General features: G+C 36.7%; 4 protein-coding genes and 2 long non-coding RNA genes across 6 annotated transcripts; 2 read left to right on the top strand and 4 right to left on the bottom strand.

Moving 5' to 3' along the window:
• Positions 1-45,383: 45,383 nt before the first annotated feature.
• On the top strand, positions 45,384-49,510 carry LOC144347847 (C4b-binding protein beta chain-like). Its single transcript, XM_078007505.2, has 3 exons — positions 45,384-45,491; positions 48,805-48,996; positions 49,302-49,510. Exons 1-3 carry the CDS (start codon positions 45,428-45,430, stop codon positions 49,508-49,510), a joined length of 465 nt encoding a protein of 154 aa, XP_077863631.2. The 5' UTR covers positions 45,384-45,427.
• A 2,938-nt stretch (positions 49,511-52,448) lies between these two features.
• LOC146729845 (uncharacterized) lies at positions 52,449-81,481 on the top strand. The gene is made up of 4 exons (XM_085495120.1): positions 52,449-52,559; positions 52,652-52,771; positions 79,333-79,458; positions 81,437-81,481. Exons 1-4 carry the CDS (start codon positions 52,476-52,478, stop codon positions 81,479-81,481), a joined length of 375 nt encoding a protein of 124 aa, XP_085351246.1. The 5' UTR covers positions 52,449-52,475.
• A 3,649-nt stretch (positions 81,482-85,130) lies between these two features.
• Positions 85,131-85,913, bottom strand: LOC144349293 (uncharacterized). Its single transcript, XM_085495268.1, has 3 exons — positions 85,795-85,913; positions 85,302-85,523; positions 85,131-85,181 (listed from the first exon to the last, which is right to left on the bottom strand). The coding sequence occupies exons 1-3, from the start codon at positions 85,897-85,899 to the stop codon at positions 85,149-85,151; spliced, it is 360 nt and encodes a 119-aa protein (XP_085351394.1). The 5' UTR covers positions 85,900-85,913; the 3' UTR covers positions 85,131-85,148.
• Positions 85,914-92,729: 6,816 nt separating this feature from the next.
• On the bottom strand, positions 92,730-93,310 carry LOC146729844 (uncharacterized). Its single transcript, XR_014928024.1, has 2 exons — positions 93,229-93,310; positions 92,730-92,847 (listed from the first exon to the last, which is right to left on the bottom strand). It is a non-coding gene; the product is annotated as an uncharacterized LOC146729844 (long non-coding RNA).
• A 989-nt stretch (positions 93,311-94,299) lies between these two features.
• LOC144362424 (uncharacterized) lies at positions 94,300-135,139 on the bottom strand. The gene is made up of 41 exons (XM_085495119.1): positions 134,980-135,139; positions 134,692-134,814; positions 133,492-133,614; positions 133,161-133,280; positions 132,812-132,922; positions 131,386-131,496; positions 131,144-131,257; positions 130,491-130,613; positions 129,412-129,528; positions 129,113-129,235; positions 126,626-126,783; positions 126,381-126,545; positions 125,651-125,845; positions 123,196-123,676; positions 122,908-123,102; positions 122,695-122,814; positions 122,404-122,609; positions 122,237-122,321; positions 121,852-122,046; positions 121,498-121,602; positions 121,150-121,401; positions 120,810-120,959; positions 119,094-119,296; positions 118,781-118,976; positions 116,811-117,788; positions 106,114-106,233; positions 104,947-105,069; positions 104,695-104,817; positions 103,630-103,881; positions 101,912-102,034; positions 101,689-101,811; positions 98,357-98,491; positions 97,737-97,853; positions 97,440-97,577; positions 95,983-96,111; positions 95,745-95,870; positions 95,528-95,656; positions 95,308-95,427; positions 94,956-95,081; positions 94,517-94,759; positions 94,300-94,436 (listed from the first exon to the last, which is right to left on the bottom strand). Exons 1-41 carry the CDS (start codon positions 135,137-135,139, stop codon positions 94,300-94,302), a joined length of 7,173 nt encoding a protein of 2,390 aa, XP_085351245.1.
• On the bottom strand, positions 98,912-101,129 carry LOC146729843 (uncharacterized). The gene is made up of 2 exons (XR_014928025.1): positions 101,052-101,129; positions 98,912-98,942 (listed from the first exon to the last, which is right to left on the bottom strand). It is a non-coding gene; the product is annotated as an uncharacterized LOC146729843 (long non-coding RNA).
• Positions 135,140-144,179: the final 9,040 nt, after the last annotated feature.

Here is a 144,179-nt window from a genome sequence, read left to right as displayed (position 1 = left end):
TCTATACGCTATAACCTAGTCCACTCATGCTATCAGGCTTACAATCTTTTACTTTATGTAACAAATTTAATTTTGGTTTTAGTTAAATGATAATATATTGTAATCGAAAAAAACAACTTTGTAGCAACTTTGGTTCTATATATTCTCTCAAATTGTAGTTCAACGTTGTTTTACTGCCTAACATCATCGATTAAATCACGGGGTTTAACATTTTATATAATTGGAACACAGTGCCAGAAATTACTTAAAGACATACGAGGCGCGGAATGTAATTTTTTTTGTGTATTGTATACTAGAAGAAAACGTGCTAATAATTCAAAATTACGTACGTATTGGAGGCCGTGGCGTGTGTGTTTTAAAATGATGTGTGCATTTTTAAAAAAAACGGCGTGACTGTGCGTTTTAATGGTATGTGCTTTAAAAAATCATGTGTGTATATTAAATGGCGTGGGTGTTTTAAAAAACGTGTGTTTTAAAAATGACGCGTGAATTAAAAATGATGTGTGTCTTAAAATGACGTGTGTGTTTTACAATTATGTGTATTTAAAAAAAAAACGTGTGTGTATAAAAGGACATGTGTATTTTAAAAATAATGTGTGTTTAAAAACATAACGTGTGTGTAAAAACGATGCGTGTGTTTAAAAACGACGTGTGTGTTTTTAAAAATGGCGTGTGTTTAAAAACATCGTGCGTGTTAAAAAAATGACGTGTGTGTTTTTAAAAATGGCGTGTGTTTAAAAAAGACGTGTGTGTTTAAAAATGACGTGTGTGTTTTTAAAAATGACGTGTGTGTTTTTAAAAATGACGTGTGTGTTAAAAACGACGTGTGTGTTAAAAAATGACGTGTGTGTTTTTAAAAATGGCGTGTGTGAGGTCGAATGAAAATTTCGTGTGTGTAAAAAGAAAAAAAACGCGTGCATTAACTTATTTACGCCTGTGGGTGCGCTGTTTTGAATAGATATTTTTCGTGTGTGTGTGCAAAAAAACGCGTGCGTTAACTCTTTTACGCCTGTGGGGCGCTATTTGAGAGATTTATTTCGTTTGTGTGTTAAAAAAATCGCGTGCATTAACATATTCACGCCTGTGGAGGCGTCCTCTCAAGTGGTTGCTATTTTCGTTTGTGAATTTCTATAACGTCAATAAGGAAAATAAAATTTCTATAACGTCAATAAGGAAATAAAAAGGAACTTGTCCAGCACGAACGTTTTATTCATTTTGCCCTATAAATTTACCGACACTGTGTATACCTCAGAGACCTGGTGATTTATTCGTGTGGTTGGTTGCTGAAGACAATGCGTGGACGTCTGGTACAATGGGGCAGAACAAAGTACTCATACTGGTCTCACAGGCGCTCGGAACGTTTCTTGGATAATAAAAAATGACCTAAAGTAGGGTCGGCATAGTTAATCAGTCGCCGGTACATTCGCCTACTACTCATATGATAACACAAGGTAGGAAAGCGTTCACACCATGACACCGAAATTGTCCGAAAATAACACGATTTTCAAAATTGTATTTCGAAACTTCACACAACTCAAGCATGATATCGGTAGAAACAATCGATCGACTGTTTTTATATGAGTGGTAGGTAAATGTACCGGCGACTGACTAAATATGCCGAGCCTAATTTGTTCCAACTTTCGAAGATTATTGAAACTTGTTTACAAATGCAATTGTTAACCTGAAATATTACAATGTTTATATATTTAGAATATGATGTCATTTTGATACTACGCACGCTCTACGTCACATGCGTAATTTCGCAACTGAGTACAATATGATCACGCGATTGTTCGTAGTATGTTGCCACCTTATGCGTAGGAACTATTGTTATTGACTGTTCAATCGAAACATCCCTTGAACAAACAGTCAATGAGTTTGAACAATAGCCGATACACGACGAAGTGAATAGATAGCTAAAATGAAAACTATGCAATTTTCTTGTTTATGTTTATAAATGGTAAGAACAGTTCGAGTAGGGGAGAACAGCAGGGCTGAGTAGAGAGTAACATCAGTTTGATTGGTGAGAATGGGAGCTGCAGTCAAATGGATCGGACGTTCTGTGCAGTAAAAATAAACCAATAAGGCATTGCACATTGGGATATCAGTATCTCTTCATTGTAAACGCCCTCACCGACTGGTAACGACTTCAATAGTACTTCTAGTCTACCAATTCATATGAATTTATATTTATATTTATAAAGTAATTGTTTAAATATTTTCAGATGTCAATGAATGTGATGATGACATATGCGATCACAATTGTGAAAATACGTTTGGTAGTTATATATGTTCTTGTAATAATGGATATGAACTTGCAGACGATAATACAAACTGTACAGGTATGTGAAAACGGGCAAATGTTTTTACCAAAATAAGTTCTACCAATAGTCTTGAAGATGGTCATTATATTGTCTAACGTACCACTTTATTATCTCGAAGTGTTCATGTATTACTATATTGAAGCCTTGAGATTTATATAAAAAGAGTCTAATTGCACTACACTGTATTTACTTAGATATTGATGAATGTGAGATTTCTATTCACGACTGTCATCAGAATGCTACTTGTACAAATGTGGAAGGTAGTTATAATTGTACATGTGTACAAGGTTACCGAGGAGATGGTCATGATTGCAAAGGTATGTATTCAATATAATGGGAGGTGAATGTACTTTGACATTACGTAATGAATATAACAATGATCACCCAGTTAGTTCGTAAAAAAATCATACTAATTACAGCGCAAGGCGACAACCATTAATTTGTTTATTTATTTGTATAATAGTACACTTGGTTTCATGAAGGCGTAATTTCGAATTATACACATTTTTAACATATTTATACATTTCAAATGGCAATTGAATACAACTTAACCAATCGCAGACCAATCGCGGGGGAATACCGGTCGTATAGATCTCCGCTGCCTTCATTAAACCCGGTGAATGTATTTGTTTTTAAAGACATTTATACAATATGTATAAAACATGTATCCTGTAAGATCCTCGCATTACAAAACCATAGAAGCCATTGTGACATATGAATGATAAAACATTAAAACGTTGTCTTAGCATTATTAATTTTCTAACTACTTTACTCTCCTGGATTTAGTTATACATTTATATATAAACCAGTTAACTTATTTATTTCTCCCTTTTTATTTTTCATTTTTTCCTTCAATTGAGACACACAATCTAGGTATTCTTGTACCATACATAAATTATCTAGTTGGTCGTGACTGAAATTGTTTTATTTATACATGTTTTGTAATCAACAGAGATAATACTATTTCCATATGGTGATAATAATGGTGATGTCCGTCTTACTGAAATTTATGATGAAAGTTATTCAGATGGAAAACTCGACATTGTATCACAAACTATCACTCCTCCTGCTGGTTTTCCCTTCTGGGGAAACTTTTACTATAGTCTTTATGTAAGTGCAAGTTTGTATACAAAACTACTGTTTAATTATATTAATAATGCGGTTCTATAATGAACTGATTATGTTATTAGTTCACAGACAATGGTTTATTCACATTCATTAACGAAAATAGTGAGAAATATACACATCCTAATCCATATGAAGGTGGCTTTACCGTTAATCACACAACTCCAATGGTTGCTATATTTTGGGATGACGTAGACATGACTCACGTGAATCGCGAAGTCTTTTATCAGGTAAAACGTATCTCTACTTTGAACATACACCATATTATGGTATAACTTATATCGTAGAATCGTGATGTTTCACAAAGCAAATAACCCAGCCTAGATAAATGTGTATAAAGTGTTAGTAACCCTTCGTCTCTATAGATAACAATTATCATATATCATGACAGTTCAGCGTAATAAAACAGTGGAAAAATATATTCATATATAGTACAAGCAAATTGGCGTTTGACGTAAAAGCTAACTCTCGCAAAATATTCGAGATATTTGTGGTTTACATAATGATTTTTTGAGATATTAATAATAATATGTACTGAAATTCATGATGACATCAGTGTCAGTATTGTTATTGGATAAAATATTAGTGTTTTGTTTCAATCAGCATTTTTTTCCAAAGATATATTGCACCCTTCAGTATCAGTCACGTGTTCTGACAATCCTCGTGTAACGACATTGATTAGTGTCCTTTTAATATTCTAATAGGTTTATGATTCCCAAGGCGATACCTTATCAGAGAAAAACAAGAAAATTATGGATGGTGTGAACGAAAGGATCAGAACTCAGTATCCCACCGTTAGTAACCCGGATGAGAAATTCGCTGAATTTACAGCCAACTGGATTATTATAGTGACGTGGGAGACAGTTCCTTGTTTTAGGGCAAAATACACACACGGTACGGTAGGCAATATATAGTCTTATATAAAGTGTACTCATAGTATAGGTGTGTGTCCTGATAACAGATGATATGTCTTGTAGTGTTTCAGGAATATCTGGTACACTGTGTACTGGAACTTCTCTCTTGTCAGAACTCAAATCAAGTGATGTACTCATAGTATAAGTGTCTGTCCTGATAACAGATGATATGCCTTGTAGTGTTTCAGGAATATCTGGTACACTGTGTACTGGAACTTCTCTCTTGTCAGAACTCAAATCAAGTGATGTACTCATAGTATAAGTGTCTGTCCTGATAACAGATGATATGTCTTGTAGTGTTCCAGGAATATCCGGTACACTGTGTACTGGAACTTCTCTCTTGGCAGAACTCAAATCAAGTAATGAACTCATAGTATAGGTGTGTGTCCTGATAACAGATGATATGTCTTGTAGTATTTCAGGAATATCTGGTACACAAATATAAATGGATACAAGTCTAATATCTATAATATAAAATACAATGTAACCTTGCAATGAGATTATATCTATCGTTCTATCTTATCTGCCTAAGTTTCGAATAATACAATCGGTTTATTTTATCAGTAAACTAATTGATTGATTGATTTGTTGGTACTACACATTTGTATATGAAGCACGTATTGATGAAACCAAAACCCATCCATTTTACATTTAATCATGCAGCTTGGTAATAATTATCAATATCAATTTTGACTTTTATTTCATACTTTCAAATTTTATTTCACAGCCGAACACATTTCAGGGCGTACTTGCTACCGATGGTACGTTCGGGTTTGTTCTTGTTAACTACAAAGAAGAAGAAATGACGTGGGACACGACTCTACGAAGCCATAACAATGTTATTTATGGATACAATGGAGGAAATGAGAAGGAAGATGAGATAGAGAATGCACAACTACAGTTCACTGAGATAGAAGCGCGTTATAAACCTGACCTTGCTGCAGGAAATACTGAGCTGAAAGGACGATGGATATTCCGAGTTGAGGACAACGACAATAATACATATAATTATAAACAAGAGTGTCTCACTTGGTACAATAATGAACCGGACCCAGAAACGTGGAATAGCGAGCTCGGTGTTTGCCCTTGCGTATTTACCCAGGGGAAAAGTGACAACTCCTACGGAAAAGCTAACAGTGCAAGTGAAGAAATAATTGATCACTATACCGGCGACAATGACTTAGTGAACACTGTCAATTTACTAGAAGGTATTCATCAATGTAATTAAACGTTGTTAAAAGTTTATACATTATTTATATCCCACTATTACTTTATCTCAGCCAGCATATTTCTACCCACAGCTCAAGGGTTATGCCTTCAAACAGCTTTTCCAAACCAGAATAATAGCGGTCAAAGATGTTGTTACAGAAACGATTCTTCGCTGATTGATGGCTATGGCACTACATGGGACAGCAGTTTTTCAGAGAGATATTATTTTCTCTCAACATACGGACGATGGGTTAATTTTGACTGGGATGCTTACATGAACTGGATAGGTGAGGATAGATGAAATAATACTGTAAAATCTAATCAGTGGAGGTTATAACCAAGGTCTGAATTTACAAGTAATATCTCTGCATCCATTTCAGAGGGCGATGTGTTACCAAGGTATGCATGCTGCGAGAAGGCAAACGATCCACTATTTTGTGATATGTATATCGAAAAAAGACCTGCAGGGACGTGCAGTGGGTATATTCCACCTAAAACAGGTATATGTACTTTAGATGCAATGTATTTATAAGTACTCATGATGTTGTAAGAAATGTAGCTAACACAATCTATCTCATAGGTTGGATGTTTGGTGACCCACATTTAGTGACGTTGGATAATGTCAATTACACATTCAATGGATTGGGTGAATATACACTGGTAAACGCCAGTCAAGAGTTCTTCCAGTTACAGGGCAGGACGGCTAAAGCCATTGATATAAATGGTAGCTTCACCAACGCAACAGTATTCACAGCATTTGTGGCACAGGAAACCGGCTCATCTAAGGTATACTATACTTTTCACTCGCATATGAGTAGATACTAAATACATATAGTATGTGTTTGTCTTCAATGTTCTCTCATTGATCCACAGGTACAAACAACATTATATGAAAACAGAACAGATTATGATATACTACTTGACGAAACATATTTCAACAAAAACTTACTAACTGAAGGTAAGTTGCTTCACTTGACTTAGAAAAGATGTACTATGTACATTTTCTTATATAGTTGTTTCAATCACAAGACCAGTCTTGTGATTGGTTGTTGACAAGTGCTGATCAGGCCACGCCTCCAACTGTTCCATGCGTTCGGACAAACCGTTAATTATTCGTAAATGGAGTCAATTTGTGTAGTTTTCTTGATTTATTCTGCAGATATAGGTAAAATATAGGTAAGTCTTTGGCGAAATTTGAAAGAGCAACTAATATTCTTCAACCTGGTATTTTTTATAGATTTTATTTTTCATTCTGTTCTGTTTTTTCCAGTTTAAAAAAATATAAGCTGGCTAGAGCCTTCATCCCTTGTCTATTTCTTACACTAGATACAAGCCGATACCCCCCCGCTTATAGGGAGTGCGTACAGTTGATCATTCATGGGCTCCCTGTGATTAAAGTTAACAATAGTTCGTTCTAGCTCCAAGTAAACGGAATGCTATGTTTATAAGCTTTGAGATTCTCAATCGATAAAATGATCTTTATGTTGTAACAGACCTCACTGCATATAACACGACGAACCTAAAACTATCAATGAGACGTGATGTGGTCAATGGTACTGCTGTTAAAAACAGAACAGTTGCAATGTTTGCATCAGGAATATCTATTTCCATTGGTGTTGTTGAAAAAATACTTGATATTATATTTAGTGCACCAGAAACATTCAAGAATGATACATTGGGTCTGCTCGGTAAGTGTTAGTTTCAGTAGTAAACAAATACATTATTATACCTTTTTTTCAATTCAATTTTGATTGATATTATTATAAATTTATTATGAGTAGTATTTGTTGAATATGCAAGTATAAAAACTGTGATGCTGTAGAAAATTATTTCTTATTTCTCACAAGTAGCAGAGCAGTAGCAGTATAAAACGAGGTTTTTATAACGCTTTTACATTAACATTTTTGTTTGTGACTACATTATTTTGTTCACTTCAAGGTGTATGGGATGATGATCCGAGTAACGATTTCACTCCACGTGATGGAGAACCAATGGATTATGGTGATATGACGGAGGAGGATTACTTCAATTTTGGAGAAACATGTAAGTATATCTTCTTTATATCACGTCTGCTGTGAATAGTATTATGTATTATTGAATTTATATTTTCACTTAAAACGTTTTATATAACAGGGAGGATTTCAGAGGACGAATCACTGTTCAGCTATAAAGAAGATACTTCGTGGGATGAGTTCAATGACCTAGAATTTGTACCTATATTTCTGGATGACATAGAAGTAGATGAAGAGAGATTAGACCTTGCAGAGGATACCTGTGGTGCCGATATGAACTGTTATTATGATGTCTTATTAACTGGCGATGAAGCAGTTGGAGAATCAACAAAAGTCACATCAGCGACATCTGAGGAGGACGCAAATGACTTAGGTATATTCATCCTACTTATCACAGCGGTATGCATACTTGTGTCCGGGAATAAACTGCAGTTCAATCAAAACCTTTAAATTGTTGTACATTTCCGACGTTCTTCCGATTTACACGCGGTTGGCTTCTCTTCAATACCATCAATTGTATTATCCTGTGATATTTTGACTTTTATTATTCCATCTTACACAGCGAACTACCCACCTGCAATCAAAGCTAATCCTGTTATCAACGCTACTGTTGATGAACAAGTCATTGAGTGCGTTTATGCTAACGACCCGAATGGAGATATTGTTACCTACAGTCTACAATATGACATACCAGGTGGCAGTATTACATATGGTGAAGGTAAATGACGTTACAGACTTATTTTGTAAATATGAGTGAAATTAATAGTCAGATACTATTATTCCGCATTACATTTACCAATTTGTTGCTAATGTTTGGTTGTTACTATACTGTCAATGTGAAGGCTTTGGTTTATTTCAATGGACACCTCGAAACCTAAACAAAGTGAAGCTTGCATATGTTGCATCTGATACAGAGGATGCTAAGTCAGTATTTGATGTTGAAGTTCGTCTATGCGACTGTCAAAATGGTGGCACTTGTGATTTTACTAGCTATACCAACGGATCAGATGTCGTAAATGATGGTTTTAAAGTACGGTATCACATAATATATTATTAATAAGTAATTAAAATAAATAATTAAGTAATTGAACAAAAACACTAAATTCGGAAAAAATTATATTCAATAATCCATTATATTTTCATTTATGATTTATGTAGAATAGTTTTATCTACTTCGTCATTGCAACAGGTTGTTCCCTGCATATGTGACTACGGCTGGACAGGAGATTTTTGTGAGGAAGATTTTAACGCATGTGCAGATGATCCTTGTTATCCAGACGTGTTATGTTTTGACCAAGAAGCGCCATATGACAGGAACGATACTGTAGATTTTGCATGTGGTAGTTGTCCAGTAGGTCTGACAGGAGATGGTATAAAGTGTTACGGTAAATACAGTGTTTACATGGGGTAGTTGTACACTGGGTCTATCAGGAGATGGTATCAAGTGTTACGGTAAATACAGGGTTTACATGGGGTAGTTGTACGCTGGGTCTAACAGGAGATGGTATCAAGTGTTACGGTAAATATAGCGTTTACATTTGGTAGTTGTACACTGGGTCTAACAGGAGATGGTATCAAGTGTTAAGATAAATACAGGGTTTACATGTGGTAGTTGTACGCTGGGTCTAACAGGAGATGGTATCAAGTGTTAAGGTAAATATAGGGTTTACATGTGGTAGTTGTACACTGAGTCTAACAGGAGATGGTATCAAGTGTTAAGGTAAAAACAGGATTTACATGTGGTAGTTGTACACTGGGTCTAACAGAAGATGGTATCAAGTGTTAAGGTAAATATAGGGTTTACATGTGGTAGTTGTACACTGGGTCTAACAGGAGATGGTATCAAGGGTTAAGGTAAATACAGGGTTTACATGTGGTAGTTGTACACTGGGTCTAACAGGAGATGGTATCAAGTGTTAAGGTAAATACAGGGTTTACATGGGGTAGTTGTACACTGGGTCTATCAGGAGATGGTATCAAGTGTTAAGGTAAATATAGGGTTTACATCGGGTAGTTGTACACTGGGTCTAACAGGAGATGGTATCAAGCGTTAAGGTAAATACAGGGTTTACATGTGGTAGTTGTACACTGGGTCTAACAGGAGATGAAATCAAGTGTTAAGGTAAATATAGGGTTTACATGTGGTAGTTGTACACTGGGTCTAACAGGAGATGGTATCAAGTGTTAATATAAATACAGGGTTTACATGTGGTAGTTGTACACTGGGTCTAACAGGAGATGGTATCAATTGTTAAGGTAAATACAGGGTTTACATGTGGTAGTTGTACACTGGGTCTAACAGGAGATAGTATCAAGTGTTAAAGTAAATATAGGGTTTACATGGGGTAGTTGTACACTGGGTCTAACAGAAGATGGTATCAAGTGTTACGGCAAATACAGGGTTTACATGTGGTAGTTGTACACTGGGTCTAACAGGAGATGGTATCAAGTGTTAAGGTAAATAGAGGGTTTACATGTGGTAGTTGTACACTGGGTCTAACAGGAGATGGTGTCAAGTGTTACGGTAAATACACCGATTAGTTTAAGATATAAATGAAAGAACTTGTGTGGCATTGCCATAACGCTTTGGTGGAAAACCTTTATTGAAATTAAGTTGATAGCAACCTTGAGAATTATATTATTTAATACCATAAAATAGCATGTGTAGCGGTACTTTCACTTACATCAAATATGTATGATATTTATGATTTGGATAGACCATTTATATATATTATAGGCTCATATGAGTGTTTCTCATTTAGGGGTTGCATATTTGTAATTGGAAACAGACCTTGAAATGGCGTTGGTGCCACTCCCAGGAAGTGGCATACTATATAGAACTATACGTTGTGCAATCGCCATGTCCGACAAATAATTATATTCTTTGCTTTAATCGTAAGGAAATTGATTGTGTTGAATAAAAGCGAATGGAGCATTTACACGTTTTGTTACTTCAAACAGATGTGGATGAGTGTGTCGAGGGATCACCATGTGACCACACTTGCACTAACACACTTGAAAGTTACCAATGTAGCTGTTATGAAGGATACGAACTCCAGCCTGATGGTAAAACATGTATAGGTTAGTATACAAACATTTACAATAATCAGTGATCATGTTAATAATATTTATTAAGTTAGGTTTTCAAATTTACTTATGTCACGGATGTGAACACATTTGACTTCCGGTTTCATACAAGGGTATGGAATGTGACATCATATGGTTGTACAGCAAGAACAAACAACCAATTACTGCTATCGTTTCAACGACTGTCAATGTAACAACGTTTCTGTGGACGCGTACATCTTTTTTTTAAAAGACCTGCTGTATTGTGACTGCCGAAGTCCCTTCATAACCGGCGTGCCCACTGAACCTGTATTCACAGCCTATTTTTATAGTAGTTGCATTTCCATCATGCAAACGAAATTCTAACGTAGGTAGGAGGTTAAACATTGGTCTGATCCCACAATCTCGGACCACTATTAGCGAGAATGTTATCAATATTGTGTGTTTTGGTGCGGCCATTTTCACAAAGGGAGTATTCTTATTTCATTTACCATATTGTTTACAGTTATTACTAGAGTTGTATGCTGTAATTGATTATAATTGTTTGACATCACTAGAGACCCGTTTGGTTTATACCAAATTTAAATTGTGTTTTGCTTTCCAACAGTTGAGTCATAACCACAGTCAGCTGGTGCACGCGTGATAATAAAATATATGCGATATTTACTATATGGGGGCCGCCATCTTGAATGCGGCATAAAACCAAATAAGAGACAAGTTGTGAAACGCGTTTTTCAGAATTCTAAAAATCAGAACAAAAATACCAATCTTTCACAAAAATACGATTCTTTAGGGTTATATTTAGCCAACCGATTACAAAATTCGGCCGAATTCGTCGTTTTGTGTGGAAAAATTCCTTAAATACGAACACCTAATTACACGAAGAACATAGAACACTTTTCTGGGGTATTTGAAACCAAAAATTGTCTTTGCAGCTCAGCAGCCAATCAGCGACGGCCTTGACAATAACAATACTCAATCACGTTTGAAATCGTCATGGTTACAAGTACTATAATAAGTTACAGATTTTGTATATTTAGCGTTCAATAATATAGTAGTTCAGTATATTAAAGTTATTTATTTTATTTATAGATGTCAACGAATGCGATCAAGGTATACACAAATGTCATACAGATGCGATATGTACTAACACTCAAGGAAGTTATAATTGCACTTGTAAAACAGGATTTTCAGGAAATGGATATAACTGTACAGGTACGATATTCATACATGGCATCGATAGATCTATTCATTCTGAATGCAGCTCTAAATCAAGAGAGAAAAAAAAACAATGATTCCAACTTAGCATTTCTAATTATATCCTATTCACTTATAGATGATGACGAGTGTTTGGTTATACCGCCACCATGTGACAGGAATGCTGAGTGTGAAAATACTCTTGGTTTCTACAAATGCACCTGCAACTCTGGTTTTGAAGGCAGTGGTGTTGATTGCACAGGTGCGTTACTCGCGGCGCAACAAAAGCATTCCCTTCATTTTTATACATACTTATAAATTTGAATCAAACTTAGCCAATCAAAGAGCATGGAGTTCCAATTTTATTCAATCTGTCAATAGAAACCTCACGTTTAAATTGTGAAATTTATATTTATTAAACTGAAATGAATACCTGTTATCACGTCGAAGATGTACTTTTATATTAATGCCACCAGTATTCCGAAAGATTGTGACGTCATTCCGGACGAGAAACTCCCACATAGCGGCAGTATTTCATAATGGGTAAGAAGGACACAGTATGCATGAGTCCAATGAATATAATATACACAGACACATAATAAATTTGTACTGATATATGAAAAAAACTGTTGTTACAACCTGAACACCAAGACCCAGTAAAGTTGAATGTTTTACAGGCTTGAACATTTAAATCTTTGATGCTGAAATATTGCGTCATCCGGCAATTATGTGTAATGCATAGTCTCTACGTAGTAGAATCAATGACTACGACTCGAACATTTACTGTAGACACACATTCAAGCAGAGTAGAATGAGAAATATAACTAAAAGATTTATTTTGCTCAAAGGCACGGCCACAGATTCTGGCTTTCATCGTTACCATGGAATTGGTAGGGTAGGATTTGTTTTTCAAATTTTTCCTCCTAACTACAAATGTGTTCTGCCTGTCAAGGTTGAACAAAATCGACCAACCAGAAAAATCACCGAAAAGTTAAGACAGTTTCTGACGATTTCTTTGGCAACTAGGAAAGACACACAAAACCAATTAGTAACATTGGGCACACACACACAATATCAGATAGAGTGGATGGACAAGTGAACGGACGTAGCTAACAGGGAGCGATCGCCAATAAATTTAGGCGTAAGTGGTGCTAAGTTTGAACGCGACAATAATCGTTATGTATTTGAACGTAATGGTGAACGTCGCACCGTTTAGATCTATCTATCTAAGCGTTGACACTGTTATCTATCACTCAGTTGAGCGTATTTATATTATCTAAACGTTGGCATTGTTATCTACCACTCAGTTGAGTGTATTTATATTATCTAAGCGTTGACACTGTTATCTATCACTCAGTTGAGTGTATTTATATTATCTAAACATTGACACTGTTATCTACCACTCAGTTGAGTGTATTTATATTATCTAAACGTTGGCACTGTTATATATCACTCAGTTGAGTGTATTTATATTATCTAAACGTTAGCATTGTTATCTATCACTCAGTTGAGTGTATTTATATTATCTAAACGTTGACACTGTTATCTATCACTCAGTTGAGTGTATTTATATTATCTAAACGTTGGCACTGTTAGCTATCACTCAGTTGAGTGTATTTATATTATCTAAACGTTGACACTGTTATCTATCACTCAATTGAGTGTATTTATATTATCTAAGCGTTGACACTGTTATCTATCACTCAGTTGAGCGTATTTATATTATCTAAACGTTGGCATTGTTATCTACCACTCAGTTGAGTGTATTTATATTATCTAAGCGTTGACACTGTTATCTATCACTCAGTTGAGTGTATTTATATTATCTAAACATTGACACTGTTATCTACCACTCAGTTGAGTGTATTTATATTATCTAAACGTTGGCACTGTTATATATCACTCAGTTGAGTGTATTTATATTATCTAAACGTTAGCATTGTTATCTATCACTCAGTTGAGTGTATTTATATTATCTAAACGTTGACACTGTTATCTATCACTCATTTGAGTGTATTTATATTATCTAAACGTTGGCACTGTTATCTATCACTCAGTTGAGTGTATTTATATTATCTAAACGTTGACACTGTTATCTATCACTCAATTGAGTGTATTTATATTATCTAAACGTTGACACTGTTATCTATCACTCAGTTGAGTGTATTTATATGATTAATCTCACAATTATCTTTACACGTTCACAGATATCGATGAATGTGATCGTCTTATGCATGACTGTGATTCATATCTGGAGTATTGTATTAACGTTCCTGGTACTTATCAATGCCAATGTATCGTTGGATACGAAGAAACTGACGGTGTTTGTACAGATGTAGACGAGTGTCTTGACGCTAATGATAACACATGTGACGTTCAAGCCGAGTGCTTAAATACAGAAGGGAGTTACATATGTCAATGTCACAACGGATATGTTGGGGATGGTCACTCCTGTACAGGTATGAATAGTTCATAGAAACCATGTAATCGATCAAATGTAAACATTTTACGATTGGTTATGAATTTTATGGAGATTGTTTTTTGTTATCTATTTTATAAATACAGACACAGATGAGTGTGCTACTGGAGAAGATAGTTGTCACCCGAACGCACAGTGCATCAACACCCAAGGATCTTACACATGCCACTGTAACGATGGATTCAGTGGAACCGGAATTGAATGTACAGGTATGTAGTCTGAAAGTAAACACAATTTTGAATGATTTCGTACTCGCAAGAATTGTCGAGATGCTGTATTGAATTGTATTTTGCATAATTGTGTTTTCAGACGTCGACGAATGTGCTGACAATATCCATAACTGTCATTTGAATGCTTACTGTACAAATACACAAGGTTCATATGTATGCACATGTCAAAGTGGTTTTACAGGAAATGGTGTCACGTGTTCTGGTGAGTATGACGTGGTAATGTACCACAGATTTATTGTGTCATCGCGCATGTCACAGCTTGTTTAGCTTTAGGAGCTGTGGCCATATGATGGGCAAAGATATCTGAAAAACTGTTCAGTCACTTTTTCTGAAACTTGGGAAGTATTTTTGTTCATGATATTTGAAAATATGTCTCGTTCTTGAGTATTTTTTCCGTGTAATTCAATAAAGATACAAATCAAGATTGATAACAGGCAGGTTTTTGATTTCCCATGTGTACTATTTGATTGTTTCAGAACAATGTTTGTGGATTGAAACCCCTTTCCTAATTATTTCTTGTAAACTTTGTTTAAAATCAACGTGCCATAAACAAATGAAATACATTTTCTAACATCATGCGTTCCTTGAAGTTAGAATAAAATTTAAAATTCTATTTGCATTATTAAAATAATTATGTCAGTTTCGTTCAATGTTTTGTGTTGGCAAAATTATTACTTATTACATGTGCTATATACACAGTATCATTAAAACATCTTTTTTTTTTTGGCGAGTCAAAAAAAACACAATATTAATGACTAATTAAAATAACAATTCACGCGGCTTAATTTAATTGATTAATTAATTAATTCCAAGTTTATTGTTGCATAGACATCAACGAGTGCTCGTTTCGTGAAATACCTGAGTGTAACAAGGAATTGGGTACATGTATAAATACAGTTGGTAGCTACGGATGTAAGTGTAAAACAGGGTACGAAGGAGATGGAATCAACTGCACAGGTAAATACTATAAGTAACTTGAATGAAATGTATGACAGGTTTGTATACTCACAGAGCCATAATTGATACACATAGTGATATACATAGATGATCACATGACCGTGTTCATATTTGGTCATGGCTGCTACCACTCTAAAGTACTCACCATCAGATCAACATTATATATTATATGTGATTATTTCAAAACCATGTTCATATTTGATACAGTGAAGGGCACAAAGTTGAGGCTTTACTTATAATGTATTTATTTGGTCAATTTAAATTCTAACATCCATTTATAGAAACCAATATTTATACAATCCCAGCTTTCTGCAATTCACTGTAGATGGCCTCAGGTAAACCGGGAATTACTGCTTTCTCATACTTTATCATACTTTCTAGACTATTGAAATTGAAAGTTAACGTATAGACATAGACATTTTATGTATAATTGTTGGACCAGAACAACTGCTCTTGAATATATAAATCAGAAACACGTCATTCATACCAGTGTTTTGATGGGGTCGGTAAAAACACGTATCAATGCCCAGTAAACATGACGTCATCTCATGAATAATTAAACAGGGGGCGGTCCTAGGAAGGTGACTTTTTATCACGATCAAAACATCATGGCTTCTCTTCGATGTATTTTCAATAAAAAATCTACGAGTATTTCAGAGCCTATGGTTTACCGTGAAGAGTACAAAGTGGGATATTAAATTAATTATCCTTGATGATTTTTATGTAGTATTTAGAACCAACTCCAGGAAGCGAACGCACAATAATGAATAATCGCGTAATCCTCGAATCGAAACGCGAGGCACAGAAGTTTTGTTCAGCGTTTCCAATCCCATTTTCCCACTGCAACATATTTGTTAAAAGAAATATTTGAATTCTGTTCGTTTTTTAAGGAGGCAATTTTTTTATTTTTTCCGATTTTGGTAACGCCTTATTCAGGGATTTTCTAAGACAGTCGCAGACAATCAGCGCACGGATGTACGCACAAAACATGCTGTTGTACTACCGGCGACGGTCGCCTGCAAGGAGAGAGCTCCAGCTCCTAACGTAAAAGTTTTAAAATTTCGACCGGTTTTAAATAATTTGTGTTGGAAATCTGACATGACATGAGTGCAAAATTAAGGTGCATTTTCGAGCGGTCGAATTTTTCTGAATAGAAATCAGCAAATGAAAAAATAGGAGTGCTAAACAGTGTGCTCGTTAGTTTAAAAAAATGGAATGTCCGTCAAATTGACGTAAACTTCCCCATTTTTCACGGAAAAAGCAAAGGTCTGGTTGAGTTGCAGGCTAAAGAACTCAAAAATCAAAACAAAATCATCAATCAGTAAGTATTATGACAAGGAAAACAAAACATCAGACGCGGAGAAGCGGTCAGCGCGTCAAAAGAGTTGTTAATGTATCAAGTTACCTCTCTCTGTGATTTATTTTTCATTGAAATTATTTGGTTGTTTTCAATTAATTTTAGCGTACCTCTGCAATTTATTTTAGCATTGTCAGTTGTTTGTTTCATTGAATTAAACGGAGTTCGTCCGGTTGCAAACAAAGCTGTCTCGCACCACCTAGCACCTAGCATTGGACAAAAGATACACGAAAGTTTGTATCTCCCCGACCCAGTGCAATATATCCGGTTAGAATCAAAGCTCACGTGTCCCTTATTTGAGGGACCAGATTCTGCCGTAAATTCCGGATGGGATTTAGAAGAAAAAAATAGGACTTTTAAGGTGTATTTTGGCGTCATTTTCGGACATTTCAATCATTCCTGATGCCTAATATAGAGTCTAAGTTTTACCGTAGTCATTGACGCCTATTCAAGAGTATGATGTTTATTGTGACTAGCGTGAATGGGTAAGCTTCGTTTCGACAATGAGCTGTTATCACTGTGAACAATGTTAAATTATTCTTCACATGCTCATTTTATTTATTTGAGAACAATTATTTAAAAATAAAATCTCTCAGTCAATCAGAAACTCGGATTCACGCCTTCAGATAAAGTCACGTTTAGACGCTCACATCGATTTTGTTTTTCGTTCGGCGGGCTGATGCCTTCAGTGTAGCTTTTGCCTCTTCCGACATAGAAATCATCTGAATCTTCTTTCTACCTCTCTTTCTTTTCACACCACGCATAATGTAATGATAAAAATTAGGAAAAAACGCTGAGGAAATATAATGTTTGGTTTGCTAGCGAGCGATAACTGATTCGAGAATAATTGCACATGCGCGTGAATTGAATGAACTATGACCCGTACAATCTCGATATGCATATTGTCAATCAAAGGTCCTGTTATTTGATTACTCATGCAAATTAGGCAATTGGACATAAACATTGCCACGTGTGAGTGTTTTTTTATTTTTAACCAGAAAATAAACAGCAATTTTAATGGTGTTCCAATAAGAATTCATTGGTCAAATTTTCACAGAATGTTCTTTAGATAAAAATCTATATAAAAAACGAAAAAAACTATTTTTGATTGAAATTCACAAATAAACTGCATCTCTACTTTAAGGAAGTATAAATGATTCAATGTAGCAGCATAGTTATATTATAGTATGCTGACATGCATTGTCAAATGTACTCATTTTAAACATGATAAAATAAACATATGTGTACATGGGTTCTCATGGTTATTGTGTAGGTTGTTTTGTCTCGTTGCCAAGGGTGACAAATGAAATGGCTATGAGAACCGAGGATTGGCATTTTGCTATCGTTGCTAAGGTAGGGTCAATTTAAAACAACCACTGTAGCCATGGTTCCCATAGCATTATCATAAATAAATATGATAATTAAGTATTAATAGGTATATAATGCAACAACGATTTTGATTTAAATAGAATGGGTTCTGAGTTTCCAAGATGATCTACTCATTGTAAACCACACCCATCTGTAATATATATTTTTGTTATGAATCCTCGAGCGGACATCCGGGCATTTTCACCGCCTGGCAACCATCGCGGTGAAATCAAAGGCCAACAACTCGCAGAAAACGGTACTTTGGGGTGATTGTTGAGACTCCTCTGAACAGTGTAACAAGATTAGCCCTACGTGTGTAACATATATAAATTTGGTTGTTCGGGATTACTTCAAAGCTGAGTTTGTGTTGTTTTCTCGAATTTTCACCAGCTCGACCGGCGTTCCACATCAGCGCGCACAGAGCCATGTACAGTGGTGCGTGTCTTAGCAACGTGATACGTCTTGTGACGTAGCTCTGCCCCCGAGGATAGAATAGGAAATAATCTATCAAACTAATCAAACTATTAGGACGTTAATTTTAACACATCGCACATTAGAAGAGTTAAAGTACTATTTACAAATTGGTTACATCAAATTTATAACTGATGTTTCATGCGCTTCTAACTTGTAATACTTCATATTATTTACTAATACTCCATACAGACTTGCAAAGACCACAAAGTATAACAATTAACATTACCAATTCCTGAATGCAATGTATAACGGCTGAAATCTAATCAGGTTAAACATTTCGGGATAGTGCTAGGATCGTGAAGCTGGGTTGAACATTATAAGAATTACAGCTGAATGATTCACACAACACAAACACATATACTTCAAAATACTATGGTTTAATTACACATAAACTTGTAAATAAAATGTAAAAAAACAATAATAAGTTGGCTAAATTAAATAACTGTGCAACCAAAGTAAGGGTGGAGATGTGATCACGTGTTCTGTGTTTACCCAATGCAGTGCCATACGTCAATAATGAGCTTCTTCGCAAATACAGGCAATGTTATAACTGTAGCACAACATCCACCGTACACAGGCATGTAGTTAGATCCCAGAAAAGTGCATATTGGTGGTACGCATTCACTTTGATTCAGTACTACTTCCGAATAATAGGCGTGTACGGTACGGGCCCATGTGGGCCGATATAACATAACTGTCAGTGTTAGACTCTCTGTAGGCGTTACTGGCTCTGTGGTATAGACTTGCACTGAATGACAAGTGTATTTTTGGGACTTCAACTCCCACGTATATCTCCCTCGTATACCGACGTTAAGGGTACACACATGTGTTTATTTGAACTGCTGTACAGTTAATTAGCTAATGGGTTTTCTATATAAGTGATAAACAGGATGTGGTGTATCATTAACTTTGTTTTATTCATCACCACACGTAATGTTTAATCTGGAGAAAGGTGCTTTACCATATGAAACAATCGTATAGATAATATTTATGTAGTTTACTTATAGTGGTCGATAGTGTATCTGTGTAAAACACAGCAACAGAAAGAGTAAATTAAGTCTTTCTGAGAAGACTGGTTTCTATGACATAGTTTTAAGGTGTGTACTGAGAACATCGTAGTCTACTGAAACATGGCAATACTGTCACTGTAAAGCTGTAATGTATCATATTAACATAAATTAGCAGATGTGTAACATTGGTCATCCTAATACAGACCACTGGATGGTAATCACGTTGTTGTCATAACATTACAATTTACATACATACCACACCAATGTTATTTATTATTTTCAGATATAAACGAATGTCTTAATGATACAATAAATGGATGTCAACATAACTGTACAAATAGGATGGGAGGTTACACGTGTTCGTGTCATAATGGTTACAGTCTGGACGTGAATGGACTGACATGCACAGGTAATATGACTCTGTCTAGTACCCTCACACAGTCTTGTCTGTATAACCTCGTTTACTTTATATAATATTCTCCATCTATGCCTATAGTTACGCCCTCTATCATTACTAACCCGTGATCATGTTAAGCGCTTATTAAGTTAAGAATAGTAAGCAATGCAGGAATCAGAACACTTTTACGAACATAAAACATATTTCGCAAAAAAATTGACAGATTTGTCGTACATAACAAAGTCAGACTAGTATAACGAAGAATTCAGCCCTCTTTGCAACATTTAATGCTAATTCATTTTGTTATTTATAGACAACGATGAGTGTTTCCTTGGTACTCATGATTGCACACAAGAGTGCATCAACACTGAACCCAACAATACTTTCACAGATGGTTATATATGTGACTGCTATGATGGTTTTACAATGATAGATGGAATATGTCAACGTAAGAATTTATTTATTGAACATAGTGTCCAAGTGTGTAGATCTACAGTAGTTCTAATTTTCATTTACAAAATAATACTGTAGACAACATGCAGAAAATAATATTGCACACTAGCAATGGCCAGAATGACCTACCCAGGAAACGAAAAGAATAGAGGAGAATTTTATGTAAATGGAACATAGACACAATGATTTACATGTGCATTACATGTTTAATATCTGCTAAGACCTACGTTGGTTTCTCAGCTGGAACTCTTTTGTTCTATGTACAGGTGTTAGTCACAGCCAATTGTGCCACGCCTATGTTATATTTCTACGACTACAATCGTATGCTAAATTTCAAACGATTGACAATTGAATAGTCTATTCTTGTGTAAGCCAATCCGATTAAACACAACTACTTAGACAGTTAATAAATGTTTACTACACTTATATATCCTATGACGCACAATAATTATAAATATATTCAAAGATTTCTTTTCCTTTCAGCAAACGAGAATTGTACAGTTACTGTGTGTGTGAATGGTATGTGCTCTATCAATGGGACAAGTGAAACGTGTTACTGTAACAGTGGATATAATGCTTTTAATGAAACGTATTGCGATGGTGAGTATGGTAGCGAAACAATGTTCAAATTGTTCCTTTCTATCGTTCCACTTTTTTGTGTTATTATTGATAATATGCAACAATCAAATTGTGATTCTGGTAATTTAAAATGATATAATTATCCATACAATATGGTTACTTACACTCACTTATTCCACTTAGATATCGATGAATGTGAGATCGATGGAGACCATTGTGAACACAATTGCACAAACACAGAACCTGATTATATTTGTACATGTGACGATGGTTACATACTGAACTCTGATCATCGTACCTGTACAGGTAAGACCTGTAATAATTTTATATAAATTGAAAACCATTTTTGTATTGAACACATATCATAACGTGTACATTGTGTATTCATCTAAGATCGCTATAATATTTACTTTTAATCACTAAGCATGTAATATAATGAATAGAAATGTATTAAGGTTAACTTCGGTTAACTCCAGCAATATTTCTTCATATTTTGACCAAACTTGTGTGAATTGTCAATGAATGTATAATCTTGGTGCAGTTCAATGTTGCGAAGTCTTGAGCATATATATGTGGAGTTATTGGTGAACAATGTCTTACAAATGTATAGTCTTAATATACGCTGTACGTGAATGACACTTCATTTAGATACAAACTTGAAACCAATTTACTGAGTATAGTCATTGTTCATAACATAATATGTGTTATACTCGAAATGTTTTTTTCACTGATTTTACTTTAGCCGTTGATCAACCCAGTCAATTATTATTTTTGTATTTGATCATATTCACTGTGTAATTGTATTCACATATTTATCCTGTTATGAGTTACATATCATTTCATCTATGTTACCCTCTTTCTTCTTAGTGGATAATTTTTATTGTTGATTTATTCATTCAACGTCCAAAAATATATTACCAACATTGTGGTGGAAAAATATGATATTGATATGGTTAAAAACGCTAAGCGAATAACCCAACCTTCTTTTTCTTTCTGGGACAGTGTAATTCACACTAGTGAGATGCTTGGTGTTTGACCCAATCTTCACCGTACTCTATTTTTAGGATTTTTATAGTTTTTTTGGAACAATTTTCATGTAAAAGCATTATTTTATGATAAATTATAGTATTCTGCAGAATATCCCAATAATTCTTGACATTCAGAATTATCCATCCTCGAACAGCATTCTATTTTCCACTATATGCCAGATATGGCAAGATCTTTTCCTCATAGAAACTATGATTTCATTTCTAACACGAAAAGTTGTCCGTGATCATGTGTTTTATGTGACTTCAGTGAATAACAGCATAAAATAACAGAGTAAAAATCGTGGCAATCCGAATATTCGTTCTAATTCCCATGAACGACCTTGATTCAAATGCAATATATCTCGTCAGGCAAGAATTCGTCAATGTTTCAATATATATTGACGTTGTTTGCATTATATGTTTATGATTTCCATTTCGCTATATTTGAGAACAAGATAACAGTATGTTGTATCTCTTGTAATAATATATTCTGTGTATGTTATTATTTTGTGTCTCCATAGATATCGACGAATGTCTCGACGGAACATCAAACTGTTTAGATACTGAAGTATGCAAAAATACTCCTGGCAGTTATAACTGCGATTGTAAGACAGGATATGAAAGAAATAATACAACACAGGAATGCAATGGTCAGTGTAAATCGAGAAAGAATAATGTCCTATATAATGACTTTATATATTATTTTATTAATTTTTAAAGAATGCTATTTGTAATGTATTGTTTTATTGTGTACTTTTATAGATATTAACGAGTGTAATGATAGCACGTTGAATGCCTGCAATGAGTACGCTAGTTGTGACAATACAGAGGGTTCATACAAGTGTTTTTGTAATGAAGGGTTTGCTGGCGATGGATTCACATGTGATGGTATGTAATCATAAAATACACATATTATAAATACACGCAACTATAACGTATTTGTGCTAATATTCTATGTATGTGACATATTTTGCAGACATTGACGAGTGCAATCAGCTGGAACCTGTTTGTCCAGATAACTCGGATTGCAAAGATTATTTTGGATCCTATGAATGTAAATGTATGCCCGGGTTTCAGTATAACTCCACTGCTGACGTGTGTACAGGTAATATCGTTACATTATATTGTAATTAATTTCAATTGAATGCACGTTGTACAAAAATATCGAATGTCTTTTTTTTACCTCTAATTATAATGTTCTTTTAGACGTAAATGAGTGCCTGGGATCGAATGAATGTGACATTCATGCCGGTTGTACCAATACAGAAGGATCACATACTTGTGAATGTCTGCCAGGATTCACCGGTGATGGTCGAATATGCACCGGTAAGTTGCGCCGACAGATATAATGATAGTTGAGAAACTGCAGACAGTGTAGAGTAAATGTAAACGAAAAATTATTACTGGAAATATTGACTAATGGATACAGAATAATGTTCACATGCAGAGATGATTCTGGGTATATTGACTGGTGAACAAGGAAATATTTAGTTTGTAGTGTCTACATGCAAAAGGATATATGTTAAATACTGCAATTATTCTGTTCACAGATATAGATGAATGTCAAAATAGTGAAGAGACAGAATGCCACATTAATGCTAACTGTATTAATACTGCTGGGTCTTATCACTGTCAGTGTAAAGCGGGTTATGTTGGAAATGGGATAAATTGTCAAGGTAAGAACAAATAAACAATTAAATAAATGAATAAATAAATAAACGTATAGACTGTACTGTTTTATTTAGCAAACTGTTTACTTCTATAACTTGAAATCAAATATTTCCCTTTCAGATGTGGACGAATGTGAATCTGAAAACGACTGTGATACAACTTCTACATGCAATAACACTATTGGTAGTTATATATGTACGTGTAATGATGGTTACCGTGGTGATGGAAAGACTTGCAATGATATTGACGAATGTCAGGAAAATTTACATAATTGTGACATCAATGCCAGATGTAAAAACATTAATGGATCATTTATTTGTGAATGTTTGCCTGGATATAGTGGAACCGGAGTAGATTGCACAGGTAAGTATGTTTTCGAAGGAATATACTGAAAAAATGTTTAAGAAATGCAAGCAGTTAATTATCATTTTTTGACATTTTAGATATAAATGAGTGTTATTTGGGAACCCATGAATGTCATAAATATGCGTCCTGTGAAAATAACGAAGGCTCTTATACATGTAAATGTAATGATGGTTTTAATGGTGCAGGACGTGAATGTGAAGGTAAGTACAATTTAATGGTAAATATTGTCAATGTATTAACACATATTAACCACCATTTGGTATTACTATCATAACATTTTTCTTATGCCTCGAATTTTTACTCTAATTCGGTTTTTCTGTCACACTGTTTGTTAAAAAAATAAAGTTTATCTTTATTACTTTTCGACATCTTTAACAGTATTTTCCACTCACTCCTACCTATGGGGTTTACATTGCCCAACTTATTCGGATTATTTTGTTCAAACTATGAAATTACCTCTACACTGGTATCACATATTTACCTCTGCACTGGTATCACATATTTACCTCTACACTGGTATCACATATTTACCTCTACACTGGTATCACATATTTACCTCTACACTGGTATCACATATTTACCTCTACACTGGTATCACATATTTACCTCTACACTGGTATCACATATTTACCTCTACACTGGTATCACATATTTACCTCTTCACTGGTATCACATATTTACCTCTACACTGGTATCACTTATTTACCTCTACACTGGTATCACATATTTACCTCTACACTGGTATCACGTATTTACCTCTACACTGGTATTACATATTTACCTCTACACTGGTATTACATATTTACCTCTACACTGGTATCACATATTTACCTCTACACTGGTATCACATATTTACCTCTACACTGGTATCACATATTTACCTCTACACTGGTATTACATATTTACCTCTTCACTGGTATCACTTATTTACCTCTACACTGGTATCACATATTTACCTCTACACTGGTATCATGTATTTACCTCTACACTGGTATCATGTATTTACCTCTACACTGGTATCACATATTTACCTCTACACTGGTATCACATATTTACCTCTACACTGGTATCATGTATTTACCTCTACACTGGTATCACATATTTACCTCTACACTGGTATCATGCATTTACCTCTACACTGGTATCATGTATTTACCTCTACACTGGTATCATGTATTTACCTCTACACAGGTATCACATATTTACCTCTTCACTGGTATCACTTATTTACCTCTACACTGGTATCACATATTTACCTCTTCACTGGTATCACATATTTACCTCTACACTGGTATCACATATTTACCTCTACACTGGTATCACATATTTACCTCTACACTGGTATCACATATTTACCTCTACACTGGTATCATGTATTTACCTCTACACTGGTATCACGTATTTACCTCTACACTGGTATCACATATTTACCTCTACACTGGTATCACATATTTACCTCTACACTGGTATCACATATTTACCTCTACACTGGTATCACATATTTACCTCTACACTGGTATCATGTATTTACCTCTACACTGGTATCACGTATTTAATTCTACACTGGTATCACATATTTACCTCTACACTGGTATCACATATTTACCTCTACACTGGTATCACATATTTACCTCTACACTGGTATCACATATTTACCTCTACACTGGTATCACATATTTACCTCTACACTGGTATCACATATTTACCTCTACACTGGTATCACATATTTACCTCTACACTGGTATCACATATTTACCTCTACACTGGTATCATGTATTTACCTCTACACTGGTATCATGTATTTACCTCTACACTGGTATCACGTATTTACCTCTACACTGGTATCATGTATTTACCTCTACACTGGTATCATGTATTTACCTCTACACTGGTATCATGTATTTATCTCTACACTGGTATCATGTATTTACCTCTACACAGGTATCACATATTTACCTCTACACAGGTATCACATATTTACCTCTTCACTGGTATCACTTATTTACCTCTACACTGGTATCACATATTTACCTCTACACTGGTATCACATATTTACCTCTACACTGGTATCATGTATTTACCTCTACACTGGTATCATGTATTTACCTCTACACTGGTATCATGTATTTACCTCTTCACTGGTATCACATATTTACCTCTACACTGGTATCACATATTTACCTCTACACTGGTATCACATATTCACCTCTACACTGGTATCACATATTTACCTCTACACTGGTATCACATACTTACCTCTACACTGGTATCACATATTTACCTCTACACTGGTATCATGTATTTACCTCTACAATGGTATCACATATTTAGCTCTACACTGGTATCACATATTTACCTCTACACTGGTATCACATATTTACCTCTACACTGGTATCACATATTTACCTCTTCACTGGTATCACATATTTACCTCTACACTGGTATCACATATTTACCTCTACACAGGTATCACATATTTACCTCTTCACTGGTATCACTTATTTACCTCTACACTGGTATCACATATTTACCTCTACACTGGTATCACATATTTACCTCTACACTGGTATCATGTATTTACCTCTACACTGGTATCATGTATTTACCTCTACACTGGTATCATGTATTTACCTCTTCACTGGTATCACGTATTTACCTCTACACTGGTATCACATATTTACCTCTACACTGGTATCACATATTCACCTCTACACTGGTATCACATATTTACCTCTACACTGGTATCACATACTTACCTCTACACTGGTATCACATATTTACCTCTACACTGGTATCATGTATTTACCTCTACAATGGTATCACATATTTAGCTCTACACTGGTATCACATATTTACCTCTACACTGGTATCACATACTTACCTCTACACTGGTATCACATATTTACCTCTACACTGGTATCACATACTTACCTCTACACTGGTATCACATATTTACCTCTACACTGGTATCATATACTTACCTCTACACTGGTATCACATACTTACCTCTACACTGGTATCACATATTTACCTCTACACTGGTATCATGTATTTACCTCTACACTGGTATCACGTATTTACCTCTTCACTGGTATCACATATTTACCTCTACACTGGTATCACATATTTACCTCTACACTGGTATCACATAATTACCTCTACACTGGTATCATGTATTTACCTCTACACTGGTATCACATATTTACCTCTACACTGGTATCACATATTTACCTCTTCACTGGTATCACATATTTACCTCTACACTGGTATCACATATTTACCTCTACACTGGTATCACGTATTTACCTCTTCACTGGTATCACATATTTACCTCTACACTGGTATCACATATTTACCTCTACACTGGTATCACATAATTACCTCTACACTGGTATCATGTATTTACCTCTACACTGGTATCACATATTTACCTCTACACTGGTATCACATATTTACCTCTACACTGGTATCACATATTTACCTCTACACTGGTATCACATATTTACCTCTACACTGGTATCACATATTTACCTCTTCACTGGTATCACATATTTACCTCTACACTGGTATCATGTATTTACCTCTACACTGGTATCATGTATTTACCTCTACACTGGTATCACATATTTACCTCTACACTGGTATCACATATTTACCTCTACACTGGTATCACATACTTACCTTTACACTGGTATCACATATTTACATCAACACTGGTATCACATATTTGCCTCTACACTGGTATCACATATTTACCTCGACAATGGTATCACATATTTACCTCGACAATGGTATCACATATTTACCTCGACAATGGTATCACATATTTACCTGGACAATGGTATCACATATTTACCTCTACACTGGTATCACATATTTACCTCTACACTGGTATCACATATTTACCTCTACACTGGTATCATATACTTACCTCTACACTGGTATCACATATTTACCTCTACACTGGTATCACATATTTACCTCTACAGTTGTATCACATACTTACCTCTACACTGGTATCACATATTTGCCTCTACACTGGTATCACATATTTACCTGGACAATGGTATCACATATTTACCTCTACACTGGTATCACATATTTACCTCTACACTGGTATAACATATTCACCTCTACACTGGTATCACATATTTACCTCTACACTGGTATCACATACTTACCTCTACACTGGTATCACATATTTACCTCTACACTGGTATCATGTATTTACCTCTACAATGGTATCACATATTTAGCTCTACACTGGTATCACATATTTACCTCTACACTGGTATCACATATTTACCTCTACACTGGTATCACATATTTACCTCTTCACTGGTATCACATATTTACCTCTACACTGGTATCACATATTTACCTCTACACTGGTATCACATATTTACCTCTACACTGGTATCACATATTTACCTCTACACTGGTATCACATATTTACCTCTACACTGGTATCACATATTTACCTCTACACTGGTATCACATATTTACCTCTACACTGGTATCACATATTTACCTCTACACTGGTATCATGTATTTACCTCTACACTGGTATCATGTATTTACCTCTACACTGGTATCATGTATTTACCTCTACACTGGTATCACATATTTACCTCTACACTGGTATCATGTATTTACCTCTACACTGGTATCATGTATTTACCTCTACACTGGTATCATGTATTTACCTCTACACTGGTATCATGTATTTACCTCTACACTGGTATCATGTATTTACCTCTACACAGGTATCACATATTTACCTCTTCACTGGTATCACTTATTTACCTCTACACTGGTATCACATATTCACCTCTACACTGGTATCACATATTCACCTCTACAATGGTATCACATACTTACCTCTACACTGGTATCACATATTTACCTCTACACTGGTATCACATACTTACCTCTACACTGGTATCACATATTTACCTCTACACTGGTATCATGTATTTACCTCTACACTGGTATCACGTATTTACCTCTTCACTGGTATCACATATTTACCTCTACACTGGTATCACATATTTACCTCTACACTGGTATCACATAATTACCTCTACACTGGTATCATGTATTTACCTCTACACTGGTATCACATATTTACCTCTACACTGGTATCACATATTTACCTCTTCACTGGTATCACATATTTACCTCTACACTGGTATCACATAATTACCTCTACACTGGTATCATGTATTTACCTCTACACTGGTATCACATATTTACCTCTACACTGGTATCACATATTTACCTCTACACTGGTATCACATATTTACCTCTACACTGGTATCACGTATTTACCTCTTCACTGGTATCACATATTTACCTCTACACTGGTATCACATATTTACCTCTACACTGGTATCACATAATTACCTCTACACTGGTATCATGTATTTACCTCTACACTGGTATCACATATTTACCTCTACACTGGTATCACATATTTACCTCTACACTGGTATCACATATTTACCTCTACACTGGTATCACATATTTACCTCTACACTGGTATCACATATTTACCTCTTCACTGGTATCACATATTTACCTCTACACTGGTATCATGTATTTACCTCTACACTGGTATCATGTATTTACCTCTACACTGGTATCACATATTTACCTCTACACTGGTATCACATATTTACCTCTACACTGGTATCACATACTTACCTTTACACTGGTATCACATATTTACATCAACACTGGTATCACATATTTGCCTCTACACTGGTATCACATATTTACCTCGACAATGGTATCACATATTTACCTCGACAATGGTATCACATATTTACCTCGACAATGGTATCACATATTTACCTGGACAATGGTATCACATATTTACCTCTACACTGGTATCACATATTTACCTCTACACTGGTATCACATATTTACCTCTACACTGGTATCATATACTTACCTCTACACTGGTATCACATATTTACCTCTACACTGGTATCACATATTTACCTCTACAGTTGTATCACATACTTACCTCTACACTGGTATCACATATTTGCCTCTACACTGGTATCACATATTTACCTCTACACTGGTATCACATATTTACCTCTTCACTGGTATCACATATTTACCTCTACACTGGTATCACATATTTACCTCTACACTGGTATCACATATTTACCTCTACACTGGTATCACATATTTACCTCTACACTGGTATCACATATTTACCTCTACACTGGTATCACATATTTACCTCTACACTGGTATCACATATTTACCTCTACACTGGTATCACATATTTACCTCTACACTGGTATCATGTATTTACCTCTACACTGGTATCATGTATTTACCTCTACACTGGTATCATGTATTTACCTCTACACTGGTATCACATATTTACCTCTACACTGGTATCATGTATTTACCTCTACACTGGTATCATGTATTTACCTCTACACTGGTATCATGTATTTACCTCTACACTGGTATCATGTATTTACCTCTACACTGGTATCATGTATTTACCTCTACACAGGTATCACATATTTACCTCTTCACTGGTATCACTTATTTACCTCTACACTGGTATCACATATTCACCTCTACACTGGTATCACATATTCACCTCTACAATGGTATCACATACTTACCTCTACAATGGTATCACATATTTACCTCTACACTGGTATCACATACTTACCTCTACACTGGTATCACATATTTACCTCTACACTGGTATCATGTATTTACCTCTACACTGGTATCACATATTTACCTCTACACTGGTATCACATATTTACCTCTACACTGGTATCACATAATTACCTCTACACTGGTATCATGTATTTACCTCTACACTGGTATCACATATTTACCTCTACACTGGTATCACATATTTACCTCTTCACTGGTATCACATATTTACCTCTACACTGGTATCACATAATTACCTCTACACTGGTATCATGTATTTACCTCTACACTGGTATCACATATTTACCTCTACACTGGTATCACATATTTACCTCTACACTGGTATCACATATTTACCTCTACACTGGTATCACGTATTTACCTCTTCACTGGTATCACATATTTACCTCTACACTGGTATCAAATATTTACCTCTACACTGGTATCACATAATTACCTCTACACTGGTATCATGTATTTACCTCTACACTGGTATCACATATTTACCTCTACACTGGTATCACATATTTACCTCTACACTGGTATCACATATTTACCTCTACACTGGTATCACATATTTACCTCTACACTGGTATCACATATTTACCTCTTCACTGGTATCACATATTTACCTCTACACTGGTATCATGTATTTACCTCTACACTGGTATCATGTATTTACCTCTACACTGGTATCACATATTTACCTCTACACTGGTATCACATATTTACCTCTACACTGGTATCACATACTTACCTTTACACTGGCATCACATATTTACATCAACACTGGTATCACATATTTGCCTCTACACTGGTATCACATATTTACCTCGACAATGGTATCACATATTTACCTCGACAATGGTATCACATATTTACCTCGACAATGGTATCACATATTTACCTGGACAATGGTATCACATATTTACCTCTACACTGGTATCACATATTTACCTCTACACTGGTATCACATATTTACCTCTACACTGGTATCATATACTTACCTCTACACTGGTATCACATATTTACCTCTACACTGGTATCACATATTTACCTCTACAGTTGTATCACATACTTACCTCTACACTGGTATCACATATTTGCCTCTACACTGGTATCACATATTTACCTCGACAATGGTATCACATATTTACCTCGACAATGGTATCACATATTTACCTCGACAATGGTATCACATATTTACCTGGACAATGGTATCACATATTTACCTCTACACTGGTATCACATATTTACCTCTACACTGGTATCACATATTTACATCAACACTGATATCATTTATTTACCTCTATACTGGTATCACAAATTTACCTCTACACTGGTATCACATATTAACCCCGAAAATGGTATCACATTATTACCTCTACACTGGTATCACATATTTACCTCTACACTGGTATCACATATTTACCTCGACAATAGTATCACATATTTACCTCTACACTGTTATCACATATTTACCTCTACACTGGTATCACATATTTACCTCTACACTGGTATCAAATATTTACCTCTACACTGGTATCACATATTTACCTCGACAATGGTATAACATATTTACCTCTACACTGGTATCACATATTTACTTCTACACCGGTATCACATATTTATCTCTACACTGGTATCACATATTTACCTCTACACTGGTATCACATATTTACATCAACACTGGTATCACATATTTACCTCTACACTGGTATCACATATTTACCTCTACACTAGTATCACATATTTACTTCTACACTGGTATCACATATTTACATCAAAACTGGTATCACATATTTACCTCTTCACTGGTATCACATATTTACCTCGACAATGGTATCACATATTTACCTCGACAATGGTATAACATATTTACCTCGACAATGGTATAACATATTTACCTCGACAATGATATAACATATTTACCTCTTCACTGGTATCACATATTTACCTCTACACTGGTATAGCATTTTTGCCTGTATACTATTATCACATATTTGCCTCTGCACTGTTATTATTTGTTATTTCAGATATTGACGAATGCGACCTCGAAATCGATGATTGTGATCGCCTTGGTGGGATTTGCTTGAATGCAATTGGTTTGTGGTCTTGTTATTGTGGGCCAGGGTATACAGGCAATGGTACAGTGTGTGAGGGTGAGTAACTATGTATGTGCTTGGAAAGTGATAATGACTCATATCTTAACAGATAACACAAAACATCTACAAATTTCATCGTTGGTGGCATTCAGTTAAAACCTTGTAGATCTATTTATATTCATGAAAATGTAAAGTAAAGTCTTAGTGTTTGTAAAGTCTTTAGTCTGCAAGAAATTGTGCGGGTAATCCATAAAATTACTTTTATTTTCCAAAACATGGACGCTGCGAATGACACGTTATTTTAGGCAACAATTCATCCCGGCAATATACATCCAAACAACATAATGCTCACTACATTGAACATGGCAGCTGTAGTGTAATTATAATCAAGTACAGAAACAGCAAATAATAATTCATTCATTTTTCTGTGACTGTTAGATACAAATGAATGTTTAACTGATGGATGTAAAGATGAAGATGTCAAACGTTGCCTTAATAACCCAGGTTCCTATGTATGTGAGTGTATAACATATTACGCCAATGATACAAAGAACAACGACGACACATGCTTTGGAGAGTTTTATCTCTACGTGAAATACCAGTAACGCCGTGTAATCAATACCATTAATGGTAAATCACATTATACCCAAATTAGTTTAGTGATTCAGCCTATGGTACTTGATTTTTAATAAGAAAGTGATCGGTTTTAAAATGTACCTCATTGGTTTTATCTTTGTAATATTCCACTTCCTAACAAACATGACATAAGTATTATTGAAACCTTATTTTCAAGAAATAAGCTTGTGAACCAATATGGTAAATCTGTTACAAAGCTTAGGCCTTACAACAAGAATTTGCTACATAGCAATACATCGGTACAAGTTGAACATTTTATAAAATTATTATTAACAACTACTACATGAATTTCAGAGTGTGACACATTCAGTTCATCCGTGGTGTTTAAGGGAGGATACGAAGGACGAATTTGGACGTATGACAATGACATGAGTGATCCTTCAAATCCGAGTTACCATGTCAACAAGAGGTACATTAAGGAAGATGTGAGTTTCTGTTGATTACTATGTTATCTGCTTAAGATTCAGTTGTTAGTGTTCATTGGACGTAGTTAAACATGTTTCACATATGTATCAATAGTATGTCCTAGATATGTAGTGACGAACATTGACAAGGGTTATAATATTTTATGATACAAATATACAGTATGTAGGTGAAAATAATTGCGTTCTTGTCCGACGTTGCTTTGTATTCATCATATTTTTTTATTTCGCTATTATTAATTATTCACTATTATGAATTATTCACATAGCTCAACCAGCTTTTCGGGGAAAGTAGCATATCCTCGTCTTATATAGACAGTATTGTACTTCAATACCAAGACCATAATGACGGAGTATTGACATTGTTTTACGTCAATGTTGAGTTAAATTCAAGTCTTACAAGTGACGACATCACAAAAGCGTTCAAAGATGCTGTACCTAGCACAGGTATACTTGGTGATAATTTATATGCTGTTGATGAAGACACGTTTTCTACTAATTCTGCAAGTAAGATTTTTTTATTCTTTTATTCTAGACGGCCGTAATTTATATCAACATTAATTTATCCAGCATGTCTATTCTAACCGTCTTGTTTGTACCCTTCGATGTTTTAGTGTACTTTCATAATCTCGCATTAAATCGACACTGTCGTCACTACAGTGAATGTGTAAATGACAGACTCAGGAAACACTAATGTTTCCACGGTGAACGGGAAGCTAGTAATTTAACAAAACCAAATTATATGTAGGTATATCGTGTAGTTCGTGTAAGTAAGTAAATACCACTCAATAATTATAATATCACAACAAAATGTGAGCATGCGCAGGTCCGATGTCACGGTGTTAGTTATGTCATGAATAGATCCTGGAACAAATATTCTGACTGCGCCAAATAATCCTTGATGTGAGTGTGATACACACCCATTATGTTGATACTACTAATAGTGCCTCTTACTGAAATATATCTAGTGTCATGCATGTTTGGGACAAATCTGAAACACATCTGGTCACGGTGTTTCAAACATGACACTTTATCGATTACTGTGAAACTAGTGCGATGTAAAAATTGGGTCTGAGTAGAACTGACACTTTCTTTGTTTTGTCTATTGGCAAGAGATTTATACAGTATATTCCAATGAGTGAAACAGAAAATGTAGTTATTTTAGCCATGGTTAGTCACTGAGCAATATAGTTTCAACTGCCTTATTGAAAAATCTTTGCCCTGGTTTTGTCTCCAGTTGGATAACTGATTAGTATAATAAGGCTATTACAATAACTTTTATAAAACACATGCAAAACTATTCGTATTTTGAAACACGTATTTGGTCAAAATAATCAAAACGGTTAATTGTTCAATTACATGCATGGAAATGTCACCGATTAATTTTGAACTAGCCTTGTCAGCAGTTTTGAATACATGTTCCCGATATGAGCTATGGCTATTGACCTGTGCTTGACTTACATGAGTTCTTCTCGGCAATTCTTCATGACCTGATTTACAGTCAGAATAGAATAAATGAAGTTAAAATAAATGTAACCAATTTATTTCATACTCGCATAATTTTTCCCAACTGTTCAATTTTGGACATGAATGTAGGTTATTTTCGAGCTTGATTATTATGTAAAACGTTTGTACACATACGGACGTGTTTAATACATAAGTACATTACTAATATCACATGTTCCTGCACAGCTGTATCTTTGAAATTGACAATATATAAATCAACGCATTCTGATTGGTGAGGTAAAAAATAAGATTCGCCGCATAGCACCAAAAATAAGGAATAGTTCGTATAACACTGGAATCAAGAGCTAAACCATTAATATGTGAAATGCATTGTTGTAAGCTACTTTGAGTGTATTCCGTAATTTACAAATGTTCTGTGACCATAAATGGAGGCAATACAAATTAGTGCTAAAAGGTCGACATAGTGATAATTTAACATGATTAGTGCAATTAATATTTTAAAGCGTTTGTCCTCATCATTTCAGATTGTCATGATAATTATGATTTACCAAAAAATCTGTATAAAAATTACATTATACATTGTAGTGACGTTTAATATTCAGGTTACCGTAAAAAGAACCAGTCAATAAAAATAATCCAAATATGTACTAGAGACAACATTAAGCAGATGAACATCAAGGCAATATTTTATTTTTAAACGCACTTCATGTAGACAATATTTTCATTCAGATTGACAGTGCCTTATTATGAGAAAATACAGCTATATAGTCAGTATACATAGAATTGTGTATGTTAATAACGCCAATGTTACTAAGCTTCAACAAAGTACTAAAGTGGTATATATCTATACCCTAAAATTTAAAGGGAATAACACTATCTTGCCGGACACCATTATTCACTGTAAAGGTGGTAGAAATCGCATAACTCCCATTTAACATAAAAACTTGTGTTTGAGACCAGATCATACGTACAATATAACCTTCTATATATAATAGCTGCAGCTCCTTAATTCAGTTTTCCCGTAACTCTGGGAATCGGCTGCTAACCCTTAGGTGTGTTTAGATTTGTTTTTAATTTCTGTGCAATGGATGCTACCACGCCATGGTTGTTTCTCCGAACTTAATGTGCGTTGAAAGTAATCATTGAGTCGTATCGTCATCGAGGGAGAAATTATTCTACTAGCAAGAAAACAAAGCGGGTTTAATTGTTGTTACGCCAAAAACAATTTTTGATACTATTCAAAAAATACAAATTTTATGTTGGGTTTTCATATTTTGATTAAGATCTGTAGCTAATAGAAAATGATATCCATTGGTCTAAAAACATTTTTTTTTAAATAGACAAATAGACAAAATGTTGACAGGCAGAATTATGGCTTGACTTTGTTCTATTTGTACTTGTCATTGCAACACATACACTCTTCCTCGGCTAGTTTTTACAGAATTTTGTCGTTCAGTTTTCCTTTTCGTCGACTGCTCGTAACACACTTTTTAGGAAAGACAAGGAAATCTCTTCTGTTTCTTGTGACTGGTGGTCGTGAACAGAATTAAACTACGTGAAGAAATTGAAAAACGCTGAGTGTTGCCTTGTTATGAAATGGCATGCCCTTCTTACATTTGACCTTTTTGTTTGTTATTGAACGTTGTTTGTGACGTCCGGGGTTCGACTTTTGCTTCACCATCTAGTCCATGTGGAGTGGTGTTCACTAGACGTCATTTCGAACAGCATTTTTAGCTCAGTGAGTGTTGCCATGGTAGGTAGTGCGTCCGTCTGCAGTTTTATGTTGTAAAGTTTGTTTGGTCGTAGCGTGTCGCTGTTTACATCTATCCAGCGTTTCGTGTTTCAGCGTAGATTGTTATCGTCGCTCCGAACTTAATTCCCGCGCATGCGCAAGTGACGAACCCCTCCGCTTTGACTAAAGTTGATCAACCTAACATCTTCCTCTTCTTTTTTCTTCACACGTATATTTATGTAAATTTATAAAATCTGAGTTTTATTATGAAAATGCAATAAACGTTTGCTCGTGATTATTTAGGTAATGACGTTTTGAACATATTTAATACATGATATTAATTATACTTAAAATTGACTGTTTACTAGGTGTTAATATTTGTATGGACAATCTCGATGACTGTGACGTCAACGCTGACTGTACCTATCTTGGTGGAGACAGTTATACATGTGAATGTCGTGATGGATTTGAAGACATTGGAAGTGGACTTATCAGAGAATGTGAAGGTGAGTAATATGTTTTACAGTTTTAGTTTACGAATTACAACCATCCTTATATTGAATGAAACATTTGGTTTGTTTACTTTAATAGGAATCACCTGCCGTCATATAATATTGTGAATCTCATTCCTGTGGCGAAGAAAGAAACACATTTATGCACACTTAAATTTCAAACTGTGTTCCTTTTTCTTTACTATCATCTACGATGCTGTGTTCTTCAAGGGAAGCCTCTATTCAATTTTTTATGTGTTTATTATGTAATATACGATATTACGTCACTCTTGTTTTAGATATCGACGAATGCTTAAACATGGCCATTTGTGCTGACGTCACTAAACAGTGTGTAAATACGAAGGGTTCATTTTACTGTGAATGTAGACCAGGGTTTCACTACAATACAATAGGTGATACATGTGAAGGTAATTATGTCAATGAAATTTGCTCTTTATCAAAAAGACGAAAGTAATACATCAACGATGCGACTATTTTCATTACGATTACTATGATATTTGAGTTACCTATTTAATTATGCTCACAGTAGAACTAGAAGTACTTATTGATGTGAAATTATCCTGATGTGTTATTTGTCAACATTAGTCAAATTTTGTACATATAATTCATATTTATATATTTATGTGGTAATATACATTATTGTTTAACTCACATGCCATATATACCACATATCAGTTTAATGAGTATTCTTGTTTTAATAGAATCCCAAAAAGTACAAGGAGAATTTATTATCCTTAATGAGGAATACAAAGAGAATTATGCTAATCCGAATTCTATTGAATACAAACAATTTGAGGAACAGTTTAAAACTGCAGTGAGTAAAATATTATATTTGTAATTACACCGAAAAATAATTTGCATATTCATGTAATTTACTGGAAATAATGTTGATTGGCATAATAACATGTTGTACGGAACCTGTTTCAAAACAAATTGGAATTACGTTATGCATGTCGTTGCTGTCGTTTGACAACAGAACATGGAGTTCAGATACAAATTCAGAGATAACAACATTATTGTACTATTGACTTCTGGCGATTTTTTCACTCTTCGCTAAAGAATCAAGTTGAGCGCTGAAAGTAAAATCTGCGTGATGAGATGTAGCCAGTAAGTTCCTAAAATATTGCACTTATTCCGTGACTTGCGAGCTTTAAAATCTAGACTAATGGGTTGTCATGTTCAATGCTGGTTCTTGGTCTCAGTAACCATCTTTTGGGCATACCATTTTAGGGTGATTCGGTGTGAGTCAAATATTTTTATTGACGCTGGTATAAAAACAAAAAAACGTACCACATAAAGACAACATATAGACTAATCTACAAAATAAGGGTTTTAATACTTATTCTGTATAGATGAATGGCATTTACAAGAATTCAGAAACTACAAAATACACTTATCAGGAGACAGAACTTCTTGAATTGTTGAAAGGTAGTGTGAAACCAGTGTATACCTTGGTGTTCAACGATAACGCCAACATTGATACGTTAGCACTAGAAGCATTGCTATTTGAGAGCTTAGATGATGGAATGTTGGATACAGGAACTGATATGTGGCAGATTCCGCCATTCACAATAAGCTACACAGGTGAGTAGTATAATGTATCTCGAGGTAAACTCGTGTAATTAAGTGACGCTTGTATTTCAAAAACGTGAACGAAAAACTATTTCAGCAATTGGAATCAAATACGGTGTTCCTACTCCATGTGAAATAGCACTTAGATTTTTTTAGGAAAATATAACTGGGCACACTTGAGCCAACCCAATGTAACATATTGAACATAGGCTAATTGCGGCTAATACCGGATAACATGTAAATGAGATGCAGTATTGCGACAGAACATTTCAATACAGTTTCTCGCAAACCACACTCTAGCCGCGAGCATGAGTGTGGCTGTGTCCATTGGAAATTCGTCAACTATGAACCGGGGTCTGCATCAGCAGCGAAAAATATCATTGCTTGTTCTTGAGGACTCGTAATGCTGAAATATTGAATAAAAATTAATCTTAATTTAGCGAATGTTGATCATTTTTGTATAGTGGGAAATTGACTCTCCCGAGATTGCCTGTTGCCATGGATTATTCTAAAGTAAACACGTGATCACAATTTACCTATACTAGTACATCTTGCATGCTTTACTTTCATGCTTCGGTTCAATAGTTATTGTACCATGAATAATTATGGATTCCAGAATAATAAAGTTTACACTTTCTCAAAATACATAGTCGTCATATAAGCTACTCTTGTCTATTTTTACTAATAGTCTGACCCGTTAGAATTCTATATTGATTAGGTTCCATTTTATATGTGTCTAATTGTGATATGATAGTAATTTTGGGAAGAGCATAATAGTGACAAATAACAAAATACAGATGTGATAAAGTTTGTTGAAATTCATGATTGTAAACTTCAGTGTTTCGCCAAAAAATCAATTTTTTTTACCTGAGAAGTTATTTCATACTGTGGCAAAAACATCCTTCTCTCTAAGGGCTACGTGATTATTTCCATATGAAGACACGATTGTTTGTTTGTGATTGTTTCTCTGTGAAGACACGATATGTAACACAAGACCTTTTATACTGGAAGTAACCAACATGTGGCACTCTCACGCTCAAAAATGTATTACGTTTTTTTGTCAACATTTTAAAATTATACATACATTATTTCCTCCAATGTCGACTCCTTTATATTTCAAATTAGCACACAAATATGCAGTGTTTTAGTATATTGCATAAAACGTAGTGAAATCGAATGACCATATCATATTTTGATATATATCTACCTATCTATCTATCTATCTATTCGTCTGATTTACCATACCTATTAGTAGTAATTAATGCATACAATCATAAAATATATTTCATAAATCATCATGTCATATTTGTTGAGTAGCTTATAAAAAAAGTGTTACTAAGGGTAATTTTAATGTGATTGTAAATTAGATTACATTGATGAGAACAAATACACAATATCTAGCACTATCTTGATCTACTTTGTACGAGTTAACTAGCTACAACCATTCATTATTTCAGATTTTGATGCATGTGACTATGATGAGTTCAACGATTGTAGTGATAATGCATACTGCCACACATTACCTGATGGGAAGTTCAATTGTTCGTGTAAGAATGGATTTGAAGATCTGAACACCGCGTATCCAGGGCGTTATTGTGAAGCCCCGATATCAACAACAACAACAACAACAATAGGTATGCTCTGTTTCTTTTGTAATCCTGCAACTGGAATACTTTTTATGGATTTTTCATTATAGTGTAATAACATTTTTTACCTACATTACATGTATTATTCAGTGAAGACGCCATTATAGCACGTTACAAGGGATTTGAAGCAGCGACTAGATTTACCACTACTCTATATTCATTGTCACTGTCAATTATTTTCATTTGATACAGTATCGACCACGGAAGAAATCGATGTTACGTCATCTTATGTGGTATATATCCTAAGTGTGGCACTTGTGATAACGGTCATCATTGGCATTATAGTTGTACTAGTCTGTAGACGAAGAATAAAACAACAAAGTAAGAAACGTGAGAGAAATCTATCAACGTTTTATCCGTTTTACTTCAATGCGGATAATCCTACTGAGTTGAACGACACAAATGACCTAGCTGACTATGTAACAATAGATACTATAAGGGAAGCCACCAGACCAAGATATCAAGGACTGTATATGGAGCCGATTGGAAACACCTCACAAAGTGTATATACAACCCCATCGGAAATTAATAGCTATGAGACCATATTGGATTGAGCCTTGGCTTTTAGTGTTATCCGCGAGCCACTGAGTGGAAAAGCTCGTATTGTTTGCAAAATTGCTCGATTTTGGTCGTTCTGTTCGCTGGAGGGCGCCCTGATGACATTTGCTGCCTTTGTATTTACATACACTTTTGCACGCAGTACTGCATTTATCTGAGTAATAAAATAATTTGCAATGAAACGAATAAATACATACAATGACTAGGTATTAAGTTGATTAAAACTGAGTACAAAAACAGGTATAAAGTGAACTTTAGTTATAATACCTTAGAACATTTTTTTTTTCAAAATATGTATTGCTGTTTGTGTTTACCTCATGAAACTATACAACGCTATTTGTGGACAAACTTCAACCTTTTGATTCCAATTTTATAGTCTTACTGCTCAACAAATATCGCATTTTTAAATACTGGGGAAAATTTGTACTCTCCACCTGGATCATGTGAGAACAACCTTGTTCTTTAAAACATGTCCGCTTACTAGTATGAGAATAGTTAGCAACATACAAACAGTAAACACGCATTGAAAACAAAGAAATCTGTAAACGTGGACTGTTAGTCCAGTCAATATTCCGATCTATTATCTATTTCAACAATAGGTATTATTCGGCAACAGATCACAAGTATCCCTTAATTAGACTTACCAAAACCTAAGTAGGAACAAGTTGTTACATAAAATCATTTGATTTCTACAAAGTTTTCTTCTGGTCAGAAGATATATAACGGGGATCGGTATCTCCAATCTAATGAATGTATGATGAAATTGTTTGCACGTATCTGTTGATCGACTTATTTAGCTGATTACTAGCGAATGGCTGTGTTATGTCTGTCTTCGTTTCGGCCCATGCGAGGTCCTGGACGGAACTTGGCTCAGTGATTTGGAACTAATTACGATATAACCGTCGCTATTCGGACAACTATTTCTGACAGTTGGTATTCGCAGTTAGTTATATAGTGAACGATTAATCAACAGATATGACGTGTTCAGTACTTAGTGTGTCTTTTAACTGCTTTGTAATTGGTTAAGGTTTTGAAATTGAATAAAGTTGTTTTAGTTGATCTTGGCGAGTACACAAGGAGAGACGCAGTCTTGGGCCAGCCTTGCGATAGTCTTGGACTTTTCCCAGGGGCGCTGTGTCTTATAGAGTGCTCGACTGACTGACTAAAGACGAGAGTTGATACGTATTTTGTTGTGTGAGTCTATTTGACTGTAAAGCTTAAGTGACTTTCCCGATCCCGTACCTCAAGGGGACGCGATAGAGAGACGAGACGAGACGAGACAAGATTGCCCCTGACACGTGTGGAAAACCCCAGAGGAGAAGAATTTCCCCCTAATAAATGAAAGAACATGTGCTGCCTTGTACCAATAATATCTGTCCAATCGTTGGACCATGTGCACACGACGCGTAAATATATTACTATAGCAACTATGCAAGACAAATGTATCAGCTTACTAGTTTTCTCAATTGTAGATTTGGAACATATTTTCAAACTTTCTATTTTCACTGTCTTTTGTATCAAAGTAAACCATTTCGTACAATAGTGTAATATAACAATATAACCTTTTCATGTAGATGAACAATAGGCAATAATCTGATGAGAAAAAGAAAATAATGTACACATTGTCGCATTCTCACACCATTAGCGAGTCATTAGAGTGACCTCTCTCAGATATCAGAGTTAGATTAAAAATTCTCGTTTGAAATTTCATCATAGGCAAAAAAACACAAACTTGCTGTTCTGTAAGCTCCTAAACCTTATTGCCGCGTGTTATCCATAAAGTTAGTTTTAGCTGTGACATTGTGTTGTTTTGGTGACCTTTGATTTGCGCAGACACACTGGACTGATTGTCATCGACAAATATACAGAACTTGTGAACTGCTAGATGATAGACATTTTGTTCAGCGTTTGAAAAGGAACTGATTCTAATTGCGAACTGCGTGGATAGTTTAGTACATATAGGAGTTTAATACGACTCTTACACACCTCTTTTGAAATATTCTTATGTTAAATACATGTCTAGTAGATATTAGTTATTTGATTCTATCGTATTATATCTTTGCAGTACTAGTGAATATCTGTAACATAGTGTAAGTTATTGGCTTTCGTTTGATATTAGTTCCAGGAGTTTAGATTGTAGAACAAGGCTTTCGCATTACATTTATGTCGTTACAGTCAAACGTACCGCTGTCTAAATGTGACATGACGACTATTCATCCCATAACACTACCGTATAACGTCAGTATAGGTATTCAGACATGAAGACAAAGGTCACAATAAAGACAGTATTGTATATGACATAAATGCTGCACCATGTGTAGTGTTATACGGGTAAAGGTGTTACTATTGTCACAATTGTGAATGGAAGTGAGGAGTCTGGTGTGTGTTGTTCGCTGTGTGGTCAGGATATCGGCAGTGGGATTCTTCGAGTCTGAGAAAATCACTTAGCAGCGGAGGTACAGTGATCGTTGATGTACACCCATTCAATTACAATTATGTAAGAGACAGGAAATACACCAAGATTTAAAGGTTACTTGAAGGCTTTTAGTATATAATCGCACCGAGCTAGTTTGTCCCTACTAAAATTAATACGGGGAATCACAAAACTTGGTAGGGTACCTTATTTTGCCGCACGAATAGTGTTACCTTGCCGATCATTTATTCCATTTATGTTGCAATAAGCAGCTACAGTATCTAAACTCCACCGCCACATAACACTTAATCTTGATTGCTGTAGACATTGCAATTTTCACCACTGTTGGATGGCCAATGATGAAAAAAAAAGTATTTGCTTTAATTGCGGTAATCTCCTAAATTATCAGAAAGGGGCGTTGTATGCTCATTAATAATTCAATGCTTAATAACATTAACAACTAATTGTATGCAATGTAACTGTGTTGTTCTAGTACGACATATACGCTAACTTGCACCAAAGGCACAGCTGCCCCGACTTGTTGTTCACCATTCTTTGACGTAATCCACGTCTAAAAGTTATGGAGTTCAGATTTAGCCAGTCTCGCTAGAATGGTTTACCGTAGTGGTCTCACTCACTTCATCAAATTTACTAATTAAATATGTACAATGTGGTAGGCACAACATCTAATCTGCCACTCGTTTCAGAAAACCTGCTGATGTTACACATTGCTATGAACATTTGAATTTCAGTAATACCACTATTCTTATGTACCTAGCTGTTATTAGAATTGCATATCATTTGATGGGTGTTCCTAATTCTTTTAAATTGACTAAGGGTGGTCTACTGGAACGGTTGAATTTACTAATTAGAGCAATTAAAAAAAGTTGAAACTCAAACCCCAAAGATTAGGCTAACTGTTACACCTTCATTGATACGTAAGATGACAACGGTTCTGCAAAATGCATTCTCTCCTTATATTTTGTTGCTCGCGGTTCTTTCGGTAGTGTTTTCTTCCGTTAGACATTGCCTGGCAAGTTCGTTGAATTGCCACCAGTCCTTCAGTAGACATCGCCCCGTTTACCATATACGCACCGTACCAGCCCTTAGATATCGCCCGTTTACCGTATGCGCATCGCGGGCCGGCCCTTAAACATCGCACCGTTTACCGAATGCGCACCGACCCTTAGACATAGAACCGTTCACCATATGCGCACCGGCTTTTAGACATCGCCCCGTTTACCATATACGGACTGTTTAGTAAACAATGACATCGTTCACATATGATGACCTCTCGTTTAATTACTATTTGCATGCATATATGACAGTGTGTGTCGAACATCTTTCATGACAGTAGCAAGCTGGCACACTATACTTAGAATAGTTAATAATATATGGAGTAATGTACCACGATATTGTCATCTTCCTTATATTTCAAAGGATTAAATTATGAAATCAGGATCGAATGTATCGATTATTACAGTCTTGATCCAATGTACTCTGGCATCGGCAGGTAAGGATTACACGTCACTTCACATTTAATAATCTTTTTAATTAAACGTTATTTTACTGTTATACAAGTAAACACTGCCGTATTATTAGAAAATCCATATATCCGTTTATTGATTATTCTATATTACGAAATGTATATTCGGAAAGGAATGCGGCAAGCAGAGTTCCGGAATGATGATGTTGGTATTAAGGAAACGTTACTCACGCCGAGTAGATTCAAACTTTGTCTTTACTGTCGAACATATAAGAATTTGTACTTGTCCATATTGTCTAGTTACGGTGGATTTTATACGTACATCTGTTTGTGAAATTATTCGAAAAAACTGTATCATTGGGGCCAGGAATTTATCTTTAAACGCCACAGACAAAGTCAAAAAGAAGGGATACCTTTAAATTTTACCAAACATGCCTAATATGCTCTTATCAACCGTAAATATTTTTCCCCTAATAATATCATTTCATTAATTCAAACTTTTTAATATCTGTCCATCTGTTATTTTTGGACGTCCATTTGCGTGATTAATACGTGTCGATGTTTATTGCTTTGGGTCGTTATTGGTTTTAATACGTCAGTTGAAATAGTGTTTTGTGTTTTGTGTTTAAGGCCAGCAATAAATATAAAATCTGTTTCTTTTCAGAATTGTATAACATTTTGCCATTTTGTGTAAATACAGCAGTCATATGAATAGACTGACGTTTTACGTAAAAAATGAAACATTATTCATATTGTTCTAAGTGTTTTATCTTGAACTAAAAAGGACTATTTGACAGTGTATTTGCAAGAAAACAATTCTAGTTTACACTTATTCATAATACAAAGTGAAGTATCAAACAATATTTTTAAAAAAGATGTACTTTCAAATTGGTAATTAAATCGGTAATGGTATACGTTTACGAGACGTCTGACAATTAATACGAGTCGTTAGTAAAATTTACATGTATACGAAACGCATATAGGCATAGTGATAAAGTGCACCTGATACGTTAAATTATTATTATAGAATGGAATTGTGCACACTGTTGTAATATAAACTATGACAACTGCAACCATTCATTGTGAAGGACGTGAATCTAATACAAGCAGGCATTATAACCGACGTGTTTACTACAGCAATGATCCATATTGACGCGTACATCTCGCTTTACTTATAAGTAATTGTGTCATCGTTTTTAATATTCAAATTACATGATTAGTTTTTGTTCGTCCTGGAGTATTACGTGAAGCCTCATTTTTTTATTATATATATTGTATAGATTATAGATTATTATATATTGTATTTAAATAAAGTTTAATGTTTTTTTACACAAAACACCAAGTTCACAAAAGCGTCTAAATTGTCACAAAACGCGTATATCATACTGCAGTATATGATTGGTGGCTGGAGCAAGGATTAGTTTAATATCCAGCTTAATACCTAGTATGTCCTTTATGATTTTATTATAAACAGGACCATTCGCTAATATTTCGACCAGTCTGCTTTTTACCACTATTAATGCGTCATGATGAATTCTGCCTTGAAGTTCTCATTGAATACACGTTTCACAACTGGTTGGAGGGAGTAATTAAGGGTGGTACCCTCGTTAAAGAATCCCGACTCTAAACATTTTAAATATGTAGAATCGGTCAATATGAAAAAGCTAACTCCGTCTCTAGTGAAAACTTGCACCCGTAGTTTTAGACAAACAAAGTGGCGGATCCAGAGGGGGGCCAGGGGAATTACGCATAGCTTCTCTGCGATTTACACTCCGTATATCTTAAGCGTAGCTTGCCCCCCGCCCCCAATACATTTTGCTGGATCCGCCATTGGACAAACACATTGCTACGACTCGTCAGGACTGGATGAGTTGTTCGGGCCGGGGCATTGGGTTAATTACACCAGACAGTGAACACACTCGTTTTACATGTGAATAACTTAGTAGTAAATCGCATAAAGTGCGGGTGCCATTATGTGCACACTGAGTTTTTTTTAATGATGTAACCATCACGGTACAGTGGATTTTGGCAACGAGTCGACAGTGCTAAACATATAACCATGATTCGACTGTTTAATACTAGTCATGCCTTTTATAAGTATGTAGATATATGTACTATGAAATGTGTGATCGTATAGGGCTCGAATAAGGCACTGACTTGTAACTCGTTTACGTACGAAGCCTACAGCCAGCATGTCGATACTTTAACACTGATGCAAATACGAAGTTTCAAGTATAACAAACAGATAGGAAATTTGCATCACCACTCAACTCGACCTACTGGAGGTTAATAGTTTACCCGACTTCGTAAGCATACACAAGAAAATCGTACATGGTGTACAGTTATCACAACTGCAGGTCGAAGGTTACCTTGCAAACATGCAATTTTCAAGTAGCCGAGCTATTTTCAGGTACCGGGCGATTTTTGAGTAGCCGACAGATTTTTTGAAGTAGTCGACCAATTTTTTTTCAAGTAGCGGACCAATTGTATATATGGACCACCGTACAAAACAAAAAGAGATATAGCCTGTATGTGTTATACATACAGGCAATGTTTTAATAGAGGATAGCTCATGTTGGACCTAGAATATCAGATTTGGCAAGGAACAAATTAAAAGTACTACACGATATCCCATATAACTATTTCGCAGCTAGCAACACAGTGGTCGTTTATTCAAGACATCACAGATCATTCTGCTACGGGGGTACTCACTTTGATTTTGGAATGGAGTGCAGCCAGTTGAGAACTAACCCCAAAACAATCGACGGCGCTTTTAAACAAATAATTGTCCTTTTTCCGCCACAAAATGACCTACATTTTTCTAAAAAGAACGAAAGTTTAAAATTTTGGGGTATAAAAAAGGCCGTGAAAAAAAATTGGGTTATTTTGTCCAACACTATATTTACTGTTTCGGAACACATTGGTAATATAATTACTAATTTTGGAGTCAATTCAATTCGTGGCCGTTTTACAGTCCATGAAAAACTTCACCAGCCACTAAACATACTGTGCACAGTATTTAATCCACCGCCTGGACACTATTATGATAATGAATGTGACCTTCTTCTGAGATGTGTCGACCCCGACGACAGCACGTGTAGACAGCACTCCAGAACTACTTAGTGACAGAGTATGAGTCATTATGGTTGGGATGTTGTCTTTGCCAGTCGGGGCTAAATTGGTATTGGCCGACATAATGACCAAAAGAGGGTACAAGGCGTTATAGGCAATTATTGGGATGTGACATAATTCGAAATCGCAGCACAACGTTCACTGCATTTAAGTGGGTATGACTACAGCATTTATATAGCGTAATATTAAATCTGTGTCATTGTTACAGACTGTGTGTTACCAGGTTCCACGCTTATTGGTGACACAGCGATTAAAGACCCGGATGACAACATTGTATCGGTAGGCACTGTTGTGAGGTTCACATGCCCATCTAATCAGTCGTTGGCTGGACCACCCACCATGATATGTACAACTGGTGATATATGGCAGCCAACTGTACCAGACCAACCTGGGTGTGTTGGTAAGTCATTAGCTGATAACAAATAGTAATATTTTGGAAAGTTCAAAATATTATTTTAAAATATTATTGGTAGTGTTCTTTGTTCATATTCAGTTGTCAAACGTTGTACCCTTCCAAGTTAATTAGGAGATCTCCTCGTATGATTCATTAACTTCATTTAGTGAATGAACGAACAAATGAATGAATATTGAATGAATGAATCGAAGGAATTGATCAAGTAATAAAGTTCTAGGAACCACATTGAATATATAAAACATAAATTTGTACATATGTGACATGAGACTCATTTTCTTGCTGGTTTACAGATAACTGCGAAGATCCAGGAACACCTTTACATGGCTACCAGGACAGTTCGTCTACTTACGAAGCATTTCAGTCTGTGTTGTTTTATTGTGATGAATCTTACAGCCTTGTTGGTGCTCAGATATTAACATGTGCTGTAATCGACTCTTCTAGCAAGACGACATGGGATAACCACGTGCCTCAATGCATGTGTATGTGTTCGAATTATTGAATAACGACAAGAGAGTTTTAAAACACATGACTAGATATAAACTATCACATGTAATACAAATAGGAATTTACACTTAATTAAAATTACTAATTGAACACATTCAGAGAAAAGGGCGCATTTCATCACCCGAATTATTCTGGACATTTATTTCAGGCCAATATGATGCGCAAACCACCGCGTTTAAACCGCTCGTTTTACCAAATTAAACACAGTTGGTTATCACTATTTGTTATAGTAGTATATAATGCCTTTTGAATGTGCTGAAACACAACAAAGTATTTTTCGCCAGAACTGTACATGAGCAATTCGTATTCGGCTTGAATCAATTGAACTGCGCATGTGCAGACACGGGGGTGAGGCTCACACAAGACCGGATGTACACAATTTCATAGATAGTAAACTTAGCTACTAGTATATTTAACAGTTTTGTGTAACGATAAATCAAAGACGGACCATATAACACTATCAATTTTCGACGTGAAATATTTTCCATTAAGATTGTGGTGAGATGCACCCCAGACTCTAGACTTTTCTCTGTTTCATTTTTTCAGCAAATTGCATCGCCCCTGGCATTCCAGTTAACGGTAAAGCGGACACTCCCATAGTTGATGTGTACCACAATGGCGACGTGTTGCGCCTGTCATGTGACGAAAGTTACACGCTCATCGGAAGTGACGTCATAACCTGTAATGATGGTGTTTGGTCAGACAGATTACCCGAATGTCAAAGTAAGAATATTTGGGCACTAATTTAAAGCATTTTACCTGAGTTTACTTAACTTACAAGAAATCAGAAAGTACTTTTCAACCAGAAAACACTTGATTATGACTCAGAAAGATGTATGGCGGGTGATGTGTTGCAGCAGAAAGTGCTCAGTCTTTTTGAAGAAACTGAGATCACGTGATCTTTACCGTGATTTTTTTTTAGAATTATCGTAATTTATTTGAATGACTGTGGTGTAACTTGTCGTGTCTGCTTGTACATTTCGATTTTATGACTATGAACTCACTTGTGCATGCCAAATATACCTCGCTTGAGCTGTTCAATCAAAACGTTCGTTCCATAATAGAGCGATATATGGCTGATGCCATTAGGTTTAGCGACGTTATAAGTCGTAACATGGAAGTTACTAACGTTAGTACCTTCCATGGTTGTAACAAGTGGATTTGCTTGTTCGGGAGCGACAGCCTTGATCTAACGTCTCTGAATTTCGTGTATTTGAAATGAAAACTGTAAAATAAATGGAATACAATTTATTAAAATCGTTTTAAACATTTCAATTTATTAATTCGTCAAGCGATCTTTTCATTTCATTACAGACAAGTCGCTCTTGATTCCCTTACAGGCCGGTATGACGCAAATCACCCTCTAACGTCACTGATTTTACTTTAATTGACACCGGGGCTATAGAATATGTGTAATACAGTGTATTGTTTTGTTATTGTTATTTTTGGACTTTACTCAAGATTTCATTGGTACGTTCCAAATAAAAAATTCTATCTATCTATCTATCTACTAAAGTCAATGTAATTCATGTATATGAGTATTTTCAGGAGGGGTCGCCCTTGACACTGACCTATCTATTAGGTTTTGGTAGAGATAAGATATCATGGAAACAGAAATTTTGAGGAAATTACCAACTTTAAAAATCATGTTTGGATGCAAGGATCAGTTGATTAAATATTGATAGAGATACTATTGGAAACAAGTACTAATCGATTATATTTTGCAAGAAATAAGGATCTGTTTGGCAGAGACAGAACACATTCGGAAAATAAAATATTTATAATTCAAATAGATAGACCCCCATGGTATTTTCAGAAGGGTTACCATTCGGTAAGAGGTTGGTTGTAATTTGTATTTTATTACCATTCATGGTGAAGGTTTGAGCTTTCGAGATACCTTCGGGGTATCTTGTTATTGTGTGTATCCAATAAATTGACATAAATACCCCCTTATATATCAGTTTATACCACATATTTTATTTCGAACTTGTATAAAAATTGTTCAGTCGATGACGCAATAACAGGCTTGTCTATGTCTAATCGTTTTTACAATAGATATATATCCATGTAGTAGTAACCCGTGCAGCGATGGATCCACGTGTTTAGGACTTTATAGTAGTTATGCTTGCCAATGTGCAACCGGGATTACAGGAACACACTGCGATGAAGGTGAATAAATATCACACAGCTTTGTACACTGACGAAATAATATGATATCTCGTGTAGTGTCAATTTTCGCTCATTGTAAAGTTTTGTACACTGACGAAATACTATGACATCTCGAATAGTGTTCACTGTTGTGCTTGCAGACAAAAACGAATGCCAATCTTCCTCAACTTGTTACCATGAAGGATTGTGCAGTAATACATACGGATCATTCACATGCAACTGCGATGGAACGGGATACGATGGTCAGCGCTGTGAGTTAGGTAAGCTCCCATGGTGTACTATGACAGAATACCATGGCCTTGCTCTGAGGTTTGTATGAAAGTTTTCCGGGCCGGATGTTATTTAAATTCTGAAGATAACACATGTACTTTGTCTTGGCACGGTTGCATGGTTTTGGAAAGTCAAGGCGCCTCCTCTTAAATTTGTCGTGAAAATATCGAGAATCAATCATCGTTACGTGACTAATTTGCATAGTAATCTCATAGCTTTTTATACTTTGTGCAATAATGCGACTTTGAGTTTTATTATTCAAATTACAAAATCCTAACTTTCAACAATACATATGGGGGAAACTATATATTTTGGCAGGTTGAATTATGCAACAAATGCCAAGAAAACTATTTCATCTCATTTACATATCATTTGTAATACAGGTAAAATGACTATGTATTCTGTAGTACATATGAATTAAACCGCAACCACATAATTATAATACATTCTATGAGTTAGTTATCGCTGCTAGTCTATCGCTACAGATATCGATGAATGCAGTTCCAACACAAAGTGCGAACATGGAAGTGTATGCATCAATAATCCAGGTTCATATTATTGTGATTGCTCAAGAACCGGATATGAAGGGCAGTTTTGCCAAATCGGTGAGTACATTTAATAATAGAACTCATCGTTTAAACAATGGCGATGTGTATTGTCTGTTAACACTGTGTATTACCTATAATGCGTGTTTCAGAGATCACTGGATGTAGTGGAATATCATCATGTCAACACAACGGTGTCTGTACACGTAATAATGGATTATATACATGTGACTGCACAGAGACTGGGTATACTGGGCATATATGTGATACAGGTAGGTATTGATTTGTCTTCTATACATGTGACTGCACAGAGACTGGGTATACTGGGCATACATGTGATACAGGTAGGTATTGATTTGTCTTCTATACATGTGACTGCACAGAGACTGGGTATACTGGGCATACATGTGATACAGGTAGGTATTGATCTGTCTTCTATACATGTGACTGCACAGAGACTGGGTATACTGGGCATATATGTGATACAGGTAGATATTTATCTGTCTTCTATATGTGTGACTGCACAGAGACTGGGTATACTGGGCATACATGTGATACAGGTAGGTATTGATCTGTCTTTTATATGTGTGACTGCACAGAGACTGGGTATACTGGGCATATATGTGATACAGGTAGATATTGATCTGTCTTCTATACATGTGACAACACAGAGACTGGGTATACTGGGCATATATGTGATACAGGTAGATATTGATTTGTCTTCTATACATGTGACTGCACAGAGACTGGGTATACTGGGCATACATGTGATACAGGTATGTATTGATCTGTCTTCTATACATGTGACTGCACAGAGACTGGGTATAATGGGCATATATGTGATACAGGTAGATATTGATTTGTCTTCTATACATGTGACTGCACAGAGACTGGGTATACTGGGCATATATGTGATACAGGTAGGTATTGATTTGTCTTCTATACATGTGACTGCACAGAGACTGGGTATACTGGGCATACATGTGATACAGGTAGGTATTGATCTGTCTTCTATACATGTGACTGCACAGAGACTGGGTATACTGGGCATATATGTGATACAGGTAGATATTGATCTGTCTTCTATACATGTGACTGCACAGAGACTGGGTATACTGGGCATATATGTGATACAGGTAGATATTGATCTGTCTTCTATACGTGTGACTGCACAGAGACTGGGTGTACTGGGCATATATGTGATACAGGTAGATATTGATCTGTCTTCTATACATGTGACTACACAGAGACTGGGTATACTGGGCATATATGTGATACAGGTAGATATTGATTTGTCTTCTATACATGTGACTGCACAGAGACTGGGTATACTGGGCATACATGTGATACAGGTATGTATTGATCTGTCTTCTATACATGTGACTGCACAGAGAATGGGTATACTGGGCATATATGTGATACAGGTAGGTATTGATTTGTCTTCTATACATGTGACTGCACAGAGACTGGGTATACTGGGCATACATGTGATACAGGTAGGTATTGATCTGTCTTCTATACATGTGACTGCACAGAGACTTGGTATACTGGGCATATATGTGATACAGGTAGATATTGATTTGCCTTCTATACATGTGACTGCACAGAGACTGGGTATACTGGGCATACATGTGATACAGGTAGGTATTGATTTGTCTTCTATACATGTGACTGCACAGAGACTGGGTACACTGGGCATATATGTGATACAGGTAGGTATTGATTTGTCTTCTATACATGTGACTGCACAGAGACTGGGTATACTGGGCATACATGTGATACAGGTAGGTATTGATCTGTCTTCTATACATGTGACTGCACAGAGACTGGGTATACTGGGCATATATGTGATACAGGTAGATATTGATCTGTCTTCTATATGTGTGACTGCACAGAGACTGTGTATACTGGGCATATATGTGATATAGGTAGATATTGATCTGTCTTCTATAAGTGTGACTGCACAGAGACGTGGTATACTGGGCATACATGTGATACAGGTAGGTATTGATCTGTCTTCTATACGTGTGACTGCATAGAGATTGAGTATACTGGGCATACATGTGATACAGGTAGGTATTGATCTGTCTTTTATATGTGTGACTGCACAGAGACTGGGTATACTGGGCATATATGTGATACAGGTAGATATTGATCTGTCTTCTATACATGTGACTACACAGAGACTGGGTATACTGGGCATATATGTGATACAGGTAGATAATGATTTGTCTTCTATACATGTGACTGCACAGAGACTGGGTATACTGGGCATACATGTGATACAGGTAGATATTGATCTGTCTTCTATACATGTGACTGCACAGAGACTGGGTATACTGGGCATATATGTGATACAGGTAGATATTGATTTGTCTTCTATACATGTGACTGCACAGAGACTGGGTATACTGGGCATATATGTGATACAGGTAGGTATTGATTTGTCTTCTATACATGTGACTGCACAGAGACTTGGTATACTGGGCATATATGTGATACAGGTAGATATTGATTTGCCTTCTATACATGTGACTGCACAGAGACTGGGTATACTGGGCATACATGTGATACAGGTAGGTATTGATTTGTCTTCTATACATGTGACTGCACAGAGACTGGGTACACTGGGCATATATGTGATACAGGTAGGTATTGATTTGTCTTCTATACATGTGACTGCACAGAGACTGGGTATACTGGGCATACATGTGATACAGGTAGGTATTGATCTGTCTTCTATACATGTGACTGCACAGAGACTTGGTATACTGGGCATATATGTGATACAGGTAGATATTGATCTGTCTTCTATACATGTGACTGCACAGAGACTGGGTATACTGGGCATATATGTGATACAGGTAGATATTGATCTGTCTTCTATTCGTGTGACTGCACAGAGACTGGGTAAACTGGGCATATATGTGATACAGGTAGATATTGATCTGTCTTCTATATGTGTGACTGCACAGAAACTGGGTATACTGGGCATATATGTGATACAGGTAGATATTGGTCTGTCTTCTATACATGTGACTGCACAGAGACTGGGTATATTGGGCATATATGTGATACAGGTAGATATTGATCTGTCTTCTATACGTGTGACTGCACAGAGACTGGGTATACTGGGCATATATGTGATACAGGTAGATATTGATCTGTCTTCTATACGTGTGACTGCACAGAGACTGGGTGTACTGGGCATATATGTGATGCAGGTAGATATTGATCTGTCTTCTATACGTGTGACTGCACAGAGATTGGGTATACTGGGCATACATGTGATACAGGTAGGTATTGATATGTCTTCTATACATGTGACTGCACATAGACTGGGTATACTGGGCATACATGTGATACAGGTAGGTATTGATCTGTCTTCTATAAGTGTGACTGCATAGAGACAGGGTATAATGGGCATACATGTGATACATGTAGGTATTGATCTGTCTTCTATACATGTGTCTGCACAGAGACTGGGTATACTGGGCATATATGTGATACAGGCAGATATTGATCTGTCTTCTATACATGTGACTGCACAGAGACTGGGTGTACTGGGCATATATGTGATGCAGGTAGATATTGATCTGTCTTCTATACGTGTGACTGCACAGAGACTGGGTATACTGGGCATACATGTGATACAGGTAGGTATTGATATGTCTTCTATACATGTGACTGCACAGAGACTGGGTATACTGGGCATACATGTGATACAGGTAGGTATTGATCTGTCTTCTGTCAGTGTGACTGCATAGAGACAGGGTATACTGGGCATACATGTGATACAGGTAGGTATTGATCTGTCTTCTATACATGTGACTGCACAGAGACTGGGTATACTGGGCATATATGTGATACAGGTAGATATTGATCTGTCTTCTATATGTGTGACTGCACAGAGACTGGGTATACTGGGCATATATGTGATACAGGTAGGTGTTGATCTGTCTTATATACATGTGACTGCACAGAGACTGGGTATACTGGGCATATATGTGATACAGGTAGATGTTGATCTGTCTTCTATACATGTGACTGCACAGAGACTGGGTATACTGGGCATATATGTGATACAGGTAGGTATTGAACTGCCTTCTATAAGTGTGAATGCATAGAGACAGGGTATACTGGGCATACATGTGATACAGGTAGGTATTGATCTGTCTTCTATACATGTGACTGCACAGAGACTGGGTATACTGGGCATATATGTGAAACAGGTAGATATTGATCTGTCTTCTATACATGTGACTGCACAGAGACTGGTTATACTGGGCATATATGTGATACAGGTAGGTGTTGATCTGTCTTATATACATGTGACTGCACATAGACTGGGTATACTGGACATATATGTGATACAGGTAGGTATTGATTTGTCTTCTATACATGTGACTGCACAGAGACTGGGTATACTGGGCATATATGTGATACAGGTAGGTGTTGATCTGTCTTCTATACATGTGACTGCACAGAGACAGGGTATACTGGGCATATATGTGATACAGGTAGGTATTGATCTGTCTTCTATACATGTGACTGCACAGAGACTGGGTATACTGGGCATATATGTGACACAGGTAGGTATTGATCTGTCTTCTATACGTCTGACTGTACAGAGACTGGGTATACTGGGCATACATGTGATGCAGGTAGATATTGATCTGTCTTCTATACGTGTGACTGCACAAAGACAGGGTATACTGGGCATATATGTGATACAGGTAGGTATTGATCAGTTTTCTATACATGTGACTGAACAGAGACTGGGTATACTGGGCATATATGTGATACAGGTAGGTGTTGATCTGTCTTCTATACATGTGACTGCACAGAGACTGGGTATACTGGGCATATATGTGATACAGGTAGGTATTGATCTGTCTTCTATAAGTGTGACTGCACAGAGACAGGGTATACTGGGCATACATGTGATACAGGTAGGTATTGATCTGTCTTCTATACATGTGACTGCACAGAGACTGGGTATACTGGGCATATATGTGATACAGGTAGATATTGATCTGTCTTCTATATGTGTGACTGCACAGAGACAGGCTATACTGGGCATACATGTGATACAGGTAGGTATTGATCTGTCTTCTATACACGTGACTGCACAGAGACTGGGTATACTGGGCATACATGTGATACAGGTAGGTATTGATCTGTCTTCTATACATGTGACTGCACAGAGACTGGGTATACTGGGCATACATGTGATACAGGTAGGTGTTGATCTGTCTTCTATACATGTGACTGCACAGAGACAAGGTATACTGGGCATATATGTGATACAGGTAGGTGTTGATCTGTCTTCTATACATGTGACTGCACAGACACTGGGTGTACTGGGCATATATGTGATGCAGGTAGATATTGATCTGTCTTCTATACGTGTGACTGCACAGAGACTGGGTATACTGGGCATACATGTGATACAGGTAGGTATTGATATGTCTTCTATACATGTGACTGCACAGAGACTGGGTATACTGGGCATACATGTGATACAGGTAGGTATTGATCTGTCTTCTGTCAGTGTGACTGCATAGAGACAGGGTATACTGGGCATACATGTGATACAGGTAGGTATTGATCTGTCTTCTATACATGTGACTGCACAGAGACTGGGTATACTGGGCATATATGTGATACAGGTAGGTGTTGATCTGTCTTATATACATGTGACTGCACATAGACTGGGTATACTGGGCATATATGTGATACAGGTAGATGTTGATCTGTCTTCTGTACATGTGACTGCACAGAGACTGGGTATACTGGGCATATATGTGATACAGGTAGGTATTGAACTGCCTTCTATAAGTGTGAATGCATAGAGACAGGGTATACTGGGCATACATGTGATACAGGTAGGTATTGATCTGTCTTCTATACATGTGACTGCACAGAGACTGGGTATACTGGGCATATATGTGAAACAGGTAGATATTGATCTGTCTTCTATACATGTGACTGCACAGAGACTGGGTATACTGGGCATATATGTGATACAGGTAGGTGTTGATCTGTCTTCTATACATGTGACTGCACAGAGACTGGGTATACTGGACATATATGTGATACAGGTAGGTATTGATTTGTCTTCTATACATGTGACTGCACAGAGACTGGGTATACTGGGCATATATGTGATACAGGTAGGTGTTGATCTGTCTTCTATACATGTGACTGCACAGAGACAGGGTATACTGGGCATATATGTGATACAGGTAGGCATTGATCTGTCTTCTATACATGTGACTGCACAGAGACTGGCTATACTGGGCATATATGTGACACAGGAAGGTATTGATCTGTCTTCTATACGTCTGACTGTACAGAGACTGGGTATACTGGGCATACATGTGATGCAGGTAGATATTGATCTGTCTTCTATACGTGTGACTGCACAAAGACAGGGTATACTGGGCATATATGTGATACAGGTAGGTATTTATCAGTTTTCTATACATGTGACTGAACAGAGACTGGGTATACTGGGCATATATGTGATACAGGTAGGTGTTGATCTGTCTTCTATACATGTGACTGCACAGAGACTGGGTATACTGGGCATATATGTGATACAGGTAGGTATTGATCTGTCTTCTATACATGTGACTGCACAGAGACTGGGTATACTGGGCATATATGTGATACAGGTAGGTGTTGATCTGTCTTATGTACATGTGACTGCACATAGACTGGGTATACTGGGCATATATGTGATACAGGTAGATGTTGATCTGTCTTCTATACATGTGACTGCACAGAGACTGGGTATACTGGGCATATATGTGATACAGGTAGGTATTGAACTGCCTTCTATAAGTGTGAATGCATAGAGACTGGGTATACTGGGCATATATGTGAAACAGGTAGATATTGATCTGTCTTCTATACATGTGACTGCACAGAGACTGGGTATACTGGGCATATATGTGATACAGGTAGGTGTTGATCTGTCTTCTATACATGTGACTGCACAGAGACTGGGTATACTGGACATATATGTGATACAGGTAGGTATTGATTTGTCTTCTATACATGTGACTGCACAGAGACTGGGTATACTGGGCATATATGTGATACAGGTAGGTGTTGATCTGTCTTCTATACATGTGACTGCACAGAGACAGGGTATACTGGGCATATATGTGATACAGGTAGGTATTGATCTGTCTTCTATACATGTGACTGCACAGAGACTGGGTATACTGGGCATATATGTGACACAGGTAGGTATTGATCTGTCTTCTATACGTCTGACTGTACAGAGACTGGGTATACTGGGCATACATGTGATGCAGGTAGGTGTTGATCTGTCTTCTATATATGTGACTGCACAGAGACTGGGTATACTGGACATATATGTGATACAGGTAGGTATTGATTTGTCTTCTATACATGTGACTGCACAGAGACTGGGTATACTGGGCATATATGTGATACAGGTAGGTGTTGATCTGTCTTCTATACATGTGACTGCACAGAGACAGGGTATACTGGGCATATATGTGATACAGGTAGGTATTGATCTGTCTTCTATACATGTGACTGCACAGAGACTGGGTATACTGGGCATACATGTGATACAGGTAGGTATTGATCTGTCTTCTATACATGTGACTGCACAGAGACTGGGTATACTGGGCATATATGTGATACAGGTAGATATTGATCTGTCTTCTATATGTGTGACTGCACAGAGACTGTGTATACTGGGCATATATGTGATACAGGTAGATATTGATCTGTCTTCTATAAGTGTGACTGCACAGAGACGTGGTATACTGGGCATACATGTGATACAGGTAGGTATTGATCTGTCTTCTATACATGTGACTGCACAGAGACTGGGTATACTGGGCATATATGTGACACAGGTAGGTATTGATCTGTCTTCTTTACGTCTGACTGTACAGAGACTGGGTATACTGGGCATACATGTGATGCAGGTAGATATTGATCTGTCTTCTATACGTGTGACTGCACAAAGACAGGGTATACTGGGCATATATGTGATACAGGTAGGTATTTATCAGTTTTCTATACATGTGACTGAACAGAGACTGGGTATACTGGGCATATATGTGATACAGGTAGGTGTTGATCTGTCTTCTATACATGTGACTGCACAGAGACTGGGTATACTGGGCATATATGTGATACAGGTAGGTATTGATCTGTCTTCTATAAGTGTGACTGCATAGAGACAGGGTATACTGGGCATACATGTGATACAGGTAGGTATTGATCTGTCTTCTATACATGTGACTGCACAGAGACTGGGTATACTGGGCATATATGTGATACAGGTAGGTATTGATCTGTCTTCTGTCAGTGTGACTGCATAGAGACAGGGTATACAGGGCATACATGTGATACAGGTAGGTATTGATCTGTCTTCTATACATGTGACTGCACAGAGACTGGGTATACTGGGCATATATGTGATACAGGTAGGTGTTGATCTGTCTTATATACATGTGACTGCACAGAGACTGGGTATACTGGGCATATATGTGATACAGGTAGATATTGATCTGTCTTCTATATGTGTGACTGCACAGAAACTGGGTATACTGGGCATATATGTGATACAGGTAGATATTGGTCTGTCTTCTATACATGTGACTGCACAGAGACTGGGTATACTGGGCATATATGTGATACAGGTAGATATTGATCTGTCTTCTATACGTGTGACTGCACAGAGACTGGGTATACTGGGCATATATGTGATACAGGTAGATATTGATCTGTCTTCTATACGTGTGACTGCACAGAGACTGGGTGTACTGGGCATATATGTGATGCAGGTAGATATTGATCTGTCTTCTATACGTGTGACTGCACAGAGATTGGGTATACTGGGCATACATGTGATACAGGTAGGTATTGATATGTCTTCTATACATGTGACTGCACAGAGACTGGGTATACTGGGCATATATGTGATACAGGTAGATATTGATCTGTCTTCTATATGTGTGACTGCACAGAGACTGGGTATACTGGGCATATATGTGATACAGGTAGGTGTTGATCTGTCTTATATACATGTGACTGCACAGAGACTGGGTATACTGGGCATATATGTGATACAGGTAGATGTTGATCTGTCTTCTATACATGTGACTGCACAGAGACTGGGTATACTGGGCATATATGTGATACAGGTAGGTATTGAACTGCCTTCTATAAGTGTGAATGCATAGAGACAGGGTATACTGGGCATACATGTGATACAGGTAGGTATTGATCTGTCTTCTATACATGTGACTGCACAGAGACTGGGTATACTGGGCATATATGTGATACAGGTAGATGTTGATCTGTCTTCTATACATGTGACTGCACAGAGACTGGGTATACTGGGCATATATGTGATACAGGTAGGTATTGAACTGCCTTCTATAAGTGTGAATGCATAGAGACAGGGTATACTGGGCATACATGTGATACAGGTAGGTATTGATCTGTCTTCTATACATGTGACTGCACAGAGACTGGGTATACTGGGCATATATGTGAAACAGGTAGATATTGATCTGTCTTCTATACATGTGACTGCACAGAGACTGGGTATACTGGGCATATATGTGATACAGGTAGGTGTTGATCTGTCTTCTATACATGTGACTGCACAGAGACTGGGTATACTGGACATATATGTGATACAGGTAGGTATTGATTTGTCTTCTATACATGTGACTGCACAGAGACTGGGTATACTGGGCATATATGTGATACAGGTAGGTGTTGATCTGTCTTCTATACATGTGACTGCACAGAGACAGGGTATACTGGGCATATATGTGATACAGGTAGGTATTGATCTGTCTTCTATACATGTGACTGCACAGAGACTGGGTATACTGGGCATATATGTGACACAGGTAGGTATTGATCTGTCTTCTATACGTCTGACTGTACAGAGACTGGGTATACTGGGCGTACATGTGATGCAGGTAGATATTGATCTGTCTTCTATACGTGTGACTGCACAAAGACAGGGTATACTGGGCATATATGTGATACAGGTAGGTATTGATCAGTTTTCTATACATGTGACTGAACAGAGACTGGGTATACTGGGCATATATGTGATACAGGTAGGTGTTGATCTGTCTTCTATACATGTGACTGCACAGAGACTGGGTATACTGGGCATATATGTGATACAGGTAGGTATTGATCTGTCTTCTATAAGTGTGACTGCATAGAGACAGGGTATACTGGGCATACATGTGATACAGGTAGGTATTGATCTGTCTTCTATACATGTGACTGCACAGAGACTGGGTATACTGGGCATATATGTGATACAGGTAGATATTGATCTGTCTTCTATATGTGTGACTGCACAGAGACAGGCTATACTGGGCATAAATGTGATACAGGTAGGTATTGATCTGTCTTCTATACACGTGACTGCACAGAGACTGGGTATACTGGGCATACATGTGATACAGGTAGGTATTGATCTGTCTTCTATACATGTGACTGCACAGAGACTGGGTATACTGGGCATATATGTGATACAGGTAGGTGTTGATCTGTCTTCTATACATGTGACTGCACAGAGACTGGGTATACTGGGCATATATGTGATGCAGGTAGGTGTTGATCTGTCTTCTATACATGTGACTGCACAGACACTGGGTGTACTGGGCATATATGTGATGCAGGTAGATATTGATCTGTCTTCTATACGTGTGACTGCACAGAGACTGGGTATACTGGGCATACATGTGATACAGGTAGGTATTGATATGTCTTCTATACATGTGACTGCACAGAGACTGGGTATACTGGGCATACATGTGATACAGGTAGGTATTGATCTGTCTTCTGTCAGTGTGACTGCATAGAGACAGGGTATACTGGGCATACATGTGATACAGGTAGGTATTGATCTGTCTTCTATACATGTGACTGCACAGAGACTGGGTATACTGGGCATATATGCAATTGTAAAACCAATTATGCTTTACTGCAGTGAAATTTGGACGAGCGAGAACATCAATAAATCGCATCTAATGGCAAATCTGTCAACACCAATGGAAAAAGTACAAATACATTTCTGCAAATACCTTCTAAAAGTAAATAGCAAAGCAAGTAATTTGGCAAGCCTACTAGAGTTGGGAAGATATCCTCTCCTAGCATCAAGCTTAAAATATATGATCAAATATTGGATCAAAATTAATAATTCTAACCCAAATTCGCTAGTACATGAAGCTTACAATCTTGGGATACATCTTGATAAAAAAGGAAAAGACAACTGGGTAACAGACATAAAACAAATTTTAGAAAATTTAAATATGGGAAATATTTGGGAAAACCATAAATCTCTTGATGAAAAACAAATCACTGAAACAGTAACGCGCAAACTAGAACAATCCTTTGAAATACATAGTACAGAAACATTACACGATGACAATAAAGGTAAAAACCATAAAAACAAGTTACGAACCTATAGGAAAATTAAAACAGAATTTGCATATGAAAAATATCTCACCACAATCAAAAATCCAAATCATAGAGCAGCTATGACAAAACTCAGAATAAGTGCTCATACCCTTCAAATCGAAAGGGGCAGATATAATAACATTTTAGCGGAGGACCGAATTTGCCCAGTTTGTGACAAACAGGAAATTGAAAACGAAAAACATTTTCTTCTCAATTGTGATTTATACAAGAAGGAACGAGAAATCATGATCAAGAATATTAAATACAATATAAGCAACTTGGGGACGGATGACGAAAAACTTACAAATATACTAAAAATTAAAAATGACAAAACAATCATTGAACTAGGAAAATTCATCCACACTTGTTTCAAATTACGACAAGAAAAAATCTTAAAATGCCAGTTGCCTCAACCAACCGCCAAATAATTTAATTTTATTTTTTATTTTCTATTGTCTTTGAATGTCTTGTGTTATTTTTTATCTTTTTTGTATTACTTTATTGTATTTTCAACTAAGATCCCACTCCGGGATACGGTTTCAATAAAGATTATTATTATTATTATATGTGATACAGGTAGGTGTTGATCTGTCTTATATACATGTGACTGCACATAGACTGGGTATACTGGGCATATATGTGATACAGGTAGATGTTGATCTGTCTTCTATACATGTGACTGCACAGAGACTGGGTATACTGGGCATATATGTGATACAGGTAGGTATTGAACTGCCTTCTATAAGTGTGAATGCATAGAGACAGGGTATACTGGGCATACATGTGATACAGGTAGGTATTGATCTGTCTTCTATACATGTGACTGCACAGAGACTGGGTATACTGGGCATATATGTGAAACAGGTAGATATTGATCTGTCTTCTATACATGTGACTGCACAGAGACTGGGTATACTGGGCATATATGTGATACAGGTAGGTGTTGATCTGTCTTCTATACATGTGACTGCACAGAGACTGGGTATACTGGACATATATGTGATACAGGTAGGTATTGATTTGTCTTCTATACATGTGACTGCACAGAGACTGGGTATACTGGGCATATATGTGATACAGGTAGGTGTTGATCTGTCTTCTATACATGTGACTGCACAGAGACAGGGTATACTGGGCATATATGTGATACAGGTAGGCATTGATCTGTCTTCTATACATGTGACTGCACAGAGACTGGGTATACTGGGCATATATGTGACACAGGTAGGTATTGATCTGTCTTCTTTACGTCTGACTGTACAGAGACTGGGTATACTGGGCATACATGTGATGCAGGTAGATATTGATCTGTCTTCTATACGTGTGACTGCACAAAGACAGGGTATACTGGGCATATATGTGATACAGGTAGGTATTTATCAGTTTTCTATACATGTGACTGAACAGAGACTGGGTATACTGGGCATATATGTGATACAGGTAGGTGTTGATCTGTCTTCTATACATGTGACTGCACAGAGACTGGGTATACTGGGCATATATGTGATACAGGTAGGTATTGATCTGTCTTCTATAAGTGTGACTGCATAGAGACAGGGTATACTGGGCATACATGTGATACAGGTAGGTATTGATCTGTCTTCTATACATGTGACTGCACAGAGACTGGGTATACTGGGCATATATGTGATACAGGTAGGTATTGATCTGTCTTCTGTCAGTGTGACTGCATAGAGACAGGGTATACAGGGCATACATGTGATACAGGTAGGTATTGATCTGTCTTCTATACATGTGACTGCACAGAGACTGGGTATACTGGGCATATATGTGATACAGGTAGGTGTTGATCTGTCTTATATACATGTGACTGCACATAGACTGGGTATACTGGGCATATATGTGATACAGGTAGATGTTGATCTGTCTTCTATACATGTGACTGCACAGAGACTGGGTATACTGGGCATATATGTGATACAGGTAGGTATTGAACTGCCTTCTATAAGTGTGAATGCATAGAGACAGGGTATACTGGGCATACATGTGATACAGGTAGGTATTGATCTGTCTTCTATACATGTGACTGCACAGAGACTGGGTATACTGGGCATATATGTGAAACAGGTAGATATTTATCTGTCTTATATACATGTGACTGCACAGAGACTGGGTATACTGGGCATATATGTGATACAGGTAGGTGTTGATCTGTCTTCTATACATGTGACTGCACAGAGACTGGGTATACTGGACATATATGTGATACAGGTAGGTATTGATTTGTCTTCTATACATGTGACTGCACAGAGACTGGGTATACTGGGCATATATGTGATACAGGTAGGTGTTGATCTGTCTTCTATACATGTGACTGCACAGAGACAGGGTATACTGGGCATATATGTGATACAGGTAGGTATTTATCAGTTTTCTATACATGTGACTGAACAGAGACTGGGTATACTGGGCATATATGTGATACAGGTAGGTGTTGATCTGTCTTCTATACATGTGACTGCACAGAGACTGGGTATACTGGGCATATATGTGATACAGGTAGGTATTGATCTGTCTTCTATAAGTGTGACTGCATAGAGACAGGGTATACTGGGCATACATGTGATACAGGTAGGTATTGATCTGTCTTCTATACATGTGACTGCACAGAGACTGGGTATACTGGGCATATATGTGATACAGGTAGGTATTGATCTGTCTTCTGTCAGTGTGACTGCATAGAGACAGGGTATACAGGGCATACATGTGATACAGGTAGGTATTGATCTGTCTTCTATACATGTGACTGCACAGAGACTGGGTATACTGGGCATATATGTGATACAGGTAGGTGTTGATCTGTCTTATATACATGTGACTGCACATAGACTGGGTATACTGGGCATATATGTGATACAGGTAGATGTTGATCTGTCTTCTATACATGTGACTGCACAGAGACTGGGTATACTGGGCATATATGTGATACAGGTAGGTATTGAACTGCCTTCTATAAGTGTGAATGCATAGAGACAGGGTATACTGGGCATACATGTGATACAGGTAGGTATTGATCTGTCTTCTATACATGTGACTGCACAGAGACTGGGTATACTGGGCATATATGTGAAACAGGTAGATATTTATCTGTCTTATATACATGTGACTGCACAGAGACTGGGTATACTGGGCATATATGTGATACAGGTAGGTGTTGATCTGTCTTCTATACATGTGACTGCACAGAGACTGGGTATACTGGACATATATGTGATACAGGTAGGTATTGATTTGTCTTCTATACATGTGACTGCACAGAGACTGGGTATACTGGGCATATATGTGATACAGGTAGGTGTTGATCTGTCTTCTATACATGTGACTGCACAGAGACAGGGTATACTGGGCATATATGTGATACAGGTAGGCATTGATCTGTCTTCTATACATGTGACTGCACAGAGACTGGGTATACTGGGCATATATGTGACACAGGTAGGTATTGATCTGTCTTCTATACGTCTGACTGTACAGAGACTGGGTATACTGGGCATACATGTGATGCAGGTAGATATTGATCTGTCTTCTATACGTGTGACTGCACAAAGACAGGGTATACTGGGCATATATGTGATACAGGTAGGTATTTATCAGTTTTCTATACATGTGACTGAACAGAGACTGGGTATACTGGGCATATATGTGATACAGGTAGGTGTTGATCTGTCTTCTATACATGTGACTGCACAGAGACTGGGTATACTGGGCATATATGTGATACAGGTAGGTATTGATCTGTCTTCTATAAGTGTGACTGCATAGAGACAGGGTATACTGGGCATACATGTGATACAGGTAGGTATTGATCTGTCTTCTATACATGTGACTGCACAGAGACTGGGTATACTGGGCATACATGTGATACAGGTAGGTATTGATCTGTCTTCTGTCAGTGTGACTGCATAGAGACAGGGTATACTGGGCATACATGTGATACAGGTAGGTATTGATCTGTCTTCTATACATGTGACTGCACAGAGACTGGGTATACTGGGCATATATGTGATACAGGTAGGTGTTGATCTGTCTTATATACATGTGACTGCACATAGACTGGGTATACTGGGCATATATGTGATACAGGTAGATGTTGATCTGTCTTCTATACATGTGACTGCACAGAGACTGGGTATACTGGGCATATATGTGATACAGGTAGGTATTGAACTGCCTTCTATAAGTGTGAATGCATAGAGACAGGGTATACTGGGCATATATGTGAAACAGGTAGATATTGATCTGTCTTCTATACATGTGACTGCACAGAGACTGGGTATACTGGGCATATATGTGATACAGGTAGGTGTTGATCTGTCTTCTATACATGTGACTGCACAGAGACTGGGTATACTGGACATATATGTGATACAGGTAGGTATTGATTTGTCTTCTATACATGTGACTGCGCAGAGACTGGGTATACTGGGCATATATGTGATACAGGTAGGTGTTGATCTGTCTTCTATACATGTGACTGCACAGAGACAGGGTATACTGGGCATATATGTGATACAGGTAGGTATTGATCTGTCTTCTATACATGTGACTGCACAGAGACTGGGTATACTGGGCATATATGTGACACAGGTAGGTATTGATCTGTCTTCTATACGTCTGACTGTACAGAGACTGGGTATACTGGGCATACATGTGATGCAGGTAGGTGTTGATCTGTCTTCTATACATGTGACTGCACAGAGACTGGGTATACTGGACATATATGTGATACAGGTAGGTATTGATTTGTCTTCTATACATGTGACTGCACAGAGACTGGGTATACTGGGCATATATGTGATACAGGTAGGTGTTGATCTGTCTTCTATACATGTGACTGCACAGAGACAGGGTATACTGGGCATATATGTGATACAGGTAGGTATTGATCTGTCTTCTATACATGTGACTGCACAGAGACTGGGTATACTGGGCATATATGTGACACAGGTAGGTATTGATCTGTCTTCTATACGTCTGACTGTACAGAGACTGGGTATACTGGGCATACATGTGATGCAGGTAGATATTGATCTGTCTTCTATACGTGTGACTGCACAAAGACAGGGTATACTGGGCATATATGTGATACAGGTAGGTATTTATCAGTTTTCTATACATGTGACTGAACAGAGACTGGGTATACTGGGCATATATGTGATACAGGTAGGTGTTGATCTGTCTTCTATACATGTGACTGCACAGAGACTGGGTATACTGGGCATATATGTGATACAGGTAGGTATTGATCTGTCTTCTATAAGTGTGACTGCATAGAGACAGGGTATACTGGGCATACATGTGATACAGGTAGGTATTGATCTGTCTTCTATACATGTGACTGCACAGAGACTGGGTATACTGGGCATATATGTGATACAGGTAGATATTGATCTGTCTTCTATACATGTGACTGCACAGAGACTGGGTATACTGGGCATATATGTGATACAGGTAGGTGTTGATCTGTCTTCTATACGTGTGACTGCACAGAGACTGGGTATACTAGGCATATATGTGATACAGGTATGTATTGATCTGTCTTCTATACATGTGACTGCACAGAGAATGGGTATACTGGGCATATATGTGATACAGGTAGATATTGATGTGTCTTCTATACATGTGACTACACAAAGACTGGGTATACTGGGCATATATGTGATACAGGTAGGTGTTGATCTGTCTTCTATATGTGTGACTGCACAGAGACAGGCTATACTGGGCATACATGTGATACAGGTAGGTATTGATCTGTCTTCTATACACGTGACTGCACAGAGACTGGGTATACTGGGCATACATGTGATACAGGTAGGTATTGATCTGTCTTCTATACATGTGACTGCACAGAGACTGGGTATACTGGGCATATATGTGATACAGGTAGGTGTTGATCTGTCTTCTATACATGTGACTGAACAGAGACAGGGTATACTGGGCATACATGTGATACAGGTAGGTATTGATCTGTCTTCTATACATGTGACTGCACAGAGACAAGGTATACTGGGCATATATGTGATACAGGTAGGTGTTGATCTGTCTTCTATACATGTGACTGCACAGAGACTGGGTATACTGGGCATACATGTGATACAGGTAGGTATTGATTTGTCTTCTATACATGTGACTGCACAGAGACTGGGTATACTGGGCATATATGTGATACAGGTAGGTATTGAACTGCCTTCTATAAGTGTGAATGCATAGAGACAGGGTATACTGGGCATACATGTGATACAGGTAGGTATTGATCTGTCTTCTATACATGTGACTGCACAGAGACTGGGTATACTGGGCATATATGTGAAACAGGTAGATATTGATCTGTCTTCTATACATGTGACTGCACAGAGACTGGGTATACTGGGCATATATGTGATACAGGTAGGTGTTGATCTGTCTTCTATACATGTGACTGCACAGAGACTGGGTATACTGGACATATATGTGATACAGGTAGGTATTGATTTGTCTTCTATACATGTGACTGCACAGAGACTGGGTATACTGGGCATATATGTGATACAGGTAGGTGTTGATCTGTCTTCTATACATGTGACTGCACAGAGACAGGGTATACTGGGCATATATGTGATACAGGTAGGTATTGATCTGTCTTCTATACATGTGACTGCACAGAGACTGGGTATACTGGGCATATATGTGACACAGGTAGGTATTGATCTGTCTTCTATACGTCTGACTGTACAGAGACTGGGTATACTGGGCGTACATGTGATGCAGGTAGATATTGATCTGTCTTCTATACGTGTGACTGCACAAAGACAGGGTATACTGGGCATATATGTGATACAGGTAGGTATTGATCAGTTTTCTATACATGTGACTGAACAGAGACTGGGTATACTGGGCATATATGTGATACAGGTAGGTGTTGATCTGTCTTCTATACATGTGACTGCACAGAGACTGGGTATACTGGGCATATATGTGATACAGGTAGGTATTGATCTGTCTTCTATAAGTGTGACTGCATAGAGACAGGGTATACTGGGCATACATGTGATACAGGTAGGTATTGATCTGTCTTCTATACATGTGACTGCACAGAGACTGGGTATACTGGGCATATATGTGATACAGGTAGATATTGATCTGTCTTCTATATGTGTGACTGCACAGAGACAGGCTATACTGGGCATAAATGTGATACAGGTAGGTATTGATCTGTCTTCTATACACGTGACTGCACAGAGACTGGGTATACTGGGCATACATGTGATACAGGTAGGTATTGATCTGTCTTCTATACATGTGACTGCACAGAGACTGGGTATACTGGGCATATATGTGATACAGGTAGGTGTTGATCTGTCTTCTATACATGTGACTGCACAGAGACTGGGTATACTGGGCATATATGTGATGCAGGTAGGTGTTGATCTGTCTTCTATACATGTGACTGCACAGACACTGGGTGTACTGGGCATATATGTGATGCAGGTAGATATTGATCTGTCTTCTATACGTGTGACTGCACAGAGACTGGGTATACTGGGCATACATGTGATACAGGTAGGTATTGATATGTCTTCTATACATGTGACTGCACAGAGACTGGGTATACTGGGCATACATGTGATACAGGTAGGTATTGATCTGTCTTCTGTCAGTGTGACTGCATAGAGACAGGGTATACTGGGCATACATGTGATACAGGTAGGTATTGATCTGTCTTCTATACATGTGACTGCACAGAGACTGGGTATACTGGGCATATATGCAATTGTAAAACCAATTATGCTTTACTGCAGTGAAATTTGGACGAGCGAGAACATCAATAAATCGCATCTAATGGCAAATCTGTCAACACCAATGGAAAAAGTACAAATACATTTCTGCAAATACCTTCTAAAAGTAAATAGCAAAGCAAGTAATTTGGCAAGCCTACTAGAGTTGGGAAGATATCCTCTCCTAGCATCAAGCTTAAAATATATGATCAAATATTGGATCAAAATTAATAATTCTAACCCAAATTCGCTAGTACATGAAGCTTACAATCTTGGGATACATCTTGATAAAAAAGGAAAAGACAACTGGGTAACAGACATAAAACAAATTTTAGAAAATTTAAATATGGGAAATATTTGGGAAAACCATAAATCTCTTGATGAAAAACAAATCACTGAAACAGTAACGCGCAAACTAGAACAATCCTTTGAAATACATAGTACAGAAACATTACACGATGACAATAAAGGTAAAAACCATAAAAACAAGTTACGAACCTATAGGAAAATTAAAACAGAATTTGCATATGAAAAATATCTCACCACAATCAAAAATCCAAATCATAGAGCAGCTATGACAAAACTCAGAATAAGTGCTCATACCCTTCAAATCGAAAGGGGCAGATATAATAACATTTTAGCGGAGGACCGAATTTGCCCAGTTTGTGACAAACAGGAAATTGAAAACGAAAAACATTTTCTTCTCAATTGTGATTTATACAAGAAGGAACGAGAAATCATGATCAAGAATATTAAATACAATATAAGCAACTTGGGGACGGATGACGAAAAACTTACAAATATACTAAAAATTAAAAATGACAAAACAATCATTGAACTAGGAAAATTCATCCACACTTGTTTCAAATTACGACAAGAAAAAATCTTAAAATGCCAGTTGCCTCAACCAACCGCCAAATAATTTAATTTTATTTTTTATTTTCTATTGTCTTTGAATGTCTTGTGTTATTTTTTATCTTTTTTGTATTACTTTATTGTATTTTCAACTAAGATCCCACTCCGGGATACGGTTTCAATAAAGATTATTATTATTATTATATGTGATACAGGTAGGTGTTGATCTGTCTTATATACATGTGACTGCACATAGACTGGGTATACTGGGCATATATGTGATACAGGTAGATGTTGATCTGTCTTCTATACATGTGACTGCACAGAGACTGGGTATACTGGGCATATATGTGATACAGGTAGGTATTGAACTGCCTTCTATAAGTGTGAATGCATAGAGACAGGGTATACTGGGCATACATGTGATACAGGTAGGTATTGATCTGTCTTCTATACATGTGACTGCACAGAGACTGGGTATACTGGGCATATATGTGAAACAGGTAGATATTGATCTGTCTTCTATACATGTGACTGCACAGAGACTGGGTATACTGGGCATATATGTGATACAGGTAGGTGTTGATCTGTCTTCTATACATGTGACTGCACAGAGACTGGGTATACTGGACATATATGTGATACAGGTAGGTATTGATTTGTCTTCTATACATGTGACTGCACAGAGACTGGGTATACTGGGCATATATGTGATACAGGTAGGTGTTGATCTGTCTTCTATACATGTGACTGCACAGAGACAGGGTATACTGGGCATATATGTGATACAGGTAGGCATTGATCTGTCTTCTATACATGTGACTGCACAGAGACTGGGTATACTGGGCATATATGTGACACAGGTAGGTATTGATCTGTCTTCTTTACGTCTGACTGTACAGAGACTGGGTATACTGGGCATACATGTGATGCAGGTAGATATTGATCTGTCTTCTATACGTGTGACTGCACAAAGACAGGGTATACTGGGCATATATGTGATACAGGTAGGTATTTATCAGTTTTCTATACATGTGACTGAACAGAGACTGGGTATACTGGGCATATATGTGATACAGGTAGGTGTTGATCTGTCTTCTATACATGTGACTGCACAGAGACTGGGTATACTGGGCATATATGTGATACAGGTAGGTATTGATCTGTCTTCTATAAGTGTGACTGCATAGAGACAGGGTATACTGGGCATACATGTGATACAGGTAGGTATTGATCTGTCTTCTATACATGTGACTGCACAGAGACTGGGTATACTGGGCATATATGTGATACAGGTAGGTATTGATCTGTCTTCTGTCAGTGTGACTGCATAGAGACAGGGTATACAGGGCATACATGTGATACAGGTAGGTATTGATCTGTCTTCTATACATGTGACTGCACAGAGACTGGGTATACTGGGCATATATGTGATACAGGTAGGTGTTGATCTGTCTTATATACATGTGACTGCACATAGACTGGGTATACTGGGCATATATGTGATACAGGTAGATGTTGATCTGTCTTCTATACATGTGACTGCACAGAGACTGGGTATACTGGGCATATATGTGATACAGGTAGGTATTGAACTGCCTTCTATAAGTGTGAATGCATAGAGACAGGGTATACTGGGCATACATGTGATACAGGTAGGTATTGATCTGTCTTCTATACATGTGACTGCACAGAGACTGGGTATACTGGGCATATATGTGAAACAGGTAGATATTTATCTGTCTTATATACATGTGACTGCACAGAGACTGGGTATACTGGGCATATATGTGATACAGGTAGGTGTTGATCTGTCTTCTATACATGTGACTGCACAGAGACTGGGTATACTGGACATATATGTGATACAGGTAGGTATTGATTTGTCTTCTATACATGTGACTGCACAGAGACTGGGTATACTGGGCATATATGTGATACAGGTAGGTGTTGATCTGTCTTCTATACATGTGACTGCACAGAGACAGGGTATACTGGGCATATATGTGATACAGGTAGGTATTTATCAGTTTTCTATACATGTGACTGAACAGAGACTGGGTATACTGGGCATATATGTGATACAGGTAGGTGTTGATCTGTCTTCTATACATGTGACTGCACAGAGACTGGGTATACTGGGCATATATGTGATACAGGTAGGTATTGATCTGTCTTCTATAAGTGTGACTGCATAGAGACAGGGTATACTGGGCATACATGTGATACAGGTAGGTATTGATCTGTCTTCTATACATGTGACTGCACAGAGACTGGGTATACTGGGCATATATGTGATACAGGTAGGTATTGATCTGTCTTCTGTCAGTGTGACTGCATAGAGACAGGGTATACAGGGCATACATGTGATACAGGTAGGTATTGATCTGTCTTCTATACATGTGACTGCACAGAGACTGGGTATACTGGGCATATATGTGATACAGGTAGGTGTTGATCTGTCTTATATACATGTGACTGCACATAGACTGGGTATACTGGGCATATATGTGATACAGGTAGATGTTGATCTGTCTTCTATACATGTGACTGCACAGAGACTGGGTATACTGGGCATATATGTGATACAGGTAGGTATTGAACTGCCTTCTATAAGTGTGAATGCATAGAGACAGGGTATACTGGGCATACATGTGATACAGGTAGGTATTGATCTGTCTTCTATACATGTGACTGCACAGAGACTGGGTATACTGGGCATATATGTGAAACAGGTAGATATTTATCTGTCTTATATACATGTGACTGCACAGAGACTGGGTATACTGGGCATATATGTGATACAGGTAGGTGTTGATCTGTCTTCTATACATGTGACTGCACAGAGACTGGGTATACTGGACATATATGTGATACAGGTAGGTATTGATTTGTCTTCTATACATGTGACTGCACAGAGACTGGGTATACTGGGCATATATGTGATACAGGTAGGTGTTGATCTGTCTTCTATACATGTGACTGCACAGAGACAGGGTATACTGGGCATATATGTGATACAGGTAGGCATTGATCTGTCTTCTATACATGTGACTGCACAGAGACTGGGTATACTGGGCATATATGTGACACAGGTAGGTATTGATCTGTCTTCTATACGTCTGACTGTACAGAGACTGGGTATACTGGGCATACATGTGATGCAGGTAGATATTGATCTGTCTTCTATACGTGTGACTGCACAAAGACAGGGTATACTGGGCATATATGTGATACAGGTAGGTATTTATCAGTTTTCTATACATGTGACTGAACAGAGACTGGGTATACTGGGCATATATGTGATACAGGTAGGTGTTGATCTGTCTTCTATACATGTGACTGCACAGAGACTGGGTATACTGGGCATATATGTGATACAGGTAGGTATTGATCTGTCTTCTATAAGTGTGACTGCATAGAGACAGGGTATACTGGGCATACATGTGATACAGGTAGGTATTGATCTGTCTTCTATACATGTGACTGCACAGAGACTGGGTATACTGGGCATACATGTGATACAGGTAGGTATTGATCTGTCTTCTGTCAGTGTGACTGCATAGAGACAGGGTATACTGGGCATACATGTGATACAGGTAGGTATTGATCTGTCTTCTATACATGTGACTGCACAGAGACTGGGTATACTGGGCATATATGTGATACAGGTAGGTGTTGATCTGTCTTATATACATGTGACTGCACATAGACTGGGTATACTGGGCATATATGTGATACAGGTAGATGTTGATCTGTCTTCTATACATGTGACTGCACAGAGACTGGGTATACTGGGCATATATGTGATACAGGTAGGTATTGAACTGCCTTCTATAAGTGTGAATGCATAGAGACAGGGTATACTGGGCATATATGTGAAACAGGTAGATATTGATCTGTCTTCTATACATGTGACTGCACAGAGACTGGGTATACTGGGCATATATGTGATACAGGTAGGTGTTGATCTGTCTTCTATACATGTGACTGCACAGAGACTGGGTATACTGGACATATATGTGATACAGGTAGGTATTGATTTGTCTTCTATACATGTGACTGCGCAGAGACTGGGTATACTGGGCATATATGTGATACAGGTAGGTGTTGATCTGTCTTCTATACATGTGACTGCACAGAGACAGGGTATACTGGGCATATATGTGATACAGGTAGGTATTGATCTGTCTTCTATACATGTGACTGCACAGAGACTGGGTATACTGGGCATATATGTGACACAGGTAGGTATTGATCTGTCTTCTATACGTCTGACTGTACAGAGACTGGGTATACTGGGCATACATGTGATGCAGGTAGGTGTTGATCTGTCTTCTATACATGTGACTGCACAGAGACTGGGTATACTGGACATATATGTGATACAGGTAGGTATTGATTTGTCTTCTATACATGTGACTGCACAGAGACTGGGTATACTGGGCATATATGTGATACAGGTAGGTGTTGATCTGTCTTCTATACATGTGACTGCATAGAGCCAGGGTATACTGGGCATATATGTGATACAGGTAGGTATTGATCTGTCTTCTGTACATGTGACTGCACAGAGACAGGGTATACTGGGCATACATGTGATACAGGTAGGTATTGATCTGTCTTCTATACATGTAACTGCACAGAGACTGGGTATACTGGGCATATATGTGATACAGGTAGGTATTGATCTGTCTTCTATACATGTGACTGCACAGAGACAAGGTATACTGGGCATATATGTGATACAGGTAGGTGTTGATCTGTCTTCTATACATGTGACTGCATAGAGCCAGGGTATACTGGGCATATATGTGATACAGGTAGGTATTGATCTGTCTTCTGTACATGTGACTGCACAGAGACAGGGTATACTGGGCATACATGTGATACAGGTAGGTATTGATCTGTCTTCTATACATGTAACTGCACAGAGACTGGGTATACTGGGCATATATGTGATACAGGTAGGTATTGATCTGTCTTCTATACATGTGACTGCACAGAGACTGGGTATACTGGGCATACATGTGATACAGGTAGGTGTTGATCTGTCTTCTATACATGTGACTGCATAGAGACAGGGTATACTGGGCATATATGTGATACAGGTAGGTATTGATCTGTCTTCTATACATGTGACTGCACAGAGACTGGGTATACTGGGCATACATGTGATACAGGTAGATATTGATCTGTCTTATATACACGTGACTGCACAGAGACTGGGTATACTGGGCATATATGTGATACAGGTAGGTATTGATCTGTCTTCTATACATGTGACTGCATAGAGACAGGGTATACTGGGCATATATGTGATACAGGTAGGTATTGATCTGTCTTCTATACATGTGACTGCACAGAGACTGGGTATACTGGGCATACATGTGATACAGGTAGATATTGATCTGTCTTCTATATGTGTGACTGCATAGAGACTGGGTATACTGGGCATATATGTGATACAGGTAGGTGTTGATCTGTCTTCTATACATGTGACTGCACAGAGACTGGGTATACTGGGCATATATGTGATGCAGGTAGATATTGATCTGTCTTCTATACGTGTGACTGCACAGAGACAGGGTATACTGGGCATATATGTGATACAGGTAGGTATTGATCTGTCTTCTATACATGTGACTGCACAGAGACTGGGTATACTGGGCATATATGTGATACAGGTAGGTATTGATCTGTCTTCTATACGTGTGACTGCACAGAAACTGGGTATACTGGGCATACATGTGATACAGGTAGGTATTGATCTGTCTTCTATACGTGTGACTGCACAGAGACTGGGTATACTGGGCATATATGTGATACAGGTAGGTATTGATCTGTCTTCTATACATGTGGCTGCACAGACACTGGGTATACTGGGCATATATGTGATACAGGTAGGTATTGATTTGTCTTCTATACATGTGACTGCACAGAAACTGGGTATACTGGGCATATATGTGATACAGGTAGGTATTGATCTGTCTTCTATACATGTGACTGCACAGAGACTGGGTATACTGGGCATATATGTGATACAGGTAGGTATTGATCTGTCTTCTATACATGTGACTGCACAGACACTGGGTATACTGGGCATATATGTGATACAGGTAGGTATTGATCTGTCTTCTATAAGCGTGACTGCACAGAAACTGGGTATACTGGGCATACATGTGATACAGGTAGGTATTGATCTGTCTTCTATACGTGTGACTGCACAGAGATTTGGTATACTGGGCATATATGTGATACAGGTAGGTGTTGATCTGTCTTCTATATGTGTGACTGCACAGAGACTGGGTATACTGGGCATACATGTGATCAGGTAGGTATTGATCTGTCTTCTATACGTCTGACTGTACAGAGACTTGGTATACTGGGCATACATGTGATACAGGTAGGTGTTGATCTACTACAATAAATTAAAGGATAGAGGTCGTCGCTATCCTCATGTGCCAGATATCGGTTCCTTAAATATAGTGACTTTGAATGTTGGGCGAATGAAAGCATACAACAAGATACGCGGTGCCGCGTCATTTCTGGGAAGGTTGGAAGACATCGATGGACTTCAACGCGCATTCCAGGGCATGCGTGATGGGACCACCATCGCCTTTAAAACGCATAATATTTAACCATGTGATCGTTACTTGATTCCTCGATTAAATCATTATACTTGATGGCACAGTGTTTTTGTTTTGTAGACATTGACGAGTGTGCAACAACAAGGCGTACTGTATGTCAATATGGTGGATTTTGCACAAATACTATTGGATCGTATTCTTGTGATTGTACGGAGACGGGATATAATGGTTCAAATTGTGAAACTGGTAAGAAAGCATGAACCCAAGACAATATACTCAAATCATAGTGGGCACCTTTTCCACGTGTTACCGGTCAAAATGTAAAATAACACCAGAACTATTGACTGCAGACATATAATAGGCAATGAAGAGTTCTAACTGCAATACATATGTCGCTTCTAGTTAATCTTTCGATAGCCTGTGAACAGTCTTACAATGAATAATAAAATTGAATATATTATTTTAATTCTGATCGAGTTTGTGAATAGTTTTTACCGATATTGATTTAAATGTTTTGTAAATTCGCTTCATAGACATTGACGAGTGTGAAACTTACTCGTACTGTCAACACAATTCTAAGTGTACTAACCTAGAAGGCTCATACACATGTGATTGTGAGGGAACTGGTTATATGGGCATAAACTGCGAGACAGGTACGTTGAGCAATTTAATATTGGTCTCACAGAACACAACATACATAAATGATGACTTCATACGCCATACACGTACTCAATCCAAGTTGACGGTATGTTTATTGATTTTATCGCGTCTTTTTTTTTTCAAAATGCTGATCAGAAACTAACAGTTTGTTTACAATTTATGATTCTGACAGAGAATTAACTGGCTAATGAGATCGATTTAATTTCAGCTCGTTTCAATTTTTGCCAATCATGTACAAGGCCATTCCTATTTTAACCAATCATGTACAAGTGCATTCCTATTTAACCAATCATGTACAAGGCAATTCCTATTTTAACCAATCATGTAGAAGGCCATTCCTATTTTAACCAATCATGTACAAGACCATTTCTATTTTAACCAATTATGTACAAGGCCATTCCTATTTTAACCAATTATGTACAAGGCCATTCCTATTTTAACCAATTATGTACAAGGCCATTCCTATTTTAACCAATGATGTACAAGGCCATTCCTATTTTAACCAATTATGTACAAGGCAATTCCCATTTTAACCAATCATGTACAAGGCCATTCCCATTTTAACCAATCATGTACAAGTGCATTCCTATTTAACCAATCATGTACAAGGCAATTCCTATTTTAACCAATCATGTAGAAGGCCATTCCTATTTTAACCAATCATGTACAAGACCATTCCTATTTCAACCATTTATGTACAAGGCCATTCCTATTTAACCAATTATGTACAAGGCCATTCCTATTTTAACCAATGATGTACAAGGCCATTCCTATTTTAACCAATTATGTACAAGGCAATTCCTATTTTAACCAATCATGTACAAGGCCATTCCTATTTTAACCAATCATGTACAAGGCCATTCCTATTTTAACCAATGTACAAGGCAATTCCTATTTTAACCATTTATGTACAAGGCAATTCCTATTTAACCAATTATGTACAAGGCCATTCCTATTTTAACCAATTATGTACAAGGCCATTCCTATTTTAACCAATTATGTACAAGGCCATTCCTATTTAACCAATCATGTACAAGGCCATTCCTATTTAACCAATCATGTACAAGGTCATTCATATTTAACCAATCATGTACAAGGCCATTCCTATTTAACCAATCATGTACAAGGCAATTCCTATTTTCAGCAATCATGTACAAGGCCATTTCTATTTTAACCAATTATGTACAAGGCCATTCCTATTTTAACCAATTATGTACAAGGCCATTCCTATTTTAACCAATCATGTACAAGGCCAATATTAATTGCCGTCAAAATGCATGGAATGTAAACTTTTGTATTCAAGTGGGAAGTGATGCGTCCCATGATGAGTTCTTATTCATCCATTCCAACTACTCCATTTCACAGTTCCCACGATGCTCTAATTGTTCCCTATCCTTGATAAATAATTTCGAATTACAGATCTAGATTTAAACTTTTAATTCACACCAATTTTAGATGGCTTTTCATACCCATCATTCATAATGTAATAAATATAATATAATATAATGGATAGAATAAGATAACATTTGAACATTTATCAATGAAAGTCATATTTTTATTTCAGCAACAACTGCGTCTCTATCGAATGGAAAAGAAGTATCAGATGTAAAGATTTTATCAATAGTAATCGGTGTGGTTGGGATAATCATGACAGTACTCGTATTAGTTTGCATCATTAACATATGTTATCAAGGGAAAGGAAGAGGGCGTTCATCATCAGCATCCTCCTCACTCTATGTTGCTGATAACATGCACCGACAACATCACCATCATAACCATCCTCATTATACGTGGCCGATAACAACTACTGAGAACACTGACAGAACTGGGAAACAATTTCATAGCCAAGAGTCAATTGAAATGGAACACAATTTGACCGAGGCGTGATATTTTGTGTATGTGTGTGCATTGATGAATCACCGTGGGAATAGCTAACTACGTGTTATCAAATGTTTGATACATCAGTATAATGTGAATTTCACTGTATGATACAATAGAAATACCTGAAAGTGTATGTATTGTTAGTTTAACTCAGTAAAAATGGTTCAATGTCGGGTTACTTTTGCCTAAATGTATTGAATGTATTTTGATGTCGTGTTTCACTGAGATTGCTACAAAATTCAGAATCACGGTGCTTGATAAGTTGTCACATAATATTCTTTTGTGTTTGGTTCTCTGCACCCGGTATTTTGCCCCATACAGATTGGTAAACCTCAATATTTGTAATAGGCCGTGGGATCAGATAATAATTGTATCATATTACTTGTTATCAATCCTTTTATTGGTGTATTTTTTATGCTGAACTTTTTCCAACTTTATGACAATTGATCATAGCAATACATTTTGCAAAGACATTGTTTTAAATTATCGAGATAAGCGAATTGTGATGAATAGCGCAACAGTGCCGCGAGATAAAACACATACATTTGTTGTTGTTAATTGTCATCAAAATTGATATTTCGCAAAATTTTAGACCTTCTTTATTGAAGCTTTAGTTTCGATTTCGCCCTAACTCGAATATTTACTGCAATACGACCAGACTCTTGGGAATTTATAGATGGAAACATGGAATTTTGAAACTATCAAGGGTGTCAAAGCTCAAGATGAGCGGAAGTGAGATGTACAGAGGAAAGGGGGAGTCATTTGTAAATGAATGGCTCTGCTTTTGGAAATATGCTGTTCTAACCAAGAACTAACCAGTGACGTATTCAACGCTAAGAAAATGTGATCCAAAGATAGATGATATCTTAGAACAAGAAATCTCACTCAACGCTAACACAGTCTGAAAACTAGGAAACATGTCGTAAAATTACTATTATTCAAATATGCACTGTCACAATCTCACAAAGCGATTTGTAAGCTGTTGTAATTAAAGCAAAGAAAATTTCGTCTCAATCATGGAATGCCATAGCCTGACGAGTCGCGAGTGTTGCGCCCTCTGCAGTGCTCCAAACCTAATACCGTTTGGTTGGCAAGGGAGCTACTATACCTACATGCCAGGCTAGGATTGCCATGGAACTATGAAGCATGAATTTGTTTGTCTGATGTAGGTAATAAAGAATGAAAGCCCTTAATCTGTATTGAACTAATATCCAATAGATATTGAACTGAGGAGGTCAAAAAGTATTATGAATGCTTAGGAACAGTGCCCTCAAAGTACCACGTAGACAATTGAACCACGCCCTCGACAACAATTGTTTTATTTATGATTGAATATGTACAGCGTCTGTACGCATTGACTATTTATATGTAATTCTTTCGATACAGGTCGACCATATACCAGGCAGCTATTTCATGATTCGAATATTGTGGAATATTCATATTTATCTCTGCTGTCGACTTTGTCGAGCGGAGCTTATCATATGAGTGATTGTCCGTCGTCGTCCGTGTCAATGTTTTACATTTTTGACTTCTTCTTGAAAACTATAAGCCTGAGGGCGTTGATACTTGGTGTATATGTACCTTGGGTAGACCTCTCTCAGATTTGTTCATTCTGTAATGATATCTTCAATTCTCTAATTTTGGTGAATATTTTTGTCATTTTTGGTAAAAAGTGATATTTTCGACTTCTTGTTAAAAACCGCAAGTCCAATTGCTTTGATACTACATATATAGGTACTACATGTGGACCACTCCCAGATTTGTTCATTTCCTGATGATATCTTCAATTCTCTAATTTTGATGAATATTTTTGTCATTTTTGGTAAAAAGTGATATTTTCGACTTCTGATTGTTTTTATATTATACATATATAGGTACTACATGTGGACCTCTTTCAGATTTGTTAATTTCGTGGTGATATCTTCAATTATGTAATTTTGATGATTTTTTTGTCATTTTTGGTGAAAAGTGATATTTTTAAATTCTTGTTGAAAACAGCAAGTCCCATTGCTTTGCTACTATACATAATGTTCATTTTCTAATGATATCTTCTGTTCTTTAATTGAAATGTGCATTGCTAACAGCGGAGCTATCTCAGCCGACAGGCTGCTTGTTTGATATTCATGGGTGTTATTAAATAATTGAATTGTTGTCGATATTATTCAATATTACTGGCACAGGCGATATCTTCTTGTATAAATGTTTGTTGTTGTGTACGCTGACAAGATCTAAAACTCGTAGGATAATTGACCAAGTTTAACTCCAAAGTGTTTGTGGCATTAAAATTGCTTTCTGTACAGCATGCTAATATATACGTGGTACAAGAGTAGATTAGAAATATTCTCGGCTGCGTAAACAACAGTCGTTTTATTCACAAAAAGTGTCGTCAAGAGTTTCTTAATACCTGTGCAACAAGCCAAGGCAAAGAATGATAATTCACTAACTATCGGAAAAGGTAGCCAATATATTATGATGGGTCCTGCTCGAGATTGGGTTTAGTTGATATGTATTTGACAGTGCATGTTGTATACGAGTATATATATAATGCATATATGGTGCTTGTAACACAATGGCAGTTGTTTGATAAACATGCAACGTTGTTAGTTGTGATTATTTAATCCCTGATAATTCGTGTTACATATGTAAATATTAGTAGTTGTATGAATACAATAACAAGGACTTACAGAATGTAATGTAAGAGAAATAAAAAATGTTGAGAACATAGCAAAATGTTGTAAATGATCACAGTGTAGAGTAAATTATTTACAGAAAAATCCAGTTTATATACACGATAATGGCGATTTTTGAAAAGCCAGTTTTTAACAATGATTACTTACATAATTGCTGAATATTTCTTGGAACATATTATATGAGTTTATGAATAATTACAGGTTAATATATATGTATATATACATATACATACAATGCGTGTAAAATACATCATTAGTTTTCACGCCTGTTGTACAAAGACTAATATATAAACAAAATATTCTGTTATTACATTTTGAATTTTACAGTCTATAAAAGTAATTGCTACAGTATTTAAACTGTTAAATTACAACAAAATAGTTGTGTCATTATTACTGGAAATAAAATGTACTTTATATGCAACAACAAAAAATAATAAAAAATGAAAAAAATAATTAGTTTTAGCGCAGCTTATGATGAACGGGGTAAATCTGCTGTAACTTGAATATATCTTGTTTAATTATAAGTGTTCTGGTTTATACAGACACAAATATTTTTTGCATATGGGTAATTTAATTTTTCTTGGTTAAATAAGTGTTTATCAATACATTCCTGCAAAAAAAGTCAGGTTCAATATCTGATCGTATTAAGTGTTATAGATGCGCCGCATGTCGAAAAGTACATCGTGATTTTTCTTGACTTTGATTCTAAATATCGGTGTAGGAATATCCGCTGATACGCTGCAAGAAAGAACAATGAAATGATTCATGATTACAAAAACCTATATGAACACGAGCATCCATCAGTAATTTACATTCACGTTTACATATATATATGACATAATGATATAAATACCCCACCTTAAGTCGTTCTCTGTTCACCGCTTCTTCATCTATCGCTGCAGCTGGTGCTTCAAGGTCAGGCGTCAGTGAAGGAGATTGACCATATGCCGCTCCACGTTTGCCATACACATGGATAGGACGTGGCCGAGGAAGTGTGATTCTTTCTTCTGGAATTCCTGAAAGATCTGGACGTAACGGCGGTCGTCGGAAAGAGATGGATGGTGCTGACGAATCGCTACCCTGCAATGAAGAGAATTATGTAGTCATTTAAATAGCAATACTGTACCGAAAACGTGATTTCAGCAAACGCCAACTGTATCGATTCCTATTTTACTTTTGTAAATAAGTTCTCAAGTTGTAATTATCTAATTTAAATACCACTACTGAATGGGTCTAACACTATTACTTATATACTGCCATTATCGTGTATAAAAGAGTCACAGAAGAACATAACGGTACCTTTATTTACTGCCTAAAGAAACATGGCAAGGAATTTGCTGTTTGTACTCACCTCAACGTCTGGTTGAATGTCACTCTCGTCTATACGAGGAGTACCAAACGTACTTTCATGTAAATCGTACGATGGCCTTGGTGTAACTGAGAATCTTCTATCCATGTGTTCCTGTCGCAAATAAAATAAACCATTTGAACCATTAATTTAATTCATATAAACGATAAATCATGGCAGTGTTAATGAACTTTGTCGAAATACAATTGACAGCATCTTAGGTTTCATTTTTTCGATATAACGATGAAGAAAGTTAACAGCGTGCAGTTGCAGCATATATTACAGGGAATAATCATAATACCGAACGAAGACTCTGTCGGGCTTATACCATTTGAATATGACAACGGAATATCATATTGTCGTTCGTTTAAATAACAGTCTGTCACATGCTATTTGAAATTGATCTATTTTTAGTGATGCTAAATGTAATATTTTGCATATTATTCGGAAGTGTTTCAAAAGTATATCCTGGCGACCAGTACTGAATGATTAAAGACAATAACACTGTACATGGTTAGTCTACACACATAATTACTGTAATCAGTGTGCCCTCCAAGACATTATTATGGAATTTGATAAAATGAAATTTATATTTAATAAATAAAATAAGTGTTTTTGTGCATCAAGTCAAATATACAATACATTTTTATTTTTACCGACCGACCTCCCCAGCAGTTAATACCTTGGCTCAACTTGATTTTGGGGTTAGAGAACACCTTGACTATACTATACTATTTTAAGAAGCCATATATAATGTTCTACATACGTTCAAATCAGGTGCATGTTCAATTACTGCAGCGATATGCCTTTCGTCTGCTGTGTTCAGGGACCCTGTACTGCCTGAATAACTTCTCGTCAACCTCCCGTCGACGTCAAAACTTCCGAGACCAAAATCGTCCCACCCTCCTCCATCATTCAAAGAATCAATAACGTAATCGTTCGGCTGAATTGCCGTTAAGTGCCCAGCTGCATTGTAGGATTGTTTTTCGCTCCTGCGTTGGCAATATTGGTAAACTGCAAACACCGCAATAAGTATGATAGCTAGTAGCAATACTGCCACAAGTACACCAAGCACAATCTGCATGGCATCAGTATCGTCTTGGGGAAGTTTTTCTACAGGAGATTCTGCAATGAATGTAATAACAACCATGGTAATCAACAATTTGCTGCCAAGGCTCTGAATTGCAATTGATACACAATTTTTTTGTCGAAAAACATATTGGATTTTCAAGTTTACTGCTTCTTTTTACTGGAGAAAGTGGTGTACAAATACGAAACCGTTTGAGTGGGCGATCATGAGCATCATGAGCTTACCTGAATATTTGCTAGGGATCATCGTTAATTGGTAAGTAACATACAATTTTACTAGCACAATATATATCTTTTGTAATATACATGACATTTGTATACATACCTGTTGTTGTTGTCAGCGCTTCACAATAACGCCCTGGATACGCGGTGTTCAGATCTTCAAATCCATTCTTACACGAACAATTGAACTTCCCATCAGATAATGTATGGCAGTTTGCATTATCACTACAATCGTTTAACTCATCATAGTCACATGCATCAAAATCTGAAATAATGAATAGCTAGTGAATTTGTAGATAAAAGTAGATAACAATCTCGCTAGATATTCTGTATTATATCTTATCGATCTATTCTGCAAACATTAGCTGTCTGTGTGTAACTGGACGTCTCTCTAACACATGTTATGACAGTGTAGCAAAACCTGCATTTGTATGCTATTTTTATATAATCATAGAACTGATGTGTATATGTTTGCTGTACTGAGAAATCAATGTTAAAATAATTAGTTTGTACTCATATTTTTTGCCATGCGTGAAAGTCTAACTGGTATACAAACGCGAGATTAGCTTTATTTTCAATCCAAACCCTGAATCATCTAGCTGGCTCAAGTGCAGCCAAGCGTATACTATACGTTTCTAACAGTAGCATCGTTTTCATAAAAGGTTGGATGGTCAATAAAGTGCTGGTTCACATCGGGTAAAAATGATGGATTTGAATTCAGTCGCTGAATTATTAGTTTTTCGTTTACGTCTTTGAAAGAAACTTCAAGCGTCACTTAATTACACGAGTTTACCCCGAGATACAATATACTACTCACCTGTGTAGCTTATTGTGAATGGCGGAATCTGCCACATATCAATTCCTGTATCCAACATTCCATCATCTAAGCTCTCAAATAGCAATGCTTCTAGTGCTAACGTATCAATGTTGGCGTCATCGTTGAACACCAAGGTATACACTGGTTTCACACTACCTTTCAACAATTCAAGAAGTTCTGTCTCCTGATAAGTGTATTTTGTAGTTTCTGAATTCTTGTAGATGCCGTTCATCTATACAGAATAAGTATAATCGTATTAAAACCCTTATTTTGTACATTAGTCTATATGTCGTATTTACGTGGTATTTGTTTTTATACTAGCTTCAATTTGACTGTCACCGAAACACGTCGAAATGATTTGCCCAAAAGATGGTTACTGAGACCAAGAACCAGCATGGAACATGACAACACCATTAGTCTCAATTTTAAAGCTTCCAAGTCAGGAAACAAGATTTCAGTAACTCACTGGCTACATCTCATCACGCAGATTTCACTTTCAGCGCTCAACTTGATTCTTTAGCGAAGAGTGAAACAAAAACACCAGAAGTCAATGGTACCAGAATGTTGTTATTTCTGAATTTGAATCTGCACTTTGTGTTCTGTTGTCAAACGACAGCAACGACGTGCATAGCGTAATTCCAACTTATTTTGAAACAGATTCCGTACAACATGTCATTATGACAATCAACATGATTTCCAGTAAATTACATGAATATGCAAATTATTTTTCGATGTAATTACAAATGTCATATTTTACTCACTGCAGTTTTAAACTGTTCCTCAAATTGTTTGTATTCAATAGAATTCGGATTAGCATAATTCTCTTTGTATTCCTCATTAACGATAATAAATTCTCCTTGTACTTTTTGGGATTCTATTAAAACAATAATACTCATTGAACTGATATGTGGTATATATGGCATGTGTGTTAAACAATATTGTATATTATCACATAAATATATAGATATGAATTATATGTACAAAATAACACATCAGGATAATTTCACATCAATAAGTACTTCTAGTTCCACAGAGAGCATAGTTAGATAGGTAACTCAAATAACACAGTAATCGTAATGAACATAGTCGCATCGTTTATGTATTACTTTCGTCTTTTTGATAAAGAGCAAATTTCATTGACATAATTACCTTCACATGTGTCATCTATTGTATTGTAGTGAAACCCTGGTCTACATTCACAGTAAAATGAACCATTCGTATTTACACACTGTTTAGTGACGTCATCACAAATGGTCATGTTAAAGCATTCGTCGATATCTAAAACAATAGTGACGTAATATCGCATGATATCAACGTAATAAACACATAAAATATTGAATAAAGGTTTCCCTTGAATTAATTCGGCATCGTAGTTGATAGTAAAATTAAGGAACACAGTTGGTAAATAAATATATGTTCATCCTTGATTACAAGTATAGATTACCACGTGGTCAAACTTATATAGTAAATCCGATTTTGTTGTACTTCGGAACTTACAATATCCCTGAACTAAACAGGTGATTCCTATCAAAGTAAACAAACCAAATGTTTCATTCAATATAAGGATGGTTATAATTCGTAAATTAAAACTGTAAAACATATTACTCACCTTCACATTCTCCGATAAGTCCACTTCCAATGTCTTCAAATCCGTCACGACATTCACATGTATAACTGTCTCCACCAAGATAGGTACAGTCAGCGTTGACGTCACAGTCATCGAGATTGTCCATACAAATATTAACACCTAGTAAGCAGTCAATTATAAGTATAATTAATGTATTAAATAGAGGTGGAACTGTTTGAAGTGAGAGTATGTTCAAAACGTCATGTCCTAAATGATAACGAGCAAACATTTATTGCATTTTCATAATGATTACTAAGTTTAATAAATTTACATTAAAATACGTGTAAAGATAAAAGAGGGGGTCGTTTCTAGGTCGATCATCTTTAGTTAAAGTGGAGGGGTTCGTCACCTGCGCACGCACGGGAATTAAGTTCTGAGCAACGACAACAACCCAACCTAAAACGCGAAACGCTGGATAGATGTAAACAACGACACGCTATGACCAAACAAACTTCACAACATGTAACTGAAGACAGATGCACTACCTACCACGGCAACACTAACTGATCTGAAAATGCTGTTCGAAATGACGGCTAGAGAACACCACTTCATATCGACTAGATGGTGAAGCAAAAGTCGAATCCCGGACGTCACAAACAACATTCGATAACAAACAAAGACATCAAATGTAAGAAGGGAATGCCATTTTATAACAAGGCAACACACTCAGCGTTTTTCAATGTCTTCACGTAGTGTAATTCTATTCGATTCTCGTCAAAAAACAGAAGAGATTTATATGTTTTTTCTATAAAGTGGGTTACGACCATCGAGCAATCGACGTGAAGAAAAACTGAACGACAACAATTCTGTATAAACTAGTCCAGGGAGGATTGTATGCGTTGCAATGGATAAGTAAAAATAGAACAAATCAACACAGAGTAGAAGTAAATGAACGTTTCCATGCCATAATTCTTTTTGTCAACATTTTGTCCATTTTACGTATTTTTCTAATTTTGGACCAATGGACATCATTTCCTATTGATCAAAATATTGAAAAATATACGAACAACCAACTATAGTATAAATATATATATTTTTTATGTTTTGAATAGTGACAAAAGTTGATTTTGGTGTTGAAAAGATTAAACTCACTATTGTTCTACTATGTAGGAATTATGGGTTATTTTAAACACGTCAGTAAGTTTACAAACATTTTACATATCAATCAAGATTCAAATATGTCACAACGGTGAGTTTTTGTAACTAGTCTAATTGAACATTGAACAGCTGTTAAAAATTATGCGAGTGTGAAATAAATTGGTTAAATTTATTTCAACTTTAATTTTTCTATTATGACTATGTAAATCAGGTTATGAAGAATTCCCGAAAAGAATACATATAGAACCATAGAATAATTAACTGTTTTGATTGGCTTTCCCTTAATGCCTTTAACCAAATATGTGTTTCAAAATACGAATAGTTTTGCATGTGTTTTGTAAAAGTTATTATAAGAGCCTTATTATTCTAATCAGTTATCGAACTGGAGACAAAACCAGGGCAAAGATTTAATCAATAAGGCAGTTGAAACTATATTGCTCAAATGTTTCAGTCATTGGAATATACTATTCCAAATTAAATCCATTGCCGATAGAAAAAAACGAAACACTGTGACAGTTTTATCCAGACCCAATTTTCCGTCACACTAGTTTCAAAGTAATCGATAAAGTGACCAGATGTGTTTCAGATTTGTCCCAAACATGCATGACACTAGATATATTTCAGTAAGAGACACTATTAGTAGTATCAACATAATGGGTGTGTGGCAATATGTTGTATCACACTCACATCAAGGATTATATGGTGCAGTCAGAATATTTGTTCCAGGATCTATTCATGACATAATTAACACCGTAACATCGGAACTGCGCATGCTCACATTTTGTTGTGATATTATAATTATTGAGTGGTATTTACTTACTTACACGAACTACACGATATACCTACATATAATTTGGTTTTGTTAAATTACTAGCTTCCCGTTCACCATGGAAACATTAGTGTTTCCTGAGTCTGTCATTTACACATTCACTTTAGTGACGACAGTGTCGATTTAATGCGAGATTATGAAAGTACACTAAAACATCGAAGGGTACAAACAAGACGGTTAGAATAGACATGCTGGACAAATTAATGATTATATAAATTACGGCCGTCTAGAATAAAAGAATAAAAAAATCTTACTTGCAGAATTAGTAGAAAACGTGTCTTCATCAACAGCATATAAATTATCACCAAGTATACCTGTGCTAGGTACAGCATCTTTGAACGCTTTTGTGATGTTGTCACTTGTAAGACTTGAGTTTAACTCAACATTGACGTAAAACAATGTCAATACTCCGTCATTATGGTCTTGGTATTGAAGTACAATACTGTCTATATAAGACGAGGATATGCTACTTTCCCCGAAAAGCTGGTTGAGCTATGTGAATAATTCATAATAGTGAATAATTAATAATAGCGAAATAAAAAAATATGATGAATACAGAGCAACGTCGGACAAGAACACAATTATTTTCACCTACATACTGTATATTTGTATCATAAAATATTATAACCCTTGCCAATGTTCGTCACTACATATCTAGGACATACTATTGATACATATGTGAAACATGTTTAACTACGTCCAATGAACACTAACAACTGAATCTTAAGCAGATAACATAGTAATCAACAGAAACTCACATCTTCCTCAATGTACCTCTTGTTGACATGGTAACTCGGATTTGAAGGATTACTCATGTCATTGTCATACGTCCAAATTCGTCCTTCGTATCCTCCCTTAAACACCACAGATGAACTGAATGTGTCACACTCTGAAATACATGTAGTAGTTGTTAATAATAATTGTATAAAACGTTCAACTTGTACCGATGTATTGCTATGCAGCAAATTCTTGTTGTAAGGCCTAAGCTTTGTAACAGATTTACCATATTGGTTCACAAGCTTATTTCTTGAAAATAAGGTTTCAATAATACTTGTGTCACGTTTGTTAGGAAGTGGAATATTAAAACCCGTGAGGTTTATTTTAAAACCGATCACTTTCTTATTAAAAATCAAGTACCATAGGCTGAATCACTAAACTAATTTGGGTATAATGTGATTTACCATTAATGGTATTGATTACACGGCATTACTAGGTATTTCACGTAGAGATAAAACTCACCAAAGCATGTGTCGTCGTTTTTCTTTGTATCATTGGCGTAATACGTTATACACTCACATACGTAGGAACCTGGGTTATTAAGGCAACGTTTGACATCTTCATCTTTACATCCATCAGTTAAACATTCATTTGTATCTAACAGTCACAGAAAAATGAATGAATTATTATTTGTTGTTTCTGTACTTGATAATAATTACACTACAGCTGCCATGTTCAATGTAGTGAGCATTATGTTGTTTGGATGTATATTGCCGGGATGAATTGTTGCCTAAAATAACGTGTCGTTCGCAGCGTCCATGTTTTGGAAAATGAAAGTAATTTTATGGATTACCCGCACAATTTCTTACAGACTAAAGACTTTACAAACACTAAGACTTTACTTTACATTTTCATGAATATAAATAGATCTACAAGGTTTTAATTGAATGCCACCAACGATGAAATTTGTAGATGTTTTGTGTTATCTGTTACGATATGAGTCATTATCACTTTCTAAGCACATACATAGTTACTCACCCTCACACACTGTACCATTGCCTGTATACCCTGGCCTACAATAACACGACCACAAACCAATTGCATTCAAGCAAATCCCACCAAGGCGATCACAATCATCGATTTCGAGGTCGCATTCGTCAATATCTGAAATAACAAATAATAATAGTGCAGAGGCAAATATGTGATAATAGTACACAGGCAAAAATGCTATACCAGTGTAGAGGTAAATATGTGATACCAGTGTAGAGGTAAATATGTGATACCAGTGAAGAGGTAAATATGTTATACCATTGTCGAGGTAAATATGTGATACCAGTGTCGAGGTAAATATGTGATACCAGTGAAGAGGTAAATATGTGATACCAGTGTCGAGGTAAATATGTGATACCAGTGAAGAGGTAAATATGTGATACCAGTGTAGAGGTAAATATGTGATACCAGTGTAGAGGTAAATATGTGATACCAGTGAAGAGGTAAATATGTTATACCATTGTCGAGGTAAATATGTGATACCAGTGAAGAGGTAAATATGTGATACCAGTGTAGAAGTAAATATGTGATACCAGTGTAGAGGTAAATATGTGATACCAGTGTAGAGGTAAATATGTGATACCAGTGTAGAGGTAAATATGTGATACCAGTGTAGAGGAAATATGTGATACCAGTGTAGAGGTAAATATGTGATACCAGTGTAGAGGTAAATATGTGATACCAGTGTAGAGGCAATATGTGATACCAGTGTAGAGGTAAATATGTGATACCAGTGTAGAGGTAAATATGTGATCATCTGTGTAACAGTGATATCATATTTGACCAGTTGTCATTAACCTTTTTCAAAGTTAATTTTATTTCATAGTTTGAACGAAATAATCCGAATAAGTTGGGCAATGCAAACCCCATAGGAGTGAGTGGGAAATACTGTTAAAGATGTCGAAAAGTAATAAAGATAAAATTTATTTCTTTTGTCACACAGTGTGATAGAAAAACCGAATTAAGGTAAAAATTCGAGGCATAAGTACAAGAAAAATGTTATGATAGTAATACCAAATGGTGGTTAATATGTGTTAATACATTGATAATATTTACCATTCAATTGTACTTACCTTCACATTCACGTCCTGCACCATTAAAACCATCATTACATTTACATGTATAAGAGCCTTCGTTATTTTCACAAGACGCATATTTATGACATTCATGGGTTTCCAAATCACACTCATTTATATCTAAAATGTCAAAAAATGATAATTAACTGCTTGCATTTCTTAAACATTTTTTCAGTATATTCCTTCGAAAACATACTTACCCGTGCAATCTACTCCGGTTCCACTATATCCAGGCAAACATTCACAAATAAATGATCCATTAGTGTTGTTACATCTGGCATTGATGTCACAATTATGTAAATTTTCCTGACATTCATCAATATCACTGCATGTCTTTCCATCACCACGGTAACCATTATTACACGTACATATATAACTCCCAATAGTGTTATTGCACGTAGAAGTTGTATCACAGTCGTTTTCAGATTCACATTCGTCCACATCTGAAAGGGAAATATTTGATTTCAAGATATAGAATTAAACATTTTGTTAATTTAAACAGTACAGTCTATATGTCTATGAAAGAAGGATTATTTATTTATTTATTTATTTATTTATTTATTTATTTATTTATTTATTTATTTATTTATTTATTTATTTATTTATTCATTCATTCATTTATATATATTTTTTTCTTACCTTGACAATCTATCCCGTTTCCAATATAACCCGTTTTACACTGACAGTGATACGACCCGGCAGTATTAATACAGTTAGCATTAATGTGGCATTCTGTCCCTTCACTATTTTGACATTCATCTATGTCTGTGAACAGAATAATTGCAGTATTTAACATATATCCTTTTGCATGTAGGCACTACGTGAAACTGAATATTTCCTTCTTCACTAGTAAATATACCCAGATACATCTCTGCGTGTTAACATTATTCTGTATCCATTAGTCAATATTTCCAGTGACAATTTTGCGTTTACATTTACTATACACTGTCTGCAGTTTCTCAACTATCATTATATCTGTGGCGTAACTTACCAGTGCATATTCGACCATCACCAGTGAATCCTGGCAGACATTCACAAGTATATGATCCTTCAGTATTGTTACAACCGGCATGAATGTCACATTCATTCGATCCCAGGCACTCATTTACGTCTACAAGAACATTATAATTAGAGGTAAAAAAAGACATTCTGTATTTTTGTACAACGTGCATTCAATTGAAATGAATTACAATATAATGTAAAGATATTACCTGTACACACGTCAGCAGCGGAGTTATACTGAAACCCGGGCATACATTTACATTCATGGGATCCAAAATAATCTTTGCAATCCGAGTTATCTGGACAAACAGGCTCCAGCTGATTGCACTCGTCAATGTCTGCAAAATATGTCACATACATGGAATATTAGCACAAATACGATATAGTTGCGTGTATTTATAATATGTGTATTTTATGATTACATACCATCACATGTGAATCCATCGCCAGCAAACCCTTCATTACAAAAACACTTGTATGAACCTTCTGTATTGTCACAACTAGCATACTCATTGCAGGCATTCAAAGTGCTATCATTACACTCGTTAATATCTATAAAAGTACGTAATAAAACAATACATTACAAATAGCATTCTTTAAAAATTAATAAAATAATATATAAAGTCATTATATAGGTCATTTTTCTTTCTCGATTTACACTGACCATTGCATTCCTGTGTTGTATTATTTCTTTCATATCCTGTCTTACAATCGCAATTATAACTGCCAGGAGTATTTTTGCATACTTCAGTATCTAAACAGTTTGATGTTCCGTCGAGGCATTCGTCGATATCTATGGAGACACAAAATAATAACATACACAGAATATATTATTACAAGAGATACAACATATTGTTATCCTGTTCTCAAATATAGCGAAATGGAAATCATAAACATATAATGCAAACAACGTCAATATATATTGAAACATTGACGAATTCTTGCCTGTATAAAAGTCAGATTCGCGACGAGATATATTGCATGTGAATCAAGGTCGTTCATGGGAATTAGAACGAATATTCGGATTGACACGATTTTTACTCTATTTATGCTGTTATTCACTGAAGTCGCATAAAACAAATGATCACGGACAACTTTTTGTGTTAGAAATTAAATCATGAAAACGGCGATATTTGAGCCATTTAAGAATGGTTTCTATGAGGAACAGATCTTGCCATATCTGGCATATAGTGGAAAATAGAATGCTGTTAGAAAATGGATAATCCTGATTGTCACGAATTATTGGGATATTTTGCAGAATATTATAATTTAATAATGCTTTTACATGGAAATTGTTTCAAAATCTATAAAATCCTAAAAATAGTCAGAGTACGATAAAGCTTAGGTCAAACACCAGGCATCTCACTAGTGTGAACAACACTGTCTCAATCTTTGATAATTCCCGTGGATTATGATAAAATAACAGTTTTGAAAAAAAAAGTAGGTTGGGTTATTCGCTTAGCATTTTAATAATTTCATTATCATATTTTCCATTACAATGCTGGTATATAATTTTGCACGTTGAATGAATGTTTCAAAAATAAAAATTATCCACTAAGAAGAAAGAGGGTAAAATAGATGAAATGATATATAACTCATTACAGGACAAATCTGTGAATACAATTACAAAAATAATAATTGACTGAGGTGATCAACATAAGATAATACAAACCAAAATACTGCGGCTAAAGTAAAATCAGAGAAAAAAACATTTCGAGTATAACACATATTATGTTATGAACAATGACTATACTAAGTAAATTGGTTTCAAGTTTGTATCTAAATGAAGTGTCATTCACGTAAAGCTTATATTAAGACCATACAATTGTAAGACATTGTTCACCAATAACTTCACATATATATGCTCAAGACTTTGCAACATTGAACTGCACCAAGATTATACATTCATTGACAATTCACACAAGTTTGGTCAAAATATGAAGAAATATTACTGGAGTTAACCGAAGTTAACCTTAATACATTTCTATTCATTATATTACATGCTTAGTGATTAAAAGTAAATATTATAGCGATCTTAGCTGAATACACAATGTACACGTAATAATATGCGTTCAATACAAAAATAGTTTTCAATTTATATGAAATTATTACAGGTCTTACCTGTACAGGTGCGTTGATCAGAATTCAGTATGTAACCATCGTCACATGTACAAATATAATCAGGTTCTGTGTTTATGCAATTGTGTTCACAATGGTCTTCATTGTTCACAATGGTATCATTGTCACATTCATCGATATCTAAGTGGAACAAGTGAGTGTACGTACCCATATTGTATGAATAATTATATCATTTTAAATTACCAGAATCACAATTTGATTGTTGCATATTATCAATAACACAACAAAGTGGAACGATAGAAAGGAACAATTTGAACATTGTTTCACTACCATACTCACCATCGCAATACGTTTCATTAAAAGCAGTATATCCACTGTTACAGTAGCATGTTTCACTTGTCCCATTGATAGAGCACATACCATTCACACACACAGTAACTGTACAATTCTCGTTTGCTGAAAGAAAAAGAAAGCTTTGAATATATTTATAATTATTGTGCGTCAAAGGATATATAAGTGTAGTAAAAAGGTATTAACTGTCTAAGTAGTTGTGTTTAATCGGATTGGCTTACACAAGAATAGACTATTCAATTGTCAATCGTTTGAAATATAGCATACGATTGTAGTCGTAGAAATATAACATAGGCGTGGCACAATTGGCTGTGACTAACACCTGTACATAGAACAAAAGAGTTCCAGCTGAGAAACCAACGTAGGTCTTAGTAGATATTAAACACGTAATGCACATGTAAATCATTGTGGTTATGTGCCATTTACATAAAATTCTCCTATATTCTTTTCGTTTCCTGGGTAGATCATTTTGGCCATGATTGTTGTAGAGATTACTAATGTGCAATATTATTTTCTGCATGTTGTCTACAGTATTACTTTTTAAATGAAAATTAGAACTACTGTAGATCTACACATTTGGACACTATATTCAATAAATAAATTCTTACGTTGACACATTCCATCTATCATTGTAAAACCATCATAGCAGTCACATATATAACCATCTGTGAAAGTATTGTTGGGTTCAGTGTTGATGCACTCTTGTGTGCAATCATGAGTACCAAGGAAACACTCATCGTTGTCTATAAATAACAAAATGAATTAGCATTAAATGTTGCAGAGGGCTGAATTCTTTCTTATTCTAATCTGACTTTGTTATGTACGTGAACAAATCTGTCAATTTATTGCGAAATATGTTTTATGTTCGTAAAAGTGTTCTGATTCCTGCATTGCTTACTATTCTTAACTTAATAAGCGCTTAACGTGTTAATCTCAATTAACATTAATTTCCACATGGGTTAGTAATGATAGAGAGCGTAACTATAGGCATAGATGGAGAGTGTTATTTAAAATAAACGAGGTTATACAGACAAGACTGTGTGAGGGTACTAGACAGAGTCATATTACCTGTGCATGTCAGTCCATTTACGTCCAGACTGTAACCATTATGACACGAACACGTGTAACCTCCCATCCTATTTGTACAGTTATGTTGACACCCATTTATTGTATCATTAAGACATTCGTTTATATCTGAAAATAATAAAGAACATTAGTGTGGTATGTATGTAAATTGTAATGTTATGACAACAACGTGATTACCGCCCATTTGCTAATTTATGTTACTATGGTACATTGCAGTTTCACAGTGACAGTATTACCATGTTTCAGTAGACTACGATGTTCTCAGCAAGTACATAAAAGCCAAATTACTCTTTTGATTACAGATACACGCTCGACACTTTAACTAGACTATATACATATAAGCTATACAGTCTTTGCAAGTATGTATAGGAACCATGGTTACAATGGTTGTCTTAGATTTGCCCTACCTTAGCAACGATAGCAATGTGCCAATCCCTTTAATGACACATTAAAATATCTTTGGTATACTCGTTATCTATTTTTTTTTACCGGTCGTCAGTTTTAATCAGACTAGATTAGCCCAAGTCTATTTCTGGTTCTTTAATTGATTTTCTTTTGTAAATTACAAATGTACATTTTTAGATAAAATAAATATTTGATGGATTACAAGTTGATGTGCAAGTTGTAATTGTGCCGGCATGTAGTGGTTTTTTGCCACAGAGACGATATTCTAGCTTGGGACTGCATGACCATAATAACAGTTTATTGCGTTATCCTAACGTCAGCCAAATGCCAATCGAACAAAATGCCAGAGATTACCCAACGTTCCTCCATCTCAGCAGGTGGGTTTGTCCTACCTATTGTGTTCGTGGTAAAATTTGAACTCGGGCCTACCGATTGTGAGGCTGATTAATTCCAATTATGAATAAAGTCCGTTTGTTTTTGTTATAGTTTTTTTCTTCTTTTGCGACCCAAACTACCAAGTCCCATTATTATTGTTCTGATTTTTAGATGTCCTATTACCATCGTTCAACTCCACTTTCTTATCTTCTTTGTCTACCGTAAATTTGCGAGTTTGAGAAACCGCTGCACAGAATCAACCTTTCACAATTTATTGTTCCACTAGTTTGGCAGCCATAGCCGTAAGTGGATATTTGACCACTTTCTGGCACTCAAGGCGATCTGAATTTTTTATAGCATATATAACAAATCATGTGCAGTAGATATCAAAAATAACAGTCAAATTAGCAGACTGCGTAAAAAGATTCGGATCGGTTACACTGTTTGGGCGCCATCAATGAGAACAATTGTGTGCATTTGGGTATTTGTTTTTCATGAGTGCACTGACCACCTTGATATTTTGTATGTATACGTCCATGTATGACCAAAGAATCTTTGCATAAACTAGACATATACGCAGAGAGAATCGCTACATATTAAAGAATATCATCCATCAAACTTGGACCCGTCAAAGCTGCTCTACAGCTTTAGTTATTAATGAATTAGTTAGATATTGAAAGGTTGGAACGTTACATGAAGCATGTGTGCGCATTATGGGTGTAAATAATGTTGAGCTCTTGTACCAATCACTATAATAATACACGACCTGACGATCGAAATAGTACCGCTGTACTACAAGAACATAGTGATAGCCGAGTTGGGCAATGCACACTCATATGATAGAATGCAGTTGACCCACAAAATAATGGTTTGGCTGTGGCTATTGAGAACTTAACTTCAAACAATCATACAAATTGTTCACAAAAATAATCAAATATTTAAGCAAGAATTCAGAAATAACATTTTCGCCAAAAATAGAAGATTGACAAAAATGTCACAATCTGAACACATTTGACAATTTGACCCATGGTACCCAAATACCAAATATCAAAGCAATTGAGCTGGTAGTTTTCAAGTAGAGGTCGAAAATGCAATTGTTCGTGGACAACGGACAACGGACGACAGACGACGGACAACCATTAAATAAACAGCCCTGCTCTGTCTTCTACGATGACAGCGCAGCTAAAGTTCGAATGAACAATGATGATTGGTATTTACAATTCTTTTTATAAATAGGTTATAAACTTGTACTGAGATATTGCTTTAAATACTACATAGGACAATTTACAATTTTGAATTATTTGGCGCAGTGATGACCATGAACGAATATAAACAAGTCACTATAAGTATGTCTATCCTCATTGTCCTTGTAAGTATAAAAATGTATCATACAAGTCATTTGAGTTACTTATAGTATTTGCATATTAATGTCTTTACCTGTGCAGTTGATTCCATCTCCTTCGTACCCTGTTTTGCATTGACATTCGTAGCCACCAACTGTATTTATACATTTACCCAATTCCTTGTTACACTCAGGTATTTCACGAAACGAGCACTCGTTGATGTCTATTGGAACAATAAAATTGGAAGATGGGGGAACAGACAATCAATTAAATATGCGTCTAATGGAAAATATATGGTATTAACAACAGTTTAGTCAATCCTTAAAGTAAAAACAAATATGAAAAAAAAAATATTTTTGGTTAGAAAGAATAATTACACGATGCTTTTCTTTATAATTTAAAATTCAGCAATGGAGATAATTGTCTTGAGCAGAGGTCACAAGAAATATTTTTGAAAAATGTGAATTAACCAGAAAATTCAAAACCATAGATAATTACACTCTTATTACCATTAAAAATACTCATTAAATTATAAGGCAAAAATATGTATTTTGACGTATTTTCAATATGATATTCACCCAAGCAAACCAATGCCAAATTTCAGAAGTTTTTAGATATCTTTGACCACACACAGAATACGGCTAACGGTTCATGGCTCCAAAAGAATAAAAGAGACTGTGACACGCGCGATGGTGCAATAAATCTGTGGTACATTACCACATCATACTCACCAGAACACGTGACACCATTTCCTGTAAAACCACTTTGACATGTGCATACATATGAACCTTGTGTATTTGTACAGTAAGCATTCAAATGACAGTTATGGATATTGTCAGCACATTCGTCGACGTCTGAAAACACAATTATGCAAATTACAATTCAATACAGCATCTCGACATTTCTTGCGAGTACAAAACCATTCAAAATTGTGTTCTTTTTCAGATTACATACCTGTACATTCAATTCCGGTTCCGTTGAATCCATCGTTACAGTGGCATGTGTAAGATCCTTGGGTATTGATGCATTGTGCGTTCGAGTGACAACTATCTTCTCCAGTAGCACACTCGTCTGTGTCTGTATTTATAAAATAGACAAGTCATTGAAAATGACACAGTCCCCGTTAAGTTCTCTTTGTGCTCGTCATATTAAAGCGGAGGGGTTGTAGCGAGCGTGTCCTTGAAACTTGAGTTCCAAGTTTTATTTATTTATTAACACAAAACATCCCCCGGAGGGGATGAAAAGGGTTACAAATCAAATATTAGTAAAAGAAAAATAACTGCATAAAAGGTAAGGGAACAAAAAAGCATTAAAAAAAAGATAATAATTTGAATACAAGGAATGAATTACTGGCTTAGTTTATGTAGGTGCTGCTGTCTTGTATTAAAACAGTTTTTTAAATATTGCGCTAAAGGAATAGACATTTTCTCGTTACTTAGTAATGATATGAATTTATTTTCATTACTAAATTTGTCAAAATTTGGTATACGTTTATTAGCTACAATGTAAAGTTTTAATCTTATTTCATTGTAATGAGGACAATTTATGACAAAATGTTGTTCATCTTCAACATGGTCATTGTCGCACATATTGCAGACTCTGTCTTTAAAATCCAATCCTGTATGCCGGCCTGTTTCAATTTTCAGACAGTGGTTGCCAAGTCTAAATTTTGTAAAGGATTTGCGAAGTTCATTGTTTTTCATAATTGTTAAGTAGTTTTCTTGTTCAATTTTAGTTTTAAAAAGTGTGTAGGTTCTTAGTTTATTTTTAGAATTAGATTTTTTTCTATTGTCATTATTTATTTCATTTTTCCACTCAGTTGTAAACTCTTCTTTTAATTTCTCATCAATTGCTTTTAGTTTTGATAATGAGATAATATTTGTTTCATTTAAAAGAATGGTTTATATTTTTTAATATCAAATCAAGTCTTTTAAATCATTTACTTTTAATAATTTTATTGACATAGTATACAACATGTGGCGTATACAACATATATTAAGTGGCGTATACAAGAGATTGTTTATTTACATCAAAACACGTGTTTCGTGTCATAGTAATATGGCCAAAATAAAAAAAACAGCCGTTATTCAGCCATCTTTGATCTGATTATGAAACACACTGATATGTATGATGTATGTACCAAATACGAATGAAAATGGTACATAAATTGTGGAAATATAGTAGTAAGGCCAAAAAGTCAGATACCGCATAAAAAAACAAAAACAAGATGCCTGCCAGTCGACCATCCTTGATCCAATTGCGAAATAAATCGTTATGGACATGTATCCTAACCCCGGATCCTAACATGTATAATCTATGTACCAAGTTTGAATGACAACTGACAAAGCATGTCCAAAATACAACATTTTCAAATAACAAGATGGCTGCCAGTCGGCCATTTTGAATCGAATCGCAAAACCACTGCATGTGCATATGTTCCACATAAGGTACTAGGCACATGCAAAGAATGAACGGAATCGGTCCAAGGGATTTTAGGATATGACTCCGGACGGACGCACGGACACACGGACGGACGGAGACCGAATTATAAGTCCCCGTTTTCGGACTTCGTCCGAACGGGGACTAATAAAAAACAATCTCCAGAAAATTCATAACCAATAGTAAAATGTTTACATTTGATCGATTGCATGGTTTCTATGAACTATTCTTACCTGTACAGGAGTGACCATCCCCAACATAACCGATGTGACATTGACATATGTAACTTCCCTCTGTATTTAAGCACTCGGCTTGGACATCACATGTGTTATCATTAGCGTCAAGACACTCGTCAACATCTGTACAATCACCGTCAGTCTCTTCGTATCCATCGACACATTGGCATTGATAAGTACCGGGAACGTTAATACAATACTCCAGATATGAATCACAGTCATGCATAAAACGATTGCATTCGTCGATATCTGTGTACGTGTAAAGATAATTGTGAGATTAATCATATAAATACACTCAACTGAGTTATAGATAACAGTGCCAACGTTTATATAATATAAATACACTCAACTGAGTGATAGATAACAGTGCCAACGTCTAGATAATATAAATACACTCAACTGAGTGATAGATAGCAGTGTCAACGTTTAGATAATATAAATACACTCAACTGAGTGGTAGATAACAGTGTCAACATTTAGATAATATAAATACACTCAACAGAGTGATAGATAACAATGTCTACGTTTAGATTCTACTGCATCGATACTATGCATTGCACACAATTGCCGAATGACGCAGTATTTCAGCGTCAATGGTTTAAATGTTCAAGCCTATAAAACATTCAACTTTACTGAGTTTTGGAGTTCACTGAAGTGTTCAATAATTTCAATTCTTATCAGAACTGTGTATGTATATAGTCCCCTGCTATGCCTCACGTGTGTGACGTCACATTAGAGTCGTGAATACCTGTATTGAAGTATCCTTCTCACCCGCTTGGAGGAATACGCCCGCAATATGGGTATTTCTCGCCATGGATGACGTCACACTTTTTCAGAATACTGATAGCATTATTCTAAAAGTATGTCTTGGACGTGATAACAATTATTCATTTCATCTTTATACTTTTTTATAAATTTCACAATTTAAACGAGAGAGTTCTATTGGAAGATTAAATAAAATTGGAACTCCATGCTCGTTGATTGGCTAGTTTGATTCAACTACCATTGAAATTTATAATTATGTATAACAACGAGGGGAATGTTGCCCCGAGAGTAACACACCTGTGCAAGTAGCACCACTGCCTTCAAAACCAGAGTTGCAGGTACATTTGTAGGAACCATGAGTATTTTCACACTCAGCATTCGTGTCACATGGTGGCGGTATAACCAAACACTCGTCATCATCTATAAGTGAATAGAATATAATTAGAAATGCTAACTTGGAATAATGTTAATGTTATTTTGATTAAAAGCTGTATTCAGAATGTTTTAGACTACAAATATATCAATCGATTCCATGTACGAATATCGTACCTGTACAGTTATATCCATTTCCTGAAAATCCTGTTTTACAAGTGCAATTATAACTTCCTTGAGTGTTAGTACACATCGCATCTGTATGACATTTGTGTATACCTTGATTGCATTCGTTGACATCTGTAAATAAAATAAATAACTTGAATATATTAAACTAATACATTATTGAACGCTGAATATACAAAACATATAACTCATTATGGTACTTGTGTGTAACCATGACGATTTCCTATATGCTTGAGTATTGATAATTAGTATCATTTTGTTGATTGGGAACCCCCTATTTAGATTATTATTGGTTTGGCCCTGACCAACCTGAAACACAGTGTTTAATCTGATTGGGATATGGTGCAACATTATCGCATATATAAGAGACGGATTTACCCCATTGGGAAGGACAAATTGGAAATCATTACGCCTGGTTTTCTGGCACACGTCTGACGGGGCGAAACAGAGTAATCTGTAGTTGAATGTCTAACACTAATTATAATTATATTGCATATGTTAATTAGAAAGTGTGCATAATAATTATCTAATTTCGGAATGTTTGCTAATTAACTAATTTACATCAATCAACTTGCTTCAATATGTTGATATCCTAACAATTTTCACGATGAATTACAATTTGGTACATTTACATGCAGACTGTTTTTGAATAATATTTAAGTATTGTAATTTTTGTTTTCTTTTGGATTGTGACTATAGTTTATTGAATCACGGTGTATTGTCGTATTTATTCCTTAAAGTATGAGTGAGTATTGTGGAGGGGTAAATAGTTTAGTTTAGTGGTCCAGTAAACAACAAAATTTTGAATTCGTTTTCCATGAAGGGACGCACGACTAGCATATGCAACAACCATTAGTCAGTGTTGCTAAGTGTGACGTAATCTCTGAGGCAACGTGCCTGGTGGACTACCGACATGTTTACGAGATATAGATACGAGGATCGCTCAGATAAATTATTGTCACTGCAACATATCATACCGGTTTGGTGACGTATTATTGTGTTATGGCCAGTATAAGTAGATATTCAAAAACAATGACTGTATTTGTTATTGCTTTGTGTGCAAAACGTATACCGTAACCATCACATTAAAACTGTCAACTGCATTCTCACATCTAAGTAAATGTCACGTTATTTGTAAATGTATATAGATATACTAACCTATACATGTTTTACCATCAGGCTGGAGTTCGTATCCTTCATAACAGCTACATTGGTAACTTTCAAGTGTGTTAGTGCAAGTGTGGTTACATGGTGATCCCTCGACACACTCATCCACATCTATTTGAAGTAACAAAACGTGTAAATGCTGTGATCGTTTTTATTCAACACAATTCAACTTAAATCAAAATATATAATTATTTGTTGGACATGGCAAGCGCAAAACTAATAGTGCTAAATGCTATGATACACGTACTCAGGATGGCACCAACACCATTTCAAGGCCTGTTTCAAATCACAAATATGTAACCCCGCATTTACCTCGACAGCTGATACCATCTCCTGTTAGACCCAGTGTACAACTACCACTTGTAAACCCTATATTTACCTTAACACTTGATACCATCTCCTGTTAGACCCAGTGTACAACTACCACTTGTAAACCCTGTATTTACCGTAACACTTGATACCATCTCCTGTTAGACCCAGTGTACAACTACCACTTGTAAACCCTATATTTACCTTAACACTTGATACCATCTCCTGTTAGACCCAGTGTACAACTACCCCATGTAAACCCTGCATTTACCTTAACACTTGATACCATCTCCTGTTAGACCCAGTGTACAACTACCCATGTAAACACTGTATTTACCTTAACACTTAATACCATCTCCTGTTAGACCCAGTGTACAACTACCACATGTAAACCCTGTATTTACCGTAACACTTGATACCATCTCCTGATAGACCCAGTGTACAACTACCCCATGTAAACCTTGTATTTACCTTAACACTTGATACCATCTCCTGATAGACCCAGTGTACAACTACCCCATGTAAACACTGTATTTACCTTAACACTTGATACCATTTCCTGTTAGATCCAGTGTACAACTACCCATGTAAACCCTGTATTTACTGTAACACTTGATACCATCTCCTGTTAGACCCAGTGTACAACTACCACATGTAAACCCTGTATTTACCGTAACACTTGATACCATCTCCTGTTAGACCCAGTGTACAACTACCACATGTAAACCCTGTATTTACCTTAACACTTGATACCATCTCCTGTTAGACCCAGTGTACAACTACCCCATGTAAACACTCTATTTACCTTAACACTTGATCCCATCTCCTGTTAGACCCAGTGTACAACTACGACATGTAAACCCTGTATTTACCGTAACGCTTGATACCATCTCCTGTTAGACCCAGTGTACAACTACCACATGTAAAGCCTGTATTTACCTTAACACTTGATACCATCTCCTGTTAGACCCAGTGTACAACTACCCCATGTAAACACTGTATTTACCGTAACACTTGATACCATCTCCTGTTAGACCCAGTGTACAACTACCACATGTAAACCCTGTATTTACCTTGACACTTGATACCATCTCCTGTTAGACCCAGTGTACAACTACCCATGTAAACCCTTTACTTACCGTAACACTTGATACCATCTCCTGTTAGACCCAGTGTACAACTACCCCATATAAACAATGTATTTACCTTAACACTTGATACCATCTCCTGTTAGACCCAGTGTACAACTACCCATGTAAACCCTGTATTTACCTCTACACTTGATACCATCTCCTGTTAGACCCAGTGTACAACAACTCATGTAAACCCTGTATTTACCGTAACACTTGATACCATCTCCTGAGAGACCCAGTGTACAACTACCACATGTAAACCATGTATTTACCCTAACACTTGATACCATCTCCTGTTAGACCCAGTGTACAACTACCCCATGTAAACCCTGTATTTACCTTAACACTTGATACCATCTCCTGTTAGACCCAGTGTACAACTACCCCATGTAAACCCTATATTTACCTTAACACTGGATATCATCTCCTGTTAGACCCAGTGTACTACTACCACATGTAAACCCTGTATTTACCTTAACACTTGATACCATCCCCTGATAGACCCAGTGTACAACTACCCCATGTGAACCCTGTATTTACCTTAACACTTGATACCATCTCCTGAGAGACCCAATGTACAACTACCACATGTAAACCCTGTATTTATCTTAACACTTGATACCATCTCCTGTTAGACCCAGTGTACAACTACCCATGTAAACCCTGTATTTACCTTCACACTTGATACCATCTCCTGTTAGACATAGTGTACAACTACCCCATGTAAACCCTGTATTTACCTTAACAATTGATACCATCTCCTGTTAGACCCAGTGTACAACTTCCCCATGTAAACCCTGTACTTACCGTAACACTTGATACCATCTCCTGTTAGACCCAGTATACAACTACCCCATGTAAACCCTGTATTTACCTTAACACTTGATACCATCTCCTGTTAGACCCAGTGTACAACTACCCCATGTAAACCCTATATTTACCTTAACACTGGATATCATCTCCTGTTAGACCCAGTGTACTACTACCCCATGTAAACACTGTATTTACCTTAACACTGGATACCATCTCCTAATAGACCCAGTGTACAACTACCCCATGTAAACCCTGTATTTACCTTAACACTTGATAACATCTCCTGTTAGACCCAGTGTATAACTACCACATGTAAACCCTGTATTTACCTTGACACTTGATACCATCTCCTGTTAGACCCAGTGTACAACTACCCCATGTAAACCCTGTATTTTCCCTAACACTTGATACCATCTCCTGTTAGACCCAGTGTACAACTACCCTATGTAAACACTGTATTTACCTTAACACTTGATACCATCTCCTGTTAGACCCAGTGTACAACTACTCATGTAAACCTTGTATTTACCTTAACACTTGATACCATCTCCTGATAGACCCAGTGTATAACTACCACATGTAAACCCTGTATTTACCTTAACACTTGATACCATCTCCTGTTAGACCCAGTGTACAACTACCACATGTAAACCCTATATTTACCTTAACACTTGATACCATCTCCTGTTAGACCCAGTGTACAACTACCACATGTATACCCTGTATTTACCTTAACACTTGATACCATCTCCTGTTAGACCCAGTGTACAACTACTCATGTAAACCCTGTATTTACCGTAACACTTGATACCATCTCCTGTTAGACCCAGTGTACAACTACCACATGTAAACCCTATATTTACCTTAAAACTTGATACCATCTCCTGTTAGACCCAGTGTACAACTACCACATGTATACCCTGTATTTACCTTAACACTTGATACCATCTCTTGTTAGACCCAGTGTACAACTACCCCATGTAAACCCTATATTTACCTTAACACTGGATATCATCTCCTGTTAGACCCAGTGTACTACTACCACATGTAAACCCTGTATTTACCTTAACACTTGATACCATCCCCTGATAGACCCAGTGTACAACTACCCCATGTGAACCCTGTATTTACCTTAACACTTGATACCATCTCCTGAGAGACCCAATGTACAACTATCACATGTAAACCCTGTATTTATCTTAACACTTGATACCATCTCCTGTTAGACCCAGTGTACAACTACCCATGTAAACCCTGTATTTACCTTCACACTTGGTACCATCTCCTGTTAGACACAGTGTACAACTACCCCATGTAAACCCTGTATTTACCTTAACACTTGATAGCATCTCCTGTTAGACCCAGTGTACACCTACCCATGTAAACCCTGTATTTACCTTCACACTTGATACCATCTCCTGTTAGACATAGTGTACAACTACCCCATGTAAACCCTGTATTTACCTTAACAATTGATACCATCTCTTGTTAGACCCAGTGTACAACTACCCCATGTAAACCCTGTACTTACCGTAACACTTGATACCATCTCCTGTTAGACCCAGTATACAACTACCCCATGTAAACCCTGTATTTACCTTAACACTTGATACCATCTCCTCTTAGACCCAGTGTACAACTACCCCATGTAAACACTGTATTTACCTTAACACTGGATACCATCTCCTAATAGACCCAGTGTACAACTACCCCATGTAAACCCTGTATTTACCTTAACACTTGATAACATCTCCTGTTAGACCCAGTGTATAACTACCACATGTAAACCCTGTATTTACCTTGACACTTGATACCATCTCCTGTTAGACCCAGTGTACAACTACCCCATGTAAACCCTGTATTTACCCTAACACTTGATACCATCTCCTGTTAGACCCAGTGTACAACTACCCTATGTAAACACTGTATTTACCTTAACACTTGATACCATCTCTTGTTAGACCCAGTGTACAACTACTCATGTAAACCTTGTATTTACCTTAACACTTGATACCATCTCCTGATAGACCCAGTGTATAACTACCACATGGTAAACCCTGTATTTACCTTAACACTTGATACCATCTCCTGTTAGACCCAGTGTACAACTACCACATGTAAACCCTGTATTTACCTTAACACTTGATACCATCTCCTGTTAGACCCAGTGTACAACTACCACATGTAAACCCTGTATTTACCTTAACACTTGATACCATCTCCTGTTAGACCCAGTGTACAACTACTCATGTAAACCCTGTATTTACCGTAACACTTGATACCATCTCCTGAGAGACCCAGTGTACAACTACCACATGTAAACCCTGTATTTACCCTAACACTTGATACCATCTCCTGTTAGACCCAGTGTACAACTACCCCATGTAAACCCTGTATTTACCTTAACACTTGATACCATCTCCTGTTAGACCCAGTGTACAACTACCCCATGTAAACCCTATATTTACCTTAACACTGGATATCATCTCCTGTTAGACCCAGTGTACTACTACCACATGTAAACCCTGTATTTACCTTCACACTTGATACCATCTCCTGTTAGACATAGTGTACAACTACCCCATGTAAACCCTGTATTTACCTTAACAATTGATACCATCTCCTGTTAGACCCAGTGTACAACTTCCCCATGTAAACCCTGTACTTACCGTAACACTTGACACCATCTCCTGTTAGACCCAGTATACAACTACCCCATGTAAACCATGTATTTACCTTAACACTTGATACCATCTCCTCTTAGACCCAGTGTACAACTACCCCATGTAAACACTGTATTTACCTTAACACTGGATACCATCTCCTAATAGACCCAGTGTACAACTACCCCATGTAAACCCTGTATTTACCTTAACACTTGATAACATCTCCTGTTAGACCCAGTGTATAACTACCACATGTAAACCCTGTATTTACCTTGACACTTGATACCATCTCCTGTTAGACCCAGTGTACAACTACCCCATGTAAACCCTGTATTTACCCTAACACTTGATACCATCTCCTGTTAGACCCAGTGTACAACTACCCTATGTAAACACTGTATTTACCTTAACACTTGATACCATCTCCTGTTAGACCCAGTGTACAACTACTCATGTAAACCTTGTATTTACCTTAACACTTGATACCATCTCCTGATAGACCCAGTGTATAACTACCACATGTAAACCCTGTATTTACCTTAACACTTGATACCATCTCCTGTTAGACCCAGTGTACAACTACCACATGTAAACTTTATATTTACCTTAACACTTGATACCATCTCCTGTTAGACCCAGTGTACAACTACCACATGTATACCCTGTATTTACCTTAACACTTGATACCATCTCTTGTTAGACCCAGTGTACAACTACTCATGTAAACCCTGTATTTACCGTAACACTTGATACCATCTCCTGTTAGACCCAGTGTACAACTACCACATGTAAACCCTATATTTACCTTAACACTTGATACCATCTCCTGTTAGACCCAGTGTACAACTACCACATGTATACCCTGTATTTACCTTAACACTTGATACCATCTCCTGTTAGACCCAGTGTACAACTACCTCATGTAAACCCTATATTTACCTTAACACTGGATATCATCTCCTGTTAGACCCAGTGTACTACTACCACATGTAAACCCTGTATTTACCTTAACACTTGATACCATCCCCTGATAGACCCAGTGTACAACTACCCCATGTGAACCCTGTATTTACCTTAACACTTGATACCATCTCCTGAGAGACCCAATGTACAACTATCACATGTAAACCCTGTATTTATCTTAACACTTGATACCATCTCCTGTTAGACCCAGTGTACAACTACCCATGTAAACCCTGTATTTACCTTCACACTTGGTACCATCTCCTGTTAGACATAGTGTACAACTACCCCATGTAAACCCTGTATTTACCTTAACACTTGATACCATCTCCTGTTAGACCCAGTGTACAACTACCCATGTAATCCCTGTATTTACCTTCACACTTGATACCATCTCCTGTTAGACCCAGTGTACAACTACTCATGTAAACCTTGTATTTACCTTAACACTTGATACCATCTCCTGATAGACCCAGTGTATAACTACCACATGTAAACCCTGTATTTACCTTAACACTTGATACCATCCCCTGTTAGACCCAGTGTACAACTACCACATGTAAACCCTATATTTACCTTAACACTTGATACCATCTCCTGTTAGACCCAGTGTACAACTACCACATGTAAACCCTGTATTTACCTTAACACTTGATACCATCTCCTGTTAGACCCAGTGTACAACTACTCATGTAAACCCTGTATTTACCGTAACACTTGATACCATCTCCTGAGAGACCCAGTGTACAACTACCACATGTAAACCCTGTATTTACCCTAACACTTGATACCATCTCCTGTTAGACCCAGTGTACAACTACCCCATGTAAACCCTGTATTTACCTTAACACTTGATACCATCTCCTGTTAGACCCAGTGTACAACTACCCCATGTAAACCCTATATTTACCTTAACACTGGATATCATCTCCTGTTAGACCCAGTGTACTACTACCACATGTAAACCCTGTATTTACCTTAACACTTGATACCATCCCCTGATAGACCCAGTGTACAACTACCCCATGTGAACCCTGTATTTACCTTAACACTTGATACCATCTCCTGAGAGACCCAATGTACAACTACCACATGTAAACCCTGTATTTATCTTAACACTTGATACCATCTCCTGTTAGACCCAGTGTACAACTACCCATGTAAACCCTGTATTTACCTTCACACTTGATACCATCTCCTGTTAGACATAGTGTACAACTACCCCATGTAAACCCTGTATTTACCTTAACAATTGATACCATCTCCTGTTAGACCCAGTGTACAACTTCCCCATGTAAACCCTGTACTTACCGTAACACTTGATACCATCTCCTGTTAGACCCAGTATACAACTACCCCATGTAAACCCTGTATTTACCTTAACACTTGATACCATCTTCTCTTAGACCCAGTGTACAACTACCCCATGTAAACACTGTATTTACCTTAACACTGGATACCATCTCCTAATAGACCCAGTGTACAACTACCCCATGTAAACCCTGTATTTACCTTAACACTTGATAACATCTCCTGTTAGACCCAGTGTATAACTACCACATGTAAACCCTGTATTTACCTTGACACTTGATACCATCTCCTGTTAGACCCAGTGTACAACTACCCCATGTAAACCCTGTATTTACCCTAACACTTGATACCATCTCCTGTTACACCCAGTGTACAACTACCCTATATAAACACTGTATTTACCTTAACACTTGATACCATCTCCTGTTAGACCCAGTGTACAACTACTCATGTAAACCTTGTATTTACCTTAACACTTGATACCATCTCCTGTTAGACCCAGTGTACAACTACTCATGTAAACCTTGTATTTACCTTAACACTTGATACCATCTCCTAATAGACCCAGTGTATAACTACCACATGTAAATCCTGTATTTACCTTGACACTTGATACCATCTCCTGTTAGACCCAGTGTACAACTACCCCATGTAAACCCTGTATTTACCCTAACACTTGATACCATCTCCTGTTAGACCCAGTGTACAACTACCCTATGTAAACACTGTATTTACCTTAACACTTGATACCATCTCCTGTTAGACCCAGTGTACAACTACTCATGTAAACCTTGTATTTACCTTAACACTTGATACCATCTCCTGATAGACCCAGTGTATAACTACCACATGTAAACCCTGTATTTACCTTAACACTTGATACCATCTCCTGTTAGACCCAGTGTACAACTACCACATGTAAACCCTATATTTACCTTAACACTTGATACCATCTCCTGTTAGACCCAGTGTACAACTACCACATGTAAACCCTGTATTTACCTTAACACTTGATACCATCTCCTGTTAGACCCAGTGTACAACTACTCATGTAAACCCTGTATTTACCGTAACACTTGATACCATCTCCTGAGAGACCCAGTGTACAACTACCACATGTAAACCCTGTATTTACCCTAACACTTGATACCATCTCCTGTTAGACCCAGTGTACAACTACCCCATGTAAACCCTGTATTTACCTTAACACTTGATACCATCTCCTGTTAGACCCAGTGTACAACTACCCCATGTAAACCCTATATTTACCTTAACACTGGATATCATCTCCTGTTAGACCCACTGTACTACTACCACATGTAAACCCTGTATTTACCTTAACACTTGATACCATCCCCTGATAGACCCAGTGTACAACTACCACATGTAAACCCTGTATTTATCTTAACACTTGATACCATCTCCTGTTAGACCCAGTGTACAACTACCCATGTAAACCCTGTATTTACCTTCACACTTGATACCATCTCCTGTTAGACATAGTGTACAACTACCCCATGTAAACCCTGTATTTACCTTAACAATTGATACCATCTCCTGTTAGACCCAGTGTACAACTTCCCCATGTAAACCCTGTACTTACCGTAACACTTGATACCATCTCCTGTTAGACCCAGTATACAACTACCCCATGTAAACCCTGTATTTACCTTAACACTTGATACCATCTCCTCTTAGACCCAGTGTACAACTACCCCATGTAAACACTGTATTTACCTTAACACTGGATACCATCTCCTAATAGACCCAGTGTACAACTACCCCATGTAAACCCTGTATTTACCTTAACACTTGATAACATCTCCTGTTAGACCCAGTGTAATAATAATAATAATAATAATCTTTATTGAAACCGTATCCCGGAGTGGGATCTTAGTTGAAAATACAATAAAGTAATACAAAAAAGATAAAAAATAACACAAGTCATTCAAAGACAATAGAAAATAAAAAATAAAATTAAATTATTTGGCGGTTGGTTGAGGCAACTGGCATTTTAAGATTTTTTCTTGTCGTAATTTGAAACAAGTGTGGATGAATTTTCCTAGTTCAATGATTGTTTTGTCATTTTTAATTTTTAGTATATTTGTAAGTTTTTCGTCATCCGTCCCCAAGTTGCTTATATTGTATTTAATATTCTTGATCATGATTTCTCGTTCCTTCTTGTATAAATCACAATTGAGAAGAAAATGTTTTTCGTTTTCAATTTCCTGTTTGTCACAAACTGGGCAAATTCGGTCCTCCGCTAAAATGTTATTATATCTGCCCCTTTCGATTTGAAGGGTATGAGCACTTATTCTGAGTTTTGTCATAGCTGCTCTATGATTTGGATTTTTGATTGTGGTGAGATATTTTTCATATGCAAATTCTGTTTTAATTTTCCTATAGGTTCGTAACTTGTTTTTATGGTTTTTACCTTTATTGTCATCGTGTAATGTTTCTGTACTATGTATTTCAAAGGATTGTTCTAGTTTGCGCGTTACTGTTTCAGTGATTTGTTTTTCATCAAGAGATTTATGGTTTTCCCAAATATTACCCATATTTAAATTTTCTAAAATTTGTTTTATGTCTGTTACCCAGTTGTCTTTTCCTTTTTTATCAAGATGTATCCCAAGATTGTAAGCTTCATGTACTAGCGAATTTGGGTTAGAATTATTAATTTTGATCCAATATTTGATCATATATTTTAAGCTTGATGCTAGGAGAGGATATCTTCCCAACTCTAGTAGGCTTGCCAAATTACTTGCTTTGCTATTTACTTTTAGAAGGTATTTGCAGAAATGTATTTGTACTTTTTCCATTGGTGTTGACAGATTTGCCATTAGATGCGATTTATTGATGTTCTCGCTCGTCCAAATTTCACTGCAGTAAAGCATAATTGGTTTTACAATTGCATCGAACATTTTTAAGTATGTTTTGATTGGAGTTAGTTTTTCTGAGAATAGCATTTGTTTCATTTTGAAACATGCCTTCATTGCTCTAGCTCTGAGGTCTTCTTGTGCTCCGATGAATTTACCTGATTTGTGTAGTTTAATGCCGAGGTATGTGTAGGTTTTTGTATTTTCAAGTTCCTTTCCATCAACATAGAATTTTAGTTTGTCCTGTGATTTTTTTGACCTACTAAACATGATGATTTTTGACTTAGAGATATTAATATTGAGTTTCCATTTCTGGCAGTAAGTTTCAAGAGAATTTATGGCATTTTGTAAGCCAGTATGTGATTGGGATAATACTACAAGGTCGTCTGCATATAGCAGACATGGGAGACTTGTGTTTAGGAGACTTGGTGGGTCATTATGAGCCAAGTCTAATGATGTTTTAATGTCATTTACATAGATATTGAAAAGGAGTGGGCTGAGTCCATCCCCTTGTCTAATTCCTCTATTAATTGTGAAGCTGTCTGTTACACACTGTTTAAGTTTAACACATCCTGTTGAGTTCAGATAAATGGATTTTATGATGTTGTAGAATTTACCTGTAATACCACTTTGGATAAGTTTCCAGAAGAGACCTAGATGCCAGATGGAATCAAAGGCTTTCTGGAAGTCAATGAAACAAGCAAACAAAGTCTTTTTGTTGCTCAGGTATTTTGTGGTTAGTTGTTTGAGGACAAATAAATGGTCTTTGGTGCTACAGTTTGGCATGAATCCTATTTGTTCTCTGATAATTGTGTTGTTTTCCTTTAGATGTTTCAAAAGCCGTTGCTTAAGAATGGAGGTGAAAAGTTTACTGACACTATTAAGAAGTGTGATGCCTCTGTAATTGTTTGGATTTGTTTTGTCTCCTTTTTTGAAAATAGGAGTGATCATACCTAAATTCCAGCGATTAGGGATGTATCCACTCTGCAGGATTAAATTGAATAGTTTTTGTAGTGGTTTTATTAGTGGGTTCCTGCTGGCCTTGATCATTTCATTGGTAATTTTATCTGCGCCTGGAGCTTTTTTATTTTTGAGTTTAGTTATAGCATTTTGGATTTCTAATTGTGAGATGTACTTGTCTAAGTTGGCTTTAGGTAGAGAGAGTGATTCATGATTTTTTAGTTGTAGCTGCAATGAGTTTTCGCTCATTGTATTACTTGTTTCTTTACTCAGTTTCCTAAAATGTTCAAACCAGGTTTGACTGTCAACATTATCAGAGTCATTATTTATTTTGGTGTCTTTTAGCTCTCTTAATAAATTCCAGTACTCACTGGGGTTTGATTCACTAAAACTTTCGAGCTTGTTCAATATATCATTTTTAAAATCTCTCTTTTTCTTTTTTATTAGCCGCTTGTATTCCCTCTTCAGACTGTAGCATTTTTCTCTCAGTTTAATGTTGTATGGGTTTGCACTAAATTTACTGCAGATACCCAAAATTTCTTTCTTTAGATTATATAGGTCCTTGTTGAACCATTTTGGTTTACATTTATTTTTTTTTGGTTTTCTCCTGATATGTTTTTTCAGACATCTGCCAGCTGCTTCAATGTAAATACTTGAAAGCATAGTATTTGCCTCATCAATTGATTGTTGTGTATTGTCAAAATGTTTAATGTTAAAGTTATTAATTAAATTTGTAATATCTCTGCTTTGTAGCGTTAGGTTGAATATCAAATTTGACTCGCTATTCCAAATGTAAGTGTCAGTTTCATGTACTAATTTATCACTGTGGGAGTGTGTTATTTTCGAAATATTATTTGTGTAAATTGCATTTGTTTGAAGATGAAAAGTTATTTGGCAGTGATCTGAGAGTAATAAATTAATTAATGTGTATAACTACCACATGTAAACCCTGTATTTACCTTGACACTTGATACCATCTCCTGTTAGACCCAGTGTACAACTACCCCATGTAAACCCTGTATTTACCCTAACACTTGATACCATCTCCTGTTACACCCAGTGTACAACTACCCTATATAAACACTGTATTTACCTTAACACTTGATACCATCTCCTGTTAGACCCAGTGTACAACTACTCATGTAAACCTTGTATTTACCTTAACACTTGATACCATCTCCTGTTAGACCCAGTGTACAACTACTCATGTAAACCCTGTATTTACCTTAACACTTGATACCATCTCCTAATAGACCCAGTGTATAACTACCACATGTAAACCCTGTATTTACCTTAACACTTGATACCATCTCCTGTTAGACCCAGTGTACAACTACCACATGTAAACCCTATATTTACCTTAACACTTGATACCATCTCCTGTTAGACCCAGTGTACAACTACCACATGTAAACCCTGTATTTACCTTAACACTTGATACCATCTCCTGTTAGACCCAGTGTACAACTACCACATGTAATTCCTATATTTACCTTAACACTTGATACCATCTCCTGTTAGACCCAGTGTACAACTACCACATGTAAACCCTATATTTACCTTAACACTTGATACCATCTCCTGTTAGACCCAGTGTACAACTACCCCATGTAAACACTGTATTTACCGTAACACTTGATACCATCTCCTGTCAGACCTACTGGACAACTACCACATGCAAAATCTACAGTATCGTTCCTGTCATATGGCGCTTCTTGGTCAAAACATAACACGTCTGGATAACAAGGATCATCTGCACATGCGTTAAAATCTTCCTCACAAAAATCTCCTGTCCAGCCGTAGTCACATATGCAGGGAACAACCTGTTGCAATGACGAAGTAGATAAAACTATTCTACATAAATCATAAATGAAAATATAATGGATTATTGAATATTCCTGTTTAATTACTTATTAATAATATATTATGTGATACCGTACTTTAAAACCATCATTTACGACATCTGATCCGTTGGTATAGCTAGTAAAATCACAAGTGCCACCATTTTGACAGTCGCATAGACGAACTTCAACATCAAATACTGACTGAGCATCCTCTGTATCAGATGCAACATATGCAAGCTTCACTTTGTTTAGGTTTTCAGGTGTCCATTGAAATAAACCAAAGCCTTCACATGTATTATCTGTCAGAATAGCAACAACCAAAATTTAGAGACAAATTAGTAAATGTAATGCGGAATATTATCATATACCTCGCATTGCACGGCCTCGTAACGCTATGGGAATCGTGATGCAGGAGCCGTGCAATACCCTAATATCCGAAATCCCCATGTTCCGAAATCCCCGAAATCCCTATGTTCCGAAATCCCTATGTTTCGAAAGCCCTATGTTCCGAAAAATGAAAGACTGGATATTAACGGGTCATCGATAGAGGGCGTATATGTCGTCAATTACCTTAACGTCTCTATTGACCAGAATATGGAAAGCTCACATCCCATTGATAAAATTTGCAAAATTATTGCACCAAAAATTGGATTAATTTCACAACTACGTCATTTTGTACCTAGAAATATCCTTATTCTGTTATAAAAACTCCAATTCTCAATATCACGCCCGGGCACCTTTTACCATATTTGGCAAACGCGTCTATTTCCTGAAACTACTTTCTGTTCACAAACGAAGCGCGTAATTTGAGATTATAGTCAGCGCTTCGATAATGGCTGATGATATTATTCAGTGGATGGGAGATATACCGAAAGACCAGTTGGACTCATTATTACCCTGACGAAAGCCGGCATTCCACCACAACCAATCATAAAACACAAAAACGTCAAGTTTACAGCACTACGATATTGTCTCTACGGAAGATTATCGGTGCAGTTTAGCAGGGGCGGATCCAGCAAAATGTATGGGGGGGGGGGTCCAGGCCTATAGGTCGAATACACGGGACCGTACGATTCGGACGATGCTATGCGTAATCCAGATGCATTTTCATGCGTTTGGAGGGGGCCATGGCCCCCTTGCCCCCCCCTCTGGATCCGCCACTGCAGTTCAGATATTCTTAGTTGAGCTACGCAAGAATCTAGAACTGTAAACCAAACTGCTTCTTACCAAGCAATTGTTTCTCGTTCACCGACTACAGTTTTAACAACTGTGAAATCAAACCTCCGTTTGTTGTGTACAGTACAGTGTATTATCCATGCGGTCAGTAAATGACCAACTTAGCTGGACTGTAGTGTTCACTCTTATTTAGAAAGAAAGTTTATAATCAGTTCGTATTTATTACCGTTAAAATGTTGTTATAAATTTACGTTCATTTGCTGTTTCATTAAAACTTATTGTAATTTGTGGATATATTTGGCGACATTTGTTTGTTTATTGTGGGAGAGTTGTTGGCGTTGGCGTCGTTTAGAATCCCCCGTGTAAATCCGCGCCAGTAAAAAGCACCGTATCGGAACCCCGATTAAATCAAATAGGATTTCTTTTGGGCAAGACGAGCGAAAAATATCATAACTAAAAACTTTTTTTCAATAAAGTATATGATAAAACGTTTATGAACTGGATGCGGCTTTTGCTGCCCTCGATCGTACTTTTTACTCGCGACCTCGGGCCGCAAAAGCCGTACCCAGTCTATAAAGAATAATAGTAGGTGACTATTACTTTCATATTAAAAAAATAGTCTATAACGTCATTTACCTTCACCAATACTGCCACCTGGTATGTCTTCTTGTAGACTGTAGGTAACAATATCTCCATTCGGGTCGGTAGCATAAACGCACTCATTGACTTGTTCATCAACAGTAGCGTTGATAACAGGATTAGCTTTGATTGCAGGTGGGTAGTTGGCTGTGAAAGATGGAAAGATAAAAGTAAAAATATCACTCGGATAATACTATTGATGGTATTCAAGAGAAGCCAACCGCGTGTAAATCGGAAGAACGTCGGAAATGTGCAACAATTTAATGGTTTTGATTGAACTGCAGTTTATTCCCGGACACAAGTATGCATACCGCTGTGATATGAAGGATGAATATACCTAATTCATTTGCGTCCTTCTCAGATGTCGCTGATGTGAGTTTTGTTGATTCTCCAACTGCTTCATCGCCAGTTAATAAGACATCATAATAACAGTTCATATCAGCACCACAGGTATCCTCTGCAAGATCTAATCTCTCTTCATCTACCTCTATGTCATCCAGAAATATAGGTACAAATTCTAGGTCATTGAAATCATCCCATGAAGTATCTTCTTTATAGCTGAACAGTGATTCGTCCTCTGAAATCCTCCCTGTTATATGAAACGTTTTAAGTGAAAATATAAATTCAATAATACATAATACTATTCACAGCAGACGTGATATAAAGAAGATATACGCGTACTTACATGTTTCCCCAAAATTGAAGTAATCCTCCTCCGTCATATCACCATAATCCATTGGTTCTCCATCACGTGGAGTGAAATCGTTACTCGGATCACCATCCCATACACCTTGAAGTGAACAAAAAAATGTAGTCACAAACAAAAATGTTAATGTAAAAGCGTTATAAAAACCTCGTTTTATACTGCTACTGCTCTGCTACTTGTGATAAATAAGAAATAGTTTTCTACATCATCACAGTTTCCATACATGCATATTGAACAAATACTACTCACAATAAATTTATAATAATATCAATCAAAATTGAATTGAAAAAAGATATAATAATGTATTTGTTTACTACTGAAACTAACACTTACCGAGCAGACCCAATGTATCGTTCTTGAATGTTTCTGGTGCACTAAATATAATATCAAGTATTTTTTCAACAACACCAATGGAAATAGATATTCCCGATGCAAACACTGCAACTGTTCTGTTTTTAACAGCAGTACCATTGACCACATCACGTCTCATTGATAGTTTTAGGTTCGTCGTGTTATATGCAGTGAGGTCTGTTACAACATAAAGATCATTTAATCGATTGAGAATCTCAAAACTTATAAACATAGCATTCCGTTTACTTGGAGCTAGAACGAACTATTGTTAACTTTAACTCATTGGTTTTCATAATTGTAAATATGAGATAACTATAAAAGAAAATGTACATAGTGCATCCTTTCTAAGTCAAGTGAAGCAACTTACCTTCAGTTAGTAAGTTTTTGTTGAAATATGTTTCGTCAAGTAGTATATCATAATCCGTTCTGTTTTCATATAATGTTGTTTGTACCTGTGGATCAATGAGAGAACATTGAAGAAAAATACATACTATATTTATTTAGTGTCTACTATTATGCGAGTGGAAAATATACCTTAGATGAGCCGGTTTCCTGTGCCACAAATGCTGTGAATACTGTTGCGTTGGTGAAGCTACCATTTATATCAATGGCTTTAGCCGTCCTGCCCTGTAACTGAAAGAACTCTTGACTGGCGTTTACCAGTGTATATTCACCCAATCCATTGAATGTGTAATTGACATTATCCAACGTCACTAAATGTGGGTCACCAAACATCCAACCTATGAAAGAGATTGTGTTAGCTACATGTCTCACAATATCATGAGTACTTATAAATACATCGCTTCTAAAGTGAGGTACATATACCTGTTTTAGGTGGAATATAGCCACTGCACGTCCCTGCAGGTCTTTTTTCGATATACATATCACAAAATAGTGGATCGTTCGCCTTCTCGCAGCATGCATACCTTGGTAACACATCGCCCTCTGAAATGGATGCAGAGATATTACTTGTAAATTCAGACCTTGGTTATAACCTCTACTGATTAGATTTTACAGTATTATTTCATCTATCCTCACCTATCCAGTTCATGTAAGCATCCCAGTCAAAATTAACCCATCGTCCGTATGCCGAGAGAAAATAATATCTCTCTGAAAAACTGCTGTCCCATGTAGTGCCATAGCCATCAATCAGCGAATAATCGTTTCTGTAACAACATCTTTGACCGCTATTATTCTGGTTTGGAAAAGCTGTTTGAAGGCATAACCCTTGAGCTGTGGGTAGAAATATGCTGGGTGAGATAAAGTAATAGTGGGATATAAATAATGGATAAACATTTAACAACGTTTAATTACATTAATGAATACCTTCTAGTAAATTGACAGTGTTCACTAAGTCATTGTCGCCGGTATAGTGATCACTTATTTCTTCACTTGCACTGTTAGCTTTTCCGAAGGAGTTGTCACTTTTCCCCTGGGTAAGTACGCAAGGGCAAACACCGAGCTCGCTATTCCACGTTTCTGGGTCTGGTTCATTATTGTACCAAGTGAGACACTCTTGTTTATAATTATATGTATTATTGTCGTTGTCCTCAACTCGGAATATCCATTGTCCTTTCAGCTCAGTATTTCCTGCAGCAAGGTCAGGTTTATAACGCGCTTCTACCTCAGTGAACTGTAGTTGTGCATTCTCTATCTCATCTTCCTTCCCATTTCCTCCATTGTATCCATAAATAACATTGTTATGGCTTCGTAGAGTCGTGTCCCACATCATTTCTTCTTCTTTGTAGTTAACAAGAACAAACCCGAACGTACCATCGGTGGCAAGTACGCCCTGAAATGTGTTCGGCTGTGAAATAAAATTATAAAATATAAAATAAAAGTCAAACACAAGTATCGATAATTAATACCAAGCTGCATTATTATATGTAAAGTGGATGGGTTTTGGTCTCATCATTACGTGCTTCATATACAAATGTGTAGTACCAACAAATCAATCAATCAATCAATTAGTTTACTTATAAAATGAATCAATTGTATTATTCGAAAACTTAGGCCACTTTGTATTTCATATTGTAGATATTAGACTTGTATCCACGGTTCATTACTATTTGTTTCCCCTATTTCACAATAATTCATCAAAGCACAGCTGAATACGTGCTTCATCGCATACTCGCCATTCGCTTTAAGCTCATGGGTCTGCTGTGTACAGATAGCTATTGATATCACTCATTGTATGTGGTTTTATTTTATTGTTTTATTTTATGTGCATAATCTGAATCTTGCCATTTGATTGGCTGAAGTGAGGTCTTATATCTGGCACTAAAAGACCTGAGATTCTGTCCGAAACTGAATAATTGGCTTAATCGAAATCATTGTGACCACTGTTCATAGTGATTGTGGGGCGTGATGAAATAATTACTAGCCATATCTTTAATATCATTGCGAATTTTGCGAGACAAGTCCCAGTGATTAACGTGACCGTTATTTGCTGCATATCATACGAATCGAACACGTGACGTCATTGACACGTTCGTCGTTACATGTAGAGATACCTGTAATCGTAAATGTAAAGATTCTAAACTAAAAACATTTTATTTTTGTTTTACTTTTTTGTATTACTACAGGTTAGTTGAAGTTAGTTAATATACTAGAATAAGAATTATAATTAGAATGCCAGTTACACTATACAACTCAAAATCTACATGGAAATTCAACATAATAAATTGCAAATTGGAGTATTAAATATTTTCAGAATTATACCATCGGGTGATTTTATAAAACAACGTTAAGATAGTAGTAAGATTCAGGAAAAGACGTTTGGAGGATCTGTAATTTACACATAGTTACTTATTTCGTGGCGTATAACTTATGTTATAACAAAGATATAAACTTGGGTATTTGGTAGAAAATATAAGAACTATTTGGGAAATATCAGCAAATGTGTGGCAGGTGACAACTTATGCTCGATTCTTTTCTTTAGTTTTCAATGGTTTTGTGGAAAATGACTGCCTTAACATTCAAAACGTTCATTGCATATAAAGAAAACTTTTTTGGGAAATATGATTATAACACTGTTACAAAGATAGCATAAATGTCACTTGTTTGATATAAATTGCAGCTTTATATTACAAAAAACATATGATTAAGACTCACAATGATATATGGTGGGTACCACACGTGGTCATTCTCATATCGAAACTTCTGACATCCTACAAATGTTCACCACAACAGCGGTGAAAAATACAGTGGCTATTCTCAACCGACGCTTTGAGCTTGCATTATTATACCGAATATATCTTAAAACAGAAATTGTGGCACTCAATCCTCAGAGGTACCATGGAGAGGGCAATCGAAAACGCAGCTATGGATATATTAAATATGATTACTGAATCTGCAGAAGTGCCAGCACATAATGTATCACAGGACATCTGTTATCGGTACAGACACTTATACTATGGGTAAACCATTGAGTTCCAGTACACAGTGTACCGGATATTCCTGAAACACTACAAGACATATCATCTGTTATCAGGACAGACACTTATACTATGAGTACATCACTTGATTTGAGTTCTGATAAGAGAGAAGTTCCAGTACACAGTGTACCGGATATTCCTGAAACACTACAAGACATATCATCTGTTATCAGGACAGGACACTTATACTATGAGTACATCACTTGATTTGAGTTCTGATAAGAGAGAAGTTCCAGTACACAGTGTACTGGATATTCCTGAAACACTACAAGGCATAGCATCTGTTATCAGGACAGACACTTATACTTATGAGTACACTTTATATAAGACTATATATTGCCTACCGTATCGTGTGTGTATTTTGCCCTAAAACAAGGAACTGTCTCCCACGTCACTATAATAATCCAGTTGGCCGTAAATTCAGCGAATCTCTCATCCGGGTTACTAACGGTGGGATACTGAGTTCTGATCCTTTCGTTCACAGCGTCCATAATTTTCTTGTTTTTCTCTGATAAGGTATCGCCTTGGGAATCATAAACCTATTAGAATATTAAAAGGACACTAATCAATGTCCTTACACGAGGATTGTCAGAACACGTGACTGATACGTAGAGTGTATTATACTTTGGTGTACACATCTTTTGGAAAAAAATGCTGATTGAAAAAAAACACTAACATTCTATTCAAAAACAACAGTGACACTGATGTCATCATGAATTACAGTACATATTCTTAATAATATATCAAAAAAATATTGTGTAAACCACAAATATCTCGAATATTAGCTTATTTTGCGAGAGTTAGCTATGACGTCAAAAGATCAATTTGCTTGCACTGACCAATCAAATTGTCGGGATTTGTATTACTTAGTAAGAATATATATACAAATTCCCCACTGTTTTATTACGCTGAACTGTCATGATATATGATAAGTGTTATCTATAGAGACGAAGGGTTACTAACACTTTATACATATTTATCTAGGCTGGGTTATTTGCTTTGTGAAACATCACGATTCTACGATATAAGTTATACCATAATATGGTGTATGTTCAAAGTAGAGATACGTTTTACCTGATAAAAGACTTCGCGATTCACGTGAGTCATGTCTACGTCATCCCAAAATATAGCAACCATTGGAGTTGTGTGATTAACGGTAAAGCCACCTTCATATGGATTAGGATGTGTATATTTCTCGCTATTTTCGTTAATGAATGTGAATAAACCATTGTCTGTGAACTAATAACATAGTCAGTTCAGTATAGAACCGCATTATCAATATAATTAAACAGTAGTTTTGTATACAAACTTGCACTTACATAAAGACTATAGTAAAAGTTTCCCCAGAAGGGAAAACCAGCAGGAGGAGTGATAGTTTGTGATACAATGTCGAGTTTTCCATCTGAATAACTTTCATCATAAACTTCAGTAAGACGGACATCACCATTATTATCACCATATGGAAATAGTATTATCTCTGTTGATTACAAAACATGTATAAATAAAACAATTTCAGTTACGACCAACTAGATAATTTATGTATGGTACAAGAATACCTAGATTGTGTGTCTCAATTGAAGACAAAAATGAGAAATAACAGGTTTATATAAAATTAAAAAATAAATACAGGCGAGTAAAGTAGTTGTTAATAATGTTAAGACAACGTTTTCATGTTTTACCATTCATATGTCACAATGGCTTTGTAATGCGAGGATCTTACAGGATACATGTTTTATACATATTGTACAAATGTCTTTAAAACAAATCTATTCACCGTGTTTAATGAAGACAGTGGGGTTCTATACGACATAATGATACATAATACTGGGAGTCTTCCATATAATGATTATTTTAAATTATTTGATGGTACGATTTTACCAATTTTGAGTTATGGATCAGAGATATGGGGACATAATAGGTATCAGGTAGTAGAAAGAGCCCAGTTAAAATATTGCAAAGCTTTTTTAGGAGTTTAAGTCTTCCACATCCGACGTTGCAGTACTCGGAGAGTGTGGTAGATACCCTATATATAATTATACAGTCAAAAAGTGTATGAAATACTGGCTAAGACTATTAACCATGCACCCAAGTAGAGTTGCTAAGCAAGCTTATAAACTTGCGCTCAATCTTGATGAGAATGACAGAACGTCATGGGCAACACACATAAAATCTATTTTTTTGAGTTTGGTTTTGGCGAAGTGTGGTTTTGGCAGGGTCCTGGTGACCCTGAAGCCTTTCTCTGTCAATTCATGTCAAGGAGAGCGGAGGTGTGTACAAAAGACAAACTACGTACATATTGTAATTTCAAAGTCCTATTCCAGAGGGAAGATTATTTATTATTTATTAGTAATGTTAAATTGAGAATAACATTATCATGCTTTAGATGTTCCAGTCATATATTGGCAATAGAGGGCGGCAAGGTCATGGGGCTTGACATTGATTATAGACTTTGTCAAGTCTGTGACATGATGGAAGTAGAGGATGAATATCATTTCATTATGATATGTCCTCTGTGTCATGAATTTGTTTTCGCGTATCTGTTGGTCGACTTAATTAACTGATTATTAGCGAATTGCTGTGTTATGTCTGTCATCGTGTAGGCCTATTTGAAGTTTTGGACGGAACTTGGCTCAGTGATTTGGAACTAATTACAAGATACCGTCGCTATTCTGACATCCGTAGTTATTAATGTAGTGAACGATTAATCAAAATATATGACGTATTCAGTACTTAGTGTGATTGGCTTTATGATTGAAGGTTACGCCCTAGAGTCTTTTTACTGTTTTGTAATTGGTTAGAGTTTTGAAAATGAATAAAGAGAGTTTGAGTTGGTCTTGGCGAATACTCCACGATAGACGCAGTAGAGAGAGAGTGCAGTCCTGGGCAGTCGAGTCCAGTCTAAGAGTCTTGGGGCGAGCCTTGAGGCAGTCCAGTCTTGGGCGAGTCTTGGTTCAGCCTTGTGAGAGTCTTGGGGACTTTTCCCCAGGGCGCTGTGTCTTATAGAGTGCTCCAAAAGATCGACTAAGACGAGAGCTAAAACGTATTTCGTTGTGTGTGCCTTATTTGACTGTAAAGTATAAGTGACTTTCCCGATCTCGTACCTCAAGGGGACGAGATAGAGAGACGAGACGAGATTCCCCCCTGGCAAGTGTGGAGAACCTCAGAGAGAAGAAGTATTTACCCCTGATATCTGTATGAGATGATTAGAAAGCGACTCATTCCTATTTGGTCTTATACAAATCCATCTGTAAATACGTTTTATACTTTAATGTCATGTAATTCATTTGAAATTATTAGTAACTTAGCTGTTTTTATACAAAATGCATTTAAGTTGAGACAAGATGTACTTGACCTTTGACCAAAGATTTGTTGCATCAGTATTGTAATAAGCAAAAGGGGCCAGTGGCCTATAAGAGCAAATAAATATATAAAATATATATATAAATTAGCTAGGTTCAAGATCTAGCTAATTATGCATATTTTTGCAAACGAATTATGTGAAGTATTGTATTAGTCAAGTTCAAATATACGACAGGTATTCACCCGCAATTGGTCTGCGATTGGTTAAGTTGTATTCAATCGCCATTTGAAATGTAATATATATATAAATAATTCATATAAATCGAAACTACGCCATCGTGAAACCCAGTGTACTATTACACAAATAAATAATTAATAAACAAATTAATAGTTGTCGCCTTGCGTTGTAATTAGTATGATTTGTTTACAAACTGTCTGAGTGATCATTGTTATATTCATTACGTAATGTCAGGGTACATTCACCTCCCATTATATTGAATACATACCTTTGCAATCACGACCATCTCCTCGGTAACCTTGTACACATGTACAATTATAACTACCTTCCACATTTGTACAAGTAGCATTCTGATGACAGTCGTGAATAGAAATCTCACATTCATCAATATCTAAGTAAATACAATGTAGTGCAATTAGACTCTTTTTATATAAATCTCAAGGCTTCAATATAGTAATACATGAACACTTCGAGATAATAAAGTGGTACGTTAGACAATATAATGACCATCTTCAAGACTATTGGTAGAACTTATTTTGGTAAAAACATTTGCCGGTTTTCACATACCTGTGCAGTTTGTATTATCGTCTGCAAGTTCATATCCATTATTACATGAACATATATAACTACCAAACGTATTTTCACAATTGTGATCGCATATGTCATCATCACATTCATTGACATCTGAAAATATTTAAACAATTACTTTATAAATATAAATATAAATTCATATGAATTGGTAGACTAGAAGTACTATTGAAGTCGTTACCAGTCGGTGAGGGTGTTTACAATGAAGAGATACTGATATCCCAATGTGCAATGCCTTATTGGCTTATTTTTACTGCACAGAACGTCCGATCCATTTGACTGTAGCTCCCATTGTCACCAATCGAGCTGACGTTACTCTCTACTCAGCCCTGCTGTTCTTCCCTACTCGAACTGTCCTTACCATTTATAAACATAAACAAGAAAATTGCATAGTTTTCGTTTTAGCTATCTATTCACTTCGTCGTGTATCGGCTATTGTTCAAACTCATTGACTGTTCAAGGAATGTTTCGATTGAACAGTCAATAACAATTGTCCCTACGCATAAGGTGGAAAAATTCTACGAACAATCGCGTGATCATATTGTACTCAGTTGCGAAATTACGCATGTGGCATAAGGCGTGCGTAGTATCAAAATGACGTCATATTCTAAATATAAAAACATTGTAATATTTCAGGTTAACTATTGCATTTGTAAATAAGTTTCAATAATATTCGAAAGTTGGAACAAATTCTCTCTCCTTTATGCATTCTGCCATTGAGTAAATTGTTAAGTATAAGATTATAAGCCTAAATTCATTGCATAGTACAGAAGATGATAGCATGTTGGGGTTGGGTTATAGTGTATAGATAGCTCCGTATAGTTAATTCAAAAAACGGAATGTGTTACATCATATTATAGAGTTGGTGATTTTTTTTATAACTGTGTCATTTATTCAAACAATTTGACAAATTTGAATAAACAGGTCACAATAGGTGTACCCAAATTGGGGTAACCCAGTTGTGTTTTTTTTAGGCAAATACAGGTGTATTTCAATGTTTACATTGGTTTCAGGCACAAATGCATTTATTACCTGGTGCTATATGCAATTAGACTTACCACAACATTTTCCTTCATCTTCCAATTTATAACCTTCGCGACATTGACATTCATAGCCACCATCATGATTTGTACAATTATGGTCACAATTGTTAAGTATTTCATTCTCACATTCATTAACATCTGAAAATTAAAACATACAAAAGGCAGTAGCTCTGTGATGTAATATAACTGATAAAAAAGAAATGAGTGTTTGAAGTTTATTTTACTTTATAACAAGAATAGCGCCTCTGCCGATCGCCTTCCGATCAATTTCAATTTGATTTGTTTCAAATGTCACCGTCTCCTAGGCGTAAGTACATGGAAGAATGGAAAATGTGTTCAAGCTATATTCTGGGTAGCGTGAACGTATGTTCGTTAAAGTGAAAGTGGCACACCTTTGAGATACCGCTATCTATCTGCGCATTACATCGTTTAGCATGATCAAAGAAAGTAACATGTAAAGAAAATTCAAATCACATCTTAAGAATGAAATGTACATGGCAGTGTATAAATATTAGAAAACAAAACAACACACGTTTAGTTTATATTAAATCAAGAATAATTCCTATTTTCAATTTTGCTTTTTGTATTAAAATTAACTTTGCCACAAACGGTCACGGATAGTGTATACTAATAGTCGGTTGAAATAAACATTGTTTTATATAACTTACCTTCGTTACAAGTCAGACCAGTCCAATTAGATGTACACGTACACGTAAACTTGTCAATTCCATCTGTACAGGTGCCGCCATTCATACATGGATCCGATAAACATTCATTTATATCTAAAATATGAAAGAAGGTTATATTTACCAGGAAAAGGGCGTACAACAAGTTAGTAAAATAATAGTTATAGAAACGCTATGCAATTGTACAATACATTTTTTTTTATTTAAAAATAACCCCATCTTACTCAGTTCACAATTGGTTCCATTATATCCAGCAGAACAATTACACGTATATGCATTCACAAGATCCGTACATTCTCCATATATACACGGTCCCGATGCACATTCATCAATATCTAAGAAAGATAAAATATATACAGCAAGTCTCAGAAGTATTGGGGCAGCCAATTTGCAAACTCGCTAGCGAATTAGCTAACTGCTTGGGTTTTGACTAAACGGTTGGCTTTCGAATCTCGCTGGCGCCGTCTTGTGGTCACGCCCACTTAAGGCGAATCTATATAACAGTAGGGGACGATCCTCATACTTTAGGAGCTATTCGGCAACGGTCTTACAGTTGGATGGCGATTTCGCTTTCAAATATACCAGGGAAAGTGTTCTATGCTCTTTCGTGTCCACACAAAAACGACGAATGAGGTCGATTTTTTCAGCGGTTAGTCAGTTACCCCAACGGATCGTTTAAGTGTGAAAGTTTTGTTATTTTCTTCCTGATTTGTAGGAAACTGTTTCTCAACTTGTATATTTAGTGTCAAGCAGTGTTCAAAAAGGTTAAACTCATATAATAAATATCGGTAGATTAATCGCATTTATAATATTATCACGCCAGCTGACTGTGTTCATTTTTGGGCTCAAATCATTCAGGGGAATCCAGACAGGATGCGTAAAAACATTGCATGTCCCGTAATGCAATATAGACTCGCCAAGAGTGGACGCGATCATAAACAGGCGCCAGCGAGATTCGAAAGCCAACCGTTTAGTCAAAACCCAAGCAGTTAGCCAATTCGCTAGCGAGTTTGCAAATTGGCTGCCCCAGTACTTCTGGAACTTGCTGTAAGTGTATTCGTCTCGATATGTAATGAAGCTTATACATGTATTCTTTAAACAAGATTATATTAGGTTTAATATAATCGTTTTTAAACAGTATTTCATCCATAAACAACTAAATAAGTACGAACTAATTATGGTCAGTTTATTAATGAGGATGTCTGCGTTTTCGACATAGTTCATATTGTTTATACATGTACTGTACACCTTTGCGGTACCAGTAAGTCAATATGGACAGCGAACAATATGTCATGTCATATGGTGTATATTTATGGTGATAGTCTGAATTTATGGCCAACCAAAAAAAAACATATTTTTCTATCTTTCTGTGAGCTGTTTACAGTATTCAATACAGGTAAGTATTACGTAGATTGAAAAAAAAACAGCAAGTAATGCATTGTAGCCATGACGTCCACGTTTCTCGTTTAATCCGGTTATTTATGTTTTGTTTTTGTTTGTTTCATCAAAATAATGTATTCGATGTAAGTGTTGATTTATCATGTAAATATTGCTGAAAAAATATCCAACTACAAAATTCAGGATGTATGACATGTTCCTATATTGTGTTGTACATATTTTATTATGCTAATGTGCACGTGGTCGACATACCTGTATCACAATATGTTCCCTCGTACCCAGCATTACAATCACATTCATAATGATTGATTTTATCAACACACTGACCTTCCACACATTGATGGTTCTCACATTCGTCGATATCTGCATGATTAAAAACAGAAAATGCATCACCCCTCTGGGAATGCTGAAGTGGTGATGCAATTGTTGATACATAATAGTTTAACCTATGGTATTTTGTGTGGTATGATAAACAACGATAGTTAGCACGAAACAACGACTGTCACATCTAAATTATTAAAGTCGCGAAAGTGATCCTAAACAGATGGTATCGAACTCCGATATACATTATTAGATTGGATCATAGTAACAAATAACCGACCAGAGCACGTATATCCATTTTCGTCTAGTTCATAGCCAGGATCACAATAGCATACATAACTTCCTTCAGTATTGGTACATCGTTGAGAGCAATGATTTACGTCTAAACATTCATTTATATCTGTAATATCAAATGATATACGACATAATTAAGTATTTATTATCATCAGTTTATGTAATCAGTAGAGCAGTCAAATTATGTGTGCGTTATTACGTCATACATTTCACAATATATTATGTGGTCTGTGTTTTTTGTTGTGTATGTAATTTCGATATGTATATTACCAAAGTGCCGTCATGGCATGCTCTCATTACTGCATCCTATACATTACCTATGCACACACTGTTATCGTCGTTATCTAGTTTATATCCTCGGTCACACTGGCATTGCTGTCGATTATTCTTGTCGATATAACAAACCCCATTTTCACATTGTTTACTACAGACTTCAGTTGCTGTAATCAATAAATCGGTAATTGGGTTATATGACCTAACGCCATGGCCTCGCCCTGACATTTGTGGAATATGGAAGTTATTTTTACGGTGCGGTCTATCTTGCTATATCATTGTTATACCAAAGTAGCTGAAACAACATGGTTGTAGTTATACCTTTGATTGCAATATTTAATTTATTAGACACATGTTTATGCAAGATTATAACTTTGGAAGTCGTATTATTCAACCTACAAAATCATAACATTTAACACTAATTTTGAAGACCAAAATATACATAATAATAAATACTTTGGAACTAATGCCTAGGCATTATATGATATAAGACCAATGGGGAAGTATATAACAGTTTGTAACACCACTAATAAACACAATTAATTCAAGCGATATTATGTTACATAGCAAATTTTATTAATTGCGTAAGTAATAATTTAAGGTAGAGATGCAGGTTTGTGGGCATTTGGGAGTGAAATTTTATTTTTTTGACTTGTTATTATCCAAACAGTCTTGGCTATAGACTGTTAAAATTTTGTAGAATTGTGAATAGTGGAACATACTCAAAAAATGATTTTAAAATATAGATAACAGGTGCAAACATTCTTAGCAAGATTTAGCAAGGCTGTACATAAATAATAAAAAAGAAACATGGTGAAAAAACGAAATGACGGGATCTCCATATTATGCACTATATTTAACTTTTTACAAACCGATAATATTTTTAAATTTGGAACTAATTATGAGCATTAGTAAACTTCTTACTGAGTGAATTGTTATGCAAATTAGCAATTATCTCAGCTTCTTTTTAGTGCACATCCCAGAACTTTAAAAAAATAGCTCCTAGACGCTTTGACCTTTTGTTTTGAAATTTTCACAAATGATTGACAATGTGTGTATCTTCAAAACGCCGTCGGGGCATTGTTTTGGTTACAACAATCGGACAGACAACTAGCCTGGGTGTTAATGTATGCATTAACTTGAAGTAGTGAAATTTGAGCTGCTGCCCTCCAAAATTGACAAATGATCTGCGTTTAGATCTGATAGTTGTGGTGTTCGAATCGAATCTATCTCTACTGACTTACGGGAACATGTTTTGTGGTCTTCATTTAAATCAAATCCTTCTTCACAAGAGCATTGGTAACTTCCTTCAGTATTCGTACAATTTTGTTCACAATCATTGCTTCCTAGTAAACATTCATCAACATCTACAAAGTGAGACGAGAAACTACGTTGGAAACAAATAACTCATTGATGGAATTAACGCAATCCATAATAACAATATTATATATATATGTACACAAAAATGGTAAGAGTTACTCTTTTTACCTGTGCAGTTATCCGTGCCTCCATCCAAGCAGTGACATACATACGATCCGTCAGTGTTACTACAATTGGCGCTAGCATAACACATATGTGTACCATCAGTACATTCATCAATATCTTCACAATAAGTACCGTTTCCTTTATATCCCAGTGATGGGCATGTACACTCATATCCACCAATAGTATTTGTACATTGAGCAACGTCATCACAATCATCCAAACCACTGGCACATTCGTCTACGTCTACAAAAGGTCATGTGGTTAGCGTAAAGTTGGGATTATGATTTACCAATGATATTCCCTATTCACTATAGTTCATTGTTTGCTAAAATATTATCGATATTCCTACCAGCGTTAACTAGACAGATATGTTAAAAAGTTGAAATAATACAAAACACTGAATGATATGACACACAAATGACCGACTGGGTAACATTTCATTGAAATCACACACTGACAACTAAATCATATAGAAGACGAAGTAATGGATTACCATTTTCACAAGTACTGCCCTGCCAGTTTTTTGGACAGTGACAGTACCCTGGATCATCTCCACATATCACACATTGACCACCATTTGCACAAACAGGATCACACGTTCCTAAAAGAAAAAAAAATGAAAAATCAAAATCAATAAAAAAAAATACAACAATAATACGTTGACGTACATGTAAGACGAAGAATTAGTAATATTTACCATTCGTGCATGGCTCACTTGTAGTGATATCCGGGGTAGGTTCCATTGTTGTCTCCATTTCAGTGGTTAACTCAGTAGTCGCAGAATCCGTTGTTACACCAGTGGTAGTTTCCATTGTTGTCTCCATTTCAGTGGTTAACTCAGTAGTTGCAGCATCTGTAGTTACATCAGTGGTAGGTTCCATTGTTGTCTCTATTTCAGTGGTTAACTCAGTAGTTACAGAATCCGTTGTGACATCAGTGGTAGGTTCCATTGTTGTCTCCATTTCAGTGGTTAACTCAGTAGTTGCAGCATCCGTTGTGACATCAGTGGTAGGTTCCATTGTTGTCTCCATTTCAGTGGTTAACTCAGTAGTTACAGCATCTGTAGTTACATCAGTGGTAGGTTCCATTGTTGTCTCCATTTCAGTGGTTAACTCAGTAGTTGCAGCATCCGTTGTGACATCAGTGGTAGGTTCCATTGTTGTCTCTATTTTAGTAGTTAACTCAGTAGTTGCAGCATCCGTTGTGACATCAGTGGTAGGTTCCATTGTTGTCTCCATTTCAGTAGTTAACTCAGTAGTTGCAGCATCCGTTGTGACATCAGTGGTAGGTTCCATTGTTGTCTCCATTTCAGTAGTTAACTCAGTAGTTGCAGCATCCGTTGTGACATCAGTGGTAGATTCCATTGTTGTCTCCATTTCAGTGGTTAACTCAGTAGTTGCAGCATCTGTTGTTACATCAGTGGTAGGTTCCATTGTTGTCTCTATTTCAGTGGTTAACTCAGTAGTTGCAGCATCTGTAGTGACATCAGTGGTAGGTTCCATTGTTGTCTCTATATCAGTGGTTAACACAGTAGTTGCAGCATCTGTTGTTACATCAGTGGTAGGTTCCATTGTTGTCTCTATTTCAGTGGTTAACTCAGTAGTTGCAGCATCTGTAGTGACATCAGTGGTAGGTTCCATTGTTGTCTCTATTTCAGTGGTTAACTCAGTTGTTGCAGCATCCGTTGTGACATCAGTGGTAGGTTCCATTGTTGTCTCCATTTCAGTGGTTAACTCAGTTGTTGCAGCATCCGTTGTTACATCAGTGGTAGGTTCCATTGTTGTCTCTATTTCAGTGGTTAACTCAGTAGTTGCAGCATCTGTAGTGACATCAGTGGTAGATTCCATTGTTGTCTCTATTTCAGTGGTTAACTCAGTAGTTGCAGCATCCGTTGTGACATCAGCGGTAGGTTCCATTGTTATCTCTATTTCAGTGGATAACTCAGTAGTTGCAGCATTCGTTGTCACATCGGTGGTAGGTTCCATTGTTGTCTCCATTTCAGTGGTTAACTCAGTTGTTGCAGCATTCGTTGTCACATCAGTGGTAGGTTCCATTGTTGTCTTCATTTCAGTGGTTAACTCAGTAGTTACAGCATCTGTAGTTACATCAGTGGTAGGTTCCATTGTTGTCTCCATTTCAGTGGTTAACTCAGTAGTTACAGCATCTGTAGTTACATCAGTGGTAGGTTCCATTGTCGTCTCCATTTCAGTGGTTAACTCAGTAGTTGCAGCATCCGTTGTGACATCAGTGGTAGGTTCCATTGTTGTCTCTATTTCAGTGGTTAACTCAGTAGTTGCAGCATCTGTAGTGATATCAGTGATAGGTTCCATTGTTGTCTCCTTTTCAGTGGTTAACTCAGTAGTTGCAGCATCCGTTGTAACATCAGTGGTAGGTTCCATTGTTGTCTTTATTTCAGTGGTTAACTCAGTAGTTGCAGCATCTGTAGTTACATCAGTGGTAGGTTCCATTGTTGTCTCCATTTCAGTGGTTAACTCAGTAGTTGCAGCATCTGTAGTTACATCAGTTGTAGGTTCCATTGTTGTCTCCATTTCAGTAGTTAACTCAGTAGTTGCAGCATCCGTTGTGACATCAGTGGTAGGTTCTATTGTTGTCTCCATTTCAGTAGTTAACACAGTAGTTGCAGCATCCGTAGTGACATCAGTAGTAGGTTCCATTGTTGTCTCTATTTCAGTGGTTAACTCAGTAGTTACAGCATCTGTAGTTACATCAGTGGTAGGTTCCATTGTTGTCTCCATTTCAGTGGTTAACTCGGTAGTTGCAGCATCCGTTGTTACATCAGTGGTAGGTTCCATTGTTGTCTCCATTTCAGTAGTTAACTCAGTAGTTGCAGCATCTGTAGTTACATCAGTGGTAGGTTCCATTGTTGTCTCCATTTCAGTGGTTAACTCAGTAGTTGCAGCATCCGTTGTTACATCAGTGGTAGGTTCCATTGTTGTCTCAATTTCAGTGGTTAACTCAGTAGTTGCAGCATCCGTTGTGACATCAGTGGTAGGTTCCATTGTTGTCTCTATTTCAGTGGTTAACTCAGTAGTTGCAACATCTGTAGTTACATCAGTGGTAGGTTCCATTGTTGTCTCCATTTCAGTGGTTAACTCAGTAGTTGCAGCATCCGTTGTTACATCAGTGGTAGGTTCCATTGTTGTCTCCATTTCAGTAGTTAACACAGTAGTTGCAGCATCCGTTGTGACATCAGTGGTAGGTTCCATTGTTGTCTCTATTTCAGTGGTTAACTCAGTAGTTACAGCATCTGTAGTTACATCAGTGGTAGGTTCCATTGTTGTCTCCATTTGAGTGGTTAACTCAGTAGTTACAGCATCCGTTGTTACATCAGTGGTAGGTTCCATTGTTGTCTCCATTTCAGTAGTTAACTCAGTAGTTGCAGCATCCGTTGTGACATCAGTGGTAGGTTCCATTGTTGTCACTATTTCAGTGGTTAACTCAGTAGTTACAGCATCTGTAGTTACATCAGTGGTAGGTTCCATTGTTGTCTCCATTTCAGTGGTTAACTCAGTAGTTGCAGCATCCGTTGTTACATCAGTGGTAGGTTCCATTGTTGTCTCCATTTCAGTAGTTAACTCAGTAGTTGCAGCATCCGTTGTGACATCAGTGGTAGGTTCCATTGTTGTCACTATTTCAGTGGTTAACTCAGTAGTTACAGCATCTGTAGTTACATCAGTGGTAGGTTCCATTGTTGTCTCCATTTCAGTGGTTAACTCAGTAGTTTCAGCATCTGTAGTTACATCAATGGTAGGTTCCATTGTTGTCTCTATTTCAGTGGTTAACTCAGTAGTTACAGCATCTGTAGTTACATCAGTGGTAGGTTCCATTGTTGTCTCCATTTCAGTGGTTAACTCAGTAGTTGCAGCATCCGTTGTTACATCAGTGGTAGGTTCCATTGTTGTCTCCATTTCAGTAGTTATCTCAGTAGTTGCAGCATCCGTTGTGACATCAGTGGTAGGTTCCATTGTTGTCACTATTTCAGTGGTTAACTCAGTAGTTACAGCATCTGTAGTTACATCAGTGGTAGGTTCCATTGTTGTCTCCATTTGAGTGGTTAACTCAGTAGTTACAGCATCCGTTGTTACATCAGTGGTAGGTTCCATTGTTGTCTCCATTTCAGTAGTTAACTCAGTAGTTGCAGCATCCGTTGTGACATCAGTGGTAGGTTCCATTGTTGTCACTATTTCAGTGGTTAACTCAGTAGTTACAGCATCTGTAGTTACATCAGTGGTAGGTTCCATTGTTGTCTCCATTTCAGTGGTTAACTCAGTAGTTGCAGCATCCGTTGTTACATCAGTGGTAGGTTCCATTGTTGTCTCCATTTCAGTAGTTAACTCAGTAGTTGCAGCATCCGTTGTGACATCAGTGGTAGGTTCCATTGTTGTCACTATTTCAGTGGTTAACTCAGTAGTTACAGCATCTGTAGTTACATCAGTGGTAGGTTCCATTGTTGTCTCCATTTCAGTGGTTAACTCAGTAGTTTCAGCATCTGTAGTTACATCAATGGTAGGTTCCATTGTTGTCTCTATTTCAGTGGTTAACTCAGTAGTTACAGCATCTGTAGTTACATCAGTGGTAGGTTCCATTGTTGTCTCCATTTCAGTGGTTAACTCAGTAGTTGCAGCATCCGTTGTTACATCAGTGGTAGGTTCCATTGTTGTCTCCATTTCAGTAGTTATCTCAGTAGTTGCAGCATCCGTTGTGACATCAGTGGTAGGTTCCATTGTTGTCACTATTTCAGTGGTTAACTCAGTAGTTACAGCATCTGTAGTTACATCAGTGGTAGGTTCCATTGTTGTCTCCATTTCAGTGGTTAACTCAGTAGTTTCAGCATCTGTTGTGACATCAGTGGTAGGTTCCATTGTTGTCTCCATTCCAGTGGTTAACTCAGTAGTTACATCATCTGTAGTTACATCAGTGGTAGGTTCCATTGTTGTCTCCATTTCAGTGGTTAACTCAGTAGTTGCAGCATCCGTTGTGACATCAGTGGTAGGTTCCATTGTTGTCTCTATTTCAGTGGTTAACTCAGTAGTTACAGCATCTGTAGTTACATCAGTGGTAGGTTCCATTGTTGTCTCCATTTCAGTGGTTAACTCAGTAGTTGCAGCATCCGTTGTGACATCAGTGGTAGGTTCCATTGTTGTCTCTATTTCAGTGGTTAACTCAGTAGTTGCAGCATCTGTAGTTACATCAGTGGTAGGTTCCATTGTTGTCTCCATTTCAGTGGTTAACTCAGTAGTTGCAGCATCCGTTGTGACATCAGTGGTAGGTTCCATTGTTGTCTCCATTTCAGTGGTTAACTCAGTAGTTGCAGCATCCGTTGTGACATCAGTGGTAGGTTCCATTGTTGTCTCCATTTCAGTGGTTAACTCTGTAGTTTCAGCATCTGTTGTGACATCAGTGGTAGGTTCCATTGTTGACTCCATTTCAGTGGTTAACTCAGTAGTTACAGCATCTGTAGTTACATCAGTGGTAGGTTCCATTGTTGTCTCCATTTCAGTGGTTAACTCACTAGTTGCAGCGTCCGTTGTTACATCAGTGGTAGGTTCCATTGTTGTCTCCATTTCAGTAGTTAACTCAGTAGTTGCAGCATCCGTTGTGATATCAGTGGTAGGTTCCATTGTTGTCTCTATTTCAGTGGTTAACTCAGTAGTTACAGCATCTGTAGTTACATCAGTGGTAGGTTCCATTGTTGTCTCCATTTCAGTGGTTAACTCAGTAGTTTCAGCATCTGTAGTTACATCAGTGGTAGGTTCCATTGTTGTCTCCATTTCAGTGGTTAACTCAGTAGTTGCAGCATCCGTTGTGACATCAGCGGTAGGTTCCATTGTTGTCTCCATTTCAGTAGTTAACTCAGTAGTTGCAGCATCTGTAGTTACATCAGTGGTAGGTTCCATTGTTGTCTCCATTTCAGTGGTTAACTCAGTACTTGCAGCATCCGTTGTTACATCAGTGGTAGGTTCCATTGTTGTCTCAATTTCAGTGGTTAACTCAGTAGTTGCAGCATCCGTTGTGACATCAGTGGTAGGTTCCATTGTTGTCTCCATTTCAGTGGTTAACTCAGTAGTTGCAGCATCCGTTGTAACATCAGTGGTAGGTTCCATTGTTGTCTCTATTTCAGTGGTTAACTCAGTAGTTGCAACATCTGTAGTTACATCAGTGGTAGGTTCCATTGTTGTCTCCATTTCAGTGGTTAACTCAGTAGTTGCAGCATCCGTTGTTACATCAGTGGTAGGTTCCATTGTTGTCTCCATTTCAGTAGTTAACACAGTTGTTGCAGCATCCGTTGTGACATCAGTGGTAGGTTCCATTGTTGTCTCTATTTCAGTGGTTAACTCAGTAGTTACAGCATCTGTAGTTACATCAGTGGTAGGTTCCATTGTTGTCTCCATTTGAGTGGTTAACTCAGTAGTTACAGTATCTGTAGTTACATCAATGGTAGGTTCCATTGTTGTCTCTATTTCAGTGGTTAACTCAGTAGTTACAGCATCTGTAGTTACATCAGTGGTAGGTTCCATTGTTGTCTCCATTTCAGTGGTTAACTCAGTAGTTGCAGCATCCGTTGTTACATCAGTGGTAGGTTCCATTGTTGTCTCCATTTCAGTAGTTAAATCAGTAGTTGCAGCATCCGTTGTGACATCAGTGGTAGGTTCCATTGTTGTCTCTATTTCAGTGGTTAACTCAGTAGTTACAGCATCTGTAGTTACATCAGTGGTAGGTTCCATTGTTGTCTCCATTTCAGTGGTTAACTCAGTAGTTTCAGCATCTGTTGTGACATCAGTGGTAGGTTCCATTGTTGTCTCCATTCCAGTGGTTAACTCAGTAGTTACATCATCTGTAGTTACATCAGTGGTAGGTTCCATTGTTGTCTCCATTTCAGTGGTTAACTCAGTAGTTGCAGCATCCGTTGTGACATCAGTGGTAGGTTCCATTGTTGTCTCTATTTCAGTGGTTAACTCAGTAGTTACAGCATCTGTAGTTACATCAGTGGTAGGTTCCATTGTTGTCTCCATTTCAGTGGTTAACTCAGTAGTTGCAGCATCCGTTGTGACATCAGTGGTAGGTTCCATTGTTGTCTCTATTTCAGTGGTTAACTCAGTAGTTGCAGCATCTGTAGTTACATCAGTGGTAGGTTCCATTGTTGTCTCCATTTCAGTGGTTAACTCAGTAGTTGCAGCATCTGTAGTTACATCAGTGGTAGGTTCCATTGTTGTCTCCATTTCAGTGGTTAACTCAGTAGTTGCAGCATCCGTTGTGACATCAGTGGTAGGTTCCATTGTTGTCTCCATTTCAGTGGTTAACTCAGTAGTTGCAGCATCCGTTGTGACATCAGTGGTAGGTTCCATTGTTGTCTCCATTTCAGTGGTTAACTCAGTAGTTGCAGCATCTGTAGTTACATCAGTGGTAGGTTCCATTGTTGTCTCCATTTCAGTGGTTAACTCAGTAGTTGCAGCATCCGTTGTGACATCAGTGGTAGGTTCCATTGTTGTCTCCATTTCAGTGGTTAACTCAGTAGTTGCAGCATCCGTTGTGACATCAGTGGTAGGTTCCATTGTTGTCTCCATTTCAGTGGTTAACTCAGTAGTTACAGCATATGTAGTTACATCAGTGGTAGGTTCCATTGTTGTCTCCATTTCAGTGGTTAACTCACTAGTTGCAGCGTCCGTTGTTACATCAGTGGTAGGTTCCATTGTTGTCTCCATTTCAGTAGTTAACTCAGTAGTTGCAGCATCCGTTGTGATATCAGTGGTAGGTTCCATTGTTGTCTCTATTTCAGTGGTTAACTCAGTAGTTACAGCATCTGTAGTTACATCAGTGGTAGGTTCCATTGTTGTCTCCATTTCAGTGGTTAACTCAGTAGTTTCAGCATCTGTAGTTACATCAGTGGTAGGTTCCATTGTTGTCTCCATTTCAGTGGTTAACTCAGTAGTTGCAGCATCCGTTGTGACATCAGCGGTAGGTTCCATTGTTGTCTCCATTTCAGTAGTTAACTCAGTAGTTGCAGCATCTGTAGTTACATCAGTGGTAGGTTCCATTGTTGTCTCCATTAAAGTGGTTAACTCAGTAGTTGCAGCATCCGTTGTTACATCAGTGGTAGGTTCCATTGTTGTCTCAATTTCAGTGGTTAACTCAGTAGTTGCAGCATCCGTTGTGACATCAGTGGTAGGTTCCATTGTTGTCTCCATTTCAGTGGTTAACTCAGTAGTTGCAGCATCCGTTGTAACATCAGTGGTAGGTTCCATTGTTGTCTCTATTTCAGTGGTTAACTCAGTAGTTGCAACATCTGTAGTTACATCAGTGGTAGGTTCCATTGTTGTCTCCATTTCAGTGGTTAACTCAGTAGTTGCAGCATCCGTTGTTACATCAGTGGTAGGTTCCATTGTTGTCTCCATTTCAGTAGTTAACACAGTAGTTGCAGCATCCGTTGTGACATCAGTGGTAGGTTCCATTGTTGTCTCTATTTCAGTGGTTAACTCAGTAGTTACAGCATCTGTAGTTACATCAGTGGTAGGTTCCATTGTTGTCTCCATTTGAGTGGTTAACTCAGTAGTTACAGTATCTGTAGTTACATCAATGGTAGGTTCCATTGTTGTCTCTATTTCAGTGGTTAACTCAGTAGTTACAGCATCTGTAGTTACATCAGTGGTAGGTTCCATTGTTGTCTCCATTTCAGTGGTTAACTCAGTAGTTGCAGCATCCGTTGTTACATCAGTGGTAGGTTCCATTGTTGTCTCCATTTCAGTAGTTAACTCAGTAGTTGCAGCATCCGTTGTGACATCAGTGGTAGGTTCCATTGTTGTCTCTATTTCAGTGGTTAACTCAGTAGTTACAGCATCTGTAGTTACATCAGTGGTAGGTTCCATTGTTGTCTCCATTTCAGTGGTTAACTCAGTAGTTTCAGCATCTGTTGTGACATCAGTGGTAGGTTCCATTGTTGTCTCCATTCCAGTGGTTAACTCAGTAGTTACATCATCTGTAGTTACATCAGTGGTAGGTTCCATTGTTGTCTCCATTTCAGTGGTTAACTCAGTAGTTGCAGCATCCGTTGTGACATCAGTGGTAGGTTCCATTGTTGTCTCTATTTCAGTGGTTAACTCAGTAGTTACAGCATCTGTAGTTACATCAGTGGTAGGTTCCATTGTTGTCTCCATTTCAGTGGTTAACTCAGTAGTTGCAGCATCCGTTGTGACATCAGTGGTAGGTTCCATTGTTGTCTCTATTTCAG

This window comes from Saccoglossus kowalevskii, chromosome 21 (assembly GCF_978046115.1).
Source record: "Saccoglossus kowalevskii chromosome 21, keSacKowa6.1, whole genome shotgun sequence".
Lineage (NCBI taxonomy): Eukaryota > Metazoa > Hemichordata > Enteropneusta > Harrimaniidae > Saccoglossus > Saccoglossus kowalevskii.
Note: the sequence above shows the minus strand (reverse complement) of the source record. Positions and strands in the feature narration are given on the sequence as shown.

What these genes read in the sequence shown, in the direction of transcription:
- LOC144347847 (XM_078007505.2), top strand. Translation starts at nt 45,428, where the DNA reads ATGAAATCAGGATCGAATGTATCGATTATTACAGTCTTGATCCAATGT. An exon ending in ATGTACTCTGGCATCGGCAG is followed by an intron (nt 45,492 to 48,804) that starts GTAAGGATTACA and finishes TCATTGTTACAG; the next exon opens with ACTGTGTGTTACCAGGTTCC. An exon ending in AGACCAACCTGGGTGTGTTG is followed by an intron (nt 48,997 to 49,301) that starts GTAAGTCATTAG and finishes GCTGGTTTACAG; the next exon opens with ATAACTGCGAAGATCCAGGA.
- LOC146729845 (XM_085495120.1), top strand. Translation starts at nt 52,476, where the DNA reads ATGGAAGTGTATGCATCAATAATCCAGGTTCATATTATTGTGATTGCT. An exon ending in AGGGCAGTTTTGCCAAATCG is followed by an intron (nt 52,560 to 52,651) that starts GTGAGTACATTT and finishes TGCGTGTTTCAG; the next exon opens with AGATCACTGGATGTAGTGGA. An exon ending in TGGTTCAAATTGTGAAACTG is followed by an intron (nt 79,459 to 81,436) that starts GTAAGAAAGCAT and finishes TTTTTATTTCAG; the next exon opens with CAACAACTGCGTCTCTATCG.
- LOC144349293 (XM_085495268.1), bottom strand. Translation starts at nt 85,899, where the DNA reads ATGGATAGAAGATTCTCAGTTACACCAAGGCCATCGTACGATTTACAT. An exon ending in ACATTCAACCAGACGTTGAG is followed by an intron (nt 85,524 to 85,794) that starts GTGAGTACAAAC and finishes TCTTCATTGCAG; the next exon opens with GGTAGCGATTCGTCAGCACC. An exon ending in TGAACAGAGAACGACTTAAG is followed by an intron (nt 85,182 to 85,301) that starts GTGGGGTATTTA and finishes TCTTTCTTGCAG; the next exon opens with CGTATCAGCGGATATTCCTA.
- LOC144362424 (XM_085495119.1), bottom strand. Translation starts at nt 135,139, where the DNA reads ATGACGTTGCTCAATGTACAAATACTATTGGTGGATATGAGTGTACAT. An exon ending in CAAAAACTTACTAACTGAAG is followed by an intron (nt 122,047 to 122,236) that starts GTAAGTTGCTTC and finishes ATGTTGTAACAG; the next exon opens with ACCTCACTGCATATAACACG. An exon ending in TACAACACAGGAATGCAATG is followed by an intron (nt 95,871 to 95,982) that starts GTCAGTGTAAAT and finishes GTACTTTTATAG; the next exon opens with ATATTAACGAGTGTAATGAT.